Here is a 144,179-nt window from a genome sequence, read left to right as displayed (position 1 = left end):
GAATTCTAGAAAAGGAAAGGTGTATTTTTTCATAGTTATTCTTCAATGGACTTTGCAGCAGAAATTACTACCTTCCATACTAAACTAAATTCCTCATGGGTCCCTGTTAAGACAACTTCTACTAAAAGCACACTGACAAGATGCAGTTAAAAATTCCATATTGAAACACAGTTAAATTTGAAGTGTCCAACTGTCAAAGACATTGGTCATGTAAAACAAATGGTCTTACTTTGGCCTACATATTCCTGAGGAATAATCAGAGAAGGGATTTGGGCATCAATATGTCTCATCTCTATCTTCTATATTAATGCCTGTCTGTAGTTTGGAAATATAAAAGTTGTTTTCCTAACATAGCTCTGTCGGCTTTAAAACTTATTTTTAAATTCCTCATGTCACCTAAGTGATGACAATATCTTACATTTCATTCAGAGATCACAAAAGGTAGTTTTTTACCAGCAGGGATTACTACAGGGATTAATAGACTTTGCTGATTTCACACAATTAGCCAATGACTCAGGAGGGCTAAGAATCTAAATCCCTACATCAGGCTGGATCTTCTGTGCTGTAAAAAAATGACAAAACAGCCAGCTATGGTGTCTACTTTGTATGTCAGATATCTCAAATTCAGGTCAGTAATGTCAGATGGGTAGCAGGATAGAATGTTCCAAAGAATTGCAAGAGTTCACTTGAAACAATGCAGTGCTGCTTTTTCCTCAGGATAATTGCATAATTAATTGCATGCCTGTGCCCTCCAAATTATCAGTAAGATATGAAAGTGTTGCTCACACATTTCGAGCATTTTATAAATAGTGTGTGTATATATCTGTGCCACCTGAAATTATAATTTGAATAATTAAATTATCCTTGTGATAACCTAGATGTAATATTTTTCCATTTTTATTCTGCTCCTCTGTGAATTGTTTTGTGTGTGCAAATAGTACTTTTCCCTTGGTTTGTAGCTAGCTGTGTTGGTTGAATACCTGCATATTTGTACAAAGCTCAGCTTTTGGGGTAAATAATGACACATCTTTATGCTTTTTAATGCTAACCAGTGAAACACAATTATCCTTACGTGGAAAGGAGTCAACGAGACATTTGGTTCAATGGAGAGTGTAACCTAATATGGAATGCTTTGGTAATTTGATGGGTTTTTACCCCTTCTGGAGATGAAATATTAGAAACATCAATATAAACTGAGAACAAATAATCTTAATTTAATTTTAGCCAGAGGAAAAGAGTTTATAAGCAAGGGTGAGGTGGGAGAGATTTCTCTATGCTTATGGCCTTTGTGGCTTCATTGAAGTGCAAGTGTCCTACCTACAAGGAAAAGAGCTAAAGCCAACATTTCTCACTTCCAAGGTGCCAGGACTGAAGGTACTGAAAAAGGATTGAGAAGGCACAGTCTGTACCTCAGGGAACAGATGCGAACAGAGTGAGATATTCCCCTCATTAGCTGGAATATAGCTCAGTGGGAGTTAACTCCAATTGACATCGGGGTTCAGAGAAAGCAAGGACAGAGATTTTTGGCTGTTGCCTTATTTTCTTCTGTGTAGCTTTGAGGTGAAAGGAGCCTAATTTTGCTAGAAGCTTTCCTCAATTCAGGAGGAGCCAGCCATCTCCTGTGCTGCTTTCCACCATCTGAATAGGAATGGGCAGAGGGCCCAGGAGCCACATTCTCCACCTTAACCCAGTGACGCCTGAAGAAGCCAAGAGTCCTTCCGAGCAGTTGCAGTGGGAAAGGGCCAACAGCTACTTAAGAGTGCCCCTTACTCACATCACAGATACTTTGGGGGCTAGAAGGGAAGTAGTAGAAGGCAGCTGGGAGAGCTGCCAAGTGTCACACTTTTGGCAGCTTTGTCACACATTCCTTCAATTCTGGATTTGGCTCTGCCGCGGGAAGACTTGCAGGTTCCTGCTTGAAGTTTTCCTTCCTTACCACTTGGGGCCACTGTGGCACTCTGGAGCAGGAAGCATGGGGCATCTCCTCCCTGGTGGATCCCAGGCAGGAAGGAGCTCTTGGGAGGTGGAAGTTGCAGCAGCACACAGGCAGGACATTCCCTATTGTCCTCACTGCCTTTGCTTTGCTCCAGGTGGCTGAAACAACCTCGAGCATCCCAGGAGCTTCCTATCACTCCTCAAGTGAGCAGCTCCCTGGCAGCCTTGGGCTAGCGCTGATGGATCCCCATCCCAGCTCCCTGTTCATTGGGAGCACCTGTCCCAGGTGCAGGGGTTTTTGTAGTTTTTTACTTTGCCCTTACCCTCTTCAGGGCAGGGTGTGTTGACAACAGGATTAGGCATTTGTTCATCAAAAATAGCACAAAGGGGCAAGCAGAAGGTGAGATGATAGAGAATTGTTACACAGTGAAAGACTGGACAGCAGCTCAAGTGAGAGAAGTCATATCATCACTGTGGAAGACACACACGTATCCTGAGGTTGTTAGGTTCTCTGATGGTGGCAGAAACACTGGAATTTTTGGTTTAAAATATCATTGGAACACGTGTTAACTCTTTCTTTGCTAGGCAAATACTTGCTATTGAATGCTACACAGCGAAACTGCTGTTTTCTCAACAGCAGTACTGACAGAAAATGCCTCTTTACTTCTGCCATACTACATTACTCTTTCAGTGTGTAGTTAGGACCATAATTTTCTTGTCCACTTGCATTTGAAATATTGTGGAGTTCAGGTTAAATAACATTAATTTCTCTACTTGGATGGACGCTGGTTAAGATGGTTATTTAATTTTATATATTTTTAGTGGAGCACTAAGTTGGAGTGCTGGGGTGGGGTTTATCCTGTCCTCTATATATTTCCTGCAAATTATAAAATATTTTGAGTAACTTCACACTGACTTTTGTGACAAGCATTAAGTAGCTTCTCTCAGAGAGAACAGGCAGTGGAGGTCACTTCTCTGAAGGGGTTGGAGGGAAAGAGAAACTTGCTGTCCTCTCCCATTTCAGTGATATTGAGTGACCTGCTCAGCCTGGAGCAGAAAATCCCTGAGGCCCAGACACCCCCTGGAAGCAGAGCTGACCACAGTGACCCACCACAGCTCGGCTGCAGGGGTGTGGGTTGGTGTTGGTTTTCAATTTAGACAAGATGTTTGTGTGAGTCACCCTGCCCCCTGCCCTCCCACCAGTGCTATGAATAATAAACTCAGGCAGAAGCTGGGAGCCAACTGATGTGCTGCCAGGGCACAGCTCCTTCTCCCTGTGCTCCTTTCCCCCTCTGCACTTCGCTGGACCTGCAGGGCCTGGTGTGGGTGGAGGTGAAGCACATCTGGAAGGGAGCGATTCAAATGGCACTCGTAAGTGAAGAAGGAGGTTCTAAATCCGACCCACCCTGGGGAAAAGGGGCTGAGGTCATAGGAGGGCAGAATGCAGAGTATTATTATAGTGAAAAAGTGAAAAAAAAATTACATCAAATGTTTGCTTAAGGATCAGGAGTCCTGACCCAGCCCGTTTGGTTTGCCAAATATTACATGAAGCTACATAAAAAACCAACTCTAACCTCTTACAGCTCTCCCATTAGGTCACATTAAGCTTTGGCAGGGAGGATGGTCCTACTTGGTGGTTTTTTTGATTTGTGGTTTGCATTTGGCCAACCTGACTTTTTAAAATTTATTTTATTTTGTAAATGCTCAATGATAGAGTAAAACTCTAGAGTAAACTTGTTCTGGCCAACATTTATTGTGGAAAAACTCTGTATTGTCAAGAGACCTTTGCAGAACAACTAACAAATTAAAACAAAGCATTTCAAGCACATATTGAAGTCCTTTTTGCAAATGAAGGAAATGTACTGATGGCTTCAAGCCATTACTTTTGGTTGTTATCCACTTTTAGCCCTCTGGGCTTTTATAAGCCTGGTGTCTTTTGACTCTCCCCATGAGGACAGCAGTGCCTTTGGCTGTGGTGCAGCCAGGGGAATGAATCAGAATATATTCTCCTCCTTATAACTTTGTTAACCTTTTAACAAGTTTGACTTTCCTGCCTTTATGAATAACTTGGTGAGCCTGATTGCTCCCATGGAGGCTAAGTTTAACTGTTGCAATTGTACTAGGAAGACCCAATTCCAAGGAGGGACTTTCCTAATCTAAAAGAATATTAAGTACACTCTATATAAACTGGGGTTTTTTGCCCATTAAAAACAGAATCTAAAATAATGTGGAGAATGAGATACTCTTCATATCTTGTGAAAGAAATTATTTTTTTCTCTATACATAATTTTTTCTTTAAAGAAAATACCCTAACAAATTTTTTTAAAAAAAATCAGTTGCAATGGGCCATTTTTAATTTGTTCAAAATAACAGAAATATTTATTTTGCAATCAGATTTCTAGTTGTCTACTTGTGGAAGAATAATAGTCCCATTCCTTCTGAGGGCTACAATCTTGTGACATATATTCTTATCTGTATAGTTTGTTTTTTTTTTTTTTTTTTAGTGCAATTGCCAGGCTTTATCATTGAAATATAATCTCATCAGAGATAAAAATTTGTACCACATGGAACCCAAGTAGCTGGAGCTAGGAAGTACTTGAAGAAGTCTTCAAGTGAACCTACTGACTTCTAACTTTTGCAATTTTTGTATGTTGAAAATTTCATTTAGATGAAAAACATGCAAAGAAATAATTTGATATGTTTGTTATATTTATCAGAACTTTCCCAATCTGAGTGGTAAAAATGGCACACTGCTTTTCTCTTTGAAAAGAAATTCTGCAGCTGTCTTAAAAATAAGTGACAATAATGCAGGGAGAGCAATAGCTTAATTATGATTTTATCTATAAGCTATGTATCAGAAATATGTGTCTGAAATGGTTTTAAAAAGTATGACTACAGGTTTGACTCAGCAATTGCAATTATGTCCTTCACTTCATTATTTTGTTCTGTGCACATATCTTGTGTAGACCAACTTTTCCACCATTTGGCATATGAATTTAGGCTCTTGTGGTGGGTTGACCCTGGCAGGATGCCAGATGCCCACCAAAGCCACTCCATCAGCAGGACAGGGGACAGAAAATAAAACAAAAGGTTGGTGAGTGGTGATCAGGACAGGGAGAGATTGCTCACCCACTGCTGTCACAGAAAAAACAGACAAGGCTTGGGTTAATCAATTCAATTTATTGCCAAGCAAATCAGAGTAGGATAAGTAAAATAAAATCTTAGAAACACCTTCAATCCAACCTTCCTTCTGTCTTGGGCTTAACTTTATTTCTGATTCTCAGCTTCCCCTCCATCCAGCAGTGCAGAGGGACGGGGAAGGGGCATTGCAGACTGTTCATAGCACATTGTCTCTGCCACTCCTTCCTGTTCAGGGATGGAATCCTCACAGTCTTCCTCTGCTTCAGTGTGGGGTCCCTCCCACAGGGGACAGCTCTCCAGCTTGAATCCTTCCTACAAACTGCAGTTCTTCAAGAACCGCTCTGGTGTGGGTCCCCAAGGTGACAAGTCCTGCCTGAAACCTGCTGCAGCGTGGGCTCCTCTCTGCACAGGTCCTGCCAGGAGCCTGCTCCAGTGCAGCCTTGCCCCAAAGTCACATCTTCCCTGAGGCACCCGTCTGCTCCAGTTGGGTTTCTCCATGGGCTGCAGGTGGATCTCTCCGTGGCTGTGGACCTCCATGGCTGCAGGGGCACAGCTTCCTCACCATGGGCTGCACGGGAACCTCAACTCTGGCACCTGGAGCACCTCCTGCCCCTCCTTCTTCATGGCATGGCTGTCTGCAAGGCTGCTCACATGTTCTCACTTCTCTCTTCTCTGGCTGCAGTTTGCTTCTGCTCAGTGGCTCTTTCCCCTTCTTAAACACATTCTCCCAGAGGCATTACCACCATGGCAGCCTTGGGCAGCAGCTGGTTCATCCCAAAGCCAGGCTGGCACTGGTTGCATCACACAGCAGCTCCTCACAGAAACCACCCCTGTACCAAAGCCTTGGCACACAAACCCAGTTCAGCCCTGTAATCTGGTGATTGCACAGCACTGGCTCAGCACCCTTAGCAGTGTTTGTGCAATGTTCCCTACATTTGGCACTTAGCTGAGCTAATCACTCGGCTTTTTGGCAGGATAATTAACCAAATAGTGTGCTCGCTGATACCTCCACAGAATTGTTTCTCCCCCTGGAGTTAGCTTGTTGAAACAAGTTTCAGTGTTCTTATCCTTAAGCTGCAGTGCCGTCAGCAGGGAAGATTTAAAATAAATTATAAAAGTAATTTGAAAAAAATACAGTGTCTGGTAGGTTTTTAATGCTCGTGTGATTTTTGAACTCTTGATTGGCTTTTTCACAGAAGCTGGCAACTCTTGCAGTAATTCTATTGATATGGTTGATTACCTGATAGTTACTGTTAAAACACCAATCTGTTCTATGGGAGTCACTGTCACACCAGCTAGGGACAGCCTGACTGGAGGTCACACACGATCTAAAGATGAAAAACTCCTGCATTGTTTGATATTCTTGAACCATTTTGTTCCACTGTGCACTTTTGATAGCAAAACCATGCCAAATGCTTTAAATGCCAAAGCCATATTGTCATAGCTGTCACTGACTATAATACAGAGTTGGAGACACATTTTACAAAGAGATGTGTCAGTGACGTTTTTGTTGTTGGTGGAGAATCATGCTGAATTATTGAAAAATTACAAAGCTGAAGATAGTTGCAGAGAAAGTTTTTCAAAGCTGTGTGTATGCTGTACAATTTGGCAGCTATATGACAACATTATTTCCATTTGTTTTTAAATTATCCAGAGAAAAATTTGCAATGAAAAGACCTGCACAAAATCTCAATGATTTGTTGGATGGAAAGGATCTTTCTTGTTCACTAACAGTAATCTTCTATTATAGTTTATGTCTTTGCATTTATGAGTTTACAGATTTTCAGAAGTGACAGAAGAGGTAGAATACAGTGTTTCTTTTTGCAGGGTCAGCCTGTTCCTCCAGTCTGTGATTAGCAATGCTTATTAGCTTGCCAGAGGTTTGGATTAAATGCTTAATCACTATTATGCTAAAACTGAGAAGAGGTCATTACTTCCAGTTGTACAAATGAGTAAAGTCAAGACATCTAAAGAAAGGTTGTTTGTGTCAGTACTGGGTCAGTAATGGTGACTGTTCCCCAAAACTGCTCCTCAAAATAAGTGTCTTGACCATCTGCTCATATTTGATGTGTTTTTGGCATAGAAAGTTGGATACTTAACTCCCTCAAATATTGAAATATAAATCAACTACAATTGTGTAGGTTTTCCTCACAAACTACACTATCTGTGTGCATTATTATGCTGTATTTTGATTTCTCAACAAGCTTCTATGACAATAGCATTTATACAAATCTTGGCTGTTATTGTGCACTGGCCAGATTTAGGTACTCTACTTACATAGACTAGCTTAATGTCAGTATCCTGAATTTAGATTTACTGTCACTTCCCATCTGTGAAATTCTCAATAGTGAAGAGATGCTATGTCTATGTCTGGTCCCTTAAAATTCTCAACTTCTGTGTTACAATTGCTTCTGGGAGTATAGGGATATAAGAAATGTTTTGTAAGGGTAAGTTACAATGCCTGGCCTCCCTTTTCTTGTTTGACTTCAGATTGATTAACAATACTCAAGTTATATTGATATAAACATGTAGTTTGTATGTTTAAGTTCATGGTGCTGAATGCAATATACATAATTCACTGAAAGAAACTAACAGAAGAAGAAGAAAAGAAAAAGAGAGCATTTCTGCAGGAAAGAATCTGGGATTTCTGATGGATGACAAGTTGACCACGAGCTGGCAGAGTGTCCTTGCAGCCAGGAGGGACACTGCTATCCTGGGGAGGACCAGGAAGAGCATGGCCAGCAGGATGGGGGAGGTGATCCTGCCCCTCTCCTCAGCCCTAGTGAGGTCACACCTGGAATACTGTGTGGGGGCTCCTCAGCACAGGAAAGGCAAGGGGCTCCAGGGAAGGGCCACAAAGACGATGGCTGGAGCATCTCTCTCCTGAGGAGAGGCTGTGGGAGCTGGGCCTGTTTAGCCTGAAGACTGAAGGGATCTCACCATGCACAGCAATATCTCAAAGGCAGGTGCCAAGAGGATAGTGCCTGACACTTTTCAGTGCTGCCCAGTGACAGGACAAGGAGCAACGACCACAAGCCCAAACACAACAAGTTCCACCTAAACCTGAGGAAGAACTTTACATTGAGGGTGGCAAAGCACTGGAACAGCTGCCCAGGGAGGTTGTGGAGTCTCCCTCTCTGGAGCTATTCCAAACCCACCTGGATGTGTTCCTGTGTCACCTGCTCCAGGTGCCTCTGCCTTGGCAGGGGGCTTGGACTGGATGATCTCCAGAGGTCCCTTCCAACCCTAACTAATCTGTCATTCTGTATAAGAAGTCTCACTAAATTGCCATTAATGTGAAAAATACAAAAGAATAGTGATAGTTAGAACAGGTATAATGTTGGATTTGGGAAGAAGGGACTTGAAAAGTTTGCAAAAAAATTTTCAAATGCCACATATACATTCCAAAGATTGCATTTTCATTAAGATAGGCACAGAAGTATTAAATCCATTGCCTGGATATGTTGCTGTGATGATAAATAATTTTGATTTGAGGATGATCATAATAAGTACTGTTTTGTTTCCCTGGAACACTTTTCCATGCTTTTAAATCTCAGGTACATGTTTATTACAGATCATGGGTGTGCTTTTGAAACAAGCCTCACAGTAGTCTCCACTTGCTGCATTTTTGGTTTGTGTCACAGTGAAGTCCCAGAGGATAAAACCTGGATTCCTTCCAAGAGAAACTTGTACTCCAGGAGTGCTTGCTCCATAGTCTACTGCTGTTCTATCCACAACCCCAAACTAAAGCAATGCTGAAAGTCTCAAGAAGCATATTTGTACAAGGATGTCAGGTCCTCCAGGCTGCCAGTGACTGCTCTGTCAGTAGGGCAGTGGCTCCAGTAACCCTGTTTGCTGATTTAGATGCAGTTATTGTGTCTCCTACCTTTTCCTCATGGTGTATCCACTTTATTCAGGGTGTGCTCAGTGAGGCAGATAAGGTGACTAATGCATTTTCCTGGGTGAATAGTATTTATTCCATGTCTGCAGTCATTCTGAAGCAACAATGAGGTACCAGCACAATGCTGAGAAACAGCTTGAAATTCTACTGAGAAACATTCTACTCTTACATGAGTTTTGTGTGGTAGTATTTGCTTTTTCTTTGAATGTCAGAGCTACCACTTTTCCCTTTTAAGACTCCCCTGTGGTGACAGTAAGCATTGCCAGTCACATGGCTGAGATTCAGAGCTGGGAGAACTGCCATAGTAAACTGAATTTGAACTCTGGTCTTCCCATGCCTCCACTGGGATCTATAACTGTCTGAAAGGCAGGTCTGGCCAGAAAATTTTTGAGTTGCAAAATTACTTTTGATGTGCAGCTGGCTATGTAAAATGGTTCTTATTTGTTTGTCCAAATTCCATAGCTGATTTAAACCACACAGCCCAATCGATAGTGCAAGTTTGTTTTTAAAAATAAAAATATTTATATTTTTTATTAGTTGATTGGAAGATAATTGAACCCAAGTGGTTTTGAACCCTCGATGCAGCTGAAGCTCTCTTAATTCATTATAGATTGGCCAGCAGGCTGGTGAATCATTGTAAAGCCATGTTGGGGCACTGACAAACCTCAGATAAGTTTGGCTTGTCAGGGTTTTGTATGTAATCCTAAAAAATGCATGTAATTTCTCTATTATTACACGTTAATTTAATTGTAACAGGGTTTCTTTTAAAGAACATTATTTTGTGCACAACATCACCAGACCTGCTGGTCTAATGCTGTGGAGCTTCACTACATTCCAATATTCATCAATTTAAACCCTGAGCAAGCTCCTTGTTTTCAGAAACTCTGTATTAGAAACTTGGCAGCACAGCAAGATACAGAAAAAATGTGTAGGAAAATTTAAATCAGTGACATGTGTACTTTTTTTGATAGTGTATTTATAGGCCTAATTTAATAATGTATATTCTTGGAGGAAATGTGAACAGAATCTATTGCTAAAACAGATGAAAACAAATAAGATTAACTTATTTTATTTTGTATGAGTTTTAGTATTCATCTGTAAATTGGTCAGTATGCTGCCATTCAAAAGTTGCCAATAGAGTCTCACAGCTCAAAGAGCTGTGGGATTTGGAGTAGGTGGCATCATTCTTCTACTAGACATGAAAAGAAAGCTATTTGTCGACCTCTTTAGCCTCCAGTGTCCAGTAACGCCAACAGAAATTGAAATGCAGCCAGAAAGTGTTTGAAATTTATTTTTCTATGCATGAAGACAGTCACTACTTACTACATTTTTCACTCTATTCACAATTTGACATGTGGTATTTTTTAAAAACACTGACTAATTTAAGATCTGTTTGGCAGAAGGAGAGAGATTGGAGGGATACCTTGTTCCTCCAATCCTTGGGGAGATTGGTAACTGCATGGAGACCACCATTAGTGCTCTCGTTGAAGGAACAGCATTTGTTGGAGCTCAATTGCCGTTAGTATTATTTGGGTGAGAAGAAAGTGATGAAGGAAAGAGGGGAAAGGATACAGGAGAGAGCCAGAGTACTACAAGTATAGGGAAAGGGCAGCAGGGACAGGGACACAGAGGTGGGAATGAGCAGGGCTTCACTTCCATCACTGATCACTGAACAGGGGAGGATACATCACTACTGGGGCCTCAGATACGCCTGATGGAGGCAATTTTAGTTTCCCTGTCTGACTCCAGGTGTGTCTTGGATTTGCAATTGAGATTTTAGACTCAGCTCTACTGGGGAAGAGGTATTGGAGATCAGAGTGAATGTGTCTTCTAAAGACAACAGTGGTTTTGAGCTTTCTGATTCAGCTATATCTATAAATCACATATATAGATGACTTTTTCATTTTTCAACAAAATTAGGGGGTTTTTTCCCTAGTTTTAAATGGAAAAGTCACAATAATATCTGAGCCCAAATTTTCTCTGAATTTTCTCTTCTTAGTTACTTTTTCCTTACTGATTTTCTAGTGCATATGCAAACAAACAGTACCTTTTCTTGAATGATTTTGTTAGGAATCAAAGATATTGGACAGATTCAGGGTTTTACTTTGGCATACCACAGTGCTGTGGTCTGACTTGTAGGTTTTATTCATATTTTCTTTGAATAATTTCAGTATTTTGTTTTCAATTTATGAGGCCATATTATAAAATGAACTGTGGAAATTAATACCGTAATTTTAAGGTAACCTAAATTATTTTCTAAATAATTATTTTCTAAGTTATGTGGCTTAAATTGATTCTAAATGAAAATAGAAACTTTCCTTATTAGCAGGGCTAATAAAACTCTTTGCCCATAGTCATGCAGCCTCACATTTTACCAGGGAACCTCATAACTCATGTTTTTTAAAGCCCTTTATTAATTAATGTATTTTTTGCATTTAGCACATAGGAAAAAAATAGATGAGCTACCTAAGATAACATGAAGTATTCAAGCCTGTTCTGCATAATCCAGTTTTCCTCATAAGTTGCTGGTACAACTCTCTCCCATTTGAATACTGAACAAAATAATTATAAACCTATCCCTGCTAGGACCCCTGAAAGTTACCAGCCTGATTATTCAGATGGTGCTGGAACCAGGTGCAATTTGGTTTAGTATAAAATGTGTCCAAAGAAGGTAAAAAAGAACCACCCCCCCAAGCCCTGTAAGTATGTGGTCTTAAGAAATGCACACAGCTGCAGGAAAGGACTGCCAATTAATGTAATTTACAACATGTTTCAAAATCCTGACTTAGATTGTGAGTTGAATAATGGGGGGAAACACAGAAAGGAATGGTGGAGAAGTTCAGGCAAAGGATGCTGTGTGGCAGGGAAAAATTGGGTAAGCAACATCTGGAAAGCTAACTTGAAAGAGGAAACAACCAAGATTGCAATGAGTAAGAGAAATCCAGACTACAAGAGATTGGAAAAGAGCAGAAGAAGCCAAGAGGAGACCTTTGTGGTAATGTGTCACACAGCAGGAAGCGAACATGATTGTTCCTTTTGTCTTGGAAAGTTCTGCCACTTTCTCCAAGTAGGATACGTACCTGTGTCATTAATTTGGCACGTTGTGCTGGTTCCAAGCTCTGAGATTATTTAATAGGGATTTGTTTCTAAAAGCGGGAATTGAGTACAATCCACTACTTTCTTCACAGCTCTGATATCTGTGATTGCCTTGTGGCTGCAAGAGTTCTTTGCTTACATGAGTATTGAGGTGATTATAAAATCACCTGACTAAATGGTGTGTTTAACTACTGTGTGATGTGCCTCTAGAGCAGCATCTTTCCTCGTGCACACCTCATATGTCGCAAGATAAATACTTTTCGTGGCAGGTTGCTCATAAGTCATGTTTTCATCACCTTTGCCAGTCATATGGAGCCAATCACAGCTTTCCCTGTTCATTGCAAAAGAATGCAGAGCAGCCTATTCAGAGCAGCCTGTGAACACTTGCTTTAACTGTTACCAGTTGCTTTTCTCATCCCTCGTTAATTCCTGGTGGATGCTCTGGTCCAGGCTCGCTGCAGTAGAACTCTGTGTCACAGCACAGGCTGGCTGTGGGCATGGACAGTGCTGGGCAACACAGGGAATATATCTGTGGAGAAACCATTAGAGGTGTGATGACTAATTTGATTATTCTTTCTCGTTAAAATTGGCTCTTCATTTTAAATTAGATTTTTTTTTTTCCCAGCTGACACAAACTTGAGGAATCTGTCGTTTCTCGTGAGAGAAAATTGAGTTGCACAAAATTCTGAAATACTGTGGCTCTGCTTGTATTTTGACCAGAACACCAGAAAATCACCATTTGACAAAGTGGGAACAAAGGAAATTAATCTTCACTAGACTAGTTAACTAATTTGCAGCTGCCATGATATTATAGAATAACTTATTAATTTTTGCACCTGCCTAAGCTGAAAGCATTTTACCTTTCCTATCTAGAAGCTAGGGTCCTGGCAGCAGAAGCACATAGGCTTTGGGGACAGGAGGGGAAAAAATAACCACCTGAACTTATTTTTTACAAGAAATAACAAATGTAGCCTATTTTTCTTCCCTAGAACATGCTGTATCTTGGACTGAGGAAGTGTGTCTTTGTGTCTCACCTAAGAAAACCAGCCTTCTTTTCTAGGGGTTTTCTTCTCATTTCAGAGTGCGAAAGCATTCTGTAGCTTCTTGTCCAATTGAGTCTTTCAGTGTGGATACATGGCAAGAATTTACCTTTGGTTGCTTTTTTGTTTGCTCAAATGAAGCAGCTGCAACTCAAGTGGAGCATTTGGGCCTTACCATGGTATAGAGGGCAACAGGATAAAAATCTAGCTGATGTTCATTTTCTTGAGCAGATGCTTAATGTCCATCCCTGTGATCTTAACACGTGGATGTTTTCTTAAATGCCTGCATTCCCCTGTTATCACCAAAGCCAGGCTGTTTTCTCTGGACAGACTGCTCCTTCTCAAAGCACAAACAGAGAGTTTAACAGAGCACTGGCTGGATCTGTGTTAGAAACCTGTGCACTGCCATAAATCCCTGACTGGTAAAGCAATGCCTGTACTTAACACATTTTTCAAAAACACATAATTGTGCTTGTAGTGTGTTGGACTAGAGTCCCAATGGTCCGTGCAGAGCTGTCTGGGGGATGAGTTGAGTTCCTTTGCTTCTTCACTGTTGTATTTACTTACAACTAATTTTGAAGAAGAGAGGAAAAGTGGTCTATAGGTGATTCTTCTAAGGTCTGTATGGGTCTGGTCTTGTTAGCAATGCACATTGGTGCAGCTGTCAGAGAATCTCAGTATGTAAATGTATTTCATATTTCTCTGGACATTTTTCTACTTCTGTTGAAATTTCTTTCATTTATTGCCTACTGTACCTTCCACTACATGAAGCAAAGATCCTTAAACTCAGAAAATTTCATGCAAATGACAAGTGTACTGTGAAACTACACCTCACTGTCAGTTATTTGTTATCTTAGTAACCTCAAGTTTTCCTGCAATTAAAAAAGAGGTAAGGGCACCAAACAACTTTCAGAGTATTTTTGGATCTATGAACGTGTCTAGTATCGTTCTTCTATGAGAGATTCAGCACTGAGAACTTCGTACTGAGAACTGAGTATTGTATACAATTCCTAACTTGCATATTTTTGAAGTAATGTAATTTTTTTCCCATGATATTTTAGAATAACTTATTAATCTTTACACCTGCCTAAGGTGAAAGCATTTTACCTTTCCAATCTACAAGCTAGGGTCCTGGCATAGTGCCTTCTGTCATGGACTATTCCTGTAACTAATACAATTATGCTTCATAAAATAAAAATCCACTCTTTAATTATAGCATAAGATTGAAAGAATCTACATATTTTAGTATTTGAATTCAAGAAAAAATTCAATCAGTTTTTGGTGAAAGGTGGAGGTGATTGGGTTTGTGCTATAAATTTGTAGGAGCAATTATAGTATTGCCATCAGAAGCGCTTGGGATCTTTGGAAAATAAGGTTGTCCTGTGGAAAATTGCATATTAATGTAGAATTTAGACTCAGAAGTTACTCTCTTCTAGGTAGCTGAAGTTGGATGTTATTTGGTCTCATCTGCCTTCTTTAGTCTCCAGATTAATTTTCCCAGCTCTTTCCACAGGGATGTGGGTTATGCATGTGTCTGTCTTCCTGTTTAGAAGTGAAAAGCTCTCTCCTCCTCATCTCAATCCTTTATTTCTGGTAAGGGGAAAATAATCAGGAATATCTCATATTGGAAAAATTTTCTTATACTGGAATGATGTCTCATGCAAGTTCCACTCTTAGGCAGACAGCAGAGAAAGTGCTGTGTTTGATTTTTCCTGTTTGCACATTTTCTGTGCTCCACTAATTTTGGCATTGGTTCAGGGTTTATTTAGGTGTTTTTAGTCACGAGTAGTAGATATCCTAGAAATCTTCTGGTTAAATTGTAAGCAGAGCAAGTTTTGCAGGGAGGGCAGAGGAGGATGGGTGGTTTGCAGTGGGAGGAACGGAAAATATGGAGCAGTTCTCCCAGGCACCAGAGCAGATCTGGCTGCTCCTGGATTGCAGGAGGTGGGCACAGGCTCCACTAGGTGGCACGTTTTCGGGACTTGGTGACATGGTGTTGACAACACATCAATGAAACTGGATGGACCTTTTTTCCCTTAATCAATATATAGCATGTGTTCTGTGCTTTTACAAGTCATAAATCCTGCTCTTGGAGCAAACATGATTAATCCCATATTTCCTTCCCTGCGACCGAGGTGCATTTCCAGAGCAGCCATGCATTCAGAATGTGTTCCTATGCTTTGCACTGTAATATGCTGTCCAAATGGAAAAGGCAGCTTTTTCAATATCTGTAATGCAAGCCTCTTTTGCTTTACAATATCCTGAGGCTTCATAGAACTTTAACAATGCTCCATTTTAGCTTTCCTCATTTAGAATCTGTTTGAAACAAATGGCACATGCAATCTACGATAAAGAGATACAACAATGGTTCTTGGTTTGTTTTCTCCTTAGAGTTTTTACAAATAGAATAATGAAACCATTTAGATTGGAAAGGACCCTTAAGATCATCAAGCTTTAACATTAACACTACCAAGCCCACTACAAATAGTCCTCTCATTCTCCTTTAACATTAGGTCATTCAGTAAGTCTTGTATATTGCATAGGAATTATTTTTATAATATTGCATTTTCAAAATTTAAAGAGAATGATTTTTTTTTTTAACTGGGTTCTAAAGGTAAGAAATTTGGGGCTTACTATTTGAAAACTAATCTGAGTAGACCTACTTGGCTTTAAGTATCTTGTTGAATCAAATCTCAGTGCTAAAGTGTCCCACCATCTTAAATATCAACTTATATCCACTATATTGTTTTGAATATTTAGATAAAAAAATTAAATTGAGTTATCCATGATATAAGAATGTAATTAAATGATTACCTTATGCATCTTTTTAGGGAGTTCTGCCTCACTGCAATTGTTGATCAGATAACTGGGCAGTAAGTTTTGTTAAGCAGGTTAGCTGATGGGTGGTCTCAAGGATATTAATATTAAAAGATAAAATCAAAGAATAGAAGCAGATAGAATGAAATCAGTTAACCTCCCACTCTGTTTAGAGAAGGATTCTGTTTCAGGAGAGGCTGACTTTTTAAAGACCGTGACAGCTTTTGGATATCTCAACGGGCAAATAGTTTGTGGGCATGGGTATGACAGACTCCCACAGATGTTTGGAAAAGCCTTCTGCTTCACCTGGGCTTCTTTATTAAACTTACTGAGAAGTGTGGTCAGGTGTGCCAGCACAAATGAATAAATATCTCAAACTTTTTTCTGTAAGTCATGCATTTGTGCTCTGGGGAATCTGCAGAGTGGAACGGGACAGGCTTCTGCAAAGAGCAGGGTTTGTTTCAGGTAAAGAGAGGTTGTTCCACAAAATATTTCTGTGATATATTGGTGGATGCTCATACAGAACTGAGGACAGAGTAATGATTGAGACAATGCAGAGAAAGAAGTAGCTGTTGGATAATACCAATAGCATTTTTTCCACATGTGTTGAGCACTATTTTAGTGTATATTTTTTGAACCTAGTGGGTATTATTCAGGATCTTTATTCATAGTCTTCCAGTAACAGAAATGGTTTGTTTCCAGACCTTAGACTAGTCAGCATTAAAAATCAGATTCAGATTCATTGTGCCAGCTTTATTTTTGCTTCCTTTTCTGTAAGATGTAACTAATATTCATTATATATTTAGAGAATTATTGACCTTTTTGAAGTTATCTAAAACTTTGGGTAGAAGGTGACATAAAGGTATACATTTAATTTTAGAACATAAAATTTGGCCCAGAACTTTTAGCCAAGTACCAAGAAGAAAAAAAAGAGGGAATAGTTTTGATGTCAATACTCTTAGGGAATATTGTTTATTTCTGGTATTAACAGCAGATTCTACGTGCAGAAGGCAGTATTGACTTGCTATTAATTTATCTGAATAAAGCATCTGTACAACAGCTCTAGTAGCTATTGAAAGGTAATTAGTTAAAGCTTAATTTCTGTCTGTAGCTGAGATTTAGGTTTGTTGGGCAATGGCACTACAAAAACTGTAGCATTGGAAGGATTTTGAGAACTCTTGTCACTTGCTCTTGCAAGAGACCTAGAATTCACGGAGCTTTTGTCTTTTTGCTTCTGGAATCTGGAATAACAGTTGCATTTTTAAGTGATGAAAGGTATTTCTGACAGTCTCCAAGACCATCAAGTGTGAATCCCTTTCCTGATTGGTAGCCCAAATTGTTACAATAATTGGTTATATTCTGAGTTATTGACTAATTATTTATTTTAAGATAGTTGATGTTAAATACACAGGTGCCAGAACATTATTTTGCTGCAGGGGAAACATAAAGACTGTGGAAAGACAAAATTCCAGTTGTAGATTTCATTCTCCATGTATTGGTGAACTTTTGAGTGGAAACCCTGGCTCAGAGTAGCTCTTGCATTATTTCTTATGTGAGTAATTTGATAAATGTCTCAAAAAGCATATAAATCTTAATGTTTTTAAAACATTAAAAGGAATCTAAGCCTTCCAATTCCTTCAGTATCATTTGGAATGGAACAGAATCACAGAATCAATCATAGAATGGCTTGGGTTGGAAGAGACCTTAAAGATCACCCAGTTCCAACCCCCTGCCATGGGCAGGGACACTTCCATTAGACCAGGTTGCTCAAAGCCCTGTCCAAACTGGCCTTGAACACTTCCAGGGATGGGGCAGCCACAGCTTCTCTGGGCAATCTGATCCAGTGCCTCACCACCCTCACAGTCAAAAATGTTTTCCTAATATCTAATCTAAACCTGATTTCTCTTTCAGCTTGAAACTATAAATGGTTCCTGATTTGCAAGGCTAAGGCTGCAGCCAGTTTCTGTAATTGTCATTCTTGTGGAGAAAATTTTCATTTTAATGTTTTCCTGAAGTATGAGTATGTATTCTTGATTTGTTCTACCAGTTGTTTTCATGATGGATCCAAGTTTTTACACAGCCTGGGATTAAGTAACTAATTCACTAGTGAGTTTGGGCCCACCTTTACCTGAAACGGTTGACCACAGATGTACCATCATGCTTGGGTGAATTTTTATAAAAATGTAGATTTAGTACAGAAAGAGCCCTACAGGGTTCAGCAATTAAGTGAAGATTGTAAGCCAGGCATCAAGAGAATCTTGAAATATGATAAATCTGGCTATAGCTGGGGAAAGAAAGCATCCATATGTGGTGAATATTATGTGAGATTTGGAGTACTTTTGTTTCACAGTTATTGCTTTCTTAAATATTTATTTAACAAGAAACATTTCTTGCTTTGCCAAATGCCTTTCCTGCAACAGAGAACAGTCTGGATAGGCTGAGACAGATCAGGATAAAGCATTGGTGGCACACCTCTAGCAAAAACAAGAACTCTTGTGTCAAATTATGTGGCAAGGCAGGAATTGATCCAGAATTGATGTAATGTTAACTCAGGGCAGGAATGCAATCTTAACTGAGGAAGTTGCAACATACCTTGACCGTTGCTAAATTAATTCTTCTTGTGGGATATTTAATTTGATGTGCATCACCTTTTCTTCTCTTTGTGAGCGAGTTCAAAGTAATTCTGAAGATTTAAGATATTCTCAAGTGGTTGGAGTGAGTCATTAAATATTTTTATATGCTTAATTCAATTAATGTAGTTAAATAAGAGATATATAGTTAAATTAATGGTAAGAGCTGGGGCTATTCAGCCTGGAGAAGAGAAGGCTCTGGAGGGGCCTGAGAGCAGCTTCCAATGCCTAAAGGAGGCTGCAAGAGAGCTGGAGAGGGACCTTTCAAAAGGGCTGGAATGACAGGCAGAGGGGGAATGGCTTCAAACTGAAATAAGGCAGGTTTAGATTAGATAATAGGAAGAAACTATTTGCTGTGAGGGTGGTGAGGCACTGGCGCAGGTTGCCCAGAGAAGCTGTGGATGACCCATCCCATCTCCTTGAAGGAGTGTTCAAGGCCAGGCTGGATGCGTCTCTGAGCACCTTGGTCTAGTGGAAGGTGTCGCTGCCCATGGCACAGAGGTTGGAACTGGATGATCTTTAAGGTCTCTTCCAACACAAGCTGCTCTGGGATTCTGTGATAATCACCCAACTAATCAGCAGTATTTACTTGATATCATATTCAAACTTAGCTTGATAGACAACATAGCCAAAATAGATTTTTCCAATATAACGGATGAAAACAATTCTAAAAATCTGGTTTCTTGTTAAATACATTATTCATTTTCTGGGGATGTCCATCAGTATCTGCCTGATCAGTTCTGAAAGTAAATTGCCAGAATATTTGCCAAAAATAGTTGAATGTCATGAGCACGAATACAGTAAATCCTTTAGACATTTAAAATTTTAGGTACAATATTTTTCTGCAGACTAATCCCAGTGTACTCCTATCTATTTACTGATGTAATCTATCTTCTAAAGACAGTGTTCAGTGACTGAGTCTGTGCATGTTAGAATAGAAATCCCAGCTATCCGGTCTCTCTGTTTCCAGTTCCACAAATATTTTTTCTATTCTGTTCTGTGTTTTTCACTTTGTCCATGGATAAGAAGGTCAGGAAGAGCTAGGAAGAGTCTCAAATACAAAAAAAAAAAAAAAAAAAAAAAAATTGGAAAGACAAGCTGCAAAAGGAACCTTCTCCTCATAACTTTACCACGGTCAGAAGAAAAAGCAGGGCTAGTCTTGCTCTGCATTCTTTCCTAGAAGTTTCAAAAGGTAGTACAAAGGTTGCCCAAATTCTTATGTTTCTGAGAAGATCTGTCTTTTGTTCCCTGGGTAGATATAGTAAGAGTTATCTTTGTTCTCAAAATTTATATTCATGGCTGCATAAAATTAATCAAATCAAGTAACCTCAGAAAATCAACTAGATTTGCACTGCTGCAATAACCAACTTGGTTATGATTTGCAAAGAGCAAATCTACTTAGTGGCCTAACTTGTGTTTTAGGATGTGGATTTTAAAGTTTAATGGACGCAAAGTGCTAGATCATGGACTGTATAAAAACTCATTTCCACACTTTCTTTCCATATTTAAAGAACACATCTGTTTGTTTTTCAACTCAGGAATATGAGTTTCATTCACAAAGTCTCTTCTGTTGCCATGACAGGGATGAGTTTCAAAGTCTTACTTTTACTCAATATACATTCCCCATGTGCTGTTAATGAAGTAAAATTGGATAATAACATTTATCAATTTATTTAGAGATTGGAATTAATGATGTGGATATATTGAGCTTTTCCTTATATTTGCTCTGGTTTAATTTTACCCTTTTTCGTGTCGAAATGATGAAATTGTTCATTAAAAAAAAGGGTAAATTGTCACAAACAAATTAAAGCCTTGTTTTGATTAAGAGAGAATGTGTGTGTAAATTGTAGCACTTGCTGCTCTGTGTTCTGCTGTTGCTTTCTCCACCAGCTGAGACTCCAGTGTTTAAAATGCTCCTTTTTTTTTGTACACAAAAATGTACCTCCAGCCCATCAAACCATTTCCTTGGGAAGTTGTGGTTCATGACAGCATGACCAAGTTAGTGTTCTAACCTGGAAATGAAAGGAAAGCAGAAGCTGAGCTGCTTGAGAAGCACTGGCACGGCAAGAGATTACCCTGTCTCGTTTTCCCCAAACCACATTTTTCTGGAATTACGCTTCCAGAAGAGTCCCCACCCAGGCAGTTCTTCTCCCAGATGAGGTAAAGGAAGCCACCATCAAGCTGAGCTGGGAGCTGTGCTGGGCTTCTCTGAGCTGGAAGCCTCTCCTCATTACATCACACCTGGCTGTATTTCAGAGATTAATGAACGGCATCTTGTCAGCTTTAATACATTGCGGCGCTTGGGTTCACGTGGAAGATGGAATCATAAATTCCCTGAGCTGTGAACTACCCCTTAAGGACTCGCAGGGAGTTCTAAGAAGGCAAGAAAAAGAAATGACTGTAAACTACAGAGTGTGCCAGTTTTGAGAGAAACCTGCAGATTTTCTAGGACATTAGGTTTCAAAAGAAGGATTACACGCAGACTAAACAGAGTAGAAGTCATAAAAATTTAAAGACATCACAAAAATAAGATCCTTTTTAGGTATGACAGAATACTAAAGGAAATTTATACTGAATTATACCACCCAAGCAGACCCATTAATTAACGTAATGAGAAAATATGTTCCATTTCCATGGACCCAAGCATGTCAGGAAGCATTTGACACTTTTAAAAGGGGGAGAGGTGAAAGCGTGCACTTCACTGCTCTTGAAATTCCCAGGTTTTAGCTTATCTATTCACATTTATGTCTGGGCTGCTGAGGCATTATGGTATGTACTAATCAAGAGAGAGAAAGAAAAAACTACTGCAAGTGACTGATATGTCTAAAAAAATGTAAACACATTTCTGCTGAATAACTCAGGATACTCTTGTATCCTGAACTTTGGAGAGGTTGTCATGTCATATCATAGGAAGACAGGAATGAAAAGAATCTTTATTGTCAAGATATGATTCTGAAAATATCATATATGTAAAATTTAAAAATCCATAAGCAGATGCTCTGTGTTCATTCCAATGGCTTATACGTGTAAAGCTGGCAAGTAGGGCAATTTGCAGGATCAGGAAATAAAAGCTAGGTTGTTCAGACATCATTTTTCTATGCAAAGGGTTTAAAAAATCAGGTTCTAATTCCTTTTCTCAGAGTTTTATCCCATTCCTATGATCCAAATATTCCCCTGTATATTGCTTGGAAATTTTTACAGTCATTCCTTGACAGAAGCAAGCTGAAAAATTAGTTTGAGCCTTAATCTTTTTTTAGGATGTGAAACCCTCTGGTCCATGTTCTTTCCTTTTTTATCTGTGATGTAATGGCTGGTTGATGCTGAGAATGGGACATTGCAGGTAGCATCTTCTGCAATGTGTCTTGTAATTTTTCAGTTTGAATAGCAACTCCCAGATGTTTTCACACATATTTAGTTTTTGATAGATGGAACTACCCCTTCCAGATGTATTCTTAGACTTAATGTGTCAAACCATCTACATTTCTGAGGCATCACTTTAATCTATTTTAATAACTGTGTATTTTGTACTTATATAGCTGAGGATTAAAGATCCTCTAGTTTACAAATAAGTATCATTTCTGTGCATGCAAAATTTTATGAGTTAAATACACTGGTGGGCATAAGTCTGCACATCTGATACAGCACATTGGTTGATTTTTGGGATCAAACTTCATTTCTTTTCACTTGGTGGCAGGATTTGGGCCTGCAGATCCCTTTTCTCTTTTGTGCTAAGCAGCTTACATGCTGTGTGTGCAAAACTGTGCTGTAGCCAAAATAATACTTGAAATATTTGGTCGCCAAGAAGCAACAGAAAGAAGGCCAAACCTTATGTTTTTGTGACCACATAAAAAGCAGGAGGTAAGTACTAATAGCTAACCTATCTGTGTGGTTGAAATGCAATGTAGCAGTTGTTTTATAACAGAGGCAGAAAATGCAGGAGAATTTTACACATAATTGAAATCAGTGAAAATATTTTGTATGGGCAAAATACAGTTTATTTACTTCAAACAAAATCCTGTAGTGCGCTGTCATTTTACAGGAGTGCTGATCACTACCCCGATTATGTTAATCTAAATATTTGCAATGCAGAGAATATTAGTTTGTTTAAAATTGCTCGTCTCTTATAGCTGTTGTGGAAAGTTTATCAGCATTGTCTATTTCTATTAAGATATCTATTACTGAGGAAAATGTGCTAATACTCCCATTACAGATAATTGAAATTGCTCTCTTTCTGAGCAGGCAGCTTTCAAAACAGTCAGAGTACAGAATCTCATTTGCTTCTCTTTACTCTTTATAAAAAGGTTAGTATGAATTATTAATTCATCCTTATTAATTTGAGTGATCATTTTCTGATCTCTGGAAGGTTCTGCTTAACAGAGTAAGGATACTGAGGATGAGCCCTCTGCTGTGCCTGTGCTGCAGTTAACAGGGACTGCAGAATACATTTCTGAATGAGGTGTCTGTGAGCACTTTAGGATACAGGTTGCACTTAAAAGAGACCTGTAGAGTTTCACAGCCTTCCCTGGGATGTCTCTTTGTGCCCCAGACTTTCTGATGCCATCACTGGGCTCCTGCTCATACTCCAGCTGACTCAAAGCTGTGTCCCAGACCTCTGTTCTACTCAGTAGTCACTCAAAACTTCAGCAAACACTTGTCTTCACTTTCATTTCCTTTTCTAATGTAGAAAACACTTCAGTGCTTTCTGTTACTTGTTCAGAAGATGCATGAAAGGATTCATGTAATCCTGTGGGGTTTTAACATCTAAATGCCATAATTTGGCAAATCTTTTGTTTTTGAGCTTTTCATTTGAGTATTTATTTGTCAAAGGACTGAAGCTCAAACCACAGAGATAATCATGTGCTCCACTGAAGCCCATTGCTGTCTGAACTTGTCTTCCTGAAGTCTCTGTTCAGCTTCATCAGATTTTAATCTCTTGGGTTGGTGTGCTGGCACCTCTGAAAGGACAGGCAGAGCTCCTGTGGACATCAACAGATCTGGATCTCCTCTGTGACTTTCCTCTGGCAGGTGGATTTTGAAAACCAAAAATTTGTATCTCTCAGGTGGTAATTTTTATGTTGGCACTGTTTGTGTGACGGCTTTGTGCTTTTTCTGTTTAGTCTTCTCCACTCTGTAAATCACAGTCACAGAACAGTCTGGGTTAGGAGGGACCTTTAAAGGCCATCCAGCCCAACCACTCTGCAATGAGCAGGGATGTCTTCAATGGCATCAGGCTGCTCAGAGCCCTGCCCAGCTTTGACCATTTCAAGGGATAGGGCATTCACAACTTCTCCAGGCAACCTGTGCCAGAGTTTTATCACCCTCTTTGTAAAAAAACTTCTTCCTTATATCTCATCGAAATCCTCCTTCAGTTTGAAACCAGTGTCCCTTTTCCTGTCACAACAGGCTGTACTCAACAGTTTGTTCCCATCCTTGTTACATGTCCCCTTCAAGAACTCAAAGACTCCACAAGGGTCTTACCAGAGCCTTTTCTTTTCCAGTCTGAGCAACCCCAGCTCTCTCATCCTTTCCTCATAGGAAAATCATCCCTCCAGTCATGTTTGTGTCCCTCCTCTGGACCTGCTCTCTGTCTTTCCTGTGCTGGGGTCCCCAGAGCTGGATGCAGCACTGCAGGTGGGCTCTTACCAGAGTGGAGGAGATGCTCTGCCTGTGCTATGAAATGGGGTTTTTATGATTTGTGAAATAGTAATAATTCTAAAAATCCCTTAATATTCCCTGAATATAAACAAACACTTTGAGTTTTGTCCCTTTATTCTTTTACAAAACTTCTTGGAGATTTCAGAGATGCTCTGCCCCAGTAAGGGCTAAGTGAAGAAGTGTGGAAGAGGCAGCCTTGTCAGTGCTGCCTGCTGCAAACAGACCACTTGGAAAAGCAGAGCACAGAGGAAGAAAAGGGAGTTTGACTCACCTGGAAGCACTCACTGGGGCACTCAGTCTTGCTTCCTAGAGTGTGTATATCTAAATTGCTTAGCAGGACTAATTCAGTGGGCTAATTCACACATTCAAAGGAGATTTCTAGGCCAGAAGATTCTGACTCTTCCTTCTCTTCTTTTGATCCCCTGCTTTTTATCACTTCTGGCTTCACTCTACCTTGGATTCAACCAGAAAGACTACAGTCAAAACAATTTCTTGGGAAGGAATCAGAAGTTAGATCCACCTCTTTGTGAATCCTAGTGGTGTTCTTATCATTAAACTGGCACCACCACCCATGAAGTTAATTGAGGTGCTGGCTATGACTAACTTTTCAGGATTCTCCAAGGTCTCAAGCAAGCTTTGGCAGTTGTATTGCTTTTAGAAGGAGATAATTATCTATCTCCATATTGTTCGGGTACTTCTGAGCATATATGCCAGCCAGAAAAAAAAATTAAGCCATATTAAAAGAAATGTAGTGAGTTCAGGTGCCAGGATATTTAAGAAGTACTGGAAATTGGGTAGATGAAGCTCTTTGGGACTCAGTAGGGTTTACCCAGAGGGGTTTAGGCTTGGGCCACACTTTGGGCAGATATTAATAGCATGTAGCTTGAAAATTGCTGTCTTTTGGAGGAAAAAGTGGTCCTAAACACAACTAAACAACCAAACCAATCTTGTCTAATCTGTGTTTGGGAGACATCAACACCAAGGCTGTAGGTTCAATCCCATATGGGCCTTTTCCTGAAGAGTTAGACTTGATGATCCTTGTGGGTCCAAGTCAGAATATTCTGTGCATATCCAGAATGTTACATCTGGGGTAATTTTGGGTGAATCTGCAGTTTCAGCAACTGCTGCTGCCTGAGTATTATGTGAGGGATTTCATTTCCAGGCTAATAGAAGGCGTGAAGAATTTGTAAGACAATAAGCTTAAAAACTATTAAAATGCACTTTATCTATATACTGAAAATCTGATAATTCCCTAGAAGTCCCATCAGAAACAAAAAGCTGTAATTATAAATGCAAAGTAAAAATTATTCTAGTAATTTACAGGGCCTCCTAGACATGAATGCATCTTACTACTAAGGTATTTAAATAAGAAACCTGAGAAAATGCCAGACAGCTGTATTTTTTGGAATAATTTTAATAAGCTAACATGGTAATGAGTTTACTGGTTGCATCCTGTTGCCCATACTGAAGTCTGTGCAACTCAGTCACTTCGCTGCAATTTTTTCTTGCAGAACCATCTTAAAAACTGCCTATTGTTTTACCTTTTCACTGCTTGTTTGCATCTATCTAGAACCAAATAGCTGTGAGTAAGTGCAGAAATGATGCATGAGGTATTAACATGTGTGACTGCAGGTTTGTGTTACAGATATAATAAGCAAGAGGTACATATATGTGTGAGTGTGTAGGCTGCACAGCTCTACATCTTGGAAACCTCAGGGTTAGGCTGACATAAGTGCCTTCTGATGGCTTGCTAGCTAAGATCTAGCACGAGGCTCTCTGGGGATGAATTTCTTAAAAAAATAAAAGTGGGTTCGGCCACATTTATTTGATATTACATTCATAGGTGTAAAATAGCAGTTTATAGTTTCACTTGTCCATTTCCCTTGCTCTGGACCTGCTTCCCTGATCAAGAAATTCAATAGCTATTAAAAGCTGCAGCTGTACTAACAGTCTTATGCTTTATAGGAGGCATTTTGCAGCTATTACTTTAGAACAGGCGTTCTGTGCCAGTACAGATGTTACGTCCACCTTTTTCATAAGCACTTTATCTGCACCATGGGCATTGCATTTCTAATGTTTGCCTGAAATTGCTAAACATGTTCTGTGGCTGTAATTTATTTGGGCTGGTGTAGTTTAAAGGCCTGAAAGCTGTGTCTGCACCTGTTCTATTCATCCGACCAGGAAAGCACAAATTCCACTGCAGGAGGGTTTGTGCAGTTTGGATCTCTTCTTTATAAATCTCCTGAACCAAAGGCAGCCATTTGCTTCACATGCATGCTCCCCTTCCCTGAAGTGGAAATAGCTTGCATATATATATATATATATATATATATATATATATATTCCCTCCCTCAGCCTACATCTGAGTAATCAGACGTGCATGGTGAATGCTGAGACAAGTAGAAGTGGCTCCAGTGTGTGCAACTGGAGCAAACTGTGCTAGGATAATGACACCAGTTTCATTGTGGGACAACGTGACAGATACTTCTGAGTGAAATGTATTTAAAGTGAAAAAATTATTGAAAAGGAAAAGCCACTGCTGAGCCTGGTTCGCCTCCTGACAGCACTGATATCAGTGAATTTGTGCTAATGGAAGATAAGCAAGAGTTGAAGACGACTGAAACATTGGCAATATCTGAATTTTAAAGACTGAATGCTGAACCAGTGTTAGAGCCGTTCAATCAACTGTTTTAGCCCAAAATTTTGGAATTCATGCAAAATCCAGGTGTAGTCCTAGCTCTGAAAGACAAAAAAATAAACAAAAAAAGAACTTAAAAAAAACCCAGAAACCACCCCAAAACAAGCAAACAAGGAAGCCACTGTTGAGTGAGGTTTCCCAAACCAAAGCTATGTCCCACTTTGCCCAGTTCTGCCAGAGACATATGTCATCTGTAGACATGTCATCAAATATGACTCAAACCAACCCTTCCCCCAAAATAAACAAATCCAACCACATAGACCGAAATGATTCTTTGGCATCCTAAAGATTCTACCCTACTTACTTGTGGTGCATTTTTAATTTACAGTTAAACCAGGGGCTGATTCATTACTTAGTGTTTTCATTAAAGTAAAACAGAAAAAAAGCATTTGTGCCATAATCAGTCCCTTGAAACACTTGTAAATATGTACGGAATTTAGTGCAATAGAAGGGAGAAGCAACATATCCATAAGAAGACAAATAAAGAACCAAGGACTTAAGGAACAGAGCTGTATGTGGAAATAAAAAGAAGGCAATAAAAAGATTGTTCAAAGTATATATTTTGGGAATAGTGATTAAATACTTACTCAAATATATTACTAGTAACCTTATTACTTACATGAAATGCTCCTGAATTGCGCATTTAGTCTTGGAATTCCTTTTGAAAGTTCTTATGACTTTTGGCAAACCACACAAGCCCTGTTCAAGAGGCCAAGGATACCTCCTTTGGTAAATCCAAAAGCAGATTCAGAATTTGGTCCTTCAGGTCTAGGATACCATCAGAAGCTCTAGGCAGAATTACAGACCTGCTGTACAGAGCTGAGTGTATATAGCTCTCTATGTAAAATTCATGTCTTATGTGTTGTAAAAGGAATGAAAGGTAGCTGTTAATTCCAAGGCTTATAAATATGTCAGTGGGTTTTCACAGTGTCTTAATAAATTACAAGAATAAACTCAGTGACTCATGATGTCACCAGAGCGACACGCTGCACTGTATTTATTGTAATTATGTACAAAACCCACAGAATTCTTTTTACGATCTACATGAATATATAGGTCCTACTAAAAAATCAAAACAATCCTCATGGATGTCTTCATTATTTATTTGCCATCTCTCAGCTGTTTTCTTGTTCTGAGCAGTTCTTCAAATGAAGAAAATTTTCAAGAAAATGTGTTTAAAAGAACATTGCTGCAACTGCTGTATTTATTCATAGAAAAGCTGAAATAAAATACAGTTTCCAAATATCCTCAAATTTGGGTGAAGTTCAAATTTTCCTTGGATCCTAGCTCTCTGGCTGGCCACCAGCCCATATCACTAATGGTATAGCTAGCTGAAAAATGGAAAAACAATTTCATGAAAATTTCAAGGTTATTTTGGCTTCAATCTGACACATAGAGATAGCATCAACATCGTAGAGTTGGTAATGCTTCATTCTTTAGTTTAAGAAATAAACACAGGACAGGCTAAAGGCTTTAGGTAAGTTAAATGTGCAAGACTAATTCAACAGCATTTCACATTACCAAAGCAAACTTAGTGTATGAAGAAGCCCTTGGCTCTTTAGAGCTCCCTGTCCCAACTGGTTTTTGCTGTCCCAGATGCAAGTGTAGCTTGCATTGAAGTGTTGTGGTGATTAACTGTTCTCTTGTATCACAAACCACAGGGCTGATCCATGGAGCTGGCCCTGCTCCCATGTGTGTGCTCAGGTGTTGAGTTCAATGGAACAGAACCTGTTACTTAAGATGGAGAGAAAAGGAAAGAATTCCACACTGCATCCATGTTTTATGGCCCTCATTTAAACCACTGGAAATGGAACCTCTGGATTTAACACATGTTGATTTGATGACGTGCTCCTCTGAAGATATGAAATAAACAACAAAAAAAAAGACCCCAACATTTCTCCCTCTGCTGCTGAACTAATTCTCCAAGATATCTGTACTTCCAAAGCCTGTCCCCTTGCTCCAGCTGCATGTCCACTCACATACTGCTTGCCGTGCAACAGGTATCTTTTCAACATGGATGTCTTCATTTTCTGTCCAGGGAATGCCATTCCAAACTTCCCATTCCAAAAATAATAGCAGTGTTCAGTCACGTTTTATGAAAGCATCTTAGAATTTATATAAATAAAACTAGTGCACATTTAAAAGAATATATAAAAGGCTGGTGTTTTTCTTTTACTGCAAAGATCAAAGAGCTGATTAATATTAAAATTTAATGAACTTTAAATTATGCATTTTTAAATTATGCATTTACTCATAAAAATATTAAAAACAAATTAAAGCAGCAGGTGTACCTTATATAGTAAGATAAAGTTTAATATATTTTATTAGCTTAAGGGACACAGAATAACTATCTAATCAGAACTTCAGGCATGCATTTACATAAATATATTAAATTAAGAAAAGCAATTATACACTTAAACATCCTTTTGTCTAAAAAAAAAAATCATTAAATCCACAGATTAACAATAAATCCAACTCTATGTATTTATCACTTCCAGATACAACTGTTCCATTTCTCAGATATTACACAAATACATTTGTTAGAATTTATATGCATTATACATATATTATATATTACATAATAGTGTGTATACATACATGGTGTTCAATAATATAATAATAATTTGTAGTTTTTATAGCACTTTTCATCTGAAGAGCTCAAAGCGCTTTTACAAGGATTGATTTCACTAATTTTTGGATGGGAAGTGGAGGCACAAAGATGCAATTATTTCAGGTTATACAGAATTTGTGACAGACAGCAACTGAATTCTCTTGTTGGGAACTTCAGTCCTGCTGTCTCCCTAAAAAGAAATGCACATAATGCATAGAGAGTCTGTGTAGGTAGACTTGCAAAGACTTGTAAGGTCACAAACCAAGAAAACATTAATTATATTAATAATGTTAAGCACATGACTTCAGTGAGGCTCATATGCTTAAAATCACTTGTGTGCTCCCAGCTAGATCGGTGCCTGCATATGCTTAGTAGTAGAATTCAGTTTACAGAAGATGCTTAAACCTAGTTTGAGTGATATTTTCTAAGCTATTTTCCCAGATTTCAAATGTACATACAGCACCTGACAGCTACTATGAAATAAAACTAGTTGAACAGGGGAATGCCACTACAGAAATGTTCTCAAGTGACAGAAGTTTTTTATTTCCTTTTCTGCTTGGCTCCCATTACAATCTAATTGTTCTCAAAGGGGAATTGAAGTTTTAATTCTGCAGTATATTTTGTGGGGGACAGCTAATAGCATTTCTGGATAATTCACAGGGTAGGGTTACTGCTCCTGGTACTAATGGAGACCACTACAAGCTACATCTGGTGACTTAATACCAGGTGGTTTCTGGTCTCAGTATGTCTTGATATGAATTAAGGTCATTCTGCGCACCAGTTCTGAGTGCTTAGAACATTTTCTTTTTAGCAGCTCCTCCTAAGAAAATTCAGAAAATGGGGTTGTTTGTTACTGCCTTGTGATGCAAAACAGCCTTTTGTCCTACTGTAAAATGTATCCTACATAAAAAAACCTGTCTCCAAAGCAGCCAGCTCTCTCTGCCTTCTTTCCAAGAATGCTGTGAGCACTGCCACTGTGTATATGCACATGCTTTAACTGATCCTGCCTTTCTGAAATTTCCTGGGAATTTAAGCAGTTATTCACTTAAAATATTTTTTCTTCATCACAAAATGAAAATAAATAAGAAAATCTCGTAGCCCGTAGAAGGACCTTTACTATATGATACCCTGGACCCTCTTGGTAGTGTGTAACAGATGGAAAGTTGTTTTTTATCAGTAGAAGTAAATCTTTTCTCCAATAATGTGATGTCTGTAAAGTAATGCTTGCTGTCTGTGCAAGAAAGTCTGACAATTTCATTTACGGAAGCCTGTCTGTGTGCAGTAGAGAATAGGCAAAGACACAAATTATTTGCATATAAACCAGAATATTAAACGTTTGTGAATGTCTGTAGCACAGAATGATCACTAGATGATATCTTCTCAGTACTGAGAGCTCAGGGAAGCAGGAGACTCACTCGGCTTTCACATCAGCTGATGGCTGGACATGTAAAGGGCATCAAGAAGCCAGGAAGATTTTGTGTAAATGCTGGCAACACCTATAAGGAAAGCCGGGAGGATTGGAAAGCTCTGTAGGGCTCCCTGCAGGGCTGGGGCTGCACTCTTATTCCACAAAACATGGGTGCAACGCTGCAGATGCAGACACGGAGAGGTCATGTGTGCGCTGATGTCTGAAGCTAAGATCTTCTGCCAGCTAAGTGGATATCTTTTAAGGACTTAATCCTGTAACTAATGAAGTCAATAGGAGATTATCAGCTGACATCAATGGGCTTGGAGTCGCGCCCTCAAAGATTAAAGTAATCCTGTACTAAGCTTTCAGGTGGCTTCTGCTGTTTCACACCTATATACTAAAAAGTACGTGCCTTATTTTACTGAATAACTCTGTTGTTGAAACAACAAACTTTTCAGCAAAACAGTCTTAATTTTTTTTTTAGTGTTTCTGAAACATTTTGTCCTGAAACTACTTAGGGAAATATTTATTTAACAGGTTTTTGTAGCCAGAATGCAGATTATTTGGTACAAATTTTCTGCAAATTTGAATTGAAATAAATTTAAAGGGTTGGCTGCATTTTTATGAGTATGTTACATTTTATTTTTTTAAAATATTATAAAATGAAAATTATTTTTTATTTACCCCTTGGCTTCCTTCTGTTTTTTTCCAAGACAAAGGGCACCTTTTAAGTTGGACAGAAGATCAAAATGGCAAAATTCCTAATTAAAGTGATACACAGATAATCTAAAGGATAGTACACAGGTAATCTAAAGGATAGTAAATTAAAATGCATGAATGTCTTTTAAGAATGTACATGATTAAGGAGAAATTAGCAGAACAGGCTGTCTTTGGACTTGTTTTTTCCACGTAGAACTAATCTTATAAATGCCTATTTCATGTATGCAATCTAATCTTATGAATGCCTATTTCATGGATGCAATTAGAATTAGATGTATGAAAACTCATTTTCACCAGAGTGCAACTTTACACCTGTGGAATTACTTGCTCATATTTTCAGTGTCTCCATTTTGCATAATTTTACAGGAAAAGGGCCTTGTTTCTCAAGCCAAATTAGAGAAAATGTGTACTGAAAAGCTAAATTTCATCACGCCAGGGCTATCATTCTGGTTTTCAGTTAAGGCACCTGATCACTGGATTGCAATGGGTAAATTTGTGATAAGCACAGTGACTGAAGGGATTTCTGCCTTCCTCCAGCTTCAGTCTGTTTGTGCCTGAGCTGTGTGAGGCTGGTACTCCTGGACTGTAAATGCCCAGCTAAGACACAGTGCTAGAAGTCACCATAAAATAACAACATTCTGTGCAATGACCAAAAGATAAAAGCCTCAGCCTGCTGGGAAGATGCTGATGCACACATCTGTCAGGCACTTCCAAAATTAATAAGCACCTGCAGCAACCAGGGATTGCTGATGTTTTCTGTGGGTTTAGAAAGGAAGAAGCTGCAAAACTAAATGTGGACAAGTGAGTAAAAGAAGGAGATAAACAGAGGGGTCTTGTCAGTGACACAGAATTGATGTTCTTATTTATACCTAACTTACACTCTGTTTGCATGAAATAGAATAACGTGTGAGGATTTAAAGGTAAAAAGGGTTTGGATCTGAGTCCCTGTCTGTTAACAGAAGAAATTTATTCCCAGAAGGGGAGGTTTTGAGTTAGTATTTCTTATGGGACGCAGTAGAAAAATGAGTTTACTGTTTTTCTGAAATGGAGTGAAATGATTTGGAGCTGACTTTGCATAACATCTTTTTGTCTCCCTACTTATCTATGGAGTAAAGACGTTTCTCCTTATATTCCTGTAATATGCCTTCTTTCTGACCAGAGGCATGTAAAAAGAGAAAGATGAGTTTTCTGTCCCAAAATAATAAAGCAGGGGTTTAACACTAGCAAGCATCAGGGAGAGTCATGTTTCTTGCAACAGGTAGGTTTGTTCTCCTTCAGCAGCAGAAAGGCTGAAGGAATGTACAATGTGTTGGGAACAGAGAGGCAGTATCTTCGAATAAAGGAAGAAATGAATGGAATAAAAGATTAGGGGAGAGAGACACAGAGACAGAGACAACTTGAACACATACATAAGATCCCTTCTGGAGGCCCTTATCTAATTGCCTCATTTATCTAGTTTCATTTATAAGCTCAGTTTTATTCTGGGACACTCTCGGAGGCTGTGTGAGAATGGCTGCAGAATGACCTAACTGGCAACAGGCTTTCTACAGACCCTTTTTTTTTTTTTTTGTATGCCAATTCTCAGGGCAATTACTGCAGTTGCCCTTTTTATATCAGCATCTTGGGTGGCTAGGCCTGGGATTTGCTCACTCTTTTTAATAGTATAATTTCTTTTGATAAATAAGCAGCTAGGATTTTTTTCTTTTTTTTTTTTTTTTTTTTTTTTTTTTTATGAGAATACTTCTTTTCCACTGGGACTTCCTATGAACATGTGGGCTTTATGCAGATGCCTGCTTTCACACAATATAAAAGATGATTTAAAAATGAATCAAAACAGTTTCACAAACTATCTCCCTCTCCCTCCAACCTTCACTTAGATTATTTCTTCATTTTGAATTTTTTATGGAATGACTCAGAGCAGATTTTTTTAAAAATAAACTAAAGAATTTTGTTTAAATTTTGCTTAAATTTGAAATTGATTTTCTGGGTGCAGCACAGTCGATGTGAGTTTTTGTTGTTGATTTGAATGAGGCCTGGATTTAATTCTTAGCTCTTACTGGATTTTTATTTTCAGATTTCACTAGTAAACTAAATTTTCGTTATTATTAAGATCTAAACTCCAATAGCATTGTTTTCTGTTCTCTGCATGACTGTGGCATGTATATATTATTGTGAACCTCCAATTTAGGTGCCATCTGTGGTATTTTTTAAGGCACTAAGCAGTGAGAAAAGAGCTATCACATCTCCCCAGCTGGTTGTTGAAAACAAAGTGTCACAGTAGAGTTAAAGTTGAGTTTATTTTTAAATATATTTCATTGAAGAAAGTGTTAAAGATGTTATCTCTGTCAGATATTTAAACGTTGCTAAAATACTTCAGCGACTTTCTTGCCTTGCTGATTATGAAGAGTGTAATAAAACCGTGCTATGTGACAGATTTAGACAGCTGGCTCATTCATGAGAAGTTCACATTTTTGTCACCCACGTTGAATAAGGAAAGATTAGATGCTAAGGTCAATTTACAAAAATGGTTGTCAGGACATTTTTTAATTGTAGAACTTTTTGTGATGGAATTCAGGGAAAAGACTAAAGGCAGAAAGCAGCGGAGACAAAGAGCTGCTATTAACCTACAGATGCTACCACAGGGTTCATTTTAAGATTGGTCACACTGCTTAGCCAATGAAGTGTTCGTGTGACTATAAGGGACCACCCTTTTCTGGGGTGAGAGGGCAATTTGGTCTTCATGCTCATTTAATCCCAAGATGTCTTTCAATGGACTGTCAGTTGAATCTACATTGTGCAAAATTATGCATGCACTTTTTAATGCAGACCATTGTTCTCTGAGCACTTAACCAAGATTTCTCAACCAATTTCCATTGGGCATGAGGTCACTCGAAACCCAGGCAAACATATATGGCAGGCAAATGTAATTAATTGTCTGTTCCTCGGTGCTGGAATGTGTGAGACACAGAAATGCAAGTATCAGTTATGCTGTAATTTCAGATTTAATACTCACTAAATGAACACTGACAAATTTCTATAAAGGAAAATTTGTTGCATGCTGCTGCCCTGGAGAGATGATTTTACTACTGGAATGTAACATGGTGAAAGTCTTTTAGATCTGTTTGGCTAAAGTGTTGTCAATCTTTGACGCATGAGCAGCTGCTTCTAAGGACCACAGGATGTGCACACTGGGGCTGCTCTGCTTTCTTAGGCAAGAATTTGTAAAAGCTGCAGTAGGTAGTTTGCAGGTAGTGCAAAGGAAACCTGATAGCTGGTAAGCAGTGAACAAAGAAACTGCCAGTAGAGCCAGAGATAAGAGGGCACCAGTTCTGCAGATACATCTAATTAATTAATACCTTAGAAAACCTGAATACAGCACGTACACCACATTTACTGATACATTTACAAAGACTTGGTTTTCTGCTGGCTCTCCAAGGAACACGTGGAACTGCATTAGGCAAGAGCTGCTGTAGGTTTTGTACAAGTGACACGACGCACAGGCAGCCCGTGCTCATGCGAGCCCTCGCCGCGGCACGCCCCTGTCGGTGTGGCATGGGCAGAGTCTGCCTGTGTATCACCTCTTGCACTGTCCTGCTACAGTGAAAACCACTTCATGCACACTTGAAACACATGCTGCAATTTTATTGTGGACGGTGGGCATTTGCTTTTTTTTCCTCATCCGGTGTAAATGAACACAAAGTTGACACAAGGGTACATTTCTAGATTAGATCCCCAACACATTGAAGCGTGTGTGTGTTTGCTCTCTCTTTCCCAGTCTTTCCAATTACCTTGGTGAAAAATGTAACTTTAGTATTTTACAGGACATGGTAAAGCTGTCTCATCTAGGTGATGTCTATATTATAAAAATAAAATAAAATAATATAAATATGTAACATGAACCCAGTGCCCATCGTTAAATAAAATATATGATAAAAAGCAGACCTTCTAGGATGACTGGTTTTGAAATATGCGAATATAATTTAATTATTAAACACTTGAAACAATCTTGATATTAAGCTGCGATAACCAGATTTTTGCATCTATGCTAGATAAAGAAATAACATTCTGTAATAGAGTTACATTGATGAAAGTGAAGGTTACAGTCTTACAATGAATTGCCTAGATAGGAATGCATTAAGCAGTTCTGAAATATTGTCTCATGATGGAGTTCAGTCTACCTCAGAAACTGTTACAACTGGATTTTATTAAGTCCAGCAGTTTATACAGCGATGTTTGGAAACTGCTTTCTCACTGCTGTGATCAGATAGGTACAGGAACGAGATTTCTGGGATGTCAAAGAATCCATTAAGACATCAGGAAAGTCCTTTGACAGAAATGTGTTTTACAGTGGAATTGCTTCATAAACTATTTCTCATGAAGAAATAAATATTAAAAAAGATTCCACTCTCTGCAAAACCGTATTTGTGATAGCGGCTGCGTGTGTATGTGTGCACGTATTGCAGGAATATTTACACACATACAGGGGATTTTTCTGCACATTGGTGGACATTACACTTAAATTAATAAAGTAAATCAAATCACCGGTGTTTGTTGCAGGATAACAGTCTTTCAAAAATGACAGGATTCAAAACAAATGCCCGTTGAAAGTGGAGTTTCCAAATAGTCCCAGAAACTATACAATGTAGCTGGTTAGATCCAGCAAATAGGACGTCATGTCTAGAATCTGATCCAGAATACCTGCCCTTGTCACTCTTCGGATGTTTCTGTCCACTTGTTCACACTGGGGGCCGAGATAGCCTTTTTTACATAAGCATTTGTTGGGCCGTACACAGACACCTCCATGTCGACATGCTGGGTCACATTTTGCTGTGGGGGAAAAAAACAGCGATTTTCTAATTTGTTTAGACCATCACAAACCAAGAAAAGATACAGTACACATTCATTTAGAGCTTTTCTAACCTTGTAGTGATAAAGCATATAAACTAAAAACAACATAGAAAGGATGAAATATTAGGAGTGTTGAAAGCATCTTTTCTAAAGTTTTAGAATATTAGGGGGAGGAAGTAATTTCGTATATCTTTGAGGACATTTCCTGGGAAAGACTGATAAACTCAAATAACAGATTTTTTTGAAATGTCCAATTCCCTTATTCAGGTTCCATTTTGGAATCTCAGGCAAACTCCTTTGTATACTCAGAGTTCTGCACTACACACGTGCCTTAGCAAAGCATACTACACCTGAGCAGTGCACCCAATGCACTCCTTTGGCTTTTGAATCACTTAATGCTGGGACCAAAATTCCTTTTGGAGAAAAAAGAGCCAGAGTGCTTTTATTTTTATCAGTTATATAAGTTTCAAAGTTTTCCCCTCTCTTTAGCAGACGCCTGACGATTTATCTATAGAATTCTAGGTTAATCAGCTTGCTTCAGTCTTTCAAATATAGCTCCTATTTTAAATTGTAGCCAGTGTTAGCAAGATAAATAATCAATAACTTTAGTTGTGGAAGTATTTTCTTCTGGAGTAGTCACAGGACTGTGATATATATAATGTAGATATAATATATCTTTCTTTTTCTGCAGGTGTTATGCTGCTTAATATCATCTATTGCAATGAACTTTAATATGGATTTATGGATATTTATACTACTCTAAAGAAATGCAGGTTTTCTTGATTCTATCCAAGAGTTTCTTAACTACATGAAAAGGAAATTCATATCTTGTAAGGTAATTTTTCTTATTTAAACTATAATAGCAGCTTGAGGTTAACTTTGACCATCCCTATTAACTGTCGTGTGGGATACAGGGAAGGAAGATCCTCAGCCTACGTATTTTTTGTGGCTTTCTTGCTCATTGTGTCCATCAAATCATCTATCATAAAGCTGTGATTTTTAAAACAAAACAGGTTATTCAAGACCCATTTATATTCACGTTGGTGGCATTTTTAACTTTTATGTTCCACTTGGACAAAGGCTGTAGAATGAGCCTCATTCTTTAAATGCAGGACGGCTCTGGAAAGTGAGGACAATTGAAGTTGGGATATTTGGCCAGATTAGCTCATCCATTTCTCTAATTGCCTTCATTGCTGGGTTGTAGACGGTCAGCTCATGAATCTTTGTCAGTAAGGTACTTTATTAGTGCTTTATTAATTTCATTTCATTCCAAAGTCACTTCTGCTCATCACTAAAAACCTGGAGGTTGCTGAAGTTTACACTCCAGCCTATAAGGACTTCATAGCTGACACTGCTTCACCAGGGCCCTGCTAAGTGCCCTTCCAACCTGAATTATCCATGATCTATTGTCAGATCCTTGTTTTCCCTTCGTCCTTGCTATTTCTTTGAGTTCTACTACCACAATATTAACATCTCTTTGTGTGGGCATCTGGTCAAACTCACTGACCAAATAACGCCCAGTCAGGGGACTCTGCTGATGCTGAGGAATAAAATCTTTGTAATAACATCTCCTGGTACCCAGGCTGGCTCTGGAACATCTGCACGGGCCAAAATGACACAGCTCAGACAGAACCACAGCCTCTGAGATGGTGATGGCACAGCTGTGACACTCTAAGCTTGTTCACCTCATCCCTTGGCTGGCACACCCATCATCTTAGTTCAGTCACAGTCACTTTTCCAAGTGACTTTCAAAAGCTAAAGCAACAAGATGGGACTTGATGAAATCACTGTAATAATGGATCACATTAACATTGATTATTTGCTGTTTTGTGATATGTTGTACAGAGAATTCTCTTCAACAAACTGGAGCCATTTCGTTTGGTAGGATAAAAAGCAAGAATGTGCCAAAACTAAAAAACATGCATTAAATTAGTGATGTGCAAAAGACACAAAGAAGACCTACAGTTCTTCTTTACCATCTTTTCTGCCAAGTCACCTCTCTTTGACACTGACAGTAATAATAGTGGAAGTGGAAGGTGAATGTCCAAACACAGGACATGTAGTGACTGCATCTACTTTCATTTGAAAATCTTGGTGGAAAAAACAAGAATATTCATGTCATATTTACATTATCAATTGCATTCTGCACAGGCTCACAATGCATTAGATGTTTTAGCAGTTGCATTCATCTAAAGACTTACTGTTCTCCTGCACCTCATGAAATCAGTATTTTCTAATATTGTCTTACAACTGAAGGCCAATATATTGGTCAACATATACTGAAAATTTTTCTGAGCAAATAATTAAAAGCCAATTATGACATGTCACTGCTTTTTTCACTTGTTGCTGTGAATCTGTATACAAACCAGTTCTGCAGAACTCTCCTTCCCAGCCTTGATTACAGCAGCATTTTCCTGTGGGAGTGCAGTGCCCATTCCGACAGTGCCTTGAGCATTCAGATGTCAGTATCTGTGCAGGCTGAGCTGTTCTTTTGCATTCTTCAGGGACTAAAGGCCTGGAAAAAACCATGCAAACCAAACAAGGAGTTAAAAGTTGTGATCAAAAAGAAAAATTTTGATTTTTAAATTAAAGGCCTGATTCTCTGCTGTATTATCAGTGGGAAAAATCAAGAGATTTCTTTTTTTCTCAGAAAAAGAAGTAAGCCCAAAGATGATATGTTACAGGAAAAATACAGTACAATTTGCTATTACTTTATGTAACTGCCTTCAGAGATCTTCCACAAGATTAAGCAATAGTCCTTGAGAATTCTTGAAGCATGAACCTGCCAAAACCAGCTTGCTGAAGGCTTATCTTCATAAAGCTGCCAGCTTATCACAGGCAGCAATAGTGGGGTTTTTTTTCATTTCTAGCTGATCTAGATTTCCCCTAAGAAAGGGGGAAAAGTAACCTGAACAAGTTTTATGGCATTGTGATGTGTAATAGTTTTGCAGAAGTATTTCCTGTGTCTACAAATTCAGTTTTAAACTGCTGGCTTTTTATTTCCATATTTCCATAGAATGATATTTGGGTTGTGCATTCTGGATGCTTATTTAAGCATCTGAACATCAGAAAATACTTTTTCACTGAGAGAGTGACCAAGCACTAGCACAGGTTGCTCAGAGAGTTGTGGAGTCTCCATCACTGGAGATACTTGGAAATTGTGTGGGAAATTGGCTGTGGGAGTCCCTGTTTGAGCAGGGGGGTTGGACCAGGTGACCTCCAGAGGTGCCTTCCAAACTCAGCCATTCACCATAAGGTGATTCTGTGGAATGTATGCACAAAGGAAATTCTAGTTCAGATGACTTAAAATATTTCTGACACTGGATGTTTTGGTTAGGATGATAGGACCATCCAAAGGCTACAGGTTCCCAGTAGAGGTACCATGTTTTGTCTCTGCTGTAGGTTTGGTTGCACAGGTACAAGTTTGGAAAAGAATGTCAGGATCTCCCAACTGATCTTATCAAGTAATTGAATAGGAGCATCATGGAAAATTGAGTTAATTAATGACAAATACAAAATTACTCATTCTGTAGGAAATCATCTTAACTACTGCATACATATTAAGCTTGAAATGAGTAGAAAAAGATTCTAATAGTTTAGTGGAGAGCTTAGAGAAACCTTGGCTAAGTGTCCAGCTAGAATCCAAACAAACCAAAACAAAATTCTATGAGAGAATAGAATAGAATAGAATAGAATAAGACATTGTTCATTATACTGACATCAGTACTAACACCCCAATTTTATGCAAATAGCTGGAATAGCAGCTTGTGCACTGATCACTCTGTCACATATCAAACTCCTAGACTGATACTCCTGTGCAGAGGAAAGGATAGTTTTTGGGGTCTGAGAAAGAATGGGTATGATGGAGGTGTACAAAACGGTGACAGAAGAGAAAGTGGAAAAAAATTTAGCAATCTTGTTTATCTCCCATTTCAACATCAGAAGAAATATAAAGGGAAAAAATAAGCTAAAGAAAATAAAATTAACTAGCTGAACTTGTGAGTACTAAGATATCAAAAGACAGATATCTTAGATGATGCCCATGTTCTACTAGGATTTTAAATCAATATTTCTGTGTGCAATGGCATAATTCAGAGTAATATTAGATAGGGTAAAAATAATTTTTTAAATATAAGCATTCATATCTAAGTCCCTCACTAGCTGACTGGGCTTACATTTTCCCCTCCCCTTTCAACATGCATCTTGTTAAAGGTTCACTACAGGGTTTCTTGCATTTTTCCTTGAAACAGAGTAAAACAGTACAGACCCACTGGTTTGTTTCAGCACAGCACTTTCTCTGCTCAGTCTTAATTACTACCATGATTATTTAAACATCCACAGACAAGAACTGGTTCCCCAAAGATGTTTAGGACAGAAAGAATGTGTAGGTGCTTCTTTAGCATAGCACCAAGTCCTGATTTCCAAAGCATTTCTGAGAATCAGACTGAAGGTCCTGTAATATTTAAGGGCTTTGAAACATGTTTTGACACCTTTGGTGCAGCATATTTGAAACCCTTTCAGTTTTACTGTTTACATATTTCCACAGCTGTCTTTTAAATAGAATGCATTATTTTTTTGACCTGTAAGGAATTCCAGTTCTTTAATGAGCAATGAGTGCATTACATATGTTCTGGTTAAGAAAGTTCCTATGCTTAAAAAATTATAAGCAATATTCACAAGCAATGCTGTTTCGGAAATGATTCTAGAAAATAATATGATTTTCAGTGGAGACTTGTTCAAATTTAAGGTAAAAAGATCTGTCTTCTAATTCCTACATCTGGAAGAAAAATCTACATTCGAAATTATTTCTGTATAGCCAACTGCACAGGATGCAACATTCTTTATCTGTCACTATTTAAAGCTCATTTATTTCAAGTTACTTTAAATGGGAGGCTTCTCTTTCTCTTGCTCAATCACAAGTACAGTACAGTGTTTAGCAGGAAACATAACCTCAGGCGCCTTGGAGCATCTCTTGGAAAAGAGCTACAGTGGCATATCTTTAGCAAAGAATGACCCTTAAGTCACAAAGGTACTTTACTTGGGAAGATAATGATTTATTTTATTAATAGATGTGCAGTATTTGTCTATAATAGTGCTATAATACATGGTTATTTTTTATGCAATTAGGAAGGCAGAAGTCACACTTTTTTGTATCCAGCTGAGCATGGCTGGTCACTTTTATGATTTAAAGTTTTCTACGGCTCTTGGTACTTGTGAATATAACCTTGCCTTTTATTCTACCATCAATCCAGAACCTGCACTCATCAGCCTCGGATAATATTTATTAATGGTGGGGTGGAGGAGAAACAAAGATGGAAAAAATTCTGCTTGGCAAGGTGCCTTAGGAGAAGAGGAATACAAATGCAGCTGCAGCGGAATCCTTGCATGTGAGAATCGCTGGTTTTCCTGAGCTGTGCTCTGGGCAAAGCCACACTTTTTTCTCAGGATTCAAGTGCTGCTCTGGGACCAGCACATGTTGAGAGAAAGCCTCTGCCCCACAGTGCTCACACTTTGCATTCTTATGGCTTGGAAGGGGTGGAAACGTTCAGGCTCAGCACAATGGAAGTGAGTCTCACAAAGATAGCGAAAGTCCTGAAACTGACTGTTGGGACTTGATCTCTCCCGCACTTAGACAGGACCATGATTTTGTTTATATAACCAGTGCTTCGCTGTGTCTCCTGACGTGGAAAATGGAGGGGAATAGATGGAGCCACACTCCAGGCTGGAGAGAATTTTTTTCCTTGTATCCCTCAATCTATAAAACTCTAAAGGGTACAGCTTGATTACTCTTACAGTAAGCACTATTTGGTCCGCAGAAAGTCAGCCAAAAATGTAGCTGATAATGACTATTTATATGGTCTGTACAATTCTAGTTATCTTAAAGAGCTGTTCATATATACAGTACAGTACAGTATATCTTGCTTGTTAAAACAGGCTTTCATGAAACTGTATAACAACTCTAAATGTATGGAACATGGAGGAAAAGTTGTACTGGGGGCTGGGGCCTCGCTGGATCCCTTCGCTGACGTGTGCAGTAAGCCGGGAATTCTTGACTGTGAAATGTGTAAAATAATTTTTGCTGCCTTACCATAGCTAGTAGTAGTAGAAGAAAGCTGCCTCTACTTTTTAGAGGCATATAAAAGTCCAACATGCTTTAATAGATTAAAACTCATTCTGGCATAGCTCAGGACTTCATGCTTTCATGCATCTCTTCACAGCTCCACTAAACACACAGAGTGAGTTAGTTGCTGTATGTGGTATCTGTTACTCAGATGTGCATAAATCCATGCAAATGCAGGGGCAAGCTCTGCAGTAAAATAATGGTACTGAACAGAAAACAATTCCTCCACCAGGCTTTTGACACAATATAAAAATTCTCTACTTCCCTACTAAAGCGAAGGAAAAAAAAAAGGCATACAAAATTCCTGGATGTTCAGATTTCAAAGAGGAGACACTGCTGTAGAAACCTTGATATAAAATATATGGAATGGTATGTTTCAATTACCTGCACATGAGATTTAGGTATTAGAATGATACTTAAGTATATCACCAACATTTGTGCATCAGTTATTGAGGTTTTTTCCTTTATAAGGGAAAATGTCAAGAAAAAATAATTTTGTTTCACTCCTTGTCATAACCTGAATTTACTGCTTGTCATGGAATAAGCATAGCATCTCTTCAGGTACAGCTTCTAAAATTAAAAAGTATACCTTTAGTCCTGGGAGAGATGCCAAAAGCTCGTTACTTGTCTCCAGATTTACTACATGGGAATAATGTGGAAAAAACTCACGGCTTTTAAGATTTAAACTCAGCAGCATATCAAATTTATTCTTATATGGTATACTTGTTCATGACCTCTAGTCTTAAGAAATTCTGTCATGTTTGAAAACTAGTCCCTAGTGAAGCCTGTATCAATGTTAATAGCTAAGAGGTCAATGCAACTGCTAAACAGTTTGTATTACTGTCAGGGTGGTCATGAAAACAACACCTGCTGCATGAGCACTTGGCAGCTGGGTCAACAGGCACTGTGGGAATTTATCAATTTAGGGGGCCACTTGCATAACACTTTGACTGATGAATTGGGAACGACTGGCTTACTGGGCTAAAGCTGCTCTATTATGTGTGACTTTCTTTAGGATGGCAGAGGCTTCCTGCAGGCTCCAGAAAATAAGCAAAAGATAAACTCAGATGTTTTTTTCCTTATACAGCGATAAAAAGTGAGAATTCCTTAACAGCCAATGCTAGAAAGACTTTAAGAAAAGGGGAAAAAATATAAAACCAAAACAAAAACTTTTACAGTTAGTGAGCTGTGATGTGATTGAAAAAAATCCTTAGGTTTTTCCATCGTGGCTACAAAGGAGTTTTTGTGAAGTACTTCTGTAAAGTGAAACTCTCTAGACTGGTATTTGCAAAAAGCTCTAATTTCTCTTTAGTGTCTCTTGTGGGAATAGTAACTGCATGTGGGTAGGTAAATGAGATAAGACTTTTGCATGCTCCGGCTAAACTAAACATAATTAGACATTAATTCTGGCTTTCCATTCCCTCAAATGACTTATGGGATAGTAACTTTCTGAACAGAGAGAAATCATATGGCCCACCTGGGTTGGTGAGGGCATTCACCAGCAAACTTGGCTCCTTCTACAGAGAGTTTCCAGTAGGAGCTTTGGAGTTTATCTATAACCCCTCAGAACCGAGTGTCTTGATGCAGATTACTCTAAAACTGTGTGTTTCCATTTCCACAGGAATTGAAGGCTCAAACAGAGCTTCACTTTCATAAATGCACTTCTTCTGTCATACCACCAAACACTCCTGACTCACGTTAAAAAATCAAATCACTAATGGTTTTCTAAAAAGCCTGAACAGTGTCAAAATGAGGTATGACCTAGATATTGTCCCTTTGTGTCTGAAATCAGTCTGTTTGGAAATGCTCTCCGACAGCGGAAATCCCGGAAGGTGATGATGGAAAGGATGATAAGTGGAATTATATACTCTGGAGGGGCATGAAAGAGGAGTGAGATGGTTTGAATCAAGTTCAAGTTTCAATCCAACGGGAAGCGGCTATTCCGGCTGTTGATATGAAACACATTGAAATCCAGATCTATAAGGTGTTACAAGGAGAGGAAGAGGAAATCTTCTTCTGTGTGCAGGAACACTTGCTCAGGCTCGGCCCTCCTTCATAAAAATAACCTGCTGGTTTCAGTGAGCCATCCTGGTCAAAAGTTACTCATCCCCTTTGGAATCGCTGTATGGATGGTGGCAAACTCTTAAAGCTTCACAATTAAAGCTTCATAGCATGTCTTTTAAAAAGAAAACTTTTGCATTGTCTGCCACTTCTAGACGCTTCTCTGGATATCTTTCCTTTTATCTGTAATTTCCTTAGAAATTAAAGTGGTCATATTATAAGTACTCTAAAAGAAAACTTACAAAGCCTCTTTATGACTGTTCTTCCACCATACAAAGTTTATTTTCTTACTTCTTGGTCTAGTAATAATGTTTAAATTACAGAGTGTATGGACCTATCAACAGCTCTTACTTATTGAAATATTCATTTTCACAGTTGATTTTCTCCTCTCATCATACTAGAAAAAGGATTGCTTTTTCTTTTCTAATGGGTTTGTCTCATATTTTCTCTATTATTGACTAACTGGAATCTTTTGACCTCTATACATTTTCTACATCACTGTTTACTTAGTTGATTTTTCTTTTCAGTTCATCAATACTTTTGTGACTGATATTAGAATGTATTTTTAGAAACAGAAAACATGACAGAAAAGTTATAAAACAGAAAGTAGAAAACTGAAAAATAAAGAGGTTTTGGTGTTTGGTCACAAAAACAATTTATAAAATGCTAATATTTGCATTGACCTTCAGGATATCTGACTAACCCTACCTTTTGAGAAGAACATAAGTCTTTCTACCTGTATCTCCTCACTAGTTCCAATCCCTGGAAAGTAGTAGTAATGGGTTTTTTTGATAATGGTCAAACAGTGGAAATATTTTTCAGAGACAGTTTTAACTTAAGAATGTCTTTTAACTGCCAGTTTAACTAATGTGCCCAATGTTAGTTTTATGTGCCTGTAATTTTTAATGTTTCCCACATCTCCTCCATCCTCAAAGTTAATATGCTATTGGCTATACTCATTTGTCTACCGGATATTTTTGGTAATATGTAGTATACCTATATTTTGCAGCACTTCACATGCTTAGGGCTTTTTTTAAAATCACTTCATTGTCTGTGACCTCTCAGGCACGAATGTATTATTATAACAACCTTTTTACAAAGAGAAGGATTATTTAACTCAGTGCTTTCAGTGGGAGTCTATTTAGTTATTGATATGAAGTATTTGGAAGAACTGAACAAAAGTTTTACTGTGGTACCTGGAATTCTGTATTTCAAACTGCTTTGATAATTGTGGGATTCAGAACCTCTGTGTTGATCATGTTCATTAATTTGTCATATTCACCTCAGTTTAACACCTCATTTCTGTTACATTTGAAGGATTGTTGCAGGATGGGACTTTCCCATTGCTGAGTGTTGAAGACTAACGCAAAGAGGTCTCTGGATTACCCTCATCTTCTGATCTCCTAATGTTTTAACCTGCCCACCTAATTTGATTTCTTTCTGTGTCCAAGTAATAGATTTCTGTCTTAAGCTACATTTGAGACAAGAAAAATAGGAGTCATGATTATGTTTGATTCCGCAGTAGTTTTCTACAAGGCAAAAGGACATGGCCTCAAGCTGTGCCAGGGGAAGTTCAGGTTGGAGATCAGGAAGTATTTTTTCACTGAAAGGGTTTTTAAGCATTGGAATGGACTGCCCAGGGAAGTGGTGGAATCACCATCCCTGGAGATGTCCAAGAAACACCTGCACATGGCCCTCAGTGCTGTTTAGTTGACAGGGTGGTCATCTGTCAAATCTGGATTTGCTGATCTTGGAGGTCTTTTCCAACCTTAATGTTTCTATGATTCTAAAAAGATCAAAAGAAATAAAACCCTGCACCTTCATGTAACATTTATTTCTTAAAATAAAATAAAAATATTTGTAAGCTTGCAGCAGCTTACGAATGACCACTAGGAGAAGAAGGTTGGGTTTGCATGGAATTGTTAATTTCCAGTAAGGCACTACTCCAAGGCATGATAATTTTGTACTTCTATACTGTCCTAGACATGGAAGATTCTCTTTGCAAATTAACAGGTCTGCAAAAGACCACCTCTCACAGGGGTTTTTTAGAAGTAATGAATTTATAAGACATGACAAATCAATAGTTGCATGATTTTATTATTACCTGTAGCATCTTTACTTTGTGTTCTACAAAGATTAGTGTGGTAGGGTTTATGTGAATATTTGTTGTATTGGTGTGGTGCACACCACGAGGCGAAGCAACAAAACATTAACATGGAAAAGGATATTATCTTATAAATAACTATTTTTTACTAAAACTTTACATGAACATTTGCCAAAGCCATGGAATTTTTAAGTTTGCATGGGTGGTAGGAACTTAGCATGGAATGGTAAATACATCTGCAATGCTCCATTGTGGAAGTCACTCATTATCCTTCTCTTAAAAGCTGCAGTGGTGTGAGACTGAAAGACAGCAAAACTCAAAACTTTGCCTGAATGAAAATTATCCTGTGCTTCTGAGAAGTGTTACCAAAAATTACATCCCTTTGCCACAGTCTGTTTAATTTCAACTGTGTGCCAATTTACATAAGTATTTTATAGTTTTCTGGTTACTTTCACCAGTAACCAAACACAGTCTTGACCCTTTTCCATGCACAAAAACAGCCAACCATGAGTGCAGCAATGGGAGGTCTGGCCTTTCAGGTATGTCAGCTGAAGACCACCCTACTGGAAGAGGTAACAAGAACAAAAAGCTGAGGTCAAAAAAGGCTGTCCCATGTAATTAGATACTAATAGTGGATTTAGGGTGTAAAATTCACTTAAAACCATACACCAACAGACTAAACAATCCCAGGAAGAATGGCAAGTTTTGTTCTAAAAAAATGTTTTCAATACCAGAAAGCATAAATAAAACATACATAATAACCTTGACTGACAGACTGCACCAACCTGCAGTAACATCTGCTTCCAAATTATTTGTTGTAGTTTTGGGGTAGTACAATTATAAAACACTGGAAGTCCACTATCCCTGAAATTCTACTCTAGCCTATAGAACAGTGTGCAACCAGTGCCATCATTTTCTTGTTGTATTCCCTTGTTATCCCACTAACAATGTTTAGAATTTAAGTCTGACAAGAAAATAAATTCCTCCCTTAAGAGCAAAGCCAAAAATGAAAGTTTGACTATCTGATACCCATGGAAGAATATGCTGAAGAAGATGCTGAACAAATAGGCAGCTGCTTTTGTAGGGTACGATGGGGTCAAAGAAATGATACAATAAACTTCACTTCTGTTGGCTGTCTCATTTTGTGTTGATTTCTGATACTTTTGCAGGATGGATGTGCTATTTTTACATGTCAGAACCTGGTCCGATAGAGCAGCAAGATGCATCATGAAGAACGTGGTACTCCCCCAGCTAAAGTGAGTATCTATCTGCTAGTCATCAGCTCTTATTGCTGCTGGGGCCCTTGGGGCATGTTGGGAACTGGCATTTTGCAGTCCTTTCAGATTCCTTAATATTTTCAAACATCCAGCCGCTCTGCAAAGATCATGCCTTGAGGAACTTTGGCTTGATAATTTTCATTTATCCTCATTTACAACTGGTAAATTAGTCTGAATAATTAGAACAATCCTATTAATTCCATGTCTTAGAAATCACTTGAGTGGGATTTATAAGCCCTTTGGAAGCAGTTCTTTAAGAAATTTAAAGAATTTTGTGTATTTCTGGCACAGAGTCCAAGGACAGAGGATTTCCCTCCTTGGTGCTCCAAGCTTGCCAAGGGAGAGATATGTAATAGAAGGGGTATGGAAGGAGTATGTTCAATATTAATAAGCAGTGACAACTCACACCTACTGAGAACTGAGTTCTCTCTGTTATTGTTCATTGGTGGTATCTCCTGTACAACGGAAGAGATATTTGGGAAAGACTGAATGAGTCCCTTAGAGCTTACTGTGGCCAAACAGACCCTGGCTAGGACTGACAGGTTATTTTCTGTACTTGCTTTTTAGTACACAGAACAGGTTTTGTCACCCAGTGCTGATCTTTGGAGGCAGCTCCTGTTGTGCCCTGTCCCACCACAGTGGTAGGTGAGGAAGGAGCAGCACTGGGGAGAATTCCAGCATCTGCCTTCCACAGATGCTGCGTAACTTTCTGTGGTACTTACAAATCATCTGGCTACAGAACTACCAGGAGCATCTTCTACCAGTAAATATGGTTCCATATTAAATAGGTCTACTTCTCTATGGAAACATGCTAAGAATATACATCTAGGTGGGAAAGTGGGCAGCTTTCAGCACAATGTCAAAGTGTAAAAATTCCCAGAAGTTAGTGCTGGTTACCCATCTGCTGTTCTGACATTCACTTCCTATGAGACAGTGAATCTCTTCTGCTTGCTGCTGCTGGAACATTTGCTTTTAGGGAGCCCCCTGCATCGGGAATTTTCCTTTTTATTGAACAACAGCATTGCATAATTCATCCACAAGAACAGAACTGCAGTTACCTTCTGGTTTTCAAGCTACTGAGGGAAAGGCTGATCCCAAAGAAGGGTGCAATACTCACCTTTTTGGGTCAACGATCTTGTAGAGTTTTCCACTGTGAGGTTGTGTCATACTTTTACTGCTTGATAATATGTAAATCTCACCTGTTAGGGAAGACAGTGCAATAAATTACTTCTCCTTTCCTAAGATGTTAAATACATCACTTTTGTGATCTGGTTGTATTTGCCAAATGAGATTTTAAAAACTTCAGAAGAAGCACTAAAATATACAACAGAATCATTTGCTACTTGAAAATTTATATAAGCACTTTCCCAAAATTGATGCTAAAATGTGAAAAACATTCTATCATGAGAGTTTTTTTTTCATATAGTATGGAATTGATTTAAAAAATTAAAATGGTGAGGAAGGGAGAAGAGGGGTCAGTGTGCTCATGCAATATCTTTGCCCTTTAATTCCGTAATGCTGGAAATAAAAGCAAGTATTTTATACATTGTGCCATAGTGAGTGCCACAGTTCAAGCATGTGAGACACACTAACGATTTTGCCCCTTCCAGCAAGACATTCTCTTCTCAGTTCTTCCTACAAGGCTGCTGAGGGTGTAGCTGAGAGCAGTGTAGACAGCATTGGCAAAGGGAAAACAGGCTTCTTTTTTAAACATTTACTATAATTATGAATACTGCTGCAGAAATTACTGATAAGCCTTATAAATTAGGAAAAATTCTTTTATCACTTACCTAATTCATCTTCTCCAAATCCCAAGACAGGGCCTGAAAAGAAACCTCTACATGAGCCAGTGTTGCCAAGACAGAGGGGTTTCTCTTGCCACTGTTTGGTTGCAGGACTCTGTTGCAGTGTTAAAAAATTTCTACATTCACAAACACATAAAAAAAAAAAAAGTTATATTACATTTTGAACAGAGGGTTTTCATTGTCCAGATAAAAAAGTAAACACTTCCTGCAAGTAGCTTCATAGACACATCTGTGCAGTTCCTTGTCTTACGACTTCCTGTACCTTTTCCCAAGGATTAGATATGTTCTGTATGTCACCATTCATTAGAATGCTGTGCTATTTTATTCCCAGATCTGGAATCTAATCTGCATTACCACGCTGCTAAACTGGCCAAGTGACACAATATACAAGACTGTTGCTGTGGCTTTGTACAGGCAGCTGAGTGACTAAATCCACTTCACAGGCATTTCTGTTTAGGAGTGAGCTGTGCAACACCTACCCATTGCGGTCTCCAAACACGTAACTTCCATAGAGCCTCTCCGACTGGCAGCCCCGATACACAAATCCACCAACCAGGGAGCCACTGCTAAATGGTTTGAATTCTAGAAGGGAGGGCTCACTCTCTGAAAAGGAACTACCATAGCATTAGATCACATGCATTTTCATATTGATGCACATTTAGGAAAATGTTACTGCTTCAAGAAAAGAGATTAAATCCATTTAAAGATTCTTCAGAATTCAAGATGTGTTGCCAGAAATGAGATGTTAAAAAAAAAATCATAAAATTCCAACAAAGTCTGTTTGTGAAACAATCCATTAGAGATTTCAGAAGGTGAGGCCATAATTGCTTTCTTCCATGTGCACAAGCTGGGAGAATAAAACTACGTAAAGATTAGGCTGGACTTCCATTGAAACCAGTGTGATTACTGCTATTAATTTCTACATGTCAATCCAGTCTGCAGACTGGATCTCCTGAACTTCAGGAACAAAATAACCCCCATTTACTGTAGAGTCCAGTGCAGGAATTCCAGTGATTTTCAGTAGAATTAGTTTTGAAATCCTTTCAATGGTTTGAGAAACTTTCCTAGGCACAGTTTTAAAACTGGTATGTGTGTTATATCCCATAAAACACTACTACTACTGGCTGTATCTTCTCATGGTAATTTATTTTATGTTGCTATAGTAGTTGCAATTCCTGTACTTTCCCCCCCTTTTTATTTCACAAAATCACAGAGTTTAGTCCTATCAAACAATTCTTCAAGGAAGTTCCAGTGTACATGTATCCTACTGATGCAATCAAATACCACTTAGGGTACAAGCAGACTCCATTTGACATGCTAGTTGCATAATTTTAAAAAAAGCCACAGCCAGTCAGCCATTTTTAATAGGAATTTTTTTTTGGTCAGAGGGCTATCTGCAAGCCTTTGATAAATGCATTTCCCAGATTGTTCTACATGAGATACAGCTGAAAATTTATGGGGGAGAAAAAGACGATGAACTCTTTTTATTGAAGCCATTGACCCACAGCCTAGTATTAATATTGGCAAGCTGCTCTGGATATACACAATATTGCTTAGTTTACTCTGCAATAAGGATGCAGTCAAAATTCCATTGGAGCAGTGGTTAACCAAATATTATTCTTTGGTTTGGCTTTTATAAAATGGACACAGAAAATCCATGCAATAACTGCAGTAGTTCAATTGCATTATGCTGTTGTGTACTGTTGTGCCAGCCAGCACAGCTGCTTTGCTTTTAAGGGAAATACAGGTGGGAGAACCTAGGGATGTGATTAGAAAGGGAAATGCTACATTCCAGGAGACAGGCCAGTTCTCAATGCCTTTACACACCGTTGGCATTTATCACATGTTACCATCAGGAATTTACAAGCTGCTAAATGGGCAGTCAAGGCAGGTGATAGCTCAGAGGAAGTGTCACCTGGCTTGCCTGAACTAGCAAGGGATCTTGGTGAGCACCTGAGTTAAACACCAAACTGAAATTGTGACTGGTAATCATACTGATTCAGAGAGAGCATGAAGCACTTTAATATTCCAAAGTCCCTAATTGAGTGTATTTATCTTTTTGTAATCTAATCTAAACTAGTAATTTATTCTGAAGTAGCAGCATAGTGCCTTTTTCTAAGTTTTTTATTTTTAGTAACATTTAAACAGAACTCAGTAATTTCCCTGTTTGGTTGTGGTCTGCTGTTGTCTATCTCACTTTTTCCATTATAAGAGGCACATTACATGAGGTTTCCATTCTCTGTCTCAAAAGGTTATTTGTGAAAGACTAAGAATACGTTTTCATCATTTCCTGATATTCCAAAATATTCTCTTTATGAGCCAAAATATGCAGCAACAGTGAGATCTTTGACAGACTAGCAACTGTCAAATTTGTTAAATCTTATTTACATGACACTCTACACCAACAAGAACAAAGTTGAGTCATTTCAATTTGGTTTTGGCCTGCATCTTTTATCCGCTTCTACATCAAAGATTTCTTTTGAAAAGATAGACATTTCTCTTCTATCTCAGATAAGTTGTCTATCTTATCTATGCTGTAATTTTCCTATCATGGCTATATAGGCCTTTACATATTCTCTTCTGCTTTCTGTTTATTATTCCATGGAAATAGAACCTGACTGTTGCCAGCTTTAACCTGGATAGAACTTACCATAGTCTTTGCCCTTTATTATTTGTAAGATCCTTGCTGAAGATCTGTTCTTTCCATTTGAATCTGAACAAAGTATAGTTAAATTGATGTTTACATCTGTTGGGTGCCGGTCCACAGCACACCTTTAAAATAACAAAAAAAGAGAAAATCCGTGAGAAAGGTGAGTTCATAACATATAACTATCAATATGAAGCATTACATTTTAAAGCATTATTATTTCTTTGTGGTACCTATTGTTTCATTTGAGGGACCTATTTCATGCTGAGCCAAAACACCTGAGAAATGCATTGGACTTATATACAGGAGACAATACAAGTTTCCCATTCCCACACATTTCTATGTCATGTGAAATAAAACTATTTTTCCCTAGTGATGTAATGTAGTCTGCAATATAGCACCTGAAAAGAATAATGCCTTAAGCTAAATGAACTTATATGGTGTAGCGATTTTGGAATGTTAAAAAGTCCAATAATCAAGTCCTTATCTGAACAACTTGACTTCCTATTTTTTTTTTCAAACCAAGACTTTAAAAGTCACTTCAGTGCTACCACCCACCTAATTTGCTGAATTATGTGTTGTTTAGTTAAAGCATTGTTCTCCTCCTTGCTATTGTTTAGATATCACCAGATGTTCTCATTTGTTTTCCACGTGCCTTTTTTCCCCAGTCAAGATTTCCATTTCAGCTGTACTTTACCAACTTTCTGCTTTAAGCTTTTTCTTTCACAAAGGTAGTAATTTTATTACTAATTAAAGCTAAAAATTCTGTACTTTGTTTCTGTTATTTTGGTCTTGACTTGTAGTAGTTGTGCATGCTCTTCTCTTTCCCCTTTGCCAATGTACATTTGTTTCTAACTGTGACATGTGTGGAGGTGGAGTGGAAGATTCAAAAAGTTCACGAGTGCTTTTATTATTGAAATATTGCCACCTGTCTGTATAAAAAAAAAGCCTTGTTAAAAATAGTGTCTGCTCCAGAGTAATTTCAGTTTAGTTGAAACTTACCGGCCTGGATTGTGGAGTCCATGTGCAAAAATCTCAGGAGGTTGGTTGGTGCTGTTGAAGTGTGGGTTGCTCCGTGGGATGGAATAAGGGACATTGCACAGGTCAGTATTGACATCGAGGCGCAATACAGAACCTGTAAAATCACTGAGAGAGTTGGAGGGTAAAATAATTGGGTTTTTAAAGGTGTTTTACTGGTAGATTTAATCTACATAATATTAGAGTGAACCAGCAAAATAAATGACCCACTTTACTGATTAATCATGTAGAGATGGATTTCATGGTGGATGCAAGTCCAAAGAAGTGTAGCAGAGCCTTTCAGAGATTCACTTTGGCAAATATCTTGCCTTGTTATGTGCAGACTAAAATGCCTCTGATCTTGTTGTTGGGAAGCAACTTGATCATAAGAACAACTTTCCAAACATCAAAATTGTTTAGAGTCTCAAATATAAGGTATTAACTCTTTTATACTGTGTGTCATCTAGGGTAACTATGGATATAGTCACTTTGTAATTACAAAGTGCTTTTTGCTCACACTTTGGATCCTACTCTTGAATTCAATGATTTCTAGTCACAATACAATCCAAAGACTAAGTATATAGAAAGCAAGTGAGAAAAATTGGTATTGTTTGAACAGAGCTTACTTTTTTGCAAGTATTCAGAACTTTCTCGTTACATGAAACAGGAGAAACTAAAAAGTTTTAACTTACATTTGTGATTGGGATGGAGGAAAGGAGAAGTAGAAGAGCACACTCTTACCATAAACATGAAATGAGGTGATGTTGAAATTAATTCCATTCCATAAATTTAAAACCAGGTACTACAATTGCCCTCTGGTCTAGGTTTTGAGTATACTCTTGTACTTAAAAAATATTTTAAAAACCACAGGAGCACCTGCAATTCTCCTGAGCCAAACAGGCCTTGGAGCACAATAATAGAAGTTTATCCACTGGTAATTTTTGTACCTTAAACCATCCATCTCCTCCATGTCATCTAGAGTGATCATGCCATCTCCAAGAAAAATGTATAGGAAACCATCTGGGCCAAACAGCAGCTGTCCTCCTAGATGTTTTCTATGTAGTTCTGCTACTTCCAAAAACACTCTTGCTGTCCTCATGTCAACTTGGTGTGGATTTTTCCTGCAAGTTAAGGATATGAACATAGTTTTCACAGTTCACTATCATTGTTCTTCTTTCTGAAAATACACTTGACTCATTCAAATTTTACTTTGAGATGTGGATGTTGTAACTGGGTGGAAAAATGCCTAACAGTTATTTCTGAGAAATTTCAATTTTCTAGCATTCACAAACAATTACTTTGCTGCCTATACATAATAAGTAGGAAGTAATTATAATTAAAAATGACAGAATAACTGAAAAAAGTCTTAAAAAGAAAAAAAAAAACAAAACTCTGCACTTACTGTCATTCCAAAACTACTAATAAAATCCACAATAGTTTTTCTTCAGGTGCCCAAGTTTATACATTGTAAACCTCATATCCCTTTTAGAAATCAGAAATACTATGGTGCAGAGGTTGCTGAGAAATACAGAGTTTGTTAATTTTAGACTTCTTACTGATACCTGGATACTGTGTACTCTACGACCCTAAGGATGTGGTCATGAGGTCCAATAGCCCACCGTTCTTGGTTGGTGGTATAAGACACATAGAGCTTTCCATTTTTCTTGTAATTGGGGTGGAATGCAAGGCTTAACAGTCCTCTTTCATCTCCTCCCTGCAGTCAAATGAAAAACACAAAGAATTGTGAAGTTAATTATGTTCTTTATTGTGTTTCAGCTGGAACCCAAAAAAAAAAAAGTTTCTTTCTTGTGGATAATCTTTGCCCAAACTCTTTTATTTCTTTCCTGACTACTGCACAAAAAGGATTATAAAACATTTCACTTTGGGGAAGTCTTTAAGAGTTAGAACAAGACAATTGCCTTATGTAGTTATCTATGCACAAGTCTGCTACGCCACTTTTGTGGAGTGATTTGTGTACGTAATCTTTGGGAAGCCATGAAGACAAGTTTAAGTGCTGTGAAGGATTCTTTGCTGGGTTACTAGGTTGCTTGTAATTCGTAGAAGACGAATAAAAAGGTCTATAATCAGCAGTCACTTCTAATCCAAGTATCCAAAACCTAAAACACAGTGCTGGCTGCCAACTCCCACTGTCTTGGCAATATGTTTAGAAAACAGTTAAATTGCTTGTGTAATATGTAAACCTTTGTTTTACCCTGGAGGCAGCAACATCAGTTGTCACAACTATGGTGGTCTGTTCATCATAGCTGGTGTACTGTAGGTAATAAGCAGCCTTGGTCTGTGTGCAGAGAAACCATCGTTTTACATGTGGTCCTTCACTGGAAAGGGTTTTTGGGGTTTTTTTGTCTTTTTTTTTTTTTTAAATAGAAATAGAAAAATCTCAGAACAACTTGCTTTTGTTATTATGTTTGCCATGAAGATAGTACAGTTCTATGTTAAACATCCAATCCATGTAATGTACTGTGACAATGCAAATACCCTGTCAACTTAAATAGAAGGCTGTTTTCTTTATGGCTACTAAAAAGCTTCTAAAAATGTATGTACTATTAATATGCCTGAAACTGTATTTGTATAAATGAAAAATAAAACTCAGAGTCATTTGTTGCTCTTGAGGCAGTACAGGGAGCAAAGCTGAGGCTCAGAAATAAACACAGCACATAGTTAACAATTCAAATTCAATTGATATGTGTGATTACTCACAAGGTGATAGATGTTTTGGGGTTTGACTCAGGACTTGCCAGCCCTTCAAAACTAGAACCAGTGACTCTGTTGTAGATTCCAGTGCTCCAGCTCTGCACCCATAAGGAGACAACGTTTTGCAACTCTAACCACACCCAAGATAAGTAATTATGAAATTTGAAATTATAAGAGAAAATGAAGCTTTAAAATGTATTTGCACTTCAGAGTGATGGATGGGCCTGTCTTCCTGTTGAAAGTCATCCCACAAAGGGCCTAATTGGGAAAGTGCACAGCTTTAATTTATTTTAATTCAACATGATTGCCGTACTTCCTTTTTAATCACAACCACCAAAGGGAAACCTGAGTCAGAAATGGAGATGTAAATAGGTCAAGAGATTTCCATACAAACAGATTTGTACAATGAAATCTGGATCCTGCTAATTTAGAGGCAGACAAAATTTGCTAGTTTGTTTGCTAGAAAAATTTAGTTTCAGGGGGTTATCAGAGAGGTTAGTTTTGAAAGTCTAGTGAGAGCTGCCAAATCAGTTGCAGTCATCATGGATGAAGGGACTGCCAATCCAGCTCTTTCTCCTTTATGAGCCAAAAATAATTCTGCAGCTGAGTCTGAACTGATTGTAGATATTATTGTTTGAGTTTCTAAGAGCTTTGACCAAGTTGCTCTGATAAAGTCTGAAGCAAAGGGAGGCAAATCAGTTGCTTTGGGAACAGGAAGGCATATTTCAAAGATTCCTGAGGAATGATTCTATCTGTTGTGCCCAGACAAAGACAGTCCTATTTCTTCTCCTGAGAGATGAGTTCAGCTCATTTAAGGGCCCAGGAATGTCAGTGAGTCACACTAGGTCTGCCATGCAAGGTGAGTTATTGAAAGTATTAGTAAGAAAAGATCTTTTTGTTACTGAGCTGAAGATTTTATTTAGTGCTTGATGCCATGGCAGCCATCTCAGTGTGAAAGCGAAGCTGTTGAAAGCATAAACAGGTGAAAATTAAATTAAGAGCTTTTAATGAAGCACACATGAAGCAAGAATTTGAAAAATGAATGAAACACAGGACCTGCAAAGTAGTAACTATGGCAAGCTGCATTCGTAGGATCAGGATCATGACTTTTACTCATTGCTGTCCTCCATGATTGTTAGAGAGCAGTGTATCACTTCATGGATTGTTTCTATTGCTTCTTGAAAAGTCACACTGCAGTTTTTCAGAGTCAGATAGACACATTTTGTTCTAAAAAGTCTATTTACTCATGCAGTTAATAAAAACTTTGTGAATATCCCTCCAAGATACTGAAATCAGTGCAGCATCAAGCCATTAGTTGGCTTATGTTCAAGTAGAAATCCAGATGAGTTTTTCCATATTTAGTTTTCCTGGTTTTGGAAACTGATTCTTCATATGTATTTTCAACTTTATCACTAACTGGCAAACCTGTTCTTCCCAACCAAATCCCTGCCACAACTTCCATAGCTTTTAAAATGCCCTCTATGTGCCAGAAAGTATATAGTTTTCTGTAGTGTTGTCTCATATGCTGCGTGGTAAATTGAGAGATAACCCAGCAAAATCCCTTAGGAGTAGTAATTTTAGTACTATCAAATGGAATAATTATGAACAAAATCTCAGACCTTCTCTATAGAATATTCCTCTCTTTTATTTTTTTATCAAAGGACTTTTGATAGGAAGCCAGCATCCCAGGCTTTACACTCTTTCCTGTGGATACCATGTATCAAATCGGTGTATCTTTTTCTTGGCAGCTTAAAAGGTTATTGACATCCTTTTCTTTGAAAGCTTCTCTTTAGACGAAACCAGCACCAACAAACTGTAGATGACAAATCAGCTTGTATGAGATTCTGCACTGCACCATTTGATGGAATAACCATTAATGTTTGTCAGTTGTATAAGGAAGGGCAAGAAGAATGAGACAAATCTTTGTATTCCATTGGGATGTCTGTTGAAGACAAAGAATGATGGTTGGCTGAAATGAGTATTAATTACTTAAACATACTGTGGACTGGGGCCAATGTGAAATTTGTGTCGTAACTAAATCTGGCAGCTCCCACTTTTGATGACTGCCTGTGCTGCTCTGTAGCTTGAACGCTCCCCTCTCCTGTTCGTGGCTGTGACACCCTCTGTACCAAGAATACACTTTTTTCCAAAACTGATTTCCTTGGGCCAGGAACCTCGGACCTTTAAACCCCAGTTTGGTCTAGTTTAAGACCACAGCCATGAAAATAATTTAATCATAATTCCATAAAGTCAGTATAAAGCCAAGTAAACATTAAAACAAAGTGTTTCTGTATTTTTCATTTTTAAAGGGCTGTTTAGCTACGTTATGTCAGTTCTGAAAGTATATTGCAGCAGTATGTATTCTCAACTGAAGGATATTTTTGATAGTTCTTTTTGCATTGTAATTTCTGCTATAATATATTTACACTTGTAAAAATGTTAAACAAGTGCACAAAATTATCCACTTTGTATTTTGACCTAACACAAAGAGAAGTAACTTGCCTGTGAATACTGGATGTAAGGCATGTGAATACTGGATTTTTACAGAATGGTGCTATTTTCATGTAACCACTCCTTAGTTGGGCTCTGCTTCAATTTGCGTGCTTTCAAATGTACGCTGGTATACCTCTGGTATTATAGAGAGAAGTTTTATTATATTATTAATATAATATAATAAAACATTATGCTTTTTCTATAATTCAGAAACATATGCTGCACTTATTTTTAAGACATGCTGCCATTTAATTATGTCAATATATGTGTTATTACATATAGTAAACATAGAGAAACACACAGGAATGCTTTAACTGGTATTTTAGATTATTTAATTTAAAATAGATCATATTGTAAGTATGACCCTTAATTACATATCCTTAGTAGTAATTAATGCTAGTAAGCAAAACCAGACGTGACCATTTATTTCCATTACTCTGTGTGGTTTAATAGTAAACAATGTAGGTAGCATATTCCAAGTTTTCCTTTAAAATTGATTTTGAAATGCACTCTTTATATAATACTTGTAAAATAATGGTATTTATACTTAACAGTATTAAGATGATGGGTGTGTGTGTATATATATATATATATGGTATATAATGGTATTTATACTTCACTTTTTGCCTGGACAAACTCACTCTCGTGCTGGAATGGAGTAACAACGTTTTTAAAAAGGGGTTGTGCTTAAAATACGCAAATTCAACACCCAATATTTTAACTCTAATATCTTTATGTCTTTTTTTTTTTTTTTTCATCTATTCTTATAGCACAAATGCTGGGTAAGTTGTTGAAGTAATATAATCACCTTTAATTTAGCTTATTTCCTATGTAATAAATAACATAACCAATATACCTTACCAAGTGTTTGATCTTAAGGAATTTTATTTGTAAAAAACATGGGTGAAGGGTAAAATCTCTTATCAGGCAGCACCATCTGAACTCTTCAGAACGAGATGCAGGAGGCCTGAAGATCAGTGTCAGGTATTCTTCTCAGTGGGAAGTGTTTGCTTAATTGCCATGTTTTGGAAATTTGGCCCCAGCACAGGACAGAAACGTGACTCCAGCAGAAGCAGAAGCCTGCCCAGGTCTGCCGCAGGGGTACAGCCTGCCCTTCCAGCTGCACCACCTATTCTGAGCTCCACAAGAGGGAATTGCCCCTGACTGGTGGAAATACAGCAAACAGGGAATGAAAGGAGCAGAAGCTGTCTGGGCTGCAGGAGCAGAGCTCCGATGAGACTCTTGGGTGTTGAGGACTCCAGTGCTTTGCTATCTGTGGGGCCTGAGGCCTCTGGCAAGGGAAGGATTTGTAACATAAGACATTCACCTTAGGGGAAAATAATTACACTGATGTCATGGCTCAGTATGGGCTACATACTAGACCCTATCTCCAAAGCATTTCCTTTTTCCTCTTGTGTTGCAGAGCTTCACTTTTTTCCTTGTTGATAAGGACTTTGCAGTTATCTAAGGATTTTTTACAAAACATTTTCATTATTTTTTACGGATTTCAACAATGCACTATTTTAATACTTGACTTTAAAATAACTTTAGGTAAAGGAACGCCTTACAATTAACTTTATACATGAGAAATACTTAAAGGACTGTACTCTGGCTTGGAATTTAAGCACAAAACCTCCTGAAGTCAGAGGTGCTTTTTATTCAGTTAGGTGCAGGGTAGGATTTAGCTCAAAATGGCCAAAGTGCATCCATCACAAAGTTTTCTGTTCTGATGTTTGATAGCACTAGAATTTAAAGCCTAATTCTTTTTTTTTCTTCTTATTTCTGTTGCAGCAAAGACAAAATTTTGACATGGGGGGATAATTTTTTCTTTTCCTTACCTTCACAGTCCTTTGAAGATACCAGTCACTAAATGCAGGACCTTTCACTTCTAGTCCTAGTCCTCTGTACTTATTTTTTTAATTCCTCAACTCCAGATTTTGCTGTTCTGCTGGGCAAGTCTTTAGTTTAATCCAAATGACAATCCTCGTCCCCTGATAATACAATTCTTTCTTCCCGTCCTCCTAAAGAAAGTACATGAAACTTATAAATGCAGATGCCAACCCAACACAAACCCACAGCTTGCCTCCTTCACACTCTTCTGGTACAACAGGAATCCTGCTTTTCCAGCTCTCCCAGTTATTGGTTGGGAGCAGCTGAAAGCTTTGAGACTGCCCAGAGCCAGCCAATAATTGAGAGGTTTTGGGCAGAGTGACACAGGGCTGCGAGTGTGCTTGCAAGGAGGTGGCCATGAGCCCATGTGAGGTCTGCATCTGGACTGAGAAACTTTATGTACTGCACTGCTTTAGGAGAATTGGAATAACAGAAGACAGTGGAAATCAGTCCCGGAAGAGGGAGATTCAAATAAAGACCAGATGATTATTGCATTCAGTAAAGCTGGCTCAGGAAGGTGTGAATTACACACTTTCCTGCACCACAGAGGCCTCTTGAGCTGTAAGCAGCATTTATCCTCTGGGAACACAGGTGGTGATTCCACCTCTGTCCCCAGCTGGATTTATTTTCAAGGAAGCTTTACATTCCACCAGCAACTCAGTGAGTGGTTCACCAGCGGAGGCCACTATGGGAAGGTAAAAAATAAGTATGCTCCTTCTCAGTTCCCTGGCATGCCTCCACATTCTGCTCTTTTATTTATTTATTTGGCATATCTGCTCTCCTACACTTTTCCTCTTCAGCATTCTTCCACAGCAGACTGTCTTTCCCTGACAGGTTTTCTGCTGCATTGGTTTGAGGTCTATTGTGCTGCAGAATTTGCCTTCAAGGAAAGCAGAGAAAGCTTCCTTCCAGTGAATGAGAATGCAGTAAGTGTTCAGAAATTTACTGACCATGAAAATCCTTCATTAATAGGGGAGAATAGACTTGATGACCTTTGTATTTTTTCCTCCTCTTTTCTGTTGCTCTGAAGCTTTACCCACCTTTCCACACCACTTCTGTGACAAAGGCAAATTTAAAACTCTCTTTCAGTAGGCAGTCCAATAAAATTGGCTCAGATGATGCCCCACAGAGAACGGACTACGTTCCATTAACATTCACAAATACATGACATGATGACAAGACACCAATAATACTTTTTCCCAGTCACCAAAGCTTTACCTCTTCCAATCAAGAATGACTTTTTAAAACTTACACCTGTTTTGATGCTATCTGACTTAATTTTTCTGTAAACACACAAACAACACAAATTAATCTTCTTAGTGACTTGCTCTTCTTCCAATGCTCAAATTTGACCATGATCCTTTCAGCCATCTGTTCTGGCATGGTTTTCTCATGCTCTCCTTCCCTCACTATGTATATAAAACTTATATTTATTTTTCAGTAGCATGTTCAAATACAATTTTTCATTTTGTTTAAAATACAGATTAATGGCAGAGAGTTGTCAAAAGACTCTAAGAATTACAATTCAAAACATAAGTTGCTTTTTTTATGGCATGATATTTCAGCCAAGCACTGCTGTCATTTTTGTCCTTCCTATGGATAAAAATATGCTATGGAAAAACAAAAATCCTACTACCATGCAAAGATCTTCTTCAGCTGCTAATTTTCATAAATGTACACAAAAGTCTACAGCACTTTAAATGAGCTATAAGACTTTTCTGCTGAGAGAGGGGGAAAAAAGGATGTATAGTGACACAGAACAAATTTGACAGTGCTTATATAAAATGAATGAATCTACAACAAATTCTATACTCTGATAATCGAAAACAAATTCATGCTGTTTTACCGTGACCACTTTATATGGAAATTTAGGGATATAATTCAGAACAGAATAACAGTAATTATCATACTCTCTGCATTAAATTAAAACCAGAAATGTTGATCTGTCTAATTGTAGGCATTAAAAATAATTAGTTTCAAGAAAGAGGGATGCAAATGGGAATATGCCATGGTGACATTACTCTTACAAACAATTCTGCCTTTCTCCTTTGGCTCCCAGTGCTGAACTGTCACCTATTGGAGCAGGTATTTGCTTTTAATGGTTGCAAAAGGAATGGTACATTCACATGAGCTATGTATTTAAATACTGTGGGGCTGGGAGAGAACACAGCAAACCACAGCCAGCTTGGAGGAAAAAAGCTTTAGATTTCTACTTAGATGTGTCTCCATGTCCTTACTGTTGTCTGCATGCTAACGGATATTGAAACTTGCTCAACAAGTACCAAAAGTTGCTAACAGTCTGCATCTTGCAAAATAAATGGTTAAAAGAATTTTGAAAACCACCCCTTCAACAGGATACCTTTTGCCAGAAATTAATAAAGGGCTAGATACACTTCATTCAGTCCACACCATTTGTATTTCTTTGCCTAGTATCACCATGATAATCAACACAACCTGAATTAAACTGTGGCCTTTATGAGCTCTGTCATTGTTTTGAGAGAAGAGGCAGTTCCATGGCTTATCAAAATGATGCTCATCTGTGCTGGAAATATAAAGGTAATCTCCTCCACTGAAGGTTATTTCTTAAGCAAATTTCTGGCTTTAGTCACTAAGGCTATGAAGGTACTTAGGAAAGGCTTTAAAGCACTTTCTGCAAGATATTTCAAATCTCCTTTTCTTCTTATTGTAAGAAACTGGAAAATAGCACTGTCTGAATGGATTTTAGTAGGGGAGTGGGAGGCAATCTGAGGGATAGAAGTTCAAGTAGCATAAAGAACACAGGAGAGAGACAGGAAGGATAAAAAAAGGTTTACTGCAATTGGTGCCTATACAGCACCTATGATCTTGTCTGAGGTTCTCTCCTGAGGGCAGAGACCCCACGTAGAATGTGAGGCTTTGCCTGCAGGCCTGAAAGATGGGAACATGTCACTGTTTTTCAGTGGCCAAAAAATACGTGTGCAAATCCTAGCAATAAAGCAAATGCAATTCTGCTCTCTAATATCCAAAGAACTTTTGGACTCTGGACGCATGGAAAGGCATATTTCAGCCTCTATTTGGCATCAGCATTCAGCATAGTTTTGATAATAATGTGTCATATCTTCAAAACAAATGCTGGTTGCATGTGTTGCTGGCTTTCTCAGAAATTATTAAGCTAAATATAATAGGCAAAGTCAGACTTTGTATTTAGAAGCTCTGTAAATATTCTTCAAGATTTTACCAGCAGACATACAACAGCACTACTGGATGAAGGCTAGGCCACTCTGCTATGCCTTCTTAGTCCAGTATTGAAATTGTTTATGCCTACATTCTTTGTCCATTCAGCTGTTCCAAAAAGTAAACAGTTTTGTCTTATTGGCACAATGCAAACAGAAAACCCATTTAGATGTTCAGTATCTACTACTGAGTTTTAAGTTTCCACATGTGAGTGTGAGCACTGGAACTCTATTTGTTATCTAAAATCAAACTCCTTGAAATATAAGGACTGTACTTTTTGGAGTCCTGGTACAAATGCATCCAAAAATAATCCAAAAAAGGCTATGATTGCATTTTTTCAACAAAAATCATGCATGTGCATCATGTTTGTACCTGGGTCAGAAACACATTTAAGCATTGAACCCTCACATTTCTGAAAAAATACTGAGTGGCAGCTGTGAAGAAAAAAGCGTTTGCATTCTCTGACACTGCCCAAGGATTTTTCTTCCCAGTTCTCTGCCAATCCCATCAACCTCCTAGTGCCCCAGGAGCTGAGCAGCCCAAGGACAGAAAGGCCAGTGAGCAACTTACCTACACTGCTGCAGTTAAGCTTGGTTTTAAATACTGCCTTAAGCAATCAAATTATTTTAGTTCTTTCAGTAAGTCTTAAGAAATATACGTATTTTGCCAGCTACCTGAAAACGAGGAGTAAATAAATCCAGAGATATCCAGATTTTTTCCACAGACATTTTGTGAACACCAGAGGAAGCTAAAATAATCAAGCATTTTTTTGTGGATCCCTCATACAGGTCTTGTCTTTACCTCTCAACTAAAATAGTGAGAAAAAATATTAATATTTTGAAGAGAGACGTGAATATTTTTATGAAATGTGCCAAGTGGAAAAACCAGGGCGGTGGAGGATATACGGTTTGCTCTCCATGACTAGAATCTGTATATAAGAGGAGAATGATGGCAATCCACAGCCGTGTTGACAATTCAGACATACAGGAAATACCCTTGTAGGAAACTAATACCATCTGGGTTTGGCCCAAGATGTGTGAATGAGAAATATGTTTCTTGTTGAGAATGCAAAGATAGTTTTGGACATTGCAAAGAAGGAATGTGTTAAGCATGCTCAGTTGTAAAAATGAAATAGGGTGAGGCACTGCATGCATATGGAATAATTGGAGGAATATGTTTGTGTGTGTCAATAGCTGATGCAGACATAGAACTTCAGAACTCATTTGTCCTAAGACAACCAGTAAATTACTAAGAAAAATGTCTTCAGTACAAAAGGCTGGAAGCTCTCTCAGTAAAGACAGCGTTGGAAAATGCTGATTTGTCCAAGCCCCCGCTTTCCCTCATGGAAAGGGAGGTTTGCTTCTCACACATGTTGTATTTGGGGGGCAAAATGTGAAATAGTTCTGAAATTCTTGGAACATCCAGTTCTAATACGTGTAAAAGTGGGAATTTTGATTATTTCAGTGAGTTGTTTTCAGTTTAGAAATTAGTTTTAGTTAAAAGAATGTCAACACTGAAATGAAATATTTCATTTGGCCCTTTCTGAGAACCTTTCAGTCCACACTTGGTGAGAGTATGTTTTCAAAATCTCAGAATATTCTCACTCCTCTCTATCCTGTTCTGGCACTAACTGTCTGAGATTTTAGTGTCTGTTCTTGGCATAGGAAGGCTCTCTGGTTTCTAACTAAGCCATTGCCAGCATTCTGAGGTTCCTGAGACTCGCTGCCTGCGGGATGGATTTTTGCCTCTCCCTTGACACCCTCATCTACTTGTGAAAGCCCCAGCAGTGCTGATTTTTCTGTTATTTGTGAGGATAATGAATGCCTTGCATGGATAGGAAAAAGTTCCAGGCTCTCTTTTTGGTGCACATTTGCCTTCTGCTCCAGACTAGCCTTGAGTACTGTCATCCTTCCTCTAAGTTCAGGCTCTAAATGCTCTTTTTGAAGAAAATTATTGAGAAAATAAAAGGTTTGCTAGGCTTTCATGTCTGTCAAGATTCTGGATTAACCCTGTTCCAGGCTCAAAGATACTCATTTTACAAATTACCTGTTCCTTCACTGAGCAGTGCTCATACAATGGCAGTAAAATGGCTGTTATTGTATTTTGGTCCTAATTCGGTTTTGAGCAGATTTTTTACATGTCTGATTTCTCACTGTTAAACACTCCTGGAGATATCTATTTAACATGTATTAATTGTTTTAATGCCTATCCAGAAGTCTGAATGCAAAAGAGGGAAAAAAGAATTTTCATTATTTTATTTTCAATTCTTTTTTAGTAGGGATTGAACTTGCATAGCATCTGAGACCTTTAGACAGAATGACCAGAGTCAATTGAACCAAAAGTTACTAAGACACTGCAGGCACACCACTGGGTATCTTGGATTGATGGGCAACCTGTGCCAGTGTCTCTTCACCCTCACAGTCAAGAATTCCTTCCTCATATCCAATCTAAACCTGCCCTCATCCTTTGCCAGGCTGGACACACAAAGCACTGCTTTCACTTGCATCTCCTGTGGAACATGCACATCTGCCTTGCACATCTGCTTCTCTGGGGAGGATTTATGACTTTGCAGGGCTTGGATTTTCCAAGCAGTTTATGCTGATGTGTTATGCACATATTCACTACATACACTTGCATCCAGCATTTAGACAAACACAGTTTTCCTTGGCCTTGTTGGTTAAATTCTCATCAAACCTCATTGGTTTTGTAGCCCAAAAAGTGGAACATGAGTGGATATAAACAGTGCACACATGCTTGATTTGCATATCTTAAGGCTTAAATAAATGGTCTTTGAACTATCTAGAAGGATTTATTTTATAGTAAAGCATAAACTAATGTTGTTCTGCCTACAACATTCAATTCCACTGTTGGGGAAAAAAGGTTTTGAAAACTGCACTTCATGTATGTGCCCTGTGTATTTTTAAAGAACTCATTAAATTATGGTTGTACTACGTATTTTAAATATTGACATTTCTGAGTGGGGTTTAATTTTTATTCTGCCAAGTGGTGTAAATTCCTGTTTTGGATTCTGAGGACTTCAGTGGAGGTGGAAAACCACTAATAATTTCTTCTTGTTCACGCAACTTATATTCACTTGCATGTTTTAACTTGAGGCAGACCTTTTCTGTTGATGCTGATAACACTGCTTTGAGTGTAAACCAAACTCTTTTGGAGTAGGAAAGAGTAAAATTTCCTCTAAGTAATGGCAATGATCATTACCTTAATATAAAATTTTGTTTCATAAGGCCCTAATTCAGCAAGTATTTCGGCACATGCCCAAACTCCACTGATTTTTTTTTTTTCTAGTGCAAAATAGGTTAACATGAGGTAGCCAATTCTCTCCGCTTCAACATTTACTTGATTTCTGGTGTCAGTAAATGAGATCTGATACAATGTTGATGAGGCAATTTCTCAATCAAAAATGCTTCTGATTGAGGAGGAAAAAAATTACTGGAAAAAAAGTGGAGAATTTTCTTATAATTAATCTTACCCTGAGATTTCATAAAGATTATTTTATGGTCTGTAGCTAACGTGGTGGTTATGCAGCTAAAGGCATTATCTTCACATCATTATAATGAAACATAACACTGGTATCCTTGACTTTATTAGCCAGGCTTCATTGGTATCTGACATTATATATTTCCTATTATAAATCTAAATAAGAACTTACACTGACCTGCATTAGACCAAGCATTAAACAATTTACTAAGATTACAACTTTAGAAAAAAAAAAAAAAAGAAAGAAGTCTTTTAGACCACCAAGAAACAACCATAAATTTAAGGAAATATGAGGTTTCCACCATGTGACTTCCCCTGCAGAGTTATGCAACAGACTGCTGTTACTTAAAGGTCATACATAAAAAATTTATGGTACATTTTTTAAGAGATTTATGGTGTTTCTATTTATACAACTTATATGTCAACAATTTAAAGGTATAGTATACTAAAATAACAAATTAAACTCTAATCCCTTTGAATCCTTGATAAAATAGAATGCTTTAACATTAAGTCATATATGAAAGGGGTTTAATAAATGTACCTGTATTAACTGATGTGGTATGTGTGATGTAATGATTAGCTGTTTATTATCTATTACAGATCATTTGCTTATTTTTATCTTGAAAATCATTTGCAAATGGGGCTGGTTAGGGGAGCATTCCTTGGAGCATAGACCCATTACATGGTGGTGTAGCTCTCTTAAGATTGCTCTGCAAATCAGTCTCAGAACTAACTTTCCTTTTGTGCTGAGCTGAATGATGCCATTGATACAACCTACACCTCTTGTTTTGGGATATCTCTGAACTCACATACACATCATTTATGGAAGATGTTGCTGGATTTTCTGGAAGTAAAATTTTGTAATGCTGTATGACGGTACCAAGCCTTATTTGCTTTGCACTGGAGTTAAATAAGAGCAGTTAGACACTCACTCAGCATTCCTAAGGCAAGAGGGTGGCAAAGACTGAGAGGGGGCAATTTCTCAAAAGCTTTACCAGTGGGACTTTAACTCAGCCACGGGAGTCACATTGTGAACCTTGCCTTTGCACACCTAATGTAAATATATCCATGTGGGAGTTGAGACTGACAATGCATCGCTTTATGCCAGAAGTCAGAGCCAAATATGCAGATCTGGCAGGGATTATTGATGCTAAATTCATCCTTGAATTTTACATATTAAATTAATTAATGAATATGATGGCTCCACTGGGACACAGCATTTAAAGTTCCCTGAAGTGTGTAAGCACTGTGATACCATAAATATTAATTTCTCATGAAAACAAGCCTTCACAGATAAACAAAGGTCCTAATATGTATAACATCTATGAACATGCTGAACCATAAACACATTTATAAGACCATTGCCTTTGAGGTCAACCATAAACACAGTGCTGAATGGGACAAGAACATTTGGAGAAAGATACTAATATGGTCATGGAGATTTGTGGTGTTGTGGCCTCATCTTGTCCTCAGTAAAGAGCCCAGGAATGCAGGCTGGTGGTACTAAGTTCCTAAAAATAGGGAGGGGAATTCTCCACAATTCCGCTTGCTGTGCCACCCACCAGGTTTTAGCTGTGGACTCCCTACTGACTTGAATCATCATATCTCATCCCTTGATGACTCTTACAGTATTCCTGTAGGGATGCCCTTTGTCTGGGCTTGAGGAACGTTCCTTGCCTTGCTGTGGGAGACACTGTTTTATTGGTGTCCTTGGCTGCTGCTCTCTCCAGCTCTGAAGATAACAGAGTGCCTGAGCAGCCCTGCAGAGCTGGAGCCCATCCTGCAAGAGGTCCTCAGCAACATGACCCAACAGACCTTTGCAAAAAGTACTTATGCAACCCTGCATTACCGGGTTTCTTGCTGTAAAATAGAGCTCTAAGGGTTCTGTGGATTTTGGAAGTTTCTGAAGTTATGGCACCCTGTGATTTGTCTTTGCTGACTGCAGGAACATATCGCTATTCCTAAGCTGGTCATCACCCCTTCATCAGCATAATTCATTCCCAGAGCAAGAAGCTGTTGTAAAGAAATTAGCTACAAGTCTTCCAGCAGAGTTTATAGGTTCGTAGGCCAACCCAAGCGGCAATTAATTTAAAAGAAGATGTGATCATTTCCTATCTTTTATGAGCATCAAATAATTTTTTTTTTCTTTTTGACAAAAAATATTTGACATGTCAAAGTAGTAGAACAAGAGCTGATAGCATCTATGGTATTTTAAAATACTAATATCTTTTATAAATAAGAAAATCACAAAGTGTTAGAAAAGAATAACAGATATGGCATTTTAAAAGCTGTTTTTCTTTATAACGCTAAGTGTAGAGTTTCAGAGAGAAAACACTAATAAAAATTAGTCAGTCATCATTATGATGTCATTCTCATAATTTCCCTTGAAGTAAACTAGCAAGTACAAATAATATTTGTAATGTCTGACATCATCTATGTAGCTTTCCATATGCTCAGACTTTAGGTTAAATTTAGTGATGTTTCCCATTTGTTAGAGAGAACACCTTCTGGGTGGAATGGATTTCATTAAGAAAATCTCTCTGAAGTTAAGCCATCTTTGTAACTTGTTTGAAACAAAACAAAACCAAACCCCAAACAGTCCAGGAATGATAGGAGTACAGCAGTAGCAATTTGTCAAAAATGTGATTGTCTGTAAGAACCAAAGTTTCAGTCCCAAGTCTTAGGTCTCACAAGAAGAAAGGAACCATGCACTTTGGTGTTACTGTCTCTTAGAAGAAATAACCATCATCATAATTCTTTTAGGTAGGAAATAATTTTCCCTTCCATGTGACAAGTGCACATTTATCACAGTTGGTCTGCAAAGGTTTCTTGGAATCAAACTTAAAAAAATTTTTAGAGGAGTCATGGACTCATTTTTTGTTGCTTCAGCATGACTGGCTCATCAGCATCCTTGTCCTTAGACAAATATCTGCCAGTTGAGTTAATTTGTAATGGAATTATCAGCTGGGATTATATCTTTCAAGTCATCTTTCAAAGATATGCAGTACACAAATGATGTGGACCCATTTAATCCAAAGACCCCTGACAGCTTTTTCAAATAGTCCATTGCATTACTTAATATAAACTTGAAATTTAAGTAAATATTATTCATTATTCCTGATTTTGTTGTTGTTGTTGGAAGACTTGGGCATCTGTTTTAAATTATGTCATTATTTACACTTTTGCATTTGTATGGACATTAGCTAAATGTGACAGTTATTCAAATTCAAAGTAGAAAAAATTACTGGAGTTGTCAGAATATTGTAATAGGCTGATATATTATTCCTTCATTAATGCCAACATTTTATATTATCCTCCCTTCCCCCTGCAAATGGAATAGGAAATTCACACATTTGCAATCTATACTTAAGTACTGAATGGAACAATTCCTGAAAGAAAAATAGCTAAGATAAACATAATTTCTTCTTTAGAAATATGAAGTATGTAATAATTAGTAGAGCCTCACTAAAGCTACAGAAACCATATTCCCTTAGGAGAAAAAGAACAGTAACTTCTGAAAAAAATGACAGGCTATACACAGTTTGCTATATCTGAGGAATAAAAATGTAACTGCTTACACATATTTAAAAGTGGTAAATTCACTTCCTCTACAAATTCATAAACTCAGAAATATTTCCTTGCAATTGTTCTTGGAACTGATAGAGGAAAATCTCCCAGGGACACACCAAATGTAATAAGTGTAATATGAAAATTGGCCTTTCTGCTCTGAAGATTGAAACAAAGCAGATATTCTCCAGAACACCAGCAGGTTCCCCTGCTCCCTGCCCATATGGGCTCTTCCCACAGTCTCCCTGCATGAGGGACTTATGAGCCTTGTCAGAGCTGACTGTATGGAAGGAATGTGGGCTCAAACATTTGCAGGCATGCCACAGAGCCTCAGCAATCCAGTCTCTGTTAATTACAACTAATATTTCATTATGTTGTGGAATTTTCAGCTACATAGCTGTGTGCACACATCTTAGTATGTCGTGTAGCCAACGCTTGCAATTAAATTACAAGCCTTGCGAAGTATAAGAGGTGTATTGAAAGCTGAAATTAGTAGAATAAAGGACTGCAAGTAGGTTTTCAGCTTTTTAATTTGAAACCTTCAGACTTCTTGATTGCAGGAAGAAGTCTGGAACACAAATCAAACTAAAAAGTAGGGGGCAGTGAATTTCCACTTCCCCTGTTTTCAAATGAACTTTTTAAGCACGTGGCTTTTAAGCCAATTTCATGATTTTGGAGTCTGCCGCATGCGTGTGTGTACGGACAGGACTGAAGGTACTTTACATGGCTTATTTAAAAATAACATCCTAACCCAAGCTATAAATCACAATAAGTATTTAATGCCTTACGTATATAATAAATATTCAAGTCTAAGTATCTGGTTACAGCAGTGATTAAGAGATCTGAAAATCAACCCCTTAAAGGACAGTCTTCAGTGGAAATAGTGTGAGTGGCTCTTTCACACCCTTCTGTGCACATCTGCAGTTCACAACCATTAAGTCAGCAACATCACAGCATCTGTTATTTCTGAACTCTAATGCACATCCATGCACTTGGCAAATTTCATTTGAATACTGCTGTTTGAGGAATTAAAGTAATTCTTAAGACAGAGAGGAGCCAGCCTGATATGAAGTTCTAAACTTTACAGTGTTTAAAGCAGCTTGATGGGTTTTATGGTGGAAGAGGGACTGGAGGAAAAAAAAGATATCTTGGGGAGGCTATCTCTGGATTCTAGTTTTTAAACAGAAACCTTGACCTTCGTTGTGCTGGGGAAGAACTACCTCTGACTGGATAGTCCAGCCAGAAGGAATGAATCAGAACTACAGCTAGAGATTCCTACAGACTTTTTCTTTTCTAAATCCCATTACATTTGCAACAATGCAGGCAGGGAACTGACTGGCTGGGGACAGCTCTGCTGAAAGGGAGTGTGGGGTCTCGGCAGACAGAGAATTGAACATGAGCCAGCAGAGCCCTGGCAGCAGAGAAAACTGGGCTGGGCTGCTTAACAAGAATACAGGCAGCAGAGAAACCCCTCATCCTCCCTTCTCCCTGCACTCAGGAGGCTGCAGAGAGAACACTGCACCTGCAGTTCTGAGTTCCACAGCCCCTCAGCACCAGAGTGGTGTCACCACCACGGTGTGAAGGGAGCTGGAGCATTTGCCCTCTGTGGAGAGGCCACCAGAGTGGTCTCCTAGACTTTAGACTCCTCTAAACTTGTTCAGTCCAGGGAATAGAAGGCTTTGGGACCTCGTTCCACAAGAGGGGTAGTTAAATGTGGCAATGAAATTAGACAATGACAGCCCCAATGTAATTGTCCTCTGTGAGAGTCTGTGACTCTTATGCTTTTTGGCAAAACATTTCTGTGGCAGGTATTGCTGGAAAACCCTAATCATTAAAAAAAAAAAAAAAAAACAAACCAAAAACCCAAACCAAAACAGTTAAGGCATCTAATCTAAAGATTTAACCTCTCAAGCTACTTGTTATGTTGTTAGGGATTTTTTCTCCTTTTTCCGTTTTTACTAGAATTTCTGCTCTGGACCTGAGAAGGTTTCCAAACAATCTTCGTAAGGATCAGAAGCGGAATTCTGCACTTGATACATGACAGGGACTACAATCTTTTATTTCCATATCCGGGATAATGCCCTTGATCTATATAGAGCAATGAGTCCCTTTTACCAAACAATATTTAATTTCATGCAATAGCACAGCTGGTCTCTGTGAGCAAGGACCATATACCTTTTATGTGCCTCTGAAGCTGCCTCTCTGAATTTAATTGCATTATTGTAGATTGTGTCCAATATTTTGTAATTTTGTAAACTTCCCCAGAAGCGTATCTTGACAATTCCTAGTTACTGTTGGAAATGCTTTTTATTGCATCCAGGTCTGATACAAACCAGCCTGTGCACGTGAGCCTGGTAGCCTAAATGAGTTATCAAGTCACCAAGCTTTGCAGCATACCTCAAGTTTCACACAGAAGCTAATTTTGAGATGCTTGGTTCTGTCCCACGCAGGAAACAAGAGCTAACACAACGTTATTTCTGGACAAGAATCTGAAGCAAAGATTAAAGGTGATTGTTCTACAGGCTACCACATCAGCAGACACAGGACCTACCTGCACCCAGTTTTAGTGACAGATGGCCCAGTTCCCTATCAGGAAAACTACATGGCTGCTGTGTTTTTTGTAAACAATTGGATAATAAATTATGGTAGCAGAAAAGCTACAGGCAAATACTTCATTAATTGGTGCTGAATCGAAACCATCAAAGCAGCAGCATGTAATAGACAAGTGATTATGTTGCTCAAATGTCATTCCTTTCAAGTGTGACAATTCCATTTGCTAAACTTTTTAATCAAAGAAAAAACAGAATGAAAAGGCAATATTGCCTTTTCTGAAATGTATTACTTCATCTATTTATGCTAGATGTTATTTTTTCTATATTAAATATCATTTTATATGCTGTCAAAACCCTTTTCAGTACTATTCTGCTCAACTGCATCTTGCTGTACTGCTGATGATGCTGCTGAGTTAAATAGCGACACTGTTCATTACCCAAATATCTCTTTTAGATACTGCTCAATACCTGCTTTTTATAGTTGGTTAGATTTTTGGAGTTGTCACTGACACTTATATTTTGTTCCAGGATAGAACAGAATAAGGTCAGAGAGCTCTCTGCATGTTGAAAGATTCTTCATGTTATATTGAATTACTGTGCCATTTCATTACTTATATTTAAAAAAATTTCTCTAGACTTCCTTCCAACGCACTCAATCTTGTATCACCAGCAAATTCAGACACTTAGTTATGAACTTTACAAAGTAACAGCTGATTTTCTGGAAGCAATACAAGATTACACATTTTAAAATTATTTTAAAGATATGTATTATTTATTTCTGCTATTTGTTTTTCACTCCTAATTTAGAAGTGTACTGGAGATATGTCCAGAGGCATTGGTGTCGTGCAGTTCTTGCCTGAGTGCAGTCAGGACCACAACAGCTCATGTTTTTATTGCAAGAGCAGCAATCCCTCATACCACTTTCTTCAGAAACACCAAATAAAAACTTCTAGAAATATAAATTACTTTTTCTTCCTTACCTTACAGATTCTTTGACAGCATTCTATTTGTGGCAAGAAATCAACATTTAAACAAGATGCTTTTTTGGGCCTAATTTCCCGATTCTCCTAATTTTTCATCTAGGATTTTTTTGTTCTTCCTTCTCTATTATTTGCAGGATGACCTTCAGAGACCTTTTAAAGCCAGACTCAAAGATGAAATTTTGCAAGAAGAAACAGCACAGCTTCGTTACCTTAACTACTCTAATTTCCAGTTGCTTTTGAGCACTAATTTTCAGGGTAATTTATCCTGGTTCTTTCCACGATTTCTCTTCTCCCTCTTTTTTTTTTTTCCCCTTTTCCCCTTTTCCCCTTCTTGTCCTACAGGTGGAGAAGCAGCAGATGTTAAACACCAACTATAGGATGTGCTTTTCTCAGTTTCTCTTATGGAAAGAAATCAAGTTGTATTTTTTCCTTTTATACTTAATTGGTCCTCCTAACCAGCCTCTGCCAAAGATCATCACCTAGCTTGAGGACGTTCTTCTATTATGATGTCTTTAAAAATTCTCTGTATTTTTCCCTATTTGTTCTTTAAATTTCCTCTCAAACCTCAGAATGTTGTTCTACCATGAATATTTATGGGAAACTCCTACTTACTCTGTCAGTGAAACAATGGCAGGATATAACCCTTACTCTGGAGTTCTGAATTTATATTCTGCTCTATTAGTGCCACTTGAGTTGGATTTCCATTTTATTATAGGATTATTATTTTTTGGGGGCCTGAACATTCCCTTGCACCTCGCAATATTTCTCACCTTCTTGATTCCTGATTGTTCCAGTATATACATATTTTCCCTGACTCTAATAAGGTACTTTTAAAGAACCTCCATGCTGCTTCTATGGATTTTAATTTCCTAACTTTCCCCTTCAGGCTATTTCTAACTTCCTCAATATAAAAATCTTCCTTTTTTGAAAAGTACTTTAATATTATTACCTTATGGTAGGTTCCCACGGGAGGATGTTGAGCTTAATTATATTATGGTCGCTTTTATTTAGTGGCTCAACCACGTTAACTTCCTGAATCAACTCATATATTTTGCTCAAGATCTGCATCAAGACTAGATTTGCCCTCTCAGTATTCCATAGAAATTGTGATACCTTACAATTGAAAGCCCAGGATGATGCCCAGTAATGTATCTCAAACAATCAGTTGTTGTTGTGCTGAGATTCAGCTGAAAACAATCTTTAGTAGTGAACTATATAGTAGTTCTGAAAAGCAGATTGAAATATGGTTTGTCTTTGAACTAAATCCACTGCTTCTCTGAACTTATAAACATGACTTTGAAAGAATGTACACTGTTTTCCTGATTAGAAGTCCCTTCTCTTTTTTTTTTCCATTACTCATTTATTTCAACCCCAGTTTTAAAATCTATCTCATTAGAAAAGCATTCTTAATAACAGAAGTTGAAACAAATATAGACATGTGTATCCTCATTCTACACAGAGCTATTACTATTACATGTTATGAGAACACAATATTTGGTCTGTACTAGACTCAATTTCTTTATTATTTTAAATCCCAAACTGATTATCTTAAATCGAACTTTTCTTAAATTTTCCAAGAAAGGTTTGCTTCATTAATGTTATAATTTATGGTTCACATTTCTAAAGAAAGCTAAAAATAATTTCTAAAATAATGTGTCTTTCTGACATAAACACAGCTAACTTACATTTTTTCAGTTTCCAGGATTGTTTCACTTGTACAAAGTGGTAAAAGTATCCTGCTCTTTCCATTTTTCTCATACTATAAGAACCAAGAAAGCAGGAATTTGTTTAGCTCATTGGCTCCATTTATCCTGAGCCAAGACCATGATCTTGGAAACCCTGTAACTTGGCTGAATACAGTACAAAGTTCTTTGCAAAAAGCCAGTGCAATTAGAACAACACAGTGTATGTTCAGTCTCAAAATTAAGACGATAAAGTTTCAAACAGCTAGAACTGAAACAAAGTATCATGGATCCAGACCTTTAATCGGCTGAACACAAATTCTAGTTCCACTAGTTTTTGATCAAATGAAGAATTGTGTGCTTGAGGACAGCATTAAGAAAACACTATTCTACCTTCTTGTAAATGGGCAGAATTCACACAGAAAACAAGGAAACATAATGGAAGAAGTGCAAGTTTTGTGCAGTCCAGCTTTGGGAGCTCCTCTGAATACCCCAGACAGAGTGATACTATAACACAGCAACAGCCTTTGCACTTTCTGCTTTATCACTGCTTACTGCTCAGTGGCCATTTGCTTACCAAGATCATTTGCTTACCAAGTCAGCACATTGCAGACACTGTTTTAAAACTCAGTGCTTCAGTTCTGAAGCCCCCCCCTTTTTTCTTTTTTTTTTTCCAAAAACCTCCCCTTTGCTGCATATTTAGAACATCTAAGACATGCATAAGACATTCTCTTCACTTTTATGAAATCATCTGTAATTTCTACCTTGATGAACTACAACACTTAAGGAAATCAAATAAATAAAACTCAGTACCAAGGATTGTAGCTCATGATGCTTCAATTCACCTAAATTATTCAAGGGTTGTTGAAGGTACATTTTTGTTTTATAGAATAAAAGAATTATCAGGCTTTATTGGAAATAATTTTAGTCCTGCTCAGATTGAAAGTAATTTTCTTTCATGCATTTTGTTTGGGGTTTTTTTTTTTGACCATTCATATACAGTGATTTCAGAAGTTACTATGTTAGTAAGGAGCAAATTCAGTTCACTTCCCTTAGTCATTTACTACCTTTTTTTCCTTAGAATACTTACTCCTGGAAGTTGAAATATTTATGCAGACGGTAAAATAAAATATATACACATTGATGAAATGTATATGCATTTTATACAAAACAGAGAATTATATGGATTGTATAGACGTATGTTCCTTTTGGTTATTTATTTGTACTGTAAAAGATTAATAAACTATTTTAAAAGCAAAAATTTTTAATGGGCAATATAATTTGTAAGGATAATGTATCTCTACAAGAAGTGTTAAACGTTGCAAGTTACAAAATGCTGAGTCACTAAACTACAGAAAAACCACAGTTTTCAATACTTCTGCTTCAAGGATGACATTACTTTCAAATTAAGTAATCCATTACACATTTCTTTACCAAACATTTGCAAATAAAGGGTTTGGTCCAATTGTACCTGTGTTCCTCCCAGCCCCACAGGCCTTTGGACAAACATGGATCCTTTCTGTGAAATAGTTTTGGTTTTTGCCACTGAGGGAGAACTAGGAGAGGGGTAAAACCCCACAGGGGATGATTTCTGTGAGGCAATTCCCTAATGTTCCCTACTTTGGGATTTGTCTGCTGCTTCAGACTCTGGACATGATGTTTGGAACTACCCTGGGTTTGGCAGGGCTGTGATCTGTAAGTCACTGCAGGGGCAAACTGGAGTGATCTCGTAGGTGGCTTGTTAAGGTTTATTTGATTTTCTGGCGTATTTACACAGGCACACACCTGCTTGTTACATCAGAGCACTGTGACTTCTTGCTCCTTCCCTCAAAAAGTCACTGGAGCAATCCTGTCCTGATAATATTGTCCTGTCATATCTTGTAAGGCCATTATGGGAAAGGAAAGGAAAACAGCAGCAATGGAAGTTTCACATCACCTCTTTTCTGATCTGAGATTCTTTTGATTTGATGAGATCTTTGAAGTGCTCAGGGTTTTGACAGCCCTAAGCATGGTCTGCTACTTGATAAAGAGAGTCAGTAGCGCTTGGGCACGTCTTCAACAATACCATTTTACATTCATTACTAACAATTAAGCATCCAGCTTGTTATGGTATGTATTTTCTTTAAGGAAGAGCCCAAGTAAGTACTTTTCTTGTGTAGTTTGATATTAAATAAACCTCTTCTCATTTACACTGCAGCTCACTCAGATCCTACCACTTGTGTGTTGTCTCTGGGCTGTTACAGTGATTGAGAATCCAGCTGAGGGAGATTCACCAAATTTTTAAGAATGCCAAAAATATAAAAGTTTTTGGGTGATTTACTCCCTCTTTTATTTCTTTTCAAGGCGTTCAGTTAGCATAAAAATTATGATTATTACATAAATTAAAGTTGTTGCAATTCAGCTGTAGGGATTGCAGTCCAAAGCCAGTGAAGATAGATCAAGGTTTTAAAAAGTATCTGCTGTAAATTAAAAACAAATGGTTGAAAGTATTTTGCAGACCTCTCTCCCACAGATTGTATATTCCATTTTCCAAATTAAATCTAAGAGAGAATATTGCTTTATTGAGATTTATGGAATAATTTCTTTAAAAATTCCAGCAATATGAGAATGTAGGCAGACACTGACAATGAAGAAAAATAAGTGTCAGCTACTAAGTGGTTTCATCTTTTGGAGCTTTTTATGTTTTTGGTAATGGGAAAAATTAGTCTGACTGCTTTTTAAAGCTAAAATTATATATAAACCATTAATTAGGGGCAGATCATTTGTCTGACTTTTACTGCAGAGGGGATAAAATGGGTGGAAAACATGATAATATACCAGTGCTCCTTGGAGGAAGTGTTCCTCCCTCAACCCAACTTGCTGATCCTGTCTAAGGAATAAGACTTAAGAGCTTGTGAGAAAATGTGTGTAAGAGGATATAAAAGAAAATTGTTCTGTGGCAGCTGGGGGAAATATATATAGGAATAGCAGTTGAGCTGTATTAACTATGAAAGTAAATGTGTTACTCAATTTTTCACCTCTTTCAAGACAAACACAGGACCCTTTTTCCATGTGGCACAGTACAAGGGATATAACAAAAGGAAATCCTAGCTCTGACGGACGGGAAAGCACAGAGAAGAAGTCCCAGGAACACCAGACTGGTTTTGAGAGCTCCAGTGTGTCATGGATTCCCTGAAGGATTCTTAGGACCTCATTACAATTTTTGGGGTGTCCAAGAACTTAGAGAGATGATGAATCCTGGAGCCTAAGTGGACTGTTAAACCTCCTCCCATTAAAGAAAAACATGTGGTTGAAACTGTGTTGGCTAAAAACCATGGAATTTTCTGCGTAACTTTATTCCTTCTTTGCCATTTTGTGTTGGCTATCATGATCTGCCTGTTATATTTCAGCAAAAGCAATAATTTCCTTTTAATTAGATAATTGCCATGTTATTCATTGGTTTTGATTACTTCTAAATTCAGCCTTTGGTTTTAACAAATGTAGTTTCAGAAGATCATGGATTTTTACATTTTTTAAACCGCTAAATGTTCAAAAAGGATTTGTACATATAACAAAATTAAAGTAGGGATTATCTAGCACTGTGTGTGGGATACAGCTATAATCTATACAGAGCATGGAAAAGAAACTGGCATTCTCAATTGCACTGCACACATCTCAGTAATAACAGGGTATGAGGCATACAATTTCATGGAACACCCACAATGAAAATTATTCTTTCCAAACAGAGAATTGTTTTGGAATAAGTTAGGTTAATTGGCACCATGGGATTCCTCTCAAGGAAACACAGAACATTAAAATCTACACATGTGCATGTAAAATGATAAAGTATTATCTTCTTTCCCCTCTCAGCTCCTCAAATCTGAGACAAGCTACCCAAAATCAACAGAAACGATTATGTTTTGTTGATTCAAATTTCCTCAGAATAAACTGGCAATTCTTCATCTGGTCAGCTTACAACCTGAGAGCCACGGCACTGTTCCACAATGGCTAGCGTAAGTATGGTTATCTAGTGCAGTCTCTCACACAAAAATAGAGGTCTCTAAGAGCTTTTGGCACATGCTTTTTAGATGGTAAGAAACTTTATTTTCAACAAAGCTATATGGTGCTAAGATACAACTTCTTTCAAAGGCCTGTGTGTCCCTATTAGGATTAGAACCAAAATCTGCAAATGGTTAATGAGAAATCCAGGCACATTTCACTGTCATTATACAATCTTTTCGTTAAAATGCAGTATTTTACAGTTTCTGAACACAAAGTATATGAAGTCCTCACAATAGCAAAATTGCCCTCTCAAAAATTACAAAGAATTTATTACTGATTGAGAAAAAAAAATCTTCCTTTTTGTGAAGAAGGCTGAATTCTCATGCAGACTGTTGTGTCTGTTTTGTTACTGTTTAAGGTCACTATAACCAATGATATTCTACATGGTTTATCTTTACAATGTCCTGATTTTTTCACATTTGGCCATTTGCACACTTTAACCATTATTTCTTTCTGAGTTTTCTGCTCCAATTATGTCAAGACATTTAAAAGCAATTAATTGTGGTACCTAGTGGGCAGGTCACAGGTGAGATGTGGCCTCAAAAATTATGTCTGCTGTGCCACAGGCTGCTGCTCCTCTGACCTCTCAGATGAGTGAGAAACTCCCATGTCCTGTGACCTGACATCACTTCACCTGCAAGACCTGTGCTGAAAAATAGTCTTCATCACTTCCCTCTGCAGTCTCCAGGAGAAATCTGAGGTCTGTCATTTTTGCAACAACACAGGCAATGTAGTGTTTCAGTTTCTCACCAAAGACATGCTGGAGTCCCCATTTTCCTACACTGAAAGAGGAGTTCCAGGACAACCAAAAATACCCCAAAATGTACAAAAGTGGTTGTATGTCAATAATTTCATTCACCTTGCCCTCCTGCCTGTGCCTATGCACATGTCTTACATGGATTTACAATTCCATTACCCTTAGAAGTACAGGAACAGGACAGCAAATAGAGATTGCACTCAGCACTGGTGCAATTAATTGCAGAATGGAATGAAAATGAAATCTTGGTTTGTTCATCATAGAATATATGTCATACTTATGTTTTGTGCCTCAACGTTGTTATTGTAGCGGACTATCCCCATTCTTCACATAGAGATGAGAGCTTGGTCTGGTAGGACAATGAGGATTTACTTTCCAGAGTTTTCAGTCTGTTTCTGAATAACTGTGAAGAATTGCAGGCCCATTGGGTTGAAGAAGGGAGAAATTCAGATAGGACCTCTCAGCTGTCCTTCCAGTGCAGCCTGGAGAGAAATACAACCTTCCACTCCTCCCCTTTCTCTCCCTACATCAAAATAATCCCTTTCAGGACTAACTGGTCAGGAATTTAGTAGCCACTGTAAGTTTGGCATTCAAGGGAGCAGAGAGCAAATAACCTTTGTGAAGAGAGCAAAATAGTGCTTAGTGAAGGAGAGCACAGCTTGTTGTGATGTCAGGGCAAAAGTTCAAGAAAGGTTCATTGATTTCAGCCTCATCTATGTAAGTGTTCAGAGGAAAATAAATGGAAATTGCTGGACTTGGATGGAAGGATTAGCATGAATTATGTGAATTGTGGGTATTCTGTCAGTAACATAAATCCTGTGGATATCAATGTGCAGTCTATGTGTTAACTTAGATCTGTCTGTGCATCAGCAAGATGCAAGAACAAATGTACACATCCAGTCAAGTGTGAGAAGTTTTATCAGTGACAGAACTGAGCAATTCAGGAAATAGCACAATCTAATTTCCACACTAAGTTTTAGATAGATTTTATCCCTGGCTTACTCTAGTTTTCTGTAGCCACTCCTCACTGCAAAGACAGCACAACCTCTTATAATCTTCTTGGAGCAGGCTTTTCCAGTGCTGGAGGTAGTGGCAATTAAAAAAAAAAAATTGATTATATGTTGAATGACCTGAATAAAACATATTCATGTGATTAAATGTTACAGAATCATGGAATCATTAACTTTGGCAAAGACCTCTATGGTCATTAAGTGCAACCATTAACCCAGCACCACCATGTTCACCACTAAACCACATCCCTAGCGCCACATCCACCTGCCTGCTGAACACCTCCAGGGGTGAAGATTCCACCACTTCCCTGGGCAGTCTGCTCCAATATCTTGACACAAACATGAAGGCACAGTAGATGTTCCACTACTAATCATGCATTCCAGCAAAAAGATGCCTGTGGTGACCAGATGCTCATTTGATCTTGAGAAACTCTGGAATAATTGGCTCAGAGCAGCACAGTTAACATGTTTAATGCCTGACAGTCTACCCTCATACTCTTATACTGGACATATGAATTGCTGTGTTCCACAGCAGTCTTCATGGCATCACAGAAAATTCCTGCCTGAATCACTGGATCACTCATTAACAAGATTCTGCAAGAATGAAAGCACTTGTGCTCTGATTAAAAACTACCAAAACACAGTAAGAGATACTCATGTAAAGGCTATTACTGGTAAATTTGCTGAGCATACACTTAAAATAATTGTCAGATATTTCAAAGGAGTTTTTTTTCCCTGCAAAGAGAACTGACTGTTAAAATATTTGTAAGGAATTAAGCAGGAATGTAGCATTTTAAAAACTTTGGGAATTAAAACCTCACATAAAGTAGTCTTACTTATTATTAGTTTGAAAGCAAGATGAACTAAGAAGGTGACTATGGCTTAATATTTAGGGGAAGTTTCTGCTTAAGTGTTTCTGACAAGGAAAACCATAGCCTTAGATCAGAAGAAGGTGACAGAGGTTTACTTTAACTCAATGGTGATCTCTGATACCACTTAACTGAGATTTTCTGTCCCTTTTCCCTTCCCTCCCCTGCCACGACCTTTCCTTCCTCAGAGACTTTGCCTTTTATCATGGTATTCCATGAGATGCATGAGAAATATTTTATTACTATCTAAAAAAAATTATAAATAACTGAATCTCTACACATGTGCAAGTGGTAATTGCACAGTGGCAAATTTAAGGACACCCATTTTGCAGGGATTTCTGCTCTCAGCACTGTGTGAGGCAAAGTGCAGCAGAGTGCAGCCGTTCTTGCTGGCTGCACAATTTATGACCCTGTAGCCAGCAGATACACACCAGCGCTGCACCTTAGCTTAGTCACAATCACAAAAAAAAAGAAAACAAAACAAACCAAACAACAAAAAAAGAAGCAATAAACTGAAAATAACCTAAGGATCAGAGATGACAAGCAAATAAACATGAAGCCCTGCTGCAATTCTGTATCTAAAAAGCTCATTCTGTCGCTGGATTTATAAGTAGAAAACGACCTTCTAACTACAGGCACTTGATTTTACCATTGGCAGCAGTAAGAAGTAAACTTGGCTACTTTGTACAGTTCTGAGGTCCTTATTTTTAAAAGGATTTGGGGAAGCTGAGTGATTATAGGGAAGGACCACAAAAATGATTTAAGGATGAACAGTTGCAGCCCTAGAGCTACTTAGCTTTTCAGAAAGTATCCTGAAAGGTGATTATAGCATATAATTCCCAAGATAAGTGGTAAGTTCCTAATTTTTTTGTAGTTGCCAAACCGTACCTTGATGCCTTCCCTTCTGAACAATATATTTTAGACCAATATATTTTAGACCAATACAGGTTTTTGGGCTCAGGAGAGAAGAAAGTAAGTGAAAATTGATGTAATAGGTTGTGCTACATTTTATGGTGATTGCTGCTAACCTAAAGGTTCCCAAATCTTAAGAAATAATACAGTTTATAAGATAAACTACAATCACAGGAGTATGAAAAGTTGGAGAACTGCTACAGCATTGACTATTTTTCTGTAAGTTAGATACAATCTTGAGTACCAGGTGACTGGACTGATCTTGTAATAACAGCATATTCAGCATTGTTACATCTCAGGAAATCATTAAATCCAAGTGTTTGGAATGTTTTAACACTTTTTTTTTCCCCTGCTGAGAGCATAATGAGATAAAATTTATTTGCATTATACTTTTGGAGCCTTTAATTTTTTTGCCTAAATTTTGACAAGAGATTCAGGCACATCAGGTCTAAACTTTCTAGATAATTGATTAAGGTCTCCTTAAATGCCACTTAAAGTGTTACCATTATTAGTTCAATAACTTCTCATTTCAATTTTCTGCCTCTTTTCTACTTGGCAATAGTTTAAAACAGAAAGAAAATAACAGCAGTGAAAATCAGACAAAGAAAAAATGAGTTCTAATATTTTCATTAAAAATTTGTCTTTGCTACGTAACTTTGAAGGAAGCACTGTAAAATGTTGCTCTGCAACTAACAGCTCTCTTCACCACAACACAATGGAGCAGTAAATCACCAAAACAGAGAAAGCAGACTTTTAGTTTGGGTGTAATATCAGGGCTTTTTGGTAAAAGGTTCATTCTTTTCTTCTGTATACACTCAGGATAGTTCACAATATTAATGGGTACCTTAATATATTACAAGATGGAATCAGTATTTTCTCCACTACACTGGGCTAGATATTCCTAAATATTGAGCCATGTGCATGGTCTAGATTTGAGTTACAGGTCCTTGTCTCACTCATGTCCTCGCTCAACTTTGAGGCAAGACCAAGGTACATGGGTTTTTCTTGTCACCACATTCATGACGAGGGGAGGAGGTGACAGGAGTGGGTTGGCCAAGTGTCCACACACTACAATACTTATGTAGCCAGGGTGACATAAAATGCATTGGAGAAGGCCACAGATGTTGAATTAGCAAATCCTTGATTAATAACCATTAATGGCTTCCAACAACTAAGTTAAAAAATAGAAGATCAAAAAAGCATTCCTGCTAACTGTGCTGTCAAAGAGTTTTAAAAATTGGGAGACGTGCAAAGAAAAATTGGTTCTTAAGCTTTTTTAAATTTTTTTTTAAATCTTCAGGAATCCTGCATCTAATGTTCTCTTGAGTAGGGCCACCAAGAAGCCTAAGTCACTATCATCCATTCATGGAATATATCTCTGTTATGAAATGCTTCTCCACACTTGTGCTAATTCCTTCTGAGATACTGGCAGCAGATAAAATTATTGCTGCTCCTTTTTAATTTGAACTCCTTCAAATTAAATCATGTAATTGTCAGTAATTGTACTGCAGCAACAATTTTCAAGCAGAGAACCTCAGTGACTTCAATGAACATTAAAGCTAATGGACCAATAAAACTTAGGCAAGGAGTTGTACCACTCTTCTCACTTACTTTCTATTTATATCTACAGACCTTCCCAGGAGTGATGGACAAGAAGCAAGCCCAGACAATCCTATTGATGTGCTCAGGGCAGCAGAGCCCATGAAGAAGCCCTACAAAGTTGCTTAGAGCAATGTTAGGGGCTTCAAATGAATTTCATCAACACAGGGACCAGGGACCATTAGAGAAACAAAAAGGCATCTTTTTAGGACGGAAACATGACTTATTGTTATACAATGCAATTGCCTCTCTTCCTCTGTTTTTGTATATTGTCTTTCTCCTTATCTGACTGCCAGTGCTGTAGTGAGTGAAATACATTAGTGAGATCAAAACTCATCTCCAGGATTATTTTTATGAAGGAAATATATCAATTCAGTTTCTTGGTTATATCAGCCTCAGGATAGTTTTAAGTTGATTCTTTGGAACAGATTTGCTACTTTGTGACAATGTAATGATTTTATCACTGCTAAATTTCCTCTTGACATTAAAAAAAAGAAGACAAAATCAACCACCACTGTATTATTCCATCTATTGGTATTATAAATATCTTAATAGGATAGCTGTCCAAAATTCTTTTCATAGGCATCAGTTTATATTACCTTTGATTCAACCACAGCTGCATTATTGGTATGGTCATTATCATTATTCTAATTATTTACTGAGTACAATATATGTCTCTAAAATCTGAAAAAGTATTTTTGCTGTTTTGACTGTCACTGGAGTTAAGTATTTGTTTGTATTTCAGGTACAAAAAGAAAATAGCAGATGAGGCTGTTTTCAGACACTTGAGTGTAAGAGAGAAAATTTTTACACTTCTTTTTAGAGAAAAAAAAATTGTTTGCTTTTTCTTGCCATTATTGCTCTGAGGCTGGAAAACAGATAAGTGGTTTTTGTTTTCTTCAGAGTGTGTACATCCAAATTCTGGCACTATACATGGTTCCTAAGTGAGCACAGAGGACACATTCCATGATGTTTGCACCGTGCCAGTGGATGCGGTGTTTTACACAGAGGTTTGTTGAGGTTTTTTGTAACTGCTGACTGTTCTGCACTGCCTGCTGGAAAATCATCTGTCCACAGAGTACTACTGATTTCTACTATTGAAGTGTGTAACAGGTAAGTAAAACCAAGTACTCTACCAAGTAGTGACAGTGCTGCCATTGCCACAGTGATCTCCCATCCTTATGGGTAAGGGACTATGGACCATGATTACTGGAACTAGACTGCAGAGGATAAATGTAAAAATGTTTAAGAACCCTTGTTTTAAAACAATCATTTAGGTTATATGGGGTTTGGGGTTTTTGATTTATTTATTATTTTATGTAATGCACTCATTCCACAAATTCTTTACTCTTTCTGTTTAAGAGCTGGAGTCCTGCTCCTAGGCACATTCCCTTTCTCCTTCCCTGCAAAGTACATAAAGCCTCCATTCTTGCCAGCCTCCATTAAACACTGCAACACAATTATCCTCAGTCACTGGACTGTTATCTCAGGGAATTGAATTAGACTTTCTAGCTTAGAAACATCAAATTATTTACACAAAATGTTATAGTTGAAACAGATCCAGTGTAGATCATTACATGATGATTTTTTAAAAAGATCAGGTCATGGATTTAAAACAGAACTGAAAGTTGTATCTGATCCTGAGGGTACCTGTTGGGAGTCATATCAAGCAGGTTAGTGCCTGTTCAGAAGCATGAAAAATCAGTTTTCCATTTAGCCTTGTCTGCAAGTTGCAGCTGTAAAAGTTTCTTCAAGAAAGGTTTCTCTGGGATCAATAACAGTTCTGTGGAAATTTCACTGTCAGTTTTGCACAAGTACAAGTGATCAGAACTTTTGGTTAAGAAATATGAAACAGCCTTAGATGGCTGTTCAAAAACACCCCTGATTAGTCCATTCTGTTTGGATATCTTGAACATAGTGGTTATCTTCAGGGGCAGAAAGGGAAGCATTCAGCAAAATACATAATCATATAAAGTAGTTTTTTTTCCTGAAAAAGGTGCAATATGTTTCATCACTCTATTTTTCAATACACACTAAAAACCTCTGAGATTTTCACTCAGAAAAGTCTATCCTAATTGGCCTCTTGCCCTTACAGCTGAAATAAAATTATCAGTTAACATGTGCTATGCATTTCAAATAGATCTAGTTTGTCACAATTATCATTTAAGATCCCTCTGTCAAGAGTGTGTCAATGTAACTTTCATCCTTGAAGGTTTTTTGATACCTAGTCCTGACTGTTCTAGGCATAACCTGATTACAACTTTTATATCTGATTACAACAATTATATCTGAATTTTACTTGCATTACCACTCTGAATTGTGACAAGAAATCAACATGGAACAACACTTGACAGCATTCCAGAAGTAAAATATCTTCCAACAGACTTAAGAGTTTTCCATTGGTACTTACCCCATAACTAGATGTAATTTCTCACCTCCGCCTTCCAGCACAGTCCCACCAGTGCCCATTCCCCACTCACTGCCCCAACCACAAAAGTGTTCCCAGTGGACAGGAAGGAAGCTGTTCATCCCACCAACCCTCATGTCTGAATTTAGAGAGTCAGTCACTTTTACGTGCCCCTCCAACCCATGCAGTTTTAAAGCAGCCTCCCACCCAGGGAAGCTTGTGCTACATTTGGGATTGAGCCAAGAGGGAATGAGCACTCCTGCTCCTCTCCAGGGCATCACTGAGCATTCCCAGGCCCCCTCCTGTGTCCAGCTCCCTGGGCATCACAGAGCATCTGGAGGGCAGGGGAGGCCCTAAGCCAAACTTGCTCCCCCTGGCACCACAGCAAAACTCATCTGAATTCAATGGGATGGAAATGAGCCCAAAGGATGAAAATACAAAGATAGTGTCATGGAATGCTGGTGCTGAATAGTTTCATTTTGAATTTAAAGTGAGGAAAAAATGAAGGGAAGAAAATAGTTTGATAAGAGTTACAACATGCTGTTTTCCCCTCCCACTATGAGTTTTCACTTCTTTGCCAGAAAGAACTGTGGTGTCTCTCGTTGTTACTCTTTTTTGTTATTTAAATTTAATTAATAACTAAGAAATATTCCTCCCATTTCTCCCATATACATGCTAAAATATAAAAAGGTAGAGGTAAGTATAAAATCCAACCTTTATTCCACTTTGAACAAGCTTGTGTATATCCAAAAAAGGTTCCTTGAGTATGTCTCCTTCGGGAGTGAAAATCTTCACGTATCCTTCTTTCTCAAGGATAAAGAGGCGATGGGATCCATCCCCACAATGTACTGCTCCGACAGGCTGCCTTAGTCCACTCACAACCTCCTGAATACAGAAGCAGTTGTGCTTGTGTTTTCTAAAGAAATTTAAAGAAATAGTGAGACATTTATTCTTTTTCGTAACCATGACACAACAGTGTCCCTAAAAGATAAAATTATTGTTGCGCAATGACATTAAAAACAGGTTTATAATAAAACATTTTTAATATATTAATGTGTATAAATTATTCCCTTGAATGTATGCAAGCACATAATACAAAAAATCAGCTTTAACTTCACTTGAGGAACATTTGGTCTGCATACAAAAAAGAGAACATTAAATAAACTTAGATCCAAAATGTAGAGCAATGGGAGGGGAAAAAAGTTGGCGAAAGAAGAGAATAACTTAGAAATACAGAATTTTGACTATAAAATAAACACAGTAAATTTCATCACTTGGATAAAATTTGGATTCTAATATCCAATTTAAAATAATGACAATATGGAATAATCTAATTTAATTATTTTCAGAAAAAAACCACCACAAATGAAATAAATTGAAGATCACAACATAAACATTTTACTAATAAACTTATTGTAGGTTTTTAGTAATATTAAATTTCGGTACAGATTACTTCCCAGAACAATGAATGATCCATGGGCTGGACAATAACCAAGATCCACAGGGTGGATCAGAGCAGGATTCTAACACCTTTTCAGCAAGGCAAATATCAAATGGTACTGAAGTGCTGAAGCTGGTGTAACTTTCTCTTTTGACGTACTCTAGCAGCAGCAAAAGAAATTCACATCTGGAAAACACAGCTGCTCAGCATAAGCACACACGGAGCTGTTTCACTGTGAAAACCACAGGCTTTGCTAGGGTTTTTTTTTCAGATTAAACAGCATTTATCTTTATGAACCTGCTGATCTCTTCCTCTTTGTCGTATTCTTCCATGTGGTCCAGGGAGTTAGAAGCTGGCCCTCGCACTTGTTTTCTTGGAAAATCTGGAAAGCACACACCACCATCTTTTCTTGCATAGTAATAGCAAAACTCATCAGCTGTAGTTTGGAGGAAACCTTAAAAACGCAAAAGAGCATACAAATATTTAGTGTGTTGTCATGTCTGCAGTTTTTTGTCATCATACTCGTCTTTAAATAGATCATAGTGGAAAAAGACATTTTAAACAAAGGGCTATCTGCAAAAAGAGAGTCTGCTCTGAGTAAACACAAATGTATAAACACAAACTGAGCATTGCCTTTCACAGTTTATTCATCTGTATTTGTATTAAACCTCATTTTCAATGTGCTTAAGTTTCATTCAAAATGACACAATCATTCACTCACTAAAAAATTAAGAGACAAAGTTCAGAGTTGAGGCTGTGACACACTTCCCCCTAATTTTAACCCTATCAATCAAGTGTAGTATCTGTTGTAAAATAGCCTGAGCAGCTTCTGTTTAACTTTTTTAAAATAACTGATTAGTTCTAGTCAAAATCTCAGTGAAGACTCTGATAAAAGACATGCAGTAAAAAGTTCTGTGGAATGGTGTCAGCAATGGACATTGGTTGGAGAGGTGAGAAGTGGGAAGTAGTGCTGAAAACTGTACCACGTTGACATCCAGCTGGCCTCTGGTTGACTCCCAGCATTAAAGTAGCTGAGCAGTGTCCCTTGGTGAAGTCTACTTCCTCAGCCCCATCTCCTGAAAAGGGGATATGTCTCATGCTGCAATGGATGAAAGGTGGTCCTTAGGTTTTAGGTGAAAATGGGAAGGACTTTGAAGACCCAAAGAAACACAAAGTTGATATAATGGGAGCCTTTGAAGAAAAACCTGCCACTATTGCTATTACTTTCTTGCATTATGTTTAAGGACATTAAAAAAAAAATCTATTTCGTTCACAAACCTATTTCTAGTCATTTCAATCTAGGTTTTAATCAGGAGTATTAAATTTAAGAGGACAGAGTCTAGCTAGTTACACACGTACTATTTTACCAGAACATTGTCGAGATGATATGTTACCTTTGTTCCTGTTTGCATTACTGGCAACTGTCTTAGGATGTACTAGAGTCCAGGACATAACTCATAGGATACATAGAATTAGCACTTAATTGGAATTAGAGGCCTAATTTATGCACGGCTTTACCACTTGTGAATAATGCAGTAATCCATAGATCTTGGCTATAAAACCTCTGGCTTACAACATACAATAAGAACTGATCAGGGACAGCTGGGTTTCGTTGGAAAATGCCAATTTCTTACAAGCAAAGCTTTTTCAGAAACATTATCAGTTTTGACAAAATGTTACTTAACATGATGTTTCTGGTCCAAGCTCAAACTTCTGGTCTAAATGAAAAAGACAGAACCAGACAGCAAACCTTGTATCACTATACTCCAATGTCTTGTAATTAGGGTGTTTCATTAGGAAGAGGAATATTCAGGTCAATGCTCCTCATCTGTCAGGCAAGAGTTTGACCCTAAGTCTCCCATTTCCCAAGTAAATGTCCTAACAACGACTTTATTAGCTATCCTGGGGTGGTCTCTCTGTGGCTTTCTTCATGGAAAATTTCGAAAGAGTTCAATTTCTTCCTTATGTGGAATAGGAAAATTTTTTGGATCCCAGAATTCTTGTGGAGTGAAAAGCCTTTCCCACCCAACTATACTTCTTTTCATATATATCTTCCTTTAAAAATATTGGAAAAAATGACAGGACAAAGCCTGCCTTTGATTTCTATAAAATAATATCTGGAAACACATGGTAGTGTGTTGTGGTGTAAAAGTTTAATTACCATGATTTGGAGCTTCAGTAAATTTCATCTCTGAAGAGCTGCTTTTAATTTATAGTAGTTATTTGGAGGAAATGGGAGATGTAATTTCAAGTGGAACAACTGAAGAGGAACTCTGATATAATCACAGAGTAGTATTCCAAGGCTTGTAAATATAATGCCAAAATCAAAGGTAATCTAAAATCTTACTGTTGAATTATTTGACTTAAGAATACAGGGGTATGTCTTTAATAATTTATTTCTCTAGGCACACTGGATCATTTGAAAAAATGCAATAGCAGATTAGAGGTGTATGATCACTAAGAATTTCTAGAATTTTCCAAGTATACAATTTACTAATCACTAAAGATAAACTTCTCTTGGCTTGAGTGTTATCTTTAGTCAGGGAAACCCAGAGCAGGTTGTGATCATGTTGTTCACTCATGTCCATTTCAAATAACAATCAGATGCAAACTCACTTGAGCAGCGCAATGCCTTTTCTTGTATGTAAGACTAATCCCTTTGCCTCATGAAATATTTTATCACGCACTAAAGTGCATGCTGCACTGAAGTTGCCTTTTGCTGTTTAGCAAACCCTTCAGCAGATTCTGGAAAGGATAAGGCTTATGGACCATTTTCATTAGAAATGCTTGTAAAAAAGTGGAGCTAGAATTAAACTATGAAAAATGTTGCATTACTGGAAGGAATGTGACCTCTGTAAATACAGTTTCACCTGTGCATTAAGGGCAGAATTTTGCTATTTTGTTCTATAAAAAACATAGTAATTTAGGAAAAATGTCTTATATATGCTCCATTTAACATACTAACAGCTTCACTGAGGACATTTAGAGAAACATTTGCTTCTGCACTCCTATCTGCTTGTAGCCATTTATTATCTTCTTTCTCATGCTTAGATTGTAAGGTCTTTAGTGTACAGTTTGCCATTTTGTTCAGAGTTTGTACAGTGTCCAGAAGAATGGTCCCTGACAAGTGCCCCTAAGCACTAGAATTGTTTGGAGAAAAAGAAAAAAAAAAGTAATAGGGACTGCAACCCTTGGTCCTGTGTGAATTTCTGTACTAACTAATTTATTTAAAAAAACTCATACTTATTATTACAAATTTCCTACCAGCTGTGTATTCCTTGACAGAGCGGTGCCTGTGTTAACAAAGAAAATTGAAATCACAAAGGATGATTAAACATCATGTTTAAGTGTCAGATTTTGCACAGGCTTGCATTTCTATGCTAAACTTTCTGTCTTGCAAACAAGAATCCAACGACAGGCTTTTCAGTTAAGGCAGCTACAGTGAAGGCTTTCTGTGTTCGCCTTTATAAAACACTGTGGGAATAAATTGCAAGATTAAAAGCCTTTTCAAAGGAAAACTGCTCCCAGCTGATCCCCACCTCCTCTCTCCACTTGTATTTGCAGCCAGTTGTTCCTCACACTGTATCTCCCTTCCTGTCCTATCTTCACCAAATTTCACTTTGCAGGATTCCCTGATTTCCCATTCCCTTTCCTTTTCTCTTTGACACACAACTCCACTGCCATGGTAGCACGTCTCAGTCTTTGCAGCAAGTCAAAGACTTGGCACTGCACGCAGGATTGAGCGTCATCCGCTCATCTGAGTAAACCTGCAGAGCCTTTGAGGGCATCTGGAAATCAGGCTCACCTGCTTTATTTCTGCTGTGACCTTGAGCACAGAGTTCAACATTGTGTCAAAGCAGCCTTTACCTTTTGGGGATTTCTTTTCTGATTTGTACCTTTGACTGCTAGATGTGAATTTGTTCACAAAAACCCCACATTCTCCTCTCTTCTCAACTGCCAGTAAAAACCAAACCAAAGACCAAATGATTTCAGACAGATTGTTTTAAAATGTACTAAGTCCACTGGTAGCTAACATAATTTCCAGCTGGTTTTCAAGAGACTGGTGACCCTTTTCTCCTGCTCAGACACTGCAGGTTCCTGCACACAGGCAGGGCCAGGGTTGATCCCCTTCATGCTCTTGTTACCAGCAGCAAATTTACCACCCACTACTATTTTTCTGCAGGTTGACTATGTTGACTGTGACTATTAATCAGTCATGTTAGAACTTCTGGAAGTACTCAGTGAGTTGTAGAATGTCTTAGAATTCCAGTGTCTTGGGCTAGAATTCCAACATTTTGGAACACCCTGTTTGGTGCTTGAAAAATCCTATCAGACATCTGTTCTGGTAATGTCTGGATTCAGATCTGGGCCTGGATCTGATTTCACACACAATCATCTGGAACCCATTCTTCAAATGAAAATAATAGAGGTCAGATAGCTCAAAAACTCTCCCATGTCCTTGGATGGCACCATGGCTGTGGCACAGGTTTGTTCCTTAGAATATGCCACTTCCAATGGCATGGATCAAGTTTCTGATTATGTCTAAAGGCAGAATCAGCTGTGGCTTTCTTTACTAGCTATATTAGTAATAAATATTAGACAGTCTTCCCTTACGGAAAGGGAAAACTTAAAATTCGTATTGACTGAAGACACTTCATTAAATCACTTAACTCCAGTGTCTCCATCAATAATCCCTTAAACCGAGGCTTGTAGTAAAGATTAAATGAGAAATAATCAGAACAGTTATCTGGAATGAAGCAGAGAAGCTCTAATCTCAAAGTCTTTGTGAAACATTACACCCTCCTGCTCATCCACACAATCCTAACAGCTTCTGATATAATTTTGCTTGAATAAAGAATAAGGTCCACCTTTTCCTCAATATTTCTTAAGAAGTCAGTAGAAGTTCTGATAAAGTCATAACTGGTGGGCAAACTTCTGTCTTCAAAAGAGTTAACGATCTGCTAGAGTTTTCATCTTTGCAGGAGACAAAACATAAATGAATTTTTGAAGCTAAGTAATGAAAAAAACTGATGCATAATTTCTCAGCCTTCTTGGTTAAGATGTACTGCTAACATTTCAATCCCAGAAAAGATGCTTGCTGTCTTAAAATGTTAATAATATTTCTCATTTGCACAGGGATAAAATTATTTTTGTAGTCAGCAATTTCCTTAAACTCTGTTGTATTGGTGTTCAGAAACAATTAGCACTCCCTAATGGAGGAAGAGTAATTATTCGACACTTTAACAAATGCACAGTGAATCATTGCCAGAGACCTTGGGTTTGGGGGCCTGCTAATTTTCAACTCTTTGTAAAATCCTCCAGGCTAAGCTGAAAACATAGCTTCCACATTTTCTACTTTTTTTCTTTCTTTTTCAATAAATATTATTACAGATATACAAGTCTCACAAGGAAACCAGAACCCCCAAATAAGTTATTTTAATTACTTATGTTTAAGAATGCACAAGATTATAGAACTGTATTAAAATCCTATAGGCCATCTTCTTAAAAAGAGGGACCTGAATCTTAAGAAATACATTTGGGAAATGCTAGAATAGATATCCACGACCATGAGTACCAGTCAACTCACCAAATTAATCCTGTTGGTGGATGTAAGCAAGCAACAAGTTTTTGTTAGTACAACCTACTTTCAGGAAAAGAATTTAGAACAATTATTAGCATCTGATTGATGTAGGAAAAATCCTATTTTAACTGATGCTAAAGTATGTAAGTTCTTTTCCTGCAAAACACAGTGCTCAGCCCAGTGCTAAAGTTATGCTTTCATCTGGTTATCTTTCAAGGCAACCTGGGTGGTCACAAAAAGCACTTGACATCTTGATGCACTTCAGCAGTTTTACATATACACAAACTTTGTAGAAAAATAAATTTGTCATTCGTCACCACATATGCTGATCTGAGGAGCGAGGTTCCTGTGGCTGTAGCTCCTGTGCTGCCCAGCCCTTTCTCATTCTCCCTCCCTCCCTCCACCTCCTCCTTCTTTCCTTCTTTTCCCTCTCACTTTTTTCAATTAAATAAATTGTTTCCTCATAAACACAGAATGTCACAAAACAACTCTGAGGGTCTCGTTTTGCAGAATATGAAAATCATTTGTGCTAGCTACAAACTCATGTCAAAAATGTCTTTGTGCTGACTTCTTATATGGGCCAAACATTTAGAATATCTAATCTGTTATCGCTGTTCAGCAGGCAGTCTTGGCAAATATGATCTATTCTGCTTTGCTTTGGGGAATGTGATAAAGAGCAAGAAACAGCTGGTTTAAGAAAGCCTTAGAAACATCTCTTAGTTTATAAAGACAATAATAATATTTTCATATTTGAATGGGTTGAGATACATGTTAAACCACAGTAAAGGAAAAAAGTAAGTCAATTCAAAATGTTTTCTCAAGTCAATAAAAGAACATTGCAAAAAAATCCCTGCACTCTTGGGGTTTCAGAGAAAACAAGTACACACTGTAAACATGCAATTAAAAAACCGTCCTCCAAATCCCATCCACTTAAACTATCCCCTTTACTCAAATATGTTTATATTATATTACAAAGCTGTGTTCATACATTAAAAGTGACTATTCACAAATTCATTTTTCATCTCATTAACAAGTCCTTTTTTCCAGTCTGTGTTGCTAGTTTAAAGAAAAAAAAAAAAAAAGAAATCTCAACCTATTTAATTATTTTCTCCTGTGTGGCATTGTTTATAAGTAGTGTTTGGACAGGGAAAAAAGCATAGTTTAAAAATGACAGTCTTAAACATATAAATAATTTACTATTGGGAATACCAAAGATGTTATTTAACATAATAGTGTCTTAAGACAGTGTTTCTAAAAGAGCCATCCTCTGCGGTTATTTTGTTGATATAGTTACAAGTGATAGCACACATTTGGTGACTGCCTCAGACAACACAGGGCAAACTCCACTTTTGGCTATGTCCAGCTAACTCCACTGACTACAGTGAGGAAGTGTTAGGTAAGTTAAGAATTTGCTTGTTAACAGCACGCTGGAAGTGATTCAAAGATCACAGAAGTCTATCAAATGGGGCCCTTTGATTTCAATGGGTTTTAAACCCTGTGGAAAAAACATCAGTTTCTAGGGTAACAAAACCAGAAAAAACACTTTACTCATCAGCTTTTAGAGGTTACAGCAAAAAACCATTTCTTGCATTTTAAAGCAATCTATCATTTAGAATAGCCTTCTGGATGGCCAGCTGCTTGTTTGCATTATTGGAATGAATGCAATAATATTTCAGCAAAGGTAAGAGTTTCACGTGCTTTTGACAACAATCTAACCATGTGTGTTTCAGGGTGAGTTTAACAGAAGGGTGGCAAGAAAGCCCTCAAAGTATTTATCTCCCCACACAAGATGTGCTGTGAAGACATTCTGTCCCTGCTTGAGCAAATTCCCCTGGATGCCAGTGGGGATTTTTTCTGTTTAAAAGCTGGATCTATAACTGCTCAGGCAATATCAACACATCAGGACATCCTTTAACCCCATATTTTGTTACGAGTTTTACCTGGTATGTGGCCTCTGCAGGTGTAATAGAATTCTTTACAATAGTCTTTGCACAGGTAGGGAAGCATTAGCTCTTTTTCAGCAGTTTCCCCTTTCTCAGGTGAGTGGAATAGGTTCTGAGCGTGAGGTGAGCAGTGTGCACACTTGATTTCCTCCAGTAGCTTCGCACATTCTGTGTTGTTGGTAACAGAAAGGACCTGCAAGCCACAAACCAGAGACAAGTAAACCTGTGACCTCTGTCCCCGTCCTCCACAAAGAAAGATTGCATGGCCTAACGCCACAAATAATGCTAATGAACCAATGCAGTTACTATGAACACATCAAGTTTCATGCAAAAGCTATTACTAGGAAATGTGCAATACGCCATTGGCACAGTGTGATTTTAATTTCTCTGATTTCTTATAGAGGGTTCTCACAAAATCTTCCATAAGTATAGATTTCCTATCTGAGCTTGCTTCTCAGATAAGAATAACCATACTCAAGTTATTTTAAGCACCGCCATCACATAGACAAACCCTGAACTAGAGGAATCATTTATATAAGAGGGACTTAGACCATCAGGCCCACCCACTTCTCTGAAATACCTAAAATCCTAACTTGTAAGGTGGCCTACTCAAGTGTTTAGAGACTAAAAATTAAAATTCTTGCATCACAACACATCAGGAAAACCATGTATTTGTAAAATAGGTGTATCTGAACAACACAAAGCCTGGCTGCGGAAATGACTACTGTGGAATTCAGCAGGTGCCATGGATTTTTCATGCTTTAAATGCTGCTCTGCCTTTTGCTCTCTCTAAGGCACACTATTTGGAGGTGGGAAACCCTGTATGTTTTCAGACATATTTTTCTATTTTAAGTGCAAAAATAGAATTTGCAATGTCTTGTTTGTGTCAATGTCGAAACTGTAACTTTGTCCTGAAAAAAGCATATATTATGGATGCATAGCACTTAAAGAGGCATGAAACCACAAATGATGATGTGTTTAAGTAAACACAGGAGCCTAAGTAGTCATCAAATAATGAAAAATAATGGAAAACAGCATAGTTGTCTTTATTAGCTTTTGAATGCGTGTACTTTATTAATCTATTGTTAACTACGTGGATTGTTTTTTGGTCATTCATCCCAATGGTGGGCAGTGGGAAATGTGTTCTCTCCATTGAGAGGGTCTGAATCTGACCAGTGCAAAAACAAAGCTCAGGTTCTTTCTACTACTTATATAACACAGTTATAAACAGAGACTGTAAGACACTTATGTTAAAAAATATTGATGTTGTAAATACATGTATTGTATGAAATTTGTAAATATTTGCAAATCACACGTTTGAAAATATTGCTAGTTTTTCTATAGTTTGTATCTCTGGACTCATTTACGGAAGGACTTTCCAATGTCGTTCCCTTGCCATGTAACATTATAGGGAATTATCTAAGTTGCTTTTGATAAATCAGTTATTTAGTGCAGGAACACTCTGATTATGCTTCAGTTTGCTGTCTCATAGGTCAGCTCTCTTCTAGGATACTGTACTTTGATAACACAGGTCTGAACTCAGCTTTTTATTTACAGGGCATAATTACATAGACCTCAAATGCTTGAGAGAAATGCACTTTCAAGTGTTTAAAACAGGTATGTATTCAAAATATTGCACAATATATGGCCCATACATTTAAACAACATCCTATTTATAACAACCTTAATTTGGAAGACAACCTCTATCCAGGAAAATTTAGTCTTACCATACATATATTGTCAAAAGACCATCTGAAATGTGCACTAAAGTTCAGTGTTGGAAGTTGGACCACTGATTAGAAGAACACCATTTGGTTTCTACCCTTATTGTGGATGTGCTGCCATTGGCTTCAAAAAGAATTCCTCCAGGTTTGCCAGGATCACTAAATGCATTAAATGTTCTGTTCTTCAGACTATCTGCTGTCAAACTATCCTCAGCTTCATAGCACCTGCAGGTGAGTAATGTGATTAACATCTGCCTCATATAGTTTATCTCACTTCAAACCTTTCTTGAGAATATAATTATCCCACATATTTTGTAACTGGTTTGTCTTTTTTTTTTTTTTTTTTTTTTTTTTAAGTTTTAAGACAGCAATCAATCAGACAGAAATGAACCATGCATGTTGCATGTATAGCAAAAGGTTTGCCTTAATCCTGAATTCTTTTGGGAATTACTTCCATGGCCACAGGTTCTTCTCTCCTGAAAAAGTTTAGACTCCTTTTGCCCATTTGGGCCATAGCAGTAGAATTCTTACCCTTAGTCTTTTTTCTTGAGTTTCAGGTGTTGTTCTAGATATGGTAAATCTTGATGACAAGAAGTAAAAATATAATGATAACTGCTATAAACTATAACAAAAATATATAACAACTAAAACTTTCCACTTGAATACTGCTGAGGATTGCACCCCAGGTAGCAGAGAAGACAACTGACATGCTTGCAGCAATCCATGCTGCTGAGACAATGTTCTGCACTAGCTGAACTTCCCTAAGGGATGCTATGATTCTGATACAGGGAAGGGCCTGTACAATTCAATCAGGTCATTGGCTGCCAAACAGGACAAAGTCTGAGGCCATCAGGGGTTGAGCAAAACCACTATACATAAATACTACTTTTTAAGATCATCATCATGTCACTTGTCTCTGGAAATAAGGATGAAATGACCCATTTTGGTGCTTCCATCAAAGGGCTGTGAGTACAGAGCCTTCAAAGTACTTGCCTACATGCAGTAGTACCACCTGGTTTGCAGAAGTCTCTGAAGTTTTCATCAGGGAGTTCATCTCAGACTTTCTTGTGGTAACAGTGTGATGGTGTGTTTAGAAGTACAAGTAAACACAAGGTATTACTAGGTAAATATTCAGTGTGTTTATTGAATTAACTCCACAGAGATGCAGATAGAAAACTGTACTTCTACTGGAAGACTCCAGAACACATTGTGAACAGGGGGGGGAAAATAAATTACAGGATGGCAAAGCTAATTTACTGTTTCTTGTGGAAAACGTAATTGACGTTGCCTGGTGATACAGGCTTGCCAACATTTCAGTCCTCAAAGTTAAGACAAAAGGATCCTAATCCCCCTGAGCAGCTGCTATCCAGGAATTAACCACAGGAATTCACCCCCTCATGTCATTTCTGGAATGAATCTTGGTCATATAATAGCTAATCGGAAGATTAAGGAATGAGAGTCAATCAATTATCTGAAAATCAAGTACAATGTTACTTAACTTTTAGAATGCTCAAGCAAAATAGGGTGGTAACATTTGCTCTGTGTGAGGTCTGATGTGTAACTCTGTATTGGCTTGGAGATAGGACAAGTCTCTATTCTGAATTTCAGTAAATCAATAATGTATTTATCCTGGAGTATACTAAACCAGTTCTAAGCAGATTCTGAAATACTTATTTAAATGAAGCTTTTTCTGTTGGATGTCTACTTTGAAAATGACCTTAAAGTTGACAATGGCTTTGGACTTCTGAAGAAATGTAAACTAATTTCCTGCTTCAATTTTTAAAGTCGTATGTGAAACCATCAAACTGCAGTGGTTTAAACTAACTGCGCTCTGGAAAATATGTAAAACTTCCAAACATTTATTGCAACATGCCTAATAATGATTATGCCTGCTGCTGACTAATTTACAACATCTGTAAGATCATCCTTTAATCTCTAGCCACATGAAAGTAGAACGGGTAGACTAAAGGTAAGATAAATCCTGGAATGCACAGGAAAGCACAGCATACTAAATTGGTTTATCAAGAGAAGGAAGAGTGCAAAGAAGAAGGAACAGAAGATGACACAAGAGACAGAAATTCTTTACCACTAATATTGTCATCTGTTTTCTGTAAGCCGCCATATCTAGTTAGAGAAAGGCAGTAGAATTTTGATGCTAACAGAAGGAAGAAACCAGTGAAATAAGTTATTGCATTAAGCCATATTTGATATACAAGCATTTATGTCTAAAAATCATGTGCTGACGAGATTGTTCAGCTGTTGAGTTGAACATATGCCTCTTCTGTATTATAGTGCTGGATTATGTCATTAAAGAGTTCAGTTTCAATTTTAGGGTAATATTTAAATAGATCATTGTACTAAGGCAGCTGTTAAAGGGACCCCAAGATGAGTTATTTGTTTAGTTGGATGTGTTCAACAATAGCCTTTGTTCATGAAAGAGCCAGAGCAAACAAATGATTGTAAAAGGGCACACTTGAAAACAATTACTTTTCACCCATTCCTTGACAGCCTTGGCTGTGAAACCATCCAAGGTAGAGAGGACTTCTTTGCCTGTCAGGCTGTAAGCAAACTTTTAGAAAAATTGATATTACAATGTTTGGCTGGGACGTAGCAGCCCTTCATAAACAAGGGGATATTGCCAGAAAAATAAAAGAGTTAAATGTCAACAACAGGACGCAAATATTTTACTTGAGCCAGTGCAGTATCTTCTCTTTATGGTAGCTCCGTTATTGTTCCCAAAACTGTAGGTGGCGTTTTCATTTATACGCACAGATCAATAATTTGGTCAAAAATTCTCATAGACCCATTATCTTAACCAAGAGGCTCTTATTAGAATGCCTACTAAGCATGGTCAATTATTATTTTTTTTTTTAAAGATGGCAGTGCTCAGATTTCTGTTAATGGCATGGCCTCTCCATCATGTAGGTAGTGGATGGAGTTTAAAAAAGCTGGTTTGGGAACTGTAGTAGAACAAAGTTTAAAATAATGTGCTTTTAGAAAAGTTACATTCAAATGTATACCATAATACTTTGCCAAGTCTTCTACAGAATGACCACCTCATTCTGTCAACTATAAATTACGTATATGTTGACATATTTTTTAATAATATATCTTTATCGCATATGATAAAGCAGACATGTGAGTTTCATTAAAATTAATCTTCAGTGAAAAAAGTCTGATTTTACAACCCTGTACAACATTCCTTAAAAAATATATTTTATATTAAAAAAAAAAAAAAACAAAACTAAATGGGTTCAGCAGCTCAGGAATAGGTACAGTGGTCACTTCCTCACATTTACATCAAGTTTTTAGTACCATCAGTAAGAAAAAAACCACACTGAAAAGGAATTAAAAGATATTTTAAAGTAATAGTAAGAAGAGAATAAACACTTCAACTGCCTGGGGATGGAAAACTAACCAAAATTGAACTTCCAGTTTATTGCATTCAACCAATTACCACAAGGGTCTCCAAGCACTGAATAATCTCAGTAGTATATATGCCATGGAGACACTGCAAACAGGGTGAATTAAGGACATATTTTCCAGTCCTTATTATTTTTTTCTTTTTATTTTTCTTTTTTCTTTTTCCCCAGCTAGATAGTTCAGGTTATCTGTGTGTGGTTATAGTTTAATTCAATCATCACACAGGAGCCTAATGACACTGTCTCTAGACAACATGAAGAAATATATCTGCCTTGAATCTCAAACTGCTGCTGCATATGGTATGAATAAAGAGAGATCTGCAGCTGAAAACCTGCAGTAAGACAGTTCTCAATCATCTGGGAATAGAGGGGGTAGGACAAATGCTCCCTCAAAAGGCATGAACATTTGGACAGAGCTGGGGACTGAAGGAGAATGATGTTCTCCAGTTTCACCCATTAGTGAACCAACTAACAAACACAATGGTGTTGTTGTTATTCTTTTGCCATAAGCAACAGGACTCTGTGTGTGGGCAGCAGTTTAGTGGGGAGGAGGATAAGTCGACCCCTTTTTGTCCTATTGATTTTTTCCTATTTGCATGACTTGAGCAAATTAAATGATGCAATATGGCTTTTTGTTACAAAACAAAGTGAGAGATACCACCCAGACACATATGTTGATTCGTAGAAGCTGTTTACATGAGAATGGAGTGAAATCTACCGTGAACTGAGCATAAAAATTCGATTCAGACTGGGTATTTTTTTTTATTATGCTTGGGCCAGCAAGACTGAAACACAAGTTTTCCAAGAGTCTCTCAGACCTTGACAACTAGGGAGTTGTAACTGAGGAATTCTTAATTAAACCTAAAGGAGGATGAAATGTTTAAAAAAAACCTAAAAAAAAACAAAACCAAAAACAATTTAAAGGAAAGAAAAGGAAAAGTAATAATATTTTTTTTAAAGGCACCTGATTGCTTATTTCATGTGCTGTGATTCTTAATGACATATTCCGCAATTTCCCTCCCCGTACATACCCCCGGATGCAGCACTGGCCAGCACAGCACAGCTTATCAAACACAGTCCTGCCTGGTTAGGTACCCACGCGTTTGAAAATCTAAGCAACAGGCTGATAAGCAGAATTTAACTTGCTAAAGGATGCAAAGAACTTGACAATTTTAAAAAATCGGTGAGCAGAGGAGGTGCTTCCCTTCACATGACCGCAGCTTGAAATTGGGCAGAGAGGCCGCCAGGTAACTTGGAAAGGCAGAGAATCTCACGGCACCTGGTGAGACACCGGCCCTGGGCGAGAGCGGGGAGTCCGGGCTCCACCGCGGACACTTCGGGGGGCTTTCGGCGCTGACACTGAACCGTGAGTAGCACACGGGCCCCGAGGCGGCCGGAGATCACGGAATGTTGGCACACCGGTATCAAGCCACCATCCAAACCCCCTCCCGAAGTAAGCATGTGGAGCAAACTGGACACGATTTTTCACGCCAGGAAAACCCCAACCGGGATGGCACCGCCGGGCGAAAGCACAGCCCGGCCCCTCCGCTGCCGCTGCCTCTGCCCGGGCGCCCGCCCGGCTCCTCCGCCCTTCCCCGCAGCCGCGCCCGGGCAGCGGCGATACCTGCGGGCGGCCCGGCCCCGCTGCACGGGGACGGGACCGGCGCCGGGGCCGCCGCCGTGAACTCGGGCGCTGCGGACAGAAAGTAACTCGGCTGCAGAGCCGGCGGTAGGGCCGGCACAGCGCTCCCCCCGCGGGCTGCCCGTGTCCCCTCCGGGCGCGGAGCTGAGCCGGCTGCCCGCGCCTCCCGAGGCAGCGTCAGACCCACACCCGGGTCCCGCTCCCGCCGCGCCCTCGGCCCCCGGGCGGGAGCGGCCGCCCCCCGCCGCGGCATCGCCCCCTCCACCCGCGTGGGAGCGCGGCAGGTTCGCGGCCGGTGCGTGGCTCGGCGCAAAATAGTAAAAGAAGCCCAGAACACCAAAAACCTCCCCCAAAGCCCGGCGCAGCCCCAGGTGGTGCCTACCTTGGCTTCGGCGTGCGGCAGACCCTGCGCCTCGGAGCGGGAGCAGCAGGACAGGCGGGGGTAGAGGCCGCGGCACATCGCCTCCCCGCCGCCCGGCGCCTCCGGGGACAGCACCCGCCGGTCCCGCTTCTTCAGCCGCCGCGGCGGGGTCCCGTTGAGGCACCTTCTCCTCCGGGCGCCGCTCTCCCCAAACTTGGCATCCCCCTCGAAGAAGCACAGAACCACGGCCACCAGCAGCAGCTTAAACGGCAGCATCTTGAGCATCATGCCTGAGGGAGCGTGTGAATGCACCCAAACCGGGGGTGGGGGGGTGGGTGGGGGGAGAAGGAAGGAGGGGAATCCCACTGACTTTTCTTTGCACTTCAGATCAGGAAACCACCTCCCTCCCCCAGAAGGGGAAAGTCTGGAGGAGAATAATAACAGCAGCGGTTAAAGAGCCGACCGAGGAACAGCACCTCGGCCACCCCCGCTTCTTCCAAAAAGGTGCACCGAAGAGGCAGGAACGGGGGGGACCGAGCCCCCGAGCCCCGGCGGGAGGATGCTCGAAGCCGGCGAAGTTGTGCGAGCGGCACAGGTTTTAGCAGCTGGCGCTGCCGCGCCGAAGCGCCGAGGCTCGGGGCGGGCCGGGCAGCGGGCGGCGGCAGCAGCCCTTCACTTGTCGTCCCATAGGAAGGGTGTCCCCGCGGCGGGACTGCGGCGGCGGCCGGGCCGGGCGATGCCCCCTCCGCTGCTGCTGCTGCTGCTGCCGGCGGTGGCGGCGGCTGCGGCTCGTCCGGGCTCTCATGTTTCGCTCCCTCTTTTCTTCTTCTTTTTAAGCGGCGCGCGGGGAGGTGCTGCCACCGCGCGCCCTGCACGTCACCCGGCGGCATCCACCGGCCGCGCGTGCCGCCCGTGGGGGCCCGCCGGGAGCGGGAGCGGCGCGGGGGCCGCGCCCGGCGGGAGGGAGCGGCGGCGGGCCCCGCCCCGAGGAGATCCCCCCGCCAGGGGGTCCGGCTGCCCCCTTCCCCCCGGGGCAGCGGGAGCCGAGCCTCCCGGAGGGCCGGCGGAGAGAGGGAGGGAGGGAGGGAGGGAGGGAGAGGGGGCGGGCGGCTTCCCGCTCCCTTCTCTCGGCGGGAACCGGTGGGGTCGCGGCGGTGCCCGGCGGAAGGCGAGCTCTGTAGGTGGGTCCTGTGCCCCCGACGGCCGAGGCGCCCGAGGCAGGGCTCCCTCGGGGTCGGCTGGCCCGCGCCCGCCCGTAGCCCCCACAGCTCGTCCCCAGCGCCACGGAAGGTTCCAGAGGCGCGGGGCGGGCGTCGACGGCGGGAGCTGCCCTCAGCTCCCGGTGGCGTTTTGCAGCGGGGCTTCGCTGCCATGGCTGCCTCGAAGGTGCCGCGAGCTGGCAGACCCTTGGTGCGTGGGCACGATGGCCGAGGAACAGCCTGTTGGGGCGGCCGTCTCTAAAGCTGTGAGGGAGTGGCACGTGGGGAGGTGAGCGTGGGCCCGGTGTGCCGAGAACGGGAAAGCTGTGTGTGGGAAGAGCAGGAAGATCCAAGTACCTGGCGCCTGCTGGTAAGAAAGCGCCTGTGAGAGGCCAGGACTCAATTTCTGAGTTAATTTCAATGTCAATTTCAATTGCTTAGCAATCCAGAAAGGGAAGGCCAGCAGGGGTGAAATGGAGGGAAAAGATGGAAGCCGAGGGTGAGCCCTCAGAGGTTGCTGAGGTGCAGCTACAGCCGCTGACTTGGAGGCAAAGGGCAGCTGCAGAACCAAAGTCAGAGGTATGTTTACCAGGGACTGGCTGCTCATCCCAGAAACAGGAAACATTGGCATGCACCCAAAGAGTTCCCTTAGGAGGGAGAAAGGGAAAGAAGTATTGCATTAGTTCCTCACGAGCACTGGTGTCTGTAAACCGACTAGGCCCTGTTTTTCACCAAACAAAGCGAGTCTCTTCATATTTACACTTGAGCTCTTAAACAGCCGCACTGAACTAAATAGGAGTTTGGCATGGATAAGTAGCACATCAGATGAATTACTGAGTGGAAAGAGTCTTTCCTCTTCCTTCAAGTGCATTTTTGAAGGCAACTCATGACTACTCCTTGTCTTGCTACTGACTCTCATTTGACTGAAGGTTTTCCCAACCAAGGCTTGAGCCACATCCACATGAGTAGGGAAGGCCTGTGGTGCAGCTTGGGCTTCATCAATCATGTTGGTGAGTGAAATAAGGGTGTACTCCTGACACAGAGTATCCTTGCTTTGTAGTTTTAAAGAGTTCTGCTTTGCGATATACAAACTTGTCCCATAAGCAACCTGACATGGCAGAACTGTAGCAGTGCAGTTCTATGACATCAGCTGTGCCTTTTGCATTACTCAGGGGTATTGCATAGATTATTCTGAAATGAAAGTGATATACACTTTCATTTATATACAGCAGAGTAACAGTATCATAATAAAGGCACTTTTTTTTCCCAAGCAGATCCCTCACAGGGGTTTACAGAAGTGTAGTGGCCTAAGGACAGAGCAGGAGGTCTGTGTTTCTCTTCCCCTATGTATGCATAAATACCTGTTCTAGTTCTCAGAGGAGGTGAGTTTGGGGTATATTAATTAGAGAAAGATTTCCCAAAATGGGCTTTAGATCAAGCTGCCAAACTGAGAAAGAAGCGACAGTTTGTGAAGAGCTGTTTCTATCTAGAAATTTTACTTGGATCTATGATGGAGACATTTCCCAGAGATTCTGTGGAATATACTGTTGACCTTGTATAATATGAAGTGTTCAAAACTTCAAGCTCTATAGTGATGGGGTGATGTAAAGATGTATAAGCAACCTTGAAGAAGGTTGAACGTTCTTTAAAACCTCTGAATAGAAATTGCTGATTCTCAGGGTTTTGTGCAAGAAGACCTGATTTAATCTAATGTTCCTTTCCACTCTTTAAAAAGTACAAGTTGGCTACTTCTAATGAAGTATTTTTCTTGGGTGATACAGAATTTTATTTTAATTTTAATAATGCAGAGTTAAGATCAGTATTAGTATATGCCAGTTCAGAGTGTTAACTTCAGGTGACTTCCAGCCCCTGATAAACAAGAGATAAGGGAATACTTATGTAGTAAAAACATACACATAGGAAATATGGATAATAAACATGTCAGTTTTTTAAGGCCACCTGGATTCTGTCACATGAGGCTCATTACTAGAAATAATTAAACATGATGATGCCATAAGTGAGCTGAATAAATTCTGTTATTTCTTCAGATGTGATGAGAATCTTTGTAGGGTATAAGTGAGAATCTTTATAGGATATAAGTAAGAATCTTTGGGTTACAGTGCAATTATGTGTGAAAGGGTTAGAAAATTTTAAAAAGGGAAGCTATTTCTGCCACACTGTTTGAATGTAGCTGGATTTTCTTCTAGATTTGCCTGGGAGATAAACAGACTGTGTTTAGTTGCACCATTACTTTTTTAATTAATTGCTTAATTAATAGGTGTTATTATGTATCTAATGATATGTCCTTGGGTACCTGTATCGTGTGGATTGACTGTGTCAAGAGTGTGAGGCTGATTGTGGCATGCACTTGAACTTACTGTTTCTCAAATTATTTTACGTTATACATATTTTGCAAGGGGATTCAGCTACACCAAGAAACTTGCTTTCAGGTTTGAAGACCTGTTGGACATCAGGAAGAATTTTTTCAGTGGAAGGATGGCTAAAGCATTGGGACAGACTGTCCAGGGAGGGGTGAAATCACTGTCTGTGGAGTGTTCAAGAAACAACTGGATGTGGCATTTAGTGCTGTAGTTAAGTTGGCGTGATGGTGCTCAGTCAAAGGTTGAACTTGATGATCTTGGAGGCCTTTTCCAGCCTTAATGATTCTATGAGTGTAGGTCCATGGACTCCCCAGCAGTTTGAACAAAAGAGGAAATGCGTAGTTACGTGTAGCAGCTAGAGTCAGTTTTGGGAAACACAGTTATCACAGGAGTTTACAGACAGGTGCAGAAGCTGGGCAAAGTGATTTCATGGCATCGGGTTTGATAGAAGCAAACAGTAGCATCAAAATATTAATTAACTGCCAATAGATGTTGTTTGATGGCACAGATTTACATATTCTTGGGATTCACAGGGAAGCTTTCCATGTGAAAGCTCACTTTCACCTCACTTGTGAAAAGCTAAGCCCATGTAGTGTGAGATGTGTCTTCATCAGAGCTAAATTCCAACCTTCCACATAGGTGACAAATACCTGGCATGCCGTGAGGATGAATATTGCAGTGTTGGAGCAGGCTTAGAAATTATGATATTATGAAATGACAATATTCTGAGAAATTATGGCATTCCAGATCCTAGTGGGGGAGCATCACTCCTGTGTATCAAGAGCACAGCTAGACAAAGCAGGTGGACTTCAGTTCTAGGGAGAGTAATTCTGTTCTTGTTGTAACTGGAATTTGAGTTGAACTTCTGAAACACATTTATTTTGTAAAGAGAAAAAAAAGCTTTTTTCTTTTTTGTAAGAACCACTTACTTAAGGGTGAAATCTCTCCATATCTCATTACCGTTACACTTTTCACTGAGTCCTTGTGTATGCTCTAGGATTTCTTGTGAAGCCAGTGATTCCTTTTCAGTCTATGTAGTTCTCTGAAGAGCAGGGAGTTGGGCTTGGTGATCCTTATGCATCTCTTCCAACTTAAAATATTCTAAAATTTTGTGGTCTTATTGGGATTACTCTGTATCGTAGACCAGTAAAAAATACTCAGCCATGGATTCTGTGCTGTAGATGCTCAAAACTACAGTTCCATTTCCAGATTCAATTATTTTTTTTTAAAAAGCACCTTTAATTTGAAAATTTGAATGTTTCCTTTAGAGAGGAAAGCAGAAAAATCTTTCTAAAGGTCACATAGTTTGTTTAAATTACTTTGAAACAGCACCAAGCTTGAGAGCCCAAGCTCTGAGGCTTCTGCCTCAGCTGCAGCTCCTGAAACTTCAAGTTCCCATCTCCCTGTTTTCTGTCAGCTAGATGGACAGAGACAGAGGAATCTGGAAATTTGGAATGAGGACTTGGGCAGGAGTTTCAAGGTTTGGCTGTCTGGGCTCCTGTGCTTCTGGCTTTTTTTGGGTGAAAGCCCAACTGTCCTGAGAGTCCTATTAGAAGTTGAGAGTTTTTTTCTGGCTCTGGGCTGAATCACTGGGGCTGGGGTTCCTGTGGCTTCAGGGCAGAGAACTGAAATATCAGGAAACTCTGACTCTGGGACAGTCTTAATGGCAGGAGTTCCCTACAGCTGTGAACTCCACAAGTCCAGTCACTGTAGCAGCTCCTCTGGTAATGAAGAAGGAAAATGGTTCCTGGAATGGTTTCATTAAAGTGTTTTGTGGTTAGTCAGAAGTTTATAAAACCATTATATTTTTGCTTATATTTCTGTTTTGTGATGTAACAGAATTTTTTCAGTTGGTCAAAACATTTCTGGTTGGTTCTCCCCACCCTATACTATAGAGCACATAATTTCATGGGGTTGAGAATAACATGTTGCTTGTCTTTGCGTACCACAAATACAAGGTGTGAAAGCTGGTATAGCATGAATGAACAGGCCTTGTTAGGATATTTTTTATGGGAAAATAGGTGCCAAGACAGTCACAGAAAGGTTTTTAGGGTATGCCTTTACCACAGATTTCCCCATGGCTCTTAGAAATCTTCTAACCCAGCTGAAGCCACCTGGACCATTTGAGTCTGTAAACTAATGGGTCTCCTCTCTACACAAGACTTCAAAAAACCCTGATTCCCATCTGTGTACAAAAGCAGTATTGGACTGACGTTAACTCCACTTGATTGGCTCATCAGGGATTAAGACCTGCAGATTGTTTTAGCACATCACAGCAGCTGCTAACACAAACCTTCAATTACGTGTGTTCAGTTTGCAATGAGGGCTGGTCTAACTAGGAGGCAGATAAAGCAAAGCATTTTGTGAGGGAATGAAGACTCAAGAGGCCCTCTTGCCTATAGCCTGCATACTTTCACTACCTGCTGTAATTCACCTCAACAGCGGGTCTCTATTTATCTGCGTTACAAAGAGACAAAGGAAGCTGCTGTGGGAAAAATCTTTCTTTCCTGGCAGGGACTGTGGTAATCCTACTCTGTACTGCAGTTTACAAGCCACGTGTATGTTGTGCCTTGCTCCGGTGTTTGAAGTATCCATAACTTGCTGTAGGAACAATTTGCATAAAATGTCAACAGGGGAACTGTAATACTTACCAAAGTAATAAAGGTCTTTCTGAATAAGTGATATCGTGCATGCCAGAACTAAATAAAAGACTTAAATATTTGTGCCTAGTATTCTTTGTAGCCTGCTGAGTGTGGGGATGGAAATTTTCCCTTGGCAGTGTTAAAAGTAAACTGTCAGGAGGCTCTGCTGTGAGCTGCCCACTGACTGGGATGTCAGACAGGATTCCACAGGTTTTCCCAGTGCTGATGCAGTGCATATGCATTTCCCTTTGTTCCACAGATCAGTGTGAGTCAATTCCTATTTGATGTGGAAGCTTGGGGAAGTTCTTCATTGTAGCTTCTGTATAATACATGGTAAGGCACCATGTACAGCATTGCTGCATATCGGGCAAATATGCTACATTAACTTGAGGCTACTTTACAAATGATAAAAAAAAAACTTTGCTCATGCAGATGGAAAATAACAGTGGAGTCAGCAACCATTGCCACATATTTTTCTGGAACAAGATGTGTCCAATTCATATGTGTGATGCAGCTTTCAGAAAGATGTCTCTAGTTCAGTACCATAATTTGTCTTTTGGAAAGTAAGGAGTTCAGCTCTATAACAATTGCTTTTTGGTGCATCGTTCTCACAGCTACCCAGGGCCCTGGCACATGAGGGAAGCGCTGTACCTGACACTCATCCTCAGCCCCGTGCCAACAGCCTGCCCCAAATCAGTCGTTCTGCCATGTTAAGCCATTCCAATGTGTGCCAAATGCTGCCTTGTGTTTCTGGCATCACACATGAGCTCTGCAGGCTGGTGTGCACTTCTGTGTGGTGTCATACATACATCATGCCAGTGTTTCCAGGTGCCTGTCCAGCCTCCACTGACCTGTGGTTGCGAATTTTATCCTCTCTTTTCTTTACTTTTTTCATCTTGTTTCCCTGAAGAGGGATTGGGAACATTGTGTTACCAGCCTGAATCCTGACCAGATGAGATCAGCCTGGAGAGGATTAAAGCGGTAGCCTGAGTCCCAGTAATGTAAAGAAAAAGCTGGTGGAAGCAGGTGATTTTGTAAAAAGCTAATTCTTACAGAGGGTGTTCTTTGGGAATCTATCACTCAGTTTGCCCTGCTTTGCCCCTCTCACACTCCTGTGATGCACAGCAAATGTCAAGCCTATGGATCTCAGGTTATGTACAATAGTGAACCTTTAACCAAGAAAACCATGCTCAGGTTCACAGTAATTAAAATGCTGGAATGCCAGCACTCATTTGGGCAGTAGCTTAGGATGTGGTCATAAAGCTGCTTCAGCGGCATGGAGTACTGTCAAACCATCAGGTTTTGGGACTCCCTGGTTCTGCAGCCTGATACTATTCTGCCAGGAATGTGGTCTTCAAAGACAGATTGGACTGTAAATTCTTCAAACCTTGAGGTAAAGAGTCCATTATCTTTGGTGAGAAATAAATCTAAGTAGGTGGTGGGTTCACACACAGGTGGCAATGTGTGAGTAATTTCTTTCATTTGACTGTAAGATGCATGAACAAAGAAGATCTTTTGGATAAAGATGTAAACTGATGTGGATGCCAGATGAACTTTGACTGAACTTAAGGCCGAACCACATTTTAAAAAATAAATAAATTACCCAGGATAAGGAGAGACAATAGCAGATGCTGGAACCATCTGTTCCTAGACAGCTCTAATAGAAAACTCCTTCTAGTCTATTGCATGTTTCTTTCTCCATTAAATAGTAGAGTTCTCCCTATGAATGCAGTCTGCCTGTGGTAGGATATGAACAATAATAGCCTTGATTTCCAGGTGAGTTGTCCTCTATCCCAGAACTTCCATATGCAGCCTGGCTTCTGCAGCATTTGAAATTCTGTATATAATCAAGTGATTGAGTTAAGCACTCCATCCTAACCTTAAGGCATGTATTACAATCACTATCAAATGAACTTTAAGGATGAGCTGTACTGCTCCATGTAATTTGTTACAGATGTGAGGGAATCCCTAATTTCCCAAGGAATGGTCACTGCAGACTAGATGTTGTCTGAATGAGGTAAACAGACTGCACTTAACCCTTATGACAGAGATTTGGTTTTATTTTGGGCAAAAACATGATTTAAAGTCATCACTATTCCAGCTTTTTAACTTTTCCTACTCCCCATATAATTTTTTAGAATAGGGCCTAAATTGTAAATCAGAATCATAGCATTCCAGAGACTGTACAAAATTGCAGACTATTTTCTGTGTTTGGGACAAGATTAGTAGGTATAGGTTACCACTCAGATATAATATTGACTTTCATGAAGGATCAATTTTTTGAGACCCATCCAGTAGAATAATGATACTTAGTGATTTTAATATGGAAATACATTGTTTGCAGGACAATGTCTCTGTCATGGACAAGTTGTTGAATCTTGCTAGCAAATCAGTCAAGTATCAGTGACAGTCAGATGAGTTTCTATTGCCACTCAACATTTTTTGGAAACTCAGGGGTCAGCTGTGTGTTCACGAGGGAATTCTTTGTTCCAGCAGTCATTTTTTTTTTCTAATACAGAGTCTGAGATGTACTTCTGTGGAACTGTTTATGATAAACTTATCTGAATATATGGAAGGAAGGAAGGCTCTGAGGACATCTGAATCCTGTGCCTCTGGCAGCTTGAAGGAGCAGAGGGACTGTGTGGGTTGTTCTCTCTGGACCTCTGTTTTTTTTAGTAGAACCTCACACCAAATGTTCAGTTCTTCTGGGAGGTTTGTGTATCGCTCCACCAAGCGTGGCTTTCCAGAGGGTTTGAACTTTAACACCAGGGGCACTTGCATGTCTCAGGAGGAGGTAATCTGTATAGACAAAACTTTTGGAAACACTTCTAAGTGACAGCTGCATGTTCCCTGAGAATGGTGTTGTACCAAGAAATCAGTGAACTAGTCTGGAAGTCTGCACAATCAAGTTGTTTTGACAGAGCTGAGTGGGCAGGTAATAATTCTAGATTTTCCAGTATTTTTGGATACAAGATAGTGTTTTAAAGTTCTTATACTGATTTGAACAAGATGTTAAAAATGTAATTTCAAGACAATAGCATAGTAATTGTGAGTTATTTGTCTTTCTGCTTTCCTACAGGGAGGGAGTCATGTAGGACATAAGCAGGACGCCTCTAGAAAAATAACTTGATAGGGATACAGTCCTGTGCTTCCTTCTTACTGATCCTTATTTTAGAGATTTCTGGAATAGGATTCCACACTGTATCTTGCGATCCATCCAGTAGCATGAGAGAATTCTGAAAAGGTGTAACATTTAAATGGGTTAATTATGATTTTTTTTTTTTAACATCCTTTCTCAATGCAGACATCAATTCACTCACAGATGGGTAGAACTATGTAAATATCTTTTATCTGAAGAATGTTAAGATTTATGAATAATAATGAAATGAGACCATAACTGAAAAAATACTGAAGAAAAAAGGAAAGAACAACAATTAGTGATAAAATAAAGAAGGAAAAGTGAGTAATGAAATCAAGGTTCCTTCACATATGCATTATCGTCTCCATTGTGGCTTGATCCAGAGCCCATTCAACAGGTTCTCCTGAATTTCATATCATAGAATCATGGAATGGTTTGGGTTGGGAGGGTCCTTGAAGATCATGCAGTTCTAACTGCCTGCCGTGGGCAGGGATACCTTTCACCAGACCAGACTGCTCAGAGCCCCATCCTGGCTTTGAACATTTGCAGGGATGGGCAGCCACAGCTTCTCTGGGCAACCTGTTCCAGTGCCTCAGCACCCTCACAGTAAAGAATTTTCTTCCTAATATCCAACTTAAACCTGTCCTCTGTCAGTTTAAAGTCATTACCGCTTGTTCTGTCATGATCCTCCCCTTACTGTGGAGATCCTTCTCTTCTGGACCTGAACTTCACTTTATTTCTTGTGAGTGCAAAGATGTCAGCTAGCTATCTATACAGTATTTGTTTACTTACATACTTACATTTCTTTTTATACTCACTAATGTTACATTAATATGGAATATTTTCAGTCATGCATTGATAGGACAATAAAATTGTTTCATATACCACTGTGCTTTTAAGCCATGGGTTTTGGTCAGCTCTGAAGCATAAACCATTGCAGTGTATTCTGATTCTTACTTGAGAAAACAGTTCTTTTTAAATCTTTCTTAGAGAAAGATGCTCATTTCAGTGACCTTACTTGTACAATGCTCACAATCCTTATGTACTTGTTTGAGGAGCCTTGTGGAAATGCAAAGCACTTCTTAAGTGCTAAGTACTGTTTATAATAGGAAATTTTTCTTCCACTCCCAAACCTAAACTCTTCCCAGAAAATTATTTAGCCAGGCTGTGCTGTAACTTTCTGTAGTGTTTAAATGAGAATAATGTTTCATTGCTTCATTTGGCATGTAAGATACAGTCTTTGTGTATGGCAACCCACAAAATAGAAAGGAACACTGCAGTTTGTGTTATTAAATTACTGCATGTAATAAGCATGCATTTTTTCATTGGTATCAAAGGCTCTGAGAAGCTGTTTTGGCATAAAGCAACAAAAATTGAGACTTTGTGCTTTGCCATACAGGTTTGATGCTTTGTGAGTCACAATTTATAAACATTGTGGAATATTTATTACTGTCCTGATAGAAAAGAACTGAGGATCTGTTGTATCGATATATGTCAGAAGCACGTGAATATTAAATGAATAATAAAGATTCATTCTTTTTCATAGTTACAGTTTTATATTTTCAAAATAAAATGTAAAATATTGTGGAGATGCAATTTCTTGAATTTGCTTTGTTTGTGGAAATGCGGTTTTCCAAAGAGCCGTATTGGTTGATTCTCTTATTTGTTTACATGTCTGTAGAAAGGAGACAATTGGAAATGATGAAATCACTGCTTTACAGGTAGCCAACACCCTTGGCTGTGTGGATTTTGGCTGAGATGGTGAGGAATGCTGCAACCCAAGTGTGATTCCACCGCCAACTCCATCAATGCTTCATACTGAGAATGGGTAATTAGTTTTCATTAAATGCTTTAGCTGACACTGAAAAATATGAGTATTGCTACAGAACACTATTTGCGAGATCTATATTGACATTTTGGTTCAATGTGCATCAGAATTAATTTTATGTTCACATGGTGTCATGGGTAAAACAGTGTCTGAATCACCTGCTTCTGGAAATTTACTTACTACAGTCATGGTACTGGAATAAGACACGAAAGAGAAAGCTGAATACAACTATTTAAAAAATGTTCATTATGTAAGTTAGTTCAATATAACTCTAGTCTTTTATTTTAAGCCTGTTGGAAGTTAATTTTCTGTTTGTATTTTAAATGTATTTGTATGTTGCCTCACACAGTGACAATCTGCATTTGATTTTGTCATTTAATTAATATTACAGTAGTCTGTAGAATAACATTAGAGTAAATTTTAAGTAAACTAAGGAAATACAGAGATTGTAGAAGGAACATTTATTAAGGTACTGTTTTATGTGGAGAAAATGCATGCTTCCTTCTATTATTAAATTAAACATCTCTGGGCAGTAATTGAGACTTGTTGAACTCTGGTGTGAACTCTGAGCTATAGATAATATGCTAAATGGTGATTTCCTGGTTTTGTCTTATGAATAGTTCTAAGTAAATTAGTAAAGATTTAATCTTATTTTTTTAAAAAAAGAAAATGTTAAATTAATAGGTTGATTCATTTACTTATTATTGTTTGGGTCTTAATGTAAATTCTAACTTTGTGAAAGGAAAACATAAGCCATTGCTCTCTATAAGATTGAAAATTCCTAAATTATTGAAAATTTGCAGAATTCTTTGCTTTTGAAGTGTGCGTGCTATAAGAATTAAAGAAGAAAAAGCTTCATTAAAACCTGTAGCAGAGTCAATTTTTTGTCCTTGATGTTTGAAGCACAGAAATTATGTGCTGGGACTTCCTATGATCCTTTTATGGCCAGATTCAAGTCCCAGTTGTAAAGGAGAAGAGGAGGCCCATCGTCTGTTTGAAACTGTCACGTCTCTGTTGATTTCAGTTTGAATAATTTCTAACTACAATCTGCCCCAGGGTCTTTCTGTAAAGACCCTTCTGTGTTATTCTCTTTGAGAGGCAAAAAAACCATATCCAGAAAACAGCAACAAAATGCTTTGTGCTCCATCTTGTGCATTATCATTTTAGGATATTAAAGTGTAGTGGCAGTTTGGTAGCAAAAGAAAGGAAGGTGGTCTGCCAACTAAAGCAGGATGCAATTTCCTTCCACCCTCTTAAATAGTCTTATGATGTCCTTTTTGTTAGCCTGCCTCTGTAGTATTGAATTAGTCTTCTCCACGTTACTTTAAATTCCAAATATAGAAATACTGTTGGTTCTCATAAGGCAGAGTGAACCAGAAAAATATTACACTTGTAGCCATGTGACTTAAAAAAATATAATAAAAATGAAACCTCGTGCTGTTTCATTTGTTAACTTAAGACATTTGGTAGACAGGCATGACCACTGAGAGGTCCTTTCTTTGGTGACACTTCAGAGACAGCTGCCCTGAAAAGTGGTGACAGAGATGGTTTGGAAACACCTGAGATTCTGACTCTGTCTCTGCCTTAACTGCAGGCAGAGTGCACCAAATCCAAAGAACTCCGAAGCGATTCTTCTTCAGTTGTCCTGGATGCTTTGCATTCCCTATGTCCTGCAGGAAAGGAGTGTCTTTTTTGTTGTTGTTCTGTTGTTGTTGTTTCCCTCCCCAGCTCCCCACCTACCCCACAGAACCAAGTGTTACTCAGGGGAATTCACCTTGCCGAAGAGCAAGACTTTTCAAGGCTCCTGGCCTGCTGCACAAACACAGGCTGCTTGTGTTGTTTTGGCTAACAGTTCAAGTATCCCAGCAAGTCCTACTTAATAAGCTATCTGATAAGGCTTGATTGTGCTTCACTGTGTTTAAATTTCTTGGGGAACTGTTTAGATGATGAAAGTGCTCCAGTTCCTGCATTTGTGTAAAACTCCAAAATTATAGAACACAGCCTTTAGTGTCTCAAGGTCTCAGATGATTGAAATACCAAAAAGATTTGCATATTGGAAGTATTTTACTCAGTATCTCAATATTAGCATAGATGATACATTGTGTAAATAATATCTGCTTATACTTTGCTTTCTGTGTTACGTTTTGTTGGTGACTGTTAAATAGAGTAGTCAGAAAGCAATTTTCTTCCTTGCAGTGCCAGAACCTACAGAAGGAAAAGGTCATGTGTAGATCCCCAGTTTTTATCTCAGCAACAGAGATTGTGCCTTGCAATTTTGAGAGATTCTTCTGATTTGTTGAGCTCTAAACAGTATTATCAAATTGTAGGTGGTGCTATTTCTCTTTGGCATTATATTCCCATTAATGTCTTTTGAAAATTATGTGTCCTCACAGACTGACAGTGTCTTAACATTCATCTGGAAAAAAATCTGCATTACATCTTAACTGATCCTGGGTAAGTTGTGAAGTATTCTTGCTGTTATTATACAGTGACTTTCTCCTATCTAATTGCTCATCCTTACAAATTATAGAACACAAGCTTCCATTATGTACTTGGCCAGAACCTTGATTTTTCAGAGCTATTACTTAAAGGAAAAAAAAAATTCAAGCAACAGACTATACTGTGACAAATAAGGAATTCCAAAGGATATACAGGAAATTTGCTGAAGTTAACATGTTTCAGACCTTCAAAATGTCATACTTCTGCACACATTCCTTTATCTCACACTGAAGATATCCAAGTGTGGTTCTAGTGATAGCATTGTTGTAGCTGTGTTTGTTTAGCTTTTCTGTTTCAATTTAGCTCTTCCTTTCCCTTCTGCCCTGGCATTATTTTCACTACTGATAGTGTTTTTACTTAAATTCATAATTTTGATAATTCCAACTGGACAATTCTGTTTCATTTACTTATGGCACTTCATGTGAAACAGTTCTGCCTTCATTTCCTGTTTATTTTTAGTTGCTAATTTTCAGACTTTTTCCATCCCCTTGGGTTTTTTTAAATCCTGTTTGGTACAAACCAGGGTGGTCCAACTGGCAGCCCAAGGAACAGTTCCATCTGGCCTGCTGCATTTGCCAAGGAGGAGCTAGGAAATGCCTGTAAGGGCATGTACTGCCCTCACAAGCACATGTTATCTCTTGCTCAGATATGTAACTGTGCTTGAAGCCCAACTGTTGTGTCGTGTCCACCCGGAAAGGAGACTGGCAGTAAACATTCCTTTTCCCCAGCACAGCTACTTGTCTCGGGAGCTAGTTGTCCTTTCAACAATCTTCAAAGAGGATGCTACAAGTGGGAGCTGCCACCTGTCCCTAAAAGAACTAGGCCGTTGTCATTTTTCCTGGTTAGATTGATAAATTAATAGACAAACTGACAGAAAAACTGTGCTTAAGCCCCAGGACATTAGGAGATACTTAGAATTTTAATATCAACTTCAACAAAGCTGATGTTACCAATTCATGGATTATTTCAGGCTTTGCATTTGCCAAGTGTCCACTGTCAAGTCACTGTCTTTTTTCCTTCGGCAAGATGAGTATGATGGTAATAAACAAGCACTGTGCATTAAGAGCACCCTAAGAACCAAGTATATTTAGTCAAATTGACAATATCATTTCAAAGGGTTTCATTTGGTTACTTGCAGGTTTCTTTTCACTGGAGAATCCTGTGCTTTCTGATGCAGATGGGTGCCTCACTTGAAATCAGTGCATCTGCCAACATGCAATTTCTCATAAGAAATTATCTCAAAAGCTGAACTGATCCCATGTACTCCATTATGTTGTAGAATAATTGCCTTTTTGTAGCAAAATGAGCCCAAATAAGCATGAGATCTAACCATTGCCTCATAAAACAATTATATCACATCTTTTGAGGTGTATTCCATTTCCATTAAAAATATTTATAATATTGAGCAAGAATGGGACAGACTACAGCTTGGCAAAAGGCTGAAATAAGCAATCAGAAGCAATATACCCTAATATAACATGTACGTTTACAGTTACCATGTATCATTGTGTGATGATAGCAGAGCTCTGTGGTTTTATTATTCTTATTCAATATACTGTAGCACATAGAGGTATCAAGAGCATATAGCAAAAAAAATCTTCCCTAATATTCAGTCTTAGTTTTATACTTATTCCTTTTAGCATTCTGCTTTCCTTTTCAATTGTAGAGAAACACCAGATTAATGTTCATAACTTACCTCTTTCCTTAGTTTAGAGCGCACAGCAGCACAACTGCTCTAGTCACTCTGTGCTCATTTATTTTAAAATATTTATTCTGTTTATTGTCCTACTCTGGGCTATAGTGTTCCCCGTTATACCAGGCATCTCCAATTTTGGTTAAAAGCACCCCTTATTTCTGGTACAGATCATCTCCCCAGGGTGTTTTCTTTTTTTTTTTTTTTTTTGGTCTTGATTAATCTCCTTTGTTTTCTGTCTCCTCTTTGCCTGTTCTTTCTTATTGCCTAATCTTTATGCTATCTATGGCTATGGTGTTTTCCCCAAGTTTTTCTTTCCTTTCTCTTCTTTTCTCCTTTCATGCTCAGCTCTCTTTTTACAGTGATTTGCCCCTGTCTTCCTTTGGTGTTCACCCCTTCCTCAATTTTCTTCCCATATTCTTGAGTCTCATAATTCTCTTCTGCTTCTGCTCTGTTCACTTTACTGCACTGTCCTACGCCCTCTTGGTCTTCCTTTGCCTTCCCTACTGTTGTCTTATATTTGGGAGATGACTGATGATGACAGAAAAGTGGAAGGGAAGACTACAGCTGAAGTAATTTAGACATATGCCAACTTCCAGAGAAAAGTTTTGTTAGGAGTAAATAACTGAATTGAAGCATCTAACGGGAACAGCAACAAACCCACTGATTTCTTATGGGTAACTATTCATAAGTGAAACTGAATTTTACTTGATGATTCCATCGGCCATAATGTAGAACTATGTGATGGCATACTTAACAAGAGATAAAGTTTAAGTGAGGCAAAAGATAGTTATAGTTATTAAGTATATCTGGTAAATAGTTGCAGGGTTCATGTCTTTAGAAGTGTTCATGGAGAGAAAAATGGAGGATAAGGCACTGGAGGATAAAAGAGGGGCTGGTGAAAGAAATAAAGACATAAATCAGATGAAGAAACTACACATGATATATGAAAAGATGGTGAATCAGAGGCAATAAAGACTGGCAACAAGTCTTTGGAGCTGGTTGAAAACCAGAAAAAGTAGTACAGAACTGAGAACAAGCAGTGATAATTCTGTTACCACAATGGAAAAAACAGGAGCAGTGGAAATGGCAGCAGAACCAGTTTACTGGGTACCAGACACACACTATTAATTAAAGCAATTTCAGGAGGGTGCAAAGCTTTATGGATAAGACAATGAAGTCCTAGGAAGCCAGTGGGTTTGAAAAGGGGTATATTTCATACTGGTAAATTCTTCCTTGTTTGGCTTGCAGAAAGTATTCAACTAGAGGAATTTAGGTCATAGCTACCCATTGAACAGTGGTTTGTCAAAATTTTTGCATCTTACTGTGATACAAAGGTTGGGCCTAGATTTTTCTATTTGTATTCATGTTTTGTAACAAAAATTTATTCTCAGCGTTGTTGTCCTGATTTAATGAAATCACAACCACAGGCAGAATATAGTCAGTCACGGACATTGCTGGAGTAACAGTCCTGTAAAAGAATCACAAGCTTCTCAATTGCTATATGAGCAAGGACTCAATTTCCAAAATAGAAGATCATTTTACTAGCTTTATCAGCAAATCCAAAATTCTGGTCACCCCTTACTAGCTCCCAAAGATTATGATTGAGTGGTGTGTATTATAATAGTCTGCTGCTTGCTGAAAACAAATGAATCCTCTGTAGTATCTCACATTATTCTCAGTGAACAATCAGCATAACCTTTGTTGCCGGAACTTTTTTTTGTACTTGAAAACCACATTTCCTGCAAGTCTTATGTTAAAAAATGGTATCACACATCTGACAGGTTTTGTTAAATTAAAACGACAGAGGCATATCCTTAATTAAAACACCTACAAGGTGTGCAACATTTTACAGAAGTTAGATTAGGGATGGCTAGCATGGCTTCGCCAAGGGCCAGTTGTGCATGACTGAGCCTGCAGCCTTCAAGGGTGGATTAACATCAGTGAACAAGGGAAGAGCTATTGATGTCATCTCTCTGGACTTCTGCAACATTCTTGCCTCAAAATTGTGAAAGACATTAATTTGATGGAAGGACTATTAGGCAGATAAGAGTCAGTCAATGGCTCAGTGTCCAAATGGAAACCAGCAATGAGTGGTGTCCCTGAAGGGTCTCTACTGGCACCAATACTGTTTAGTATCTTCACTGTGTCCATGGTATTTGCATATAAAGAACGAAGAGCAAGAAATGTTTTATCTGCTAATTGTTTTCAACTGTTGTCTGAAGGAAGAGAAAAAATAAAATAGATGAAAATGTTTTCTTTGTTCAAAACCAAAGGAGCATTTCATCTGGGACGTTACAGGTTCACTACAGGAGTGTTATTTTGACATGTGAATTACTAATTTTATATCAATTTAGGGACAATGAGGGAGAAAGAACGGACAACACTGTACTTTGAATAGCTGTGGGCACTCAGTCTCCAGTCTTACCAATTGTGGTAGGCATCAATTTTCTCAGTGTCAGAGGGAATCATGTATGTATATCCCTTATTACTACAATGCATGTACCTGAACAATTTGCATGACAGTTTAATCTGTTCAAGTCAATAGCCACTTAATAGAAAAGAAAAAAAACGTTGCTTAGCTTCTAAGCTGTGAAGTGTCTGGGGTAAGTAGAACTGAGAGTAGTTAAAACAGCCCTTTGATTTCCATGTTATTCTGTCCCCTTACTTGCTATGAATTAATGTTTCCTTGAGGGCATATAGGGAGTGAAATTTACTCCAGCATAGTATTGTAATCTTTTTTTGCAGATGATGAAGTCAGAGAAAATGAGCACAATGTAGACTCGTCCTTTTTGTTTGAAGTATTGATTCTATTACATAGTCATAGTTGTAGGGAAGAAATGAAGGGGATTCTCTCCCACAAGTGAAGCAGATGTCTTACTGAGCCAAGTCTGAGATTTTGTTCTTTGTAAGGAAGCAGAGGGAATGCCTATTTATGGTATTTTGCAGCTACACTGAAGGAAATGTTCACTTCAGATTATGTTGAGTGGCTCCATAGTATACAATGGTTGTGGTCCCTCTGTTGAGCCAAGAGCCATGTAACCAACATTTACACAGACTGGGCCTTAAGAATCTGATCCTCAGACATGAAGACAGTCCTTCATGAGTTTAATATTCTGGGAATTCAGGACTCTTTGGAATATTTTCTCCTGTCTGAGTCACATAGGTTACTAAATCAGTTGCTGGTTGTGCTTTTCAAGTTAAGTTCTGTGAGGAAATGACATGTAATTGCAGCTGTCCAAAAGAGACAGAGTTGAAATCCATTCTGTATCTCCAAAGTTATTCAAGGTGTAAGTAAAACATGTTTTAGTTTTATGTGCTGGTGCAACAGATTTTAATGGAGGGCAAAGACTTAAGGATTCATCTGCTTCCCAGCTAAACATGCTTTAGAAAAGCAGAGACTCTTCTCTTGGCTACTTCTGAACTGACATGAAAGCTGGGAGTATTTCAGAGCTTTTGGGTTCCTGTAGCCCTCCATCCTCATTCCTAGCATGCACCTGTTATTTACAGGAATATCAAGCAAATTCTGGGCATTAACTTTATTTTAATTAATTCAGGAATTCCTTTTCTTACTAGCCCTGTTGGGCAGTAGGGTGTTTTGTCCCAGAGGGCACAGTGTCTGTCATTCAGGCAAGCCTGTCTCTCTATATATGGAGCTGTGTTGCTCCAGTTAAATATACCTCAGTTGAGCTGACAACACAGCATAGCTTTGTGGTTGCATAATCAATGTTTTCCTCTTTTGCTTTGTTTGTGACCTCTAGCCCTTCTTTGAGTAACTAATTTCCATGTGGGATTTTCTATGCAATTGCTGCTATATCAGATGAGTTTTCTGCAAGCAAGAATTAATATATTCTGTGAAATGAGCTCTTTTCTATCCCCCCCCACCCCCGCNCCCCCCCAGAAATAGCTGTGTACTTGAAAGACTGAGAGCAAATCCTGTTTTGTCATGAATGCCTATTCCTCAGAATGCAGGAGACTTTAGGCCTGATTGCTCATATGGTTTTGAGGTGCTTATAGAGCTTGAAGTGTGAAAAGCAGAGATCTTCTTGACTAATGTCACTGTTGTAAGAATTCAGGTTTTCTGGCAGACTTCAGAGGCAGAACAGTTCCAAGAGAGCAGTCTTCCATTGCATGAGTGAGACTTTGCCTTCTCTTCCCTCACCTTTCTCCTGACATAGGCTGCTCCCTCAAGGGCTAGAGTGCTATTCCTTCCCTCAGGATCTCTTCTTATTCCGCTCAACAGGGACTTTTAAATTCACATTCAGAAGAGAAGAGTAATCTTTGTTTTTGCTTCATTTCAGGGTACTATCTGCCTTTTGGAGGAAATGAGGCAGAAGTCTAATGACAAATCCTTATTCAAAGCTTAGGCCTTAATTGTTTCCTAAACACTATACTTCCCGACTATTGAGTAAAGCAGGAATCCCAAATACATTCATGTTAAAAAAGTAGGTTTTTTATGCACATAGGAAGCAATTAAAGGTCATACAAGAGAAGTTAATGCTGGCCTGTTTCAAACTTTGAGTAAGACTTTGCAGCATGTGTCATATTTTTTCAATATTTTAATATACCATCCTATCTGACAAAGTAGAATGTAGTAAAGGAAATAAGACATTCCTGAAAAATAGAATTGTTCTTAGCTGGAGCTACACAGGCTGCTGTCTTGGTATTAAATAGAAATTTTACTGACCTGTGGCAGAGGCTTTTGTGTATCTTCAAATGAAATATTTGGCAACAGCCATAAGCTGTCATCTCCTTTGTGGGTTGACCACAGTGTGGAGAAGACTCATGCAGTTCAGCAGTGATTTTCCCATCAGGATACCTACAGCAGAGGAATCTTAAAAACTGAAAACTATGTGTCCTGTTCCAGGTTCTTGTGGGAAGTAGTTGTACTTAGTAGTACTAAGTTGGAATTAGTAGTACTAATTAATATTTTTCATACTTTCCCAGCAGTTTGCCCCTTCTGCTTTTCTCCTGTCCAGTCTTCCCATACACTTTTCAGTCACTTTTTTTATGAGCACTGTGTCTTCCAACCCAAGTGATTCTTTTTCTGAGCTGTGAGTATAACAAGAAGAACATTGAGAACACAGGAAGACTGTTTGCCTCTTTTCTGTTCCAGTGCCCAGTGCCATAATTGTTTCTGGCAGCCATGAGGAGCTGTTGCAAGGAAAAGCTCTGTTCAGTCTGGAAGACAAAATGTGAAAACAGGCTCTGTAAAGAATGTTGCTCGATACCCTCTAGCAAGCTTTCATCGAGCACGTGCAAACTCCTGATTTTTCTCAGAAGTTTAGAGCATGTCTGCACAGGGTGAGACTGCATAGTGACAGTGAAAAGGATCCTGCCAAATTTTAAGTCCTTTCTTCAAAGAAGGAAGATTGAAGACCCTCTCAGTGAAACAGCTGTAAGAATTTTTTAACACAGGCAGAAGTGTATAACAGAGCTACTTTATTGGTTCTTTTAAAGAAATGGGGTTAAATCCATTAAATTGAAGTGTGTAACCACACACAGATTTAGAAGATTCCTAGAGGCAGCATTATTTGCCTGACATGACAGAAAGTTCCAGATTCACCTGTAGAACAGGATTTCCTAGAAAAAAACCCAACCTTTTTGGGGGAGCCAGAGTTATCACTGAAAGTTTTAAACACGTATATCTGATAGTCTGTGTGAAATAAAGCCAAACTGACACTTGGTCTCATTTTAGCAAAGAAATCAAAAAGGAATGACTTACCCCTCTGTTCAATAAATGCAACTGTGAATGAATTTTTGCATAGCAATGGGACCACTTTGCATTTCTTGAAACCTCTTTGGCAATTCATAGTGTGGCTGGCTTCAGTATCTGAAGAGAGCGTGTTAGATCTGGAGTAGATCTTGAGCTCCTCTTTCCTCAAGTAGTCAGGTAGCACTTAAATGATTTGTTAATCCCTTCCATGGTTAGGGACTGCTCTGAAAGCTACCTTTAATAGCCAGGTTTATTGAGGAATGGTACTGGAGAATTTCAGAGGAAACAGAAGAGCAAGCCACTGCCTATCTGATTAATGGCTGGGGAGAAAAAAAGGACAAATTAACAACCTAACATCTTCTGCTGGCCATTCTGAAACCACACTGTCATTCAACAAAAAAGAGCCCTGCCTAAGGCAGGCTGGATTTTCAAGACCACTACCTCATCCTCTGTTTCTTCTGAGAACAGTGTTGCACTACAGTAGCCCTAAAATGTATGAAGGGTGGGAAACAAAAACTACTAAACTTTTCGCCACATCATGACCCAGGTTTTCTCCTCACACCCATGCAAATTGTATCCAAATGTTTACTGTAACCTCCTTTGGCTCGGACTGTTCCTTTTCAGTGTCATATTCTTTGCTCTGTGGACTCCAGGTTCCATCAGCTCAGTGTGCAAATGTTTCAGGAAGTAATTAGAAAGCTATGTGCTCATTACTACCATGTAAATTAGATCACAGCTCACTCTCCAGGTAATTCATATAATCAGGCATGAATTGCCTCCCTTCCTCAGGTCCTTAAGGAAAGGTATCATTTTAAATTGTCTATCATTAGTAAGTTCATTTAGTTCTGTTTGATTTTGATATGTTTTTAGTGAATTAAATACTATTAATTTGAAGAGAGGTTTTAACTCTCTGTGGTGAATTAAAGCCAGATTCTGGTGACTAGTAGCAGCAGCAATCTGTGAATTACTGATGTATACATTTAATATCTCCCTTGAGAGCAGGAAAGTTCTTCAAATGTTGAAACTGGCTTAAATAATTCAAATTCATATGAGTGGTGAAAATTCTTTGGCTAATAGTGTTAGCCTGATCTCTTCACTTCCAGTTTAATCTGGAATATTTGGAATAGCTGTTAATAGTATGTTGATTGATTTTAATATCTTATTCAACATAATGGTTTGCAACCTGACACCTTAGAACTGATTAAGATTCTCAGCTTGATGTAAACAAGTATATTTTCATCAAGCAAAGTATACATTCCTTCACATACCTGGTTTTGCTTGTTGCACTGAGAGCTAGCAAAATGCCTGGCTATTTTTCTTCTCTGTTTCTACAAAATCTGTTAAGGAGGGTTAATATATTTTTCCTGTGAAAATGCTACTTCATGATCACTTTTGCTAGGAATGAAGAAGAAAGAAAAAAATTAATTAAAAATATGAAAAATAAAGGGAGCACTGGGATTGGGTTGCAGAAAGCTGAGTTTTAAGTTCCTGCTCTGACATTAAAATAAGGACACTGACAACTGATGCCTTTTGGCTGTTCTGGATTCTGTCTTCCCTGCTTTTATGTGGGGAAACTTTGAAACTTCTGGGGTTAACTCTAATGTGGGGAAGAAATATTTTTGAGATTTCAAAATTTAAGAGGAAAGGATCTGTTTACCACCCAGATACAATGTCAAGAAATAATGTGAAGCACAACAATTGTCAGCAGCAATCATTGGAAGTAATTTCTTGTTCAGGTTTGAAACTTCAAGTTCTTACCCACGAAATAGGTTATTGATAGGATGGTCCTTCTCATTCCTTTAAAGAAATTGAGTTATTTAGTTTAATGGTAATGGAGTCCTTAGGAATAAGAAATGGAATTTAACATGAAAACTGTTAGGTAGTGCAGCCAGTACATTAGTATTTCATCTCTTTTTTCCTTAGACCCATCTATTTTCTTTCTTTGTAATCTAAAGATCTGGTATCTCTGTACCTGAATATGTGCATGTATGTCTGTCTCTGCAGAGAGAAATAAGCAGCTCTGCTCTCACAGCCATTTGATTCTGGCAGTTCATATTCGTGTCAAGGCCTGCAGTAACTTCTACAGAGTGTCTTATTCTCCTGCCATTTTCTTATACAGCCAAACCCCACTTTTCCTTTCTTTACAAAGTAATTGTTCACCTTTCTTATAGACACTATCACATTTATATATGTAGCCTCCTAAAATATTTGTTTTGTATTTTATTCCTTGAATTTTGTATTTCCTTGTGTTTTAGTGTCCAAATAAAAAGTATTGTGATACCTGCCCCAATTTTAATGAAATAACCCAACAATGCACTGGTGTTAGGTATAGTAAGGGAAAAGTAATGCTTAGTGTGTTTATAAACCTTAATTGTGTATGTGATCAGGATTACATGCCAGGGTGATATCAGGATTTCATACTAGCTGTCTCCAAAATAAATACACTTCTCAAGTTTATAGTAGCAGCAAAATGGCAAGTGCTGCCAAGTCAAGAAGTCTTTGTTAAATGCAGGCAGGACCAGAGATGTGTAAATTAGACCTGCACATCTAGCACAATGTAAAAGTACCCAAATACCTGTATAAATAAGCAAGTCTAACCACTGGCAGAAATCTTGCTGGGGAAACATGCATGTTTTCCAGACTAAATAAGCTGATATGTTTGGCTATGACCATGCAGCAGGATGTCTTCTTGTAGGTGGCTTAAAGTGAACTTGGACATCTCTGCACTTCAGTCTTTTGTACAGTCCTTTCTGTAATGTAAATTAGCAGTGTCATACCACCCTTAAATGTTATGCTATTGCTGTGTAAAAAATTATGCCTTAGAAGATTACATTCAGAAAAGGTATAGTAAATAACTACTGATAAAACAAAGTATAATTTATTGTGAATTTTGATCAGCAACCCGGAACACTTTAAAAAACAGAGTTAATGACATGCAGAAACTCTTGCATTAAACTATTCCTATGAGTCCCTGTAAAGGCATAGCTATCAGAAAGCTTCTAGCTTCCAGGATTCTATACCTTTGCAATTACCATAGAGGCAAAATCAAATTCAACTGCAGAGTGGTGGCTTTTGACATGCAAAAGTTTTGAAGCTTCTGCCCTGTAACAGAATATTTTTCTGATAATTTTTGTTGTTAAAAATATTTTATAGTGAGGTCAGTCATTGCTAACTACTTTGAGAACCATTTTTTTGTGTCTTATAATGCCATACATGATTTATGTCACAGTCTTTAGTTAGTTACTTAAGATTGCTTAGTTCCAAAATGCCTTTTAATAAATATGACAGAGACTATCACCTTCTGACAGGCAGCATGTGTCATTGAAATAGAGGCAGTCATACAATAGCTTTAAAAGAGGAGTGCCACAGCTGAACAAGCAGCTTTTATGTTCTTTTTTTGTTGGACCCCCCTCTGGGAGTAAGGGGTAAGTTTAGTTTATTGCCTTAGTTTAGCTTTCAGTTTAGTGCTAAACTAAAGTTTTCTGGCAGCAAGCTTGACTAGGATCTTGGTAAGATAATCTTCCTGAAAACACAGTAGAACAAATGCAGTCAGACATGGCCATACACAAAATGTAATAGACATAAAATGCTTTGTACACAGTCTTTGTTTTAATGTTTGAGTGTGTAGGTACTTGTACCTATATGATTGCATGCATAAAACTTGATTTATGTGTGAGGGTGCTCATATGTATGAAAAGAACCAATAACTTACTGATGGATTAATATGCAACAGAAATAACTACACTGAAATCAAAGTAGTGTAAAGCAGTGCAAGAAGTGAATCACACCTTCTCTAGATCAAGAGTATTGATCAAATTTGGTTTTATTGGTGAAATATATTGTGTACAAACACAGGCATATACGCGCGTAGCCTTGTGTTAGAGTTCTCAAATCCCAAAGTCAAATCATAGGACTTAATGTATTACCATGACCTGGGCAGCTTGATTTGAGCTTTTGTGTCTGCACCATGTTTAATTACATGACCTCCAACTTTTTGTTCAGCAGTGCTTGAAGCAGACAAACACATCCTAAAATTTTACTTTGCTGACATGGGCAGGCTCACGGGATTGAATATTACTGGAGTTCCAGATTTCCTGTGACAAAATCAAGTTTTTAGCTGTGTTCTTCTTTAGGTATAATAACCTTGAACTGAACTTCTGCTTTGTACATATGTATTCCTGCACTGTTTGAAACTGGATTGGATCTAGGTTCAGTCATTGGAACAAACAAGTTTGTTTTCTCTTTTTTCTTTTTGCTGTTTTGAACCCCCATGGAAACACAGGAGGAGTTGCCTTGTTGGAATGCAGGCTGGGAAAAGACAAACATATATAAATAAACTGAAGGAATTAGGACAAGAACAAGAGAGGCATGGACAGTGGGCATAACAGAGCTTCAATAAGGGATGAGGAATGAGAAAAAGCCTGGGAGGTTTTGATGGAGTAAACTTGGTCCCTCATGCGTTTACATTTAATTATAAGATTACACTATTTTTCCACAGAATTCCTACCTCATGCAGGATGCACTTAATGAGCAGCTATTAAATATATTGCTTTGCCCTTATCATGCATGGCTCCAAACCCTTCTTATTACAGACATTTCAAATACAGAATTTTTTTTTTCTGAGATTTTTGTAAGGCCTCTGTCACTCTTAGCTTTTTAAGTGGGGTTGTACCAACAAAACTAATTCCAGTGTTTTCTAAATTTTCAGTGCTTCAAGTCATAGTCTCAATATATCAATTTTTGTTGTGTATAATTACAGATATGCATTCATATACATATATATATATGCATTCATATATATATAATATAGTGTGAGCAACAGACTGATGTGTATTACTGCAGGACAGAAAGCTGCTTTAATTTTCATTTTGTGAGGACATAAAGTTATATGAGGGCATGAAGAACTCCGGAAATGACTGGCAATAAAAGAAAGCAAAGCTATTCCTTACTAATTTTAACCATTGTGTTACATCACGTAGTTCTGCAGCAGATTAGTCATCACACTGAAAGGTTGATGGAAATAATAGTGAAAAGCTCTTGGCGGACTTTGAACATCTATGACGTAATCCAATAGAAGTGACAAATGACTTCTGGCATTTAAAGGTGAAATGGAAAAACTACAGCCAGAAATCTGACATTTCTGACTCTTATGGTAGTTTTTTGGTTTTTTTTGTTTTTTTTTTTGCTTGGAATATTTTAAAATTCCTTATTGCAATATGTTGATAACAGTGCAGGTTCTAGGGGTCTGTTCATAAATTAGGTAGAGTACAAGGATATTAGTTATAGTAAAGTAGTTCTGTGATTTTAATTATTTTTAGATAGTGTAGTCTAGAGAGTCCATAGGAGAAATAAGCAAGATGAACTTCTTGCTGGCATGGCTAGGAATGTGGTATTTGAGGGAAGGAAGCTGGTGATTTCTAAATCTCATCAGTGTATTGGGACAAACTTCTCCTTAGAAGTATATAATATCTGACAATAGTCATTATGATTCCTTGAATAAACTTACACTGGTTTTTCAGCAGAGCTCTGCAACAGCATTTTGCAAGGCTGACATAAAATTATTGACTGGCTCAAATAGTCTCAAATCCACGTTGAGCATCATATAATTAAGAAGAAAGGAGTAAAGAAGAGCATTTGTACTTTATTTATTTTAGAAATAAAATAGTTTCAACAGATAGGAATAATACATTTCTAGAAAATTACTGCTATGTGTCCTAGGCAACTGCCTAGGACATTACCTGATTACATTACCTGATATGTCTTTATTGTTTTATACATGCAACATCCATTTAGGTTTACCTGTATGACCTTCAATGTGGCTAAAAATTACAGGAACAAATAAAATAAAGCATATGAACAGTGAAGAAGTAAATGAAACCTGTACATGAATATATTACTTATTGCTGGACAGATCAAAATAATATATCTCAAATTTATTCAAAAATGTATGACTAGTATGTGTATAGTAACAATAATTTTTGAGGGACCTGACACAAAATGAGGTTAAAACTTATTTAACATTTTCATTGTGTGATGAAATGACAATACAGGTATTTTTGTTAGGTTAGGTTTAATAACAAGTTATAAATGTTAATGTTTATGAAGCAGAAAAGAATAGATGAGGGGCAAAAATTTATCTAAAAGTTCCCTTTTTCAGTAAGATCCCTTTTTCAGTAAGGCAAATGTAAATTGTATGCATTTTAATAAAGAGGTGATTCAGTGCTTGATAATGTGATATGTTAATTTCTTGTTTGTACATATGAACCATGTCACATCAGCAACTATTTACTTGACTATTTAGTATTCAAAGTGCTTTGCTGTTGAAGATGGTGATCAATATGTTCAGCAAAGTTCCATGTGATTTCAGGGCTGCAGTTTCACAGTTGGTGTAAATCAGTTTAAATCTATTCTGCTACTGTCCTACCACTTTTCCACTCCAGGCAATGGGTTAGAATGCCTTTCTTCTGCTGGCACCAACATTCAGGCAGCTGGGTAATTGGTTAGATCAAAAAGCTGATCTGCCTGAAAACTAATTAATTAATTTTTATAGTTTTCAGCTGAATAGAGTCAATCCATCTGATCCAGTGCTGGCACAAATGAGGGGCCAAGGGCTTAATGAAATAGGGTGAACTTTCCCTTTTGGTGGCAACATGGCCGTGGATTGTGAAAGAAACTAGCTGTGAAACTGTGCCTGAATTGTGATCAACAGCATGGTCTACAGAGGATGGAGAAATAAAAAATGAACTAACAAGTTGTAAATGGGTACAGCATAATCAGTGTAAGTGTTGTAGGAAACTGAAAACTCTGTTTTTTAAGTTAATACACTGTATCATGGAGTGAGGAGGGAGTATTTCTTTGTGGGCCTACTCCTGTTCTCTTATGAGTCCATAGAAAAACTATCGTGTTTTTAATATAAGATGGATCATTTTGTGTTTGAACATGAGTCAAACTGAATAGTTGAAAGAAAATAGTAGTGACAAATTCACCAAGAGAAAAAATCTTCACTGAATATCCATAAACCAGTAAAATTATTAAATATAATTATTTGAAACTTAATGTATTAACAAAATATTTCATTAATTTGGAACGTAGTGTGGCTTGGTATTTGAAAAAATATTTTAAAGTTTATTTTATTTGGTTACTAACTATCATAAAAATTATACAGGATTACTACTGTGTCCTGGTCTAATACATGCTATAATTCTTTTAAATTCTGATTTCTGATGCAAATGCTTGGTTTTGTTTTTCATTGATCCTTGTTTTAAAATTAGTTTCCTGGGCATAGTAGAAGTACTTGTGGAGACAAATGCAGTATAGATGGTATCACAGGTCGTTAATTTCTTCATTGAATATAGCTTCATGGATGTAAGGAGGTTATAGTATTTATTTATCCCAGAAAATTGCAGCCTGCTTCTAACCATCAAATTTCCAGGAACATTGGAGAGGGCACTAAAGAGTCAAGGTTACCACAGTGTTTTAAAAGATAAGGTATACATTTTTTTCAATATTGTATTTTCAGTATAGATTCCAGCATATTTTCAGTATAGCTGAGTGAGTAATTTGTTTTCCTATAAAAGATTATTGAAATTAATATTAGGATTCTCTCTTTAGGTAGTTAGGTGAAGGTTAGTAGTTAAGTCCTGCTGTCCAAGTCATCTGCCTTTTTTCCTCTTGACCTTAATCCCACTTCCCAAGGATGCAGTATTCATCTAATTCAGATAGCCTTGCAGAATTAGATTTACAAAGTCCTCTCGCCTTCTAAGTTGCTTTTCTCACATTCAGTCGACTCTCCCCTGCCAATTTAGCCTTCTGTCCTCCACCCATCCCTGTTTTGATTCATTTCCCTCATGCCGTGTGCCTAAATATTGCCCAACCCATGTGGAAAGTCCTTAATTCTTGTCAAGACAGGGTCATGACTAGCCCACCCAGGAAGATCAGAACCATGGCTCTGAAACTGGAACAAGGCTTGCCCACTTTATAGCATAAAAGCCATTATTCCCTCATGCTCATCCAGGCCTTTGGGTCAGCAGACAGTTGGAGCAGAGCAGAGGCACTGAAGGCATGTGTTAGAAGAGATCGGATACACTGAGAAAGAGCACCAGATTTATCAGGGACACACAGGGGACGATGCAGGGGGCAAGCGGGGTTGTGAGACTGACTGTGAGACTGTGCCAAGAGCAGTGATGTTAGAGGTGTGGGACAGGAAGGGTCAGTGGGTGAACTGTGCAGGGGAAAGAGGTCTTGGTAAGTTGGCCAGTATGTTTTCCCTTAGTTAAATCTGGGCATTTGCAGGAGCTGGGGAAACAAGCTTGGCAGAGGACCAGCAGGCCACCTACTCCAGCTTTCTTACCCCATGGGGGAGGCATGAATTGAAAAGAATTACTGAGCAGACTGAGGCTATGCAGGGCTCAGTTGTGGAACAGGCCCACCCTCAGTTCTGTGATGCCTTTGGCCGCCTCCATCAAGTCTTTGATGAGTGTTGTCCTTGGTCCACTGTATTCTTTAACTGCACAGCCTAATAGTCCATTGACCAATCCATGGCCTGTAGGACACTTGGAGAATTTAAAAGGCTAGCAAATAATAAGAGGAACAAATCAAGTGCCTTGGGGATTTGAAAAACTGAAAACTGACCACACAAGAATTTTGAGGAAAGGCAGCTTTTTGAGGATGGTATAGACAAGCAGCAGGACTTGAATAAATATTAGAAAAGTCCATTAATCCTGGCTGTGCCTTCATCAGATGACAGTGGACATATGGTATGTGTTGTTTGTCCCAGCTAGATGGTGACAGCAGGAGTGTGACAGACCCCCTTCTGAGTTCTGCAAAATCCCAGCTACCAGTGGAAGTTCAGTGTGGAAACAAAAGAGCAGCACCATGGGTCCTGGGGTGGAACTGGGGTACCTTTATTCAATGGTAAAACTTCCCTTCTCAGCATCCCAGGACCCCAGACTGGCAGCAAACAACAGCTTGTATACAGGGGCAGGTCTCAAGGGAGGATACAATCTTTAACTAATCAGGAGAATTGGGAGTGAAAAACAAGGCAGGGAATACAATGTAAAATCCAATAAAGATTTTCAAGGGAGAAAAACAGCTTCAGTGAACTAATAGAGTTTGGAGAAATACTAAATTGACAGGAAAGTTTCTTGAGGGAAGGCAGGTTCAGGGAAAGATTGACATTTAATGAAAGGAGTGAGGAAAGTTCTGGGGAAAGGGCAGGGACTAAAAGGACAGCACAAGAAAATGACAAAATTACAAATCAAACAGTAATCATACTAATAAAACAAAAAACACACCACTACAGGTATGAATATAATTACCATCTGTAATACCAACCTCTATTTTGCATACCTGGGTCTAGTTTCTGGTATTTGTAGAATCTGTTCCAGCCCAGCCTCAAGATATACTTGAGACAAGCACAGTTCTCTAATAGCTAATCTATGTTTTAGTGCTCTCCATTCAGCAGCCATTTCTGACTATTCTGCTACTCTATTCATCTGCTCTCAGGTAGCAAAAGTATGTTATGCATAGCAGGATTATTTCTTAGGCACATTTTACTAGACAACAACTTCTGTGACTTATCCTCATCAGAGCCTGAAAATATCATCCACCAAGTACTATTGTTCACAGCACTTGATGGGCCTGATGGTCTCAGAAATCTTTTCCAACCTGATTGATTCTGTGATTATGTCCCTTTCAACCCAAACCATTCTGTCATCCCATGACTTATGATAAATGGCTAAACACCTATTTTCTGCAGAAGAATGGGAAGAGGAAATGGGCAGGCTGAGGAAGCTGTCATGATTTGTTAACTTGCTTGTCTTTGGATTACGTCACACAGGCCAAACTTTGTGGCTACCTACATGTATGTTGTTTTACAGATATTTCTGGTTTTACCTGAGAGGAGGCATATAAAGCCTGGGAAACACTCAGATTTATGTCCTCAATAGTTTTTGTAGGTGGGCTTCAGTTCTGTGGGATGAGAAGTCTAATTTCTGAAGTCTGGTCATCACAGTGGGCTTTACACAGAGCTGCAAAGATCTGGTTCAAAGGCAGTTACTTCATTCCAATCAGGCTCTGCTGTTTATTCCTTTCCAGAGTATTGTGTCCTATGGCATCTGGCCAAGTAGCGTAAGTTCCTGTGACACCCTTTGAAGTCCTTAGCCTGTCCAATGATTGCCATGAAGTGTGGAATTAACTGGACCATCTGGCCCTAAATATTTGGGTCTCCTACACGGTATGTGTGACCTGGAATAATCAGAGAAGTTGCTTTTCTGGCTATGAAGTGGCTAACCTCAGTTTGCTGTCATTGCTATTCGACAAACTCCTTTATAGACCTTAATTTTGGTCATCTTATCTGTGCTTTGTGTGGAGGATGCTTATAGGAGTTTATTAGAAGTCTATTTAAAGAAACCTCCTAATCGAATGACGCCATGTACACCAGAGATCTGGTTGTTTCCTCTCAGAGCTCACTATCTAATCCACGCAGTTCATACAGGATTACTACAGGGAATGAGCAGCAGGAACCAAAAGATGGTGTACAGGGATGTACACAGGAACTGTACATTGTACGGATGTAAAAAAAAGCTAGGTAGAAGAGAGAGTGTTCACAGCTCTGCTCACAAGTAGAATGCATGAAAGATGAACGTATCAAGGGAAAAATGAAATGAATTCAAGGAGCCTATAGAATAAATTTCCTTACTAATTAGGAGAAATCCTATTGCTTCAATCTACTTATGACAGAGGATAAGTGAAAGGCACAAAGCACTTCTGAATGGACAAGGGCTGGGTGAGGTGACCTTATAACTGCCAGCTGCAATCTCTCAGCACACACAGTGCAGCAATACTGGTAGGAACTGAAGAAGGCGGCTCACTTCAGCTGTTCATGGCTGCCTCATTCCTGTTAAAAGTTGGAACAGAAGCACTTGTAGCGTGAAGGTAGTGTGCTTGACCAATGTTTGTGGCATGCCCACTGACAGTACCAAAATAATGTTGCTCTCTTCCATTGCAGCAATTTGTAGTACATTTGGGTTTTTTACTGCCTCATGTATTGAACTTCTCATTTGATTTATTTAGATGTAAGGTGTGAAAAATATTTTAAGTTGTATTTTAAGCATGATAGTTCTCCCAGTTCAACTTGGAAAATTTATTTCAGTCCCTTTAGCTACGCTCCAAGATGGAAGCTAAGAAGTGTAAAGGGCTTTCTTTTTTCAGAATTAGTTTTGAGACATGAATTTAATGTCTTCCATTCTTTGGCATTTGCCTGGAGCTTCTCTTTTTATATCATAGGATACAATGCTACTGTTTTAATTTTTGTCTGGAAAAGTAACTCTTGCTTCTTTTGACTGAAATTGAATTGGTGAAAATTATTGCTTATAAAGTCATGCAATTACTAATTACTGATGTAGATGATAGAACAGTGTGCCTCCAATTTTCAGGAGCTTCAGATATAGTCATGTCAAACAGTGATAATACAGTTTAAGTAAGTAATACATCTTGAAGCCTGTTTCTCTTTTCATGGCTAGGCTTGACTATTTTCAGTAAGACGCTTGCTAAGAGAATAGTACTGCAACATCCAGGATTTTTATAATTTACTCTTCATGTTATGTTTTTTAAGTAAATTGCAGTAAGAGAAAGTGCCTTAAAATTTCTGATTCCTTCATTTTACTAGGAATGCTATTTTAGTATGAATGCTAAAACTTTTAATATCTGCTTTCAGAAAGAGTATTACATGACAAACCAAACTATTTAATATTGTTTGAGACACCATTTCTATGGACAAAAATTAAGATAAATTTTTATTTGGCTCCATTATGAACAAATGGGCTTATTGCTCTACAAACTATGGCAAGACATATACTGACAGTACCATGTTTTTGACATCAGTAAATGCTGTAATTGTGTTTTAATCATGTCCCTGAAAACTTGGGTTTCTGAAACATTGGCATTTAAATACAAAACAAATGGTTTCTTTGAAATACAGCATATACTTTTGTGGATGACAGGTTGGAATTAAAATGAGGACCTTCAGCAGCATAATTATCCTGTGATCATACAGTTTTAGTCTTTAGTCCAAATAGGAGCATTTGTACCCAGGTGGCTACCTACAAATGGTACATTTCCAGTGTGCAACATGGTGCTAACTTCCACAGGTTTAATCTAAAAGCACTGAAAAAAGGAAAAAAATAGAGAGAGAAGATTTTAATCACCTTAACTTTGATTATGTTTTCAAGCCTTCTACAATGTAGTTGTCCAAATACAATTGTCCAAACAAAGCAGAATATTAAAGACAAAGATTTAAATGTAAATTAATAGCCAGAGGCACTACTGCCAAATAGCAAATATAATTTTTTCATGCAAAATAAGTATGTACAAACACAATAGATGCCTGTGTATGTCTTTGAACACAATTTTGCAACTCTGCTGAGTCTTTTCTATGATATTCTATTAACTAGTGATATATAGCCACAGGTATGGCTTTTTGTGTGAATTATAACATTGAATGGCATTGTCTTATCCTCTTTATAACTAATGATATTTTGGAGCTGTCTGGGAGGGAGGAAGGAGTGGTGTTCTGAAGTGCACAAAAATTGTAATTCACATTAGACAAGTTGGCCCAAAAACATGTCCAACCTCTGAGCTCAAATAGAAATTTACACACTTCAAATACTGAAATAAAATACATATGGAGACCTACCCGAGTAGATGAAGGGCAGACTTCAGCAACACATTCTATATGTACCAAAACATGGAAGAAATCCAGTGGCCAGTTACTGTTCTTCATTTTGGAAAAGTTACTTGACTAGTCATTAGACAGGGCAAATTTATATTTTAAGATGGATTTACTGCACCAGATGTTTTCAGGTGACTAGTGACACTCATTTTTGTATGTAGTGGCTGAGATTGTTGAATACGTTTACTTGACATAAGAAGTATTAGTAGAGAAGTATTAGTATGTCTTGACTGTTACCAATATATTTGTAAGGCAGTTGTGAAAGGACAGGCCAATCAAATGTAATTTTTATCATATTGGTGTTTTCTGGTGAGAGGGAAAGGTTCAACAGATGTGTAAATATTGTAATGGAAGGAAATGTGGAGAGGGTAACTTTTGATATTTGCCTCTGTGACAAATTTGAAGAAAATAAGGTGTTTAGAAACGTGACAACTCATGTGAAATCCATCATGTTTGCCCAAAAACATTTTATTGAAATGGACTTAATTGTAAGACAAACAGGAAAAGTCTTATGATTTTCATTTGCATTTAAACACTAAACCATATTTTCTGTATTCTTAACTTTTCTAGTTTTATTCCTTATTCTTTGTCTGGTGGTACTTAACTGGAAAAGATGTTGGTGGTTTATTAACATTGTATATAATGCATTATTGGTTTCAATGTTTTATAGTATTCTGTAAGAATTGGGGTTTAAAAAACACAATATTTGCTTATAAGAGGTATCAGTGGAAGAATCTGTTTCAGAAAATAAATTAAAGGATGTGTCAGCTGTACCATTTGTTACACATTTAAAGATTTTTTTATAGGCTGTTGGAAGTACAGAACTAAAATACATAAACAATTAATAAAATATGGAATATACCGTGGATGCACATCAGTGAAACTCTGTAAAATGTTAGAATGAGTTATTTTTTTGCAACTTGGTGTGACTTTTGCTTTGGAAATCATGCATCACTTTTCTAGTTTTGACTGAAATGAGGACCACCCTCAAGCTTAATTGAAATAAATCCCTTAGGAGGCTCTATTTGTCACTTTGTTGTAAATTTGGCGTCTGAAAAGACATAACAAAATATGCAAATTAGAGATGAAATAAATTTTATATTTAAAAAAATATTTAATTTGGAGTATTGAATTAATTCATCATTGACATCTGATTCTTTGAGGAGACTGAAAATGACTTAAAAATAGTTCTGAAAAATTGCCAGGGAGCGTGGTACTAGAAGGTAGTACTTTAGTCGTTTTTTTCATAACAAAACACTTCTGGAGAGACAAATACTGTTAGTAACTTAAACCTATTAATATTTACCAACAAGCATGACTCTCTTCATTTGTTTCCTTGTATTGATAAAGGTGAGCCTCTATGAATAACAATCTTGTAGGGAAAAAATTATCTCAGTATGTTTGGTGGTCTCTATTCAGAAGAGTTTTGAAATCTGAGCCAATCACTGTCAGGCAGTCTTTAGATTATCACTTGATACAGAATGTGATGTTAATCACTTGATACAGAGTGTGATGTGTATACTTTTATGACCAATAGTTTGGAAAAATATTAAAAGTATGACATCACTCCGACTAAACGTCATGGAGATGTTGGTAATAAGTTGTTCCAACTTCTGTATCAGTTTATCAGTGTGAAAAAAAGGGTTTTTTGGTTGCTGCTACATACTGTTGATCCATAAAAAAGAAGCAAATTCTGAAAGCATTAAATGTTAATAGGAAAGTATTTTTTAAATTAAACTTTACATTTTATTTCCTTGTGTCAGCACAATTTGGTAGATCTAATTATTTTTTACTGATCATGTATGCATTTTGTATTGTTTTTTTGTCATGCCAAGGAGATGAAACAAGGTTTTCCCTTGTCTTTACTGCTCACAAAGCATCAATGTAGCAGGAAACTTGAAAGAATGCATGAAAATGAGGAAAAGCACTCAGTTCAGGTGTTTGGATCTTGTTTTGATCCTTAGAAATGTCCAGAAGATGCAGAAATTCTTGTTCTTTGTTGCTCAGTAGCAAGAGAACATACTGTACCCAGGCTGCTTTCAGCTTGCAATGTGGACTTAGTGTAGTTTCTTCTTCCTTCCCTTGCTCATCTTTCAAAAGTGTATCAGTTCATGAGAGCATTCTTCGCTGTTGTTTGACAGTTCACAGTTAGAATAATTTTCCTTTGATAGTCCACCAAAGCCTTTCCAAGAACATGTGTGAAATATTTAAATGGATGTTCCATGTAGAAGTACTTAAGGTAGGTATTTCAGAGTACTTTCAGTGGTTTTTGGCTCTGGCTGGATGCTGTCTTTCTGCCATGTGCTTTGTCATTTTTTGCATGACACTATTTTTAATGGCAGTGTGCTTATTGTGCATTATTGCATGCTTGCAAAGTGCAAGTTTTGCTTACATTTTTGATCTGTCTCCCACATGGTCACCAAGGAAAAAACAGATTCTGTGCATGATTACTTCAATTAAATATTAAAAGGATTTAGTAGTTCAAGAAGTAAGAAGAAATGCAGTTGAAAGAAACAAAGACAATTGTATTTATGTGTTGTCATGTACACATCTGGAATAACTGCATTATAAATATTTTTTTGATGCAATACCTCTTGAAGTGCCAGACATGGCAAGAATGGTCGTAGGAGCAGGCTGCTGGAACAGATACAGTCTTGGTCAGTGTGGTAATGGTCCTGGGTGTGAAGAGTGATAACTGTTAAGGTTCTAGGCCTACAAAGTGACAAGTGGCTGCCTGCTTGTCAGACAGATAGACAGTGGTGGCCGGCTTACAACATCCCTAAGAGACAGATATGGCCTGGTTTAGGAGTTTGAATTATAAAACGCCCTTGAATTCTCTGATTAATACTTTCAGTATAGGAACTTTTTGAAGCAAACCCTCCTATATACTCTAGTGGCTTCCCATTCATGTATGGGACTATCTAATTCCAAATCGCCTCTCAGAAAAAAATCACAGTTGCACTCCATCAGACTTTGCTCCAGAGGGAGGTGTAATGTAAGGAGGTTGTACTGCTAGGGAGAGATGATTGTGAGAACAATGCATCTCCTGGGATGTGTGGTAAAGAGGCATTTTACAACCTACTGTTATAACAGCTTGCAGTCATAATTTTTGTGATATTTCATGGCCTTAATAAAGTGGCAGGATTAAGCTCTTAACCATGTTTTTGCTTTCTTTCTGTACTTTAAAAGCAAAGTAATAGACATAGTGATATCTTCAAATTACTTGTAAGTAAAACATCAACCCCATCAGTTAAAATTAAATAACAGCCATAACTCTTGCCTGTTTGTAATGTGTAAGAGCATGAGAACTAGTAATTATTTGTTCTTATGTATAAACTTATGTTTGGGGAAAAAAAGAGTTATAGTTACACTGTAGTGATTTAAAAATTGTTATAATGTTTATGTTCACTGAAATTGCAACAGCATTCTCAGGCAAGTCATTAGTTTTTAGAATTTGCAGTCAGTTCATCCCTGGAGTACCCTGCATATGTCACTTTTTTATTCTGGTGATGAAACATTATTTGGTAGTTTATGTCAGCAGTAAGTTAAGTTCCTGTCTATTTGCACTGCACTGACTGGTAGCTGGTGTCTAGATAAACCCAGCAAATGAGGATGAGCTTTGCTCCTTAACCAACTTAAAACTGGAAGTCAGTTTACTTGCCATTCCTAGAGTCCCACTAGAACTTCAATGTATTAAAACATAGAAATAAAGCTTTATTCAATGAATTTACCATTTGGACTCAAGGATCTCAGAGTTTTCCAGCCTAAATTATTCCGTGATTCTATGAATCCTTTTGTTACCAGCTTCTTAAGGACGAGCCTACTTCATTGCCAAAAGCAAGGCAGGGAGATTAGTCAGATCAATCAAATATTAAAATACCGTCTTGCCACAGCTGAGATGAGTAAAAAACTGCCATTGAGGTAGACAAAGTTTCTCAGGGGAAGAGTGCAACTCAAGAAATGGTGAGGAAGCCAGAAGTATTTCTGTGCCTTGCACCATGTAACATATAGTCTGCTTCAGCTCCAGGTTTCTAATTCAGCTGGGCTCCCAGAGTTTGGACTTGCATGATCAAACCAGGAAGAATGCAACTATATTTTACTGAGGTAGAATAGAAGAGGCTAGAAGAGAATTAGATTAAAAATGTTCTATACTTCCACGCTTAGCCACCTGGACTTGTGACTCTGAGCACTGGAAGCTTCACAACTTCTGTTAATTTCATTCTATTTTAGAACTTCCCCTCAATAGACTATTTTCATATTTCATTGGTTTTTTTTGATAAAGTGAATAAAATTACAGACGGAGAAATACTGATCTTAAAAAGTCATTAAACATTGGATCCATGGCAGTTGGATCTACATTAGCAGACTTGTATTTATTGGGAAGTGATTACATGAACAATCCCATTATTTATTATTTCTGCATATTTAAAATGCTGACTAGCCTGCAATCTGCCTTCTTAGAAATCCTAATTATACAGTAATTCAGTCCGTTTATAACATGTTTTCAATTTGCACTACATATTCTACTGTCAGAAAAATATGACATTTGGTTTTATGGAAATATTTAAATCACAACAGCAAGCTACTGCACTGGAACTCTGGCTTTTGGAGACAAAGATGGGCTGGTGAAATTGTTCTCTCATAAATGGGACACTCAGAAGAATTCCCAATTGATTTCCATAACAGATGAGTTAAGTCAATGTGGAGAGCATCTGAAATTCCATTGTATTTTAGCAGCACTTGTAAAATGGAAGCAGCATCTAAAATGCTGATGAACGGTGTTCAAATATGGATCTAAATCAACATTTTTATTTATTCATGCATAAATTAAATATATCTATGCGACTCAGAATTTATCAAATTATTTGTGGCATTTTAACATATGTGCTTTTCAAATATGTGTTATCAGATGAATTTTGGGAGTATTTTTTGTAAGGCTAATTTTTGCTCACACTAATTTTCAATGGAAATACCTAAAGAATTCCTATTGTATTGTATTGCAAATGAGTCTGGTTTTTATAATGGTGTAGGGTTTCTTAAAAACCTTGTGATAGCTAATAAATGGGATGGGTAGCAACAGCATGCAATATTGCCAGTGTCATTAAAGCAAGGCCTTAAAAATAGGTACCTGTAAACAAGGTACCTGTAAACAAGGGCCAGGCTTGACTACTGTCCCCAAATCCCATCAGTTACTGTCACTGTTGAAAACAGAACAGTGGCCTGGATGGACCTTTCCCTCGCCCAGTGAGGCCTTTATTTCCTTATGGTCTTACAGTGTTATCTGCTCACTCTTGTTGCTACAAATATATTGTTCAGTGTATTTTACTTCATACATAGACAAATATGATTGTATTTTGAGATGCTGTTTGAGTGGACTTAAAATATCAGAGAATTGGCATATGAAATGGCAGAAAGTGATTAATTATCTTTGTATGACAAATAAGGTATGTTGAATCTGCAGGTTTTTGTGTGAATTTTTCCACTTAATTACATTTACTCATACTCTTCATATGCTGTTCTTGTACATAGTGATGCTGACTGCAACTCTTCAGAAATGTCCAGTGAGTTTGCTGTTTTAAACCTACTATGGAAGCTAGACAAAACTCCTTTCTGAGCTTAGGACATACTTTCCATCCCATGTTTATTGTACAGCAATGCAAAATGCTACATTGCTGCCATGTGAAGTATTACCACTTGTTTTGCTATTACCCAGCCAGGAAACTATGTGCTAGATTGCTGTTGTACAACACTGGGAGACTACAGCCAAAATTCTCAGAACCCATACTTTGTGGATCGGACAATAGTGGTTTTCCTTAGGGCACTCAGTCATTTCCTCTTTAGTCCATGCACGGAGCTCATCATCTCAACTGGCAGTTAGTGCTGGGGGGATTGGTGTGGCACTGTCTCAGAGGCAAGATTTACTTGGCCAGTTTTTACCTCTGAGATTACCACAATTGGGAATCATGTGGTGATAGGACCAATGGAAATTGTCTGACAGACAAGCAGGTATCTTTATCTAAATTGCTATTTTCATACTGTGAATTCCTTTCTTTCGCTGGCATTTTACTCCTTGCAGTTAATCTCACAGTCCTGAAGTCGCTGCCGTGAAAACTTCCGTCTGCCAGGTTTTACTTCCTGACAGCATTCAGATAAATACAAAAAAAACCCAAACAAACCCACTTAAATTTTATATTTGTAGTAGCCTCCTTAGTCCCATTTTCATCTGATTTTTAATAGCCTTTTATTTCTGAATTTTTTTCTTCAAGTCTCTTAAAACATCAAAAATTTACACCAATGATGTGACAGGTTATTGTTCAAAGTCTCACCGATAGTTCACAGAGTATTTTGAAGTAAATTTTCTTGATCCAAATAATTTACCTGATTGGAGCTTATATCTATGAACTGTCCACATCTGAAACATGTCCTTTTCTTACTAAAACATCACCATCACATACCAAGTTTTTTTGTCATGTTAAATTTAATATCAATATGGAGAAAGGTAGGGAGAGAGCTGAACTGAA

The 144,179-nt window shown here is 38.3% G+C and overlaps 1 protein-coding gene across 1 annotated transcript; it reads right to left on the bottom strand.

The window, feature by feature from the left end:
* Positions 1 to 35,240: 35,240 nt before the first annotated feature.
* Positions 35,241 to 104,270, bottom strand: LOC121339899 (hedgehog interacting protein). Its single transcript, XM_041412117.1, has 13 exons — positions 103,853 to 104,270; positions 96,680 to 96,875; positions 89,456 to 89,612; positions 88,432 to 88,633; positions 55,095 to 55,246; positions 54,480 to 54,653; positions 53,518 to 53,661; positions 52,519 to 52,640; positions 50,348 to 50,471; positions 49,854 to 49,984; positions 49,181 to 49,262; positions 38,867 to 39,015; positions 35,241 to 36,479 (listed from the first exon to the last, which is right to left on the bottom strand). The coding sequence occupies exons 1-13, from the start codon at positions 104,117 to 104,119 to the stop codon at positions 36,286 to 36,288; spliced, it is 2,094 nt and encodes a 697-aa protein (XP_041268051.1). The 5' UTR covers positions 104,120 to 104,270; the 3' UTR covers positions 35,241 to 36,285.
* Between the last annotated feature and the right edge of the window lie 39,909 nt (positions 104,271 to 144,179).

This window comes from Onychostruthus taczanowskii, unplaced genomic scaffold, assembly GCF_017590055.1.
Source record: "Onychostruthus taczanowskii isolate IOZ18803 unplaced genomic scaffold, ASM1759005v1 scaffold38, whole genome shotgun sequence".
NCBI classification, from domain to species: Eukaryota; Metazoa; Chordata; class Aves; order Passeriformes; family Passeridae; genus Onychostruthus; species Onychostruthus taczanowskii.
Note: the sequence above shows the minus strand (reverse complement) of the source record. Positions and strands in the feature narration are given on the sequence as shown.

Coding starts and splice junctions, on each gene's coding strand:
- LOC121339899 (XM_041412117.1), bottom strand. CDS start 104,119: ATGATGCTCAAGATGCTGCCGTTTAAGCTGCTGCTGGTGGCCGTGGTT. Junction 89,613..96,679: donor CTGCAGAGGCCACATACCAG/GTAAAACTCGTA, acceptor TGCGTTTTTAAG/GTTTCCTCCAAACTACAGCT. Junction 49,263..49,853: donor ATTTGGAGAAGATGAATTAG/GTAAGTGATAAA, acceptor CTTCCCTAACAG/GTGAGATTTACATATTATCA.